Consider the following 116,463-nt stretch of genomic DNA (forward strand, 5'->3'; position numbering starts at 1 on the left):
CTGGACTGCAGAAGAGAGAAGGTGGAAACCTTCAAGTTCCTCGGCGTATACATCACTTACAAACTGAAATGGTCCACCCACACAGACAGTGTGGGGAAGGTGCAACAGCGCCTCCTCAACCTCAGGAGGCTGAAGAAATTGGGCGTGGCACCTAAAACCCTCACAAACCTTTACAAATGCACAATTGAGAGCATCCTGTCGGGCTGTATCACCGCCTGGTACGGCAACTGCACCGCCCGCAACCGCAGGGCTCTCCAGAGGGTGGTGCGATCTGCCCAACGCATCACCGGGGGCACCCGATGTCCAGGTCACCTACAGCACCCGATGTCACAGGAAGGTCAAAAAGATCATCAAGGACAACAACCACCCGAGCTACTGCCTGTTCACCCCGCTATCATCCAGAAGGCAAGGTCAGTACAGGTGCATCAAAGCTGAGAGACTGAAAAACAGACTGTAAAATAGCCATCACTAGCACATTAGAGGCTGCTGCCTATATACATAGACTTGAAATCACTGGCCACTTTAATAAATGGAACACTAGTCACTTTAATAATGTTTACATATCTTGCATTACTCATCTCATGTGTATATACTGTATTCTATACTATTCTACTGTATCTTAGTCTATGCCGCTCTGACATTGCTCGTCCATATATTAATATATTTTTAATTAAATTCCTTTACTTAGATTTGTATGTATTGGGTATATGTTGTGAAATTGTTAGATATTACTTGTTAGATATTTACTGCACTGTCGGAGATAGAAACACAAGCATTTTGCTACACCCGCAATAACATATGCTAAACACGTGTATGTGACCAATAACAATTGATATGATTTGAGTTCTTCCTGTTCCTCTTTAATCTGTGTGGCCTCTGGGTCGTCCTGCCCCAGCCTGGGACTCTGCTCCCAGTGCTGCTGCTCAGGGGGGACCACTTCAGATACAGAGAGAGTGAGCAGCTGGAGGTAAGGAGAAAGAATGAAACAGAAAACTCAATGACACATACTGTATGTAACAAGGTAGGAACCAACGTTTTGGTCAGTCTTTCATGTGGGACCCTAATTAGTGATGAAGATGGGAAACGTATCGAATCACCCCATAGCAGAGAGGAAGAGGCGGGCGCCATATATCTAATAATCTGAGGCTGGTGTTAGATTTGGTTGAGTATTGGGATCTATTGGATGACTTCCCTGTTATCTTAGTTTTGGACTTTCAGAAGCATTTGATACCGTAAGTCCAAATTTGATCTTTGATTGTCTTAAGCATTTGAAGTTTGGTAATTTTTGTTGTTGATGCTTTTAGAACTCTGTATAATGGTGGCAATAGCTGTATCAAACTCTGTCATGGAACATCCTCAAGGTTTAACATTTACAAAGGAATATGACAAGGTTTTCCAATCTCACCTTTATTATTTGTGTTAGTATCTCAAACCTTATGCTCATTAGTTTGTCAAAGTCAACTTGAAAGCATTACATTCCAGGCCAGTGAGATCAAGATTTCCTAACTGGTGGATGACATCTCACTTTTTTTTTTTTTTTAAATGTGTCACAAGCTAGATTAGCTTTGGATATTATGAAGCAGTTCTCAAAAATGTCAGGTTTGGTATTAAACCTTTCCAAATGTGAGATGTAACATATCTGAAAAAGATACTGTAACCTAACTCAGTGTAAAGATCACCAAACATCTTAAGGCTGTGAATTATCTTGATTTGAATCCTTTAACTGAATCTATCAAAAATAAATGATCCTCATGGTTAGGGAGGGATTTAAGTCTTCAAGGGAGGGTGCTTTTATCAAAAACTGAGGGGCTATCTCGTGCATCCTATCTTTTTTCATCTACTGACATTCCCAAATCCACTTGCTGTACCTTACATAGGCTATTGTACAACTTCATATGGGGAAAAAAGCCACATAAGATAAAAATAGATGTTACCACCAACAAGGTTTGTGATGGCGGTCTAAATGTCTTAGACTTCCCTCTCTTTAATCAGATATCAAAAGTCAACTGGGTTAAAACGTACTTTAAGAAATCCTCATCGTTTCTGGAATATTGTACCTAATTTCGTTTTTCAGAAGCTCAGAGTGCTTAATCTTTTACTACAACGTCCCTATATTGGGGGTAAAATTCCTATGAAATTGGCGGCTTTTCACAAGCAAGCTTTAACGTGCTGGGCTTTGATGTATAAACACAACTTTTCACCTCAAATGTTTTATATGGAATAATGGGTAGATATTACATAGAAACAAGACGTTATTTACCGGAATTGGTTCTCGAAAAACATTGTCATTGTTAGCCAATTAGTTAGTATTAGTGGGAATCTATTTACACGGAGAGAATTTATGTAAATATACAACTTTGAGGTTTCAAGCAAGGAATATGACACTGTTATATTCCTTATATTCCTTGCTATACCTAGTGGGATAAAAAATTTACTTCAGAACAAGGCATATTTTGGAACATTTCCTATTGTAAGCAATATCCAGGTGAATGGCATAGGTTTACTAGATAAGAAATTCAACAATCGTTTATTAAGGGATATTTTCTACAGGAATTCTATTCCTTCTGCAATATTTTGTTGTGCTTCGTCGATTGATGTAGACTGGAGCCGTGCTTGGCTCACTCCACACAAATGTATGGTGACCAATAAAGTAAAGGAGATCTCCTTTAAGATTATCCATAGATTCTAACTGTGTAATAGCTTGATTTCTAAATATATACCTGATGTTACCAGTGAATTCAGTTTTTGTGAACTATTAACGGAATCTATTGAACACTTGTTTTGTAATTGTTTACATAGTGAGGTGTTCTGGACTGTTGTTAAACTATATCTTGGCAACAAAATGCATACAGCCATTGAAATATCAAATTTTGACATTATTTTACTATACTTATTCCACAATTGAACGTCAGTATGTCATAAATCTTTATTTTATTAAGAAAATGTTTCATACACAAATCTAAATTTAAGAAGAATTAAAAAAAAAAAATGATTTGGAAAAATATTTAGAATCATTAAAACGTCTGCAAAACAAAATATTTAAAAGATGTATTCGCTACATGTCTGTATTTGATTTTGATATTATGTGGACTTTCTTTGTGTAATCCCTCTGGCTGTTCTGATTTTGTGTTTTGCATGTTACTGTTCAATAAAAAAAATATATAATAATAATTAACACTAAAAACAAAATTAGAAAAATATAAAAATATAGATTTAAAAAACAAATAAAAAGAAAGGAAGAAGTGCAAGGGTTTACTCCTCCCAAAATCTGACCACGAATTTAAGATTGTTTTATGGAGGTCAATTAGTGTTGAAATTCTGCAAACAAAAAATGTAATTGCTAATTTGCTAATTTGCTAATTGAGGGCAGTGGCGACCTGTCATTTTGTGTCCCAACTGCGTGAGGGTTATTTGATTGAGGTTTCCTTTTATTCTTTTTCGATTTGTGATTGTTGCTCTATATTCCACTTTGTCGTTGTCTATAGTTTCACTCAATGCTAGGGGGTTAAGAAATAATGTAAAGCGCAAAGCATTATTTTTATTTGCCAAACAGCTTAAAACAGATTTATGTTTTTTTCAAGAGTCTCATTCAGTTGCTACCGATGTCAACTTCTGGAGATCTCAGTGGGGTAATGATGTATGTCTCTCTCATGGTTCTGAACTCTCTGCTGGAGTTATCACTCTAAATAATAATTTCAATGGAAGTATTTTGCACTCTGACTGTGATCCTTTTGGTCACTTTCTTTGTCTTGTTATCAACTGTAACAACATCATCATTATTATTACTAACATTTATGGTTACAATTCCAAACTTGAATATGATCACTTACTTCAATCTTTAGAAAAGCGTATTCTCCATTGGCTAACCAAGTTCCCGAATGCTTTATTTATAGTAGGTGGGGATTTTAATATATTTCCCCGAATCATTTAATTGATAGATGGCCTCCGGGACAGTCCACTTCTATGAATACAAGTTTGAGGCAGTTTATGGAAAGGTTTGATATTATAGATATTTGGAGAGTAAAGTTTCCTAATGACAAGTCTTTCACAGGGAGTAATAAGGCTTGCTCCAGACAATCACGCATAGATTTTTGGCTGGTGTCTAAATGTTTTGATTAACAGGGTATTTCTGTTAACATCCATGCCACTTCCCTTACTGATGATAGAGCTATTTATATTGACATTAAACGTTTTATCTCTGATAATGGCCTTGGCAGAGCATCCTACTGGAAGCTTAATAGCTCTATATTAAAACATGAGTTGGTCAAGATGGAGATAAACAATTTCATTACACACTTTTGGAACAAAGCTATAAGTGACAATTCATGCAGTAATAACTGGGAACTGTTTAAATATGAGGTTGGAAAATATTAAAGAAAATATGGGACTTTACTTGCCAAGACAAGGAGAGCTGAAAAAGAAAGTGTAATTACAAAGATCACCTCTCTTGTTCAAAAGCCTGTTGAAAGTCTCTCAGAGGAGGACAAGTCTGTTCTGTTTGAGCTACAAAACAAGTTGGATGATATGTATAAACTGAAAGCAGAGGGAGCCTTCGTCAGATCTAGGAAGAAGTGGCTAGAGGAGGGTGAACAAAATTAATCTTATTTTTTCTGGTTAGAAAAATATCCTACAATGTGATTTTCTGGATTTTTTTCCTCATTTTGTCTGTCATAGTTGAAGTGTACCTATGATGAAAATTACAGGCCTCTCTCATCTTTTTAAGTGGAAGAACTTGCACAATTGGTGGCTGACTAAATACTTTTTTGCCCCACTGTATATTGTTGGAGCGGTCACTCAACTATATTGTCAATATAATAATCTTTGCCCATAGTCCTTCTCCGGTGAGAGCTTGGTACTGGAAGTTCCTCTGTGCGTGTGTGAGATACTGTTTGAGAAGAAATGTTTAGGGTGTGGTCCATTGTTTACAAAAAGGTATATGTGTTGAGTTTGGCCAGCAGTGAGTTTATTGATCTTTGACAATATTCTATGTGTACAGTATGTAAATATGTTTTCAGTTGGTTTCATTAGAGAGGCTTTGCTGGCTTCGAGGTCCAAGTGATTTATTGGAAGAGCCCTCCCTTACAGTGATTGTCTTTTGAAAATGTATTTTGTATTCGGGCAATTCCATGGTAATGGCATTACACAGACTCTTTTTAAAGTGAGATTATTTTCATGTTAAAATGTGTCAAACAAAAACCATTGATTTAAAAAATCTATATATATTTTAACAAACCGTACAACTCTCTGGGGACGACGACAATGGAAATAGTCTGGGTAGCCATTTGATTAGATGTTCAGGAGTCTTATGGCTGAGGGGTAGAAGCTGTTAAGAAGCCTTTTGGAACTAGACTTTGCGCTCTAGTACTGCTTGCCGTGCGGTAGCAGAGAGAACAGTCTGACTAGGGTGCCTGGAGGAAAGAGAAATGTGCAGGTAAAGACACCTCACGATAAACATGTATTATCAACATTTATTCTGTTATACAAAAGGCAGATAAAATGTACAATCTCTGGAAAAACACGTTTCTCAAGCTTCATTCATATGAATGGGTCTACATGAGCATATTACAACACATTTTCATAATTGTCAAAACATGGAAAACAAAATAAATACAAATATTTTCCCCTCAGAGTGGATATAGGCATCAAACATCGGTAATAACAAAAATGGTAAGATTCCTTCAGCTCCTGAGACTAACAAAAATCTACTGTTATTGTGAAAACTACTTTAACAACATCAAACAAGATATAAAGTAGCAGATTTCAACATTTAACAACACATTTAACTCTAAAAACATGTTTTATGTACAGATGGAGGACAAATGTTCAAATGTCTGTTGTGTCATCCTATAAGTAATGAGCAGGAACTGCTCAAAAAATCCACTAGCTGCTGTTAGATAGATAGTTATGTTCAAGCAGTAATTCAGTCATATCTTATTCACCCAAGAGTAGTGTCCTGAGGGGCATCTCCTCTCACAAGTGGAAGTTAGAATGTGACTCTGTCTTCTGTCTCCAGACCTTTTCCCAAACAGCACATTATCATGTTTTCTCCCTTGTCATGATTGTTTATGTAACTTTGTAGGAGTTCTATCATTTTGAGAACTCCTGCAATCACTGCACCTATACAGTGATGCCTTGGTGTGTCTTTGTTATTTAATGTACCTGATTGGGAAATGCATTTTCTACTATGAGGACATCAGTATGGTCTCTCCCCTGAGTTCTCATGTGCACATTCAGATTGGTGCCAGTGCTGAATCTGGTTCTCCTTTCTCTCCTGTGTGAATCTTTATATGCACTGACAGATTACTGGCAACGCTGAATCCTTTTCCACAATCAGGACAGAGATATGGTTTCTCCCCAGTATGGGTCCTCATGTGTCTTTTCAGATCTCCAGTCTGCATGAAGCATGTACCACAAACAGGGCAGGAAAAAGGTTTCTCCCCTGTGTGGCTCCTCATGTGCACTGTCAGCTTACTGTTCTTGCTGAACCATTTACCACAAACATGACAACACAACCTAGCTGCAATGTGAGTTTGGAGGTGCTCTTTCATACCTTCTGTGGACTCCATATGCTTTCCACACACTCCACAAAGTGTTTCTTTATCCTTTGTATGAGTTTGAACATGTTTAATCAATGAGCCCATGTAATGAAAATACTTACCGCACACCTTACAACAAGGAGTAGCATGACCTTGACTGGATGATTTCAGGAGGGACAACTGAGTAGATTTCTTACCCTTAGTATTGATACGGGACCTTTGTCCTTTAACCATCTCTGTTCTCTTTGATTTGACTTGCTTAAAACCTGATGGAGGTCTTTTATTCTCCATACCACTTTGAACTGCAAAACATACTGGATTTACTGCAAGGGGGGGCTGAGAGACACTGGTTGGTTCTGATTCCCTATAGTCCTCTCCATCAGGTTCTGTTTTGATCTGTTCAGTTGTAGTACTGGGTAGAGTGTCTCTCTCTTTGTTTCCTTCCTTTTGAGCTTGATAGATATTTGAGAGCTGAGTTGGGTACTCCACACAGTCACTTTTCACACAGGCAGGAGTGAATATGTCATCTTTAGTAACAGTCTCAATCCGTTGAATCTGCTCTTCCTCCTGACTGGTCCGGAGTTCCTCCTCTTCATCTTTAAATTGTATGGTTTCTGGGTCCTCCAGCCCCAGATTGTGGCTCCACTCCTGCTCATAGTGCTGCTGCTCCGGGGGGATCTCCGCTTCAGAGAGAGTGAGCTGCTGGAAGTCTGGAAGAAGGATAAGACAGAAAATGTAATGACATGTATGTAACAAGGTAGGAACCAAAGTATTGGTCAGTGTTTCATGTGGGACCCTAATTAGTGATCAACTTGGGAAACGTATAAAAGCACCCCATAGTCCTCCACAGGTGAGAGCTTGGTACTGGAAGTTCCTGTATGTGTGTATTTTGAATAATGTAGTAGTAGTAGTAGTCATCGTAGTCGTGTGTCCACCCCGTCTGCCGAAGTTGGGACTTGGGAGTGTTCAGAATCATTTCGGTTTTACCAGAGTAATTGTACATTTTCATTGAAAATCACTACAATAAAATGTGTTTTAGCTGTCACCCTGGCCTGGGTGACAGGCTACACTAGCTACTTCCCTCTCCTTACTGCAGGACAGCAGTCGGCAAGCAGGAGCGAAGGACACACTGTGCCGCGTGTTGTTGTGTTGCCAGGTTGCAGCTCAAACTCTCCCCACTGAGCGGTAGACTGTATCACGGTGACATCCAGAAGGTTAGCAATATTATTAATGATTTCTCGTGTAGGCAGCTATCCTACTCAAAATATAAAATCAGTGGGATGGAACAAATTGGCTATGTTAGCTAGCGGGTAGTGATATAGCTGCCTGGTGAAGCAACTGCTGCCCAGTGGGAACCAACAGTGGCAAGCAACTCGATACAACACCGTTGCACTGGTCATTCACACCGGCTTGTCGTTAAGTTAGCTAATTGTCATGTCACGGTGACATCCAGATGGTGACCAATACTACAAGTTATTTCTCCCTCACCCATCGAAATTTACATCACTTTCTTTTACAAGTTTTAACTAGCGCCATGCTGCTGTTGTTGCCAGCTAGCATAAACTAGCTGAATAAGTGCATCGACAAAGTCGTCCCCGGAGTGACCATACATAAATATCCAAACCAGAAGCCATGGACTACAGGCAACATCCGCATTGAGCTAAAGGCGCCGTTTAAGGAGCGGGACACTAATCCGGACGCTTATAAGAAATCCTGCTACGACCTCAGACGAACCATTAAACAGTCAAAACGTCAATACAGGACTAAGATTGAATCATACTACGCCGGCTCTGACACTCGTCGGATGTGGCAGGGCTTGCAAACTATCACGGATTACAAAGGGAAACCCAGCAGCGAGCTTCCCAGTGACACGAGCCTACCAGACGAGCTAAATTCCTTCTATGCTGGCTTCGAGGGAAGCAACACTGAACCATTCATGAGAGCACCAGCTGTTCCGGATGACTGTGATCATGCTCTCCAAAGCAGATGTGAGTAAGACCTTTAAACAGGTCAACATTCACAAGGCCGCAGGCCCAGCCGGATTACCAGGACACATACTCAGAGCATACACTGACCAGTTGGCAGGTGTCTTCACTGACATTTCCAACCTCTCCCTGACCCAGTCTGTAATACCTACATATTTCCAGCAGACCACCATTGTCCGTGTGCCCAAGAGCGCCAAGCTAACCAGTCTATACATGACTATCGCCCCGTAGCACTCACATCTGTAGCCATGAAAAGCTTTGAAAGGCTGGTCATGGCTCACATCATCAGACACCTTAGACCCACTCCAATTCGTATACCGCCCCAACAGATCCACAGATGACGCAATCTCTATTGCACTCCACACTGCTGGACAAGAGGAACACCTAAGTGAGAATGCTGTTCATTTAATTCTGAGCTATAGTCAAAACCATAGTGCCTCCAAGCTCATGACCCTGGGTCTGAACACCTCCCTCTGCAACTGGACCCTGGACTTCCTGACGGGCCGCCCTCAGGTGGTGAGGGTAGGCAACAAGACGTCCGCCACGCTGAACCTTAACACGGGGGCCCTTCAGGGGTGCGTGCTTAATCCCCTCCTGTATTCCCTGTTCACCCACGACTGCGTGGCTGCGCACGACTCCAACACCATCATTAAGTTTGCTGACGACACGAGAGTGATTGGCCTTATCACGGACGACGAGACTGCCTATATGGAGGATGTCAGTGACGCCAGGAAAACATCCTCTCCCTCAACGTCTGCAAGACAAAGGAGTTTATTGTGAACTACAGGAAATAGAGGCCCGAGCACGCCCCCATCCACATCGACGGGGCTGTAGTGGAGTGGGTCAAGAGCTTCAAGTTCCTTGGTGTCCACATCACTAATGAATTATCATGGTCCACACACACCAACAGAAGTGAAGAAGGTACGACAATGCCTCCTCCCCCTCAGGAGGCTGAAAAGATTTGCCATAGGCCCTCAGATCCTAAATGTTCTACAGCTGTACCATTGAGTGCTCTTGACTGGCTGCATCACTGCTTGGTATGGCAACTGCTTGGCATCTGAGTGCAAGGCGCTACAGAGGGAAGTACATACGGCCCAATACATCACTGGGGCCGAGCTCGCTGCCATCCAGTACCTCTATACCAGGCGGTGTCAGAGGAAGGCCCTAAAAATTGTCAAAGACTCCAGTCACCCTAGTCATAGACTGTTCTCTCTGCTACCGCATGGAAAACAGTTTGATGCACCAAGTCTGGAACCAACAGGACCCTGAACAGCTTCTACCCCCAAGCCATAAGACTGCTAAATAGGTGGTCTGGATAGCTATTGGTTATCTTCATTGACCCTTTTTGCATTAACTCTTTTGACTCATCACATTCACTGCTGCTACGGTCTATCTATCCTGTTGCCTAGTCACTTGATCCCTACCTATATGTCACTAGCGTAACAGTTTCTCTGGACCCTCCTGTAATGTTAATGGGTAAATGTTTATTAGTAGGCCTATTTGGTCGTAATTTTCTCATGTTAAGCCTAACATTTCATGAAGCTATTCACTGTCGTATTGCTGACATTTTTAGACTGCTGGCTGGTGGCAATTATGCAATTACTTGTTCATGAATTAAAAGTAGGAAATTTAAACATCATACTAATCAGCTGCCAATTTGTTTTTATTTATTTTATATACACACACTGAACAAAAATATAAACGCAACATGTAAAGTGTTGGTCCCATGCTTCATGAGATGAAATAAAAGATCCCAGAAATTGTTCATATCCACAAAAAAAAAAACATGTCAATTTTGATGGACAAATTTCTATACATCCCTGTTAGTGAGCATTTTTCCTTCGCCAAAATAATCCATCCACCTGACAGGTGTGGCTTATCAAGAAGCTGATCAACCATTACACAGGTGCACCTTGTGATGGGGACAATAAAAGGCCACAAAAATGTGCAGTTGTCACACAACGACACAGATGTCTCAAGTTTTGAGGGAGTGTGCAATTGGCATGCTGACTGCAGGAATGTCCACCAGAGCTGTTGCCAGAGAATTTAATGTTAACTTCCCTACCATAAGCCGCCTCCGTCATTTTAGAGTATTTGGCAGTATGTCCAAATGGCCTCAACTGTAGACCATATGTGACCATGCCAGCCCAGGACCTCCACATTCGGCTTCTTCACTTGCGCCACACGTACAGCTGATGAAACTGAGGAGTACTTATGTCTGTAATAAAGCCCTTTTGTGGGGAAAAACTCATTCTGATTGGCTGGACCTGGCTCCCAAGTGGGTGGGCCTTTGCCCTCCTAGGCCCACACATGGCTGTGCCCCTACCCAGTCATGTGAAATCCATAGATTAGGGTCTAATTCATTTATTTCAATTGACTGATTTCCTTATATGAACTGTAACTCAGTAAAATCGTTGAAATTGTTGAAATTGTTCAGTATACAACTGTCCTGTATAGGCTACCTGAACCTGCATGACATGAGCCATCCTCGCGCTCTCTCCCAACTTGGATAGAAAGTTGTGTGTAAAACCAGTCTTAATGCCAAATAATAGTCAGTCCACACTCAAAACACTAGCATACTAGGGATTGTTTCATTATGCAGTGTACTATATATATATATATATATATATATATATATATACACACACACAAAAGTATGTGGACACCCCATCAAATTAGTGGAATCAGCTATTTCAGTCACACCCGTTGCTGACAGGTGTATAACATTGAGTACACAGCCATGCAATCTCCATAGACAAATATTTGGCAGTAGAATGGTCTTACTGAAGAGCTCAGTGACTTTCAACGTGGCACCATCATAGGATGCCACCTTTCCAACAAGTCAGTTTGACAAATTTCTGCCCTGCTAGAACTGCCCCGGTCAACTGTAAGTGCTGTTATTGTGAAGTGGAAACGTCTAGGAGCAACAACGGCTTAGCAGTGACGTGGTAGGCCATACAACTCACAGAACAGGACCACTGAGTACTGGAGTGTGTAGTGCAAAAAATGTTTTGTCCTCAGTTACAACACTCACTACCAAGTTCCAGACTGCCTCTGGAAGTAACGTCAGCACAAAAACTCTTAGTCAGGAGCTTCATGAAATGGGTTCCCATTGCAGAGCAGCCGTACACAAGCCTAAGATCACCACGCGGAATGCCAAGCCTGGGTTGGAGTGGTGTAAAGCTCGCTGCCATTTGACTCTGGAGCAGTGGAAATGCATTTTCTGGAGTGATGAATTACGCTTCACCATCTAGCAGTTTGACGGACGAACCCTGGCGACAGATTTGTGTGTTTTATTAAGACAGTATGCCTATTTTCCCTGTTTTCTTGCACCGACGAGCCATTAAATCGCATTAAGGAGGAAACTGACACCTTTGCAGCCTGAATGGAGGACGGTTTAAGACGGTCACCGAGGAGACACGAGTGTATTACCGGCTGGGCACATTAATCCCAGACGATAGTGAGGATCAATTGATCCTCCCCAGTGAATTTCATAAACATAAAAATTGTGAAACATTAAAGTTATCCTTTTTTAGATCAAACCATACAAAAAATATTAACGTCGCCAAATAATTGATTAAAACACAGTTTTACAATGGTCAACAGTAGCCTCAGCAGCACTCTGTAGGGTAGCACATTGGGGTAGCCAGGGGACAGCTAGTTTCTGTCCTCCTGTGGGCACATTGACTTCAATACAAAACTTAGGAGGCTCATGGTTTCTCACCCCCTTCAAAAGACTTACACAGTAATTATGACAACTTCCAGAGGAAGTCCTCCAACCTATCAGAGCTCTTGCAGCATGAACTCATGTTGTCCACTCAATCAAAGGATCAGATAATGAATCTAGTACTGAAAGCATAAGCTACTGCTAGCTAGCACTGCAATGTAATGCATAACATGTGGTGAGTAGTTGACAAAGAGAGAAAGACAATAGTTGAACAGTTTTGATTAATTTCTTCCAAAATTAAGAAGCAAGAGAGAGAGAGCTACTGTATATTTCGTAGTACATTTTATTTCACTTTCACCTAGCTAGCATCTGGCTCAAACAGAGAGGGATGCTATGTTAGCTAGCAGAATATGGCTATACAACACTGGAACTTTTCCAAGTCGAGGTAAGCTTTTGGTTTTATTAATTTATTGCCACTGGGGCCCGCCGGTGTAACTGCTAAACTGCTTGCTGCTGACTGTACTGCATGATTGTAGTGGGTTTATTAACTTGTTGTTCTAGTAGCTACGTTAACTATGACGTGACAACTATGTTGGCTGTGTGTGGTTAGCGGTCATGATATGGAAATGTTGTGCACTGAAGTCCACAAGCAAAGGGAAAAGGTGAGAGGAGGAGAGCGCGTAGATAGATGCAAGAAGGAATTATATATATACACATACACACAACAAGCTGTTTGTATGTGGCTGCTATGAAAGTGAACTGCGTTTGCATGTGATGAGGGGTGTATTGATTCTGTTGAAAAACGTTTCTTAAACGGAACAGGATAAACATACCTGAATTTGTCCAATAGAAACTCTCATTTGCAACTGCTGGACTAATGATTATACGCTATATCAGCTAGATGCAAGCAAGAGTTTGCAAGGCGGTATTGCATGTATCACTGTCTGTCACATTGATTACTCAATTATCTCGACCTGTGCATCTACATTGTAAACTTTCATTCAGAGGCTAGGTTGTAGCAACCTCATGATGGATCCAGGGAAAATTCGAGCATCATGTAGTAGCCTAAACCTTTCGATGTTACATTGAGCTAGGTGAATGGAATATGAATGACAGTCATCCGATATGTTGTAATAGAAATTAGGCCACGCTCATAATTCTTTTAACATCCTTCCTCATCTTAAACGGCACTGACCGCGAATGGTGAGGATCCAAAGCGCCCACCCAGGCTAGGCTTGTTGAAATTAAATGGAACAACTGCTGGCATTAGGCCATTTAGACATACCCGATCATTTTCATATTACACTTCCTCTAAAAAAATAACCAACTTTGGCATTGCTCCTTTTATTTCGTAAAATTGAGTTCGAATTAGTTAGACAAACGTAATGAGTAACAAACCTGCTCTGTGTAGGTTTAACGGTATCTCAGGTTGAAGAACAATGTCGAGCAGCCTCTGTAGACGGACAACTTCCTCCTGATACTCTGCTATCATTTTTTCAACGACCCCGAATATCTCATCGGCAGCAGCTGTTAATCTATCGTTGAGAAAAACCCTCAACAACTGTATTTTAGACATATTTAAAGAATACAAATACATTAGCTAGCTAAGTGGCTGTGCTGTTTTCATCCCATCCATGTCCGTGCAGCAACATCAACATCCGGCATTACTAAGTAAAAAAGGAATCCACTGTTCGTGCACCTTCAAGTTAACACATTTTGCGCTTTCGCCACCTGCTGGACTGGAGTGTAACATGGCCAATGTACTGATGTAGTAGCACGTGTCAAACTCATTCCATGGAGGGCGGAGTGTCTGCGGGTTTTCGCTCCTGCGTCAGTAAATTCACTCTGGCTATCTACTTTGATTTCAGAGCGCACTAATCTGAGTGTTCCAGAGCGCAGAATAACTGATGAATTTACAAACGCTCTACAGCCGTTGAATATGGCCGGTGTCAGTAAACGTTGGCAAAAAAAGCGTAATTAAATTGTTGCCAGCAGCACAGTTACAGTCACTAACGCACTGGATAACATGATCATAGCCTAACCAGCTCTGCTAGGTCGAGTAAAATGGTAAGAGTAGGGGTTCTCTCATTTGTGTCTGGAAGTAGCTAACAAGCTAGCCAACACCAACCAGTTAGCTTGACTAATATCGTGAGGTCAAAGCGCTCGAATCAACCCTGAGCGCTTGCACTCTGAGCTCACTGACATTCCAGATTGAATTTATGAACACCCTAGGTCTTAATTGAAAGTAGAAACCAAAAAACATTAGACACCAGGCCCTCCATGGAATGAGTTTGACACCCCTGTAGCAGCACATGTACTAGTAGTAAATGTATGGCTTATTGACTACCACAGAATCATAATATGCATAAAACCTGGCGGTAAAACACGAAAATGTTTCCAATCGTTTTTCCCCCATTCATTTTTGCATTGGGGATTTTAGAACTACTTCATATAAGGTCTGTGTTTCATGTAGGCTTACCCTGGCGTGACATTTTGATAACCGTGCAAATCTCTCTCGGACAAGGTAACTTTTATCAATATATTTGCCTATAATTACTAATTAGCCGCTAATGTGGCTATCATACAGAACTACACATCTTGTTGCAAGCTTTAACATCATCACTCAAGGTACATTTCTCAATGCAAACTCGTCGACAAGTAGCCTTTCATGGCCTTTTTAGTTTCTTGTGTAAATAATTGATAGTGTTTCTCGTGTGTATTCTTGTTTAGCATTTTGCAAATTACCTAGCTAGCTACCATAACATTTTTAAATTGATAAAACAAAATCCATTACCCTCTCTACTTTGTAGCTAACCTTAGGTCTCTGTCGATCAGAAGCAAGGATGGTTCTGTGTTATGTACCGCCGGATTGTAACCACTACTTTGATAAGCACACATGCATTTTATCGTTTTCCAAAGCGTCGCTGGAGCCGTGTGATTAGGTAAGCCATGGTTGCTAGCTGCTAATGAGCAATTATGTTAGAGCAATTAGGTTAGGTTAACGCTCTGCAGTTAGCTAGGTGCTTATGAATGTCAGCTAGATACCCACCGAATGTGTTACGTGTACAACGCACATTACCGTTCTTACAAGTAAAATTAAAACCAGCATAGGCTACCATAATGACTTTTGTTACCTTTTTATTGACAAGTATTTAGTGATTTAGCCAGCTACTTTTTCACGTGGTCACATGCTAGCTAGTGTTAGCCCACCAGGGAAAGGATATTTAGCTAGCTAATGTTAACTCCCTGTTTGTGTAGTCAGACTTGCTAGCTAACGTTAGGCTGGCGCCATGGCAAGAATAGTTGGTTATCTAGCATGTCACCACTAAGAAAAGTCTGACTACAAAAACGGTAAGCTAATGTTAACTATCTAGCTAGCTAAAGCCTGGTGGGCTAGTTAGTTAGGCACCATGGTTGGCTAGTTAGCTACATTAGCTAAAGTTGACTAGTTAGCTGACGACCTTATGGGATCAATATTTTCCCATATAAAACATACATGTTTTTGTTCCACGAGTGCATCTGTTGTACATGACTAATCAAAAATGACTGGTGAATTTGGTTATACATGTCAGCAGGGATGGAAATTAAGCTACCCGGAGTCTAATACTGACACAGCAGTGAAATGTTGCCTTTACAAACATCGCATGCCACAGATGTAGGACCTGAATGTAGAAATTGTGGGCTGCTGGCCAATGCCCAAAATCCTTTATGTTACATTACTGCATGTCAGTCCCTTTCAGATGATCCCCCTATCACTGTTGGTCCTCCTCAGTGACCTCACGGCTGAGGGTTTTAACTTTCCTCTTGAGAATTTGAATCAGAAGTACAGTCGTATGACTCATCGCAATACTTCACCTCTTCGGGAAATAGTACCCTAGATTGTCCTGATCATCTAGTTGAGCATTCCAGATAATTCCTCCATTCCAGCAGAAATGTCCCATCCACATAGTCAGATTTTAGATGTGCAGATAGACCAAGGCCCAGTCTATTTTACCAATACTATAATCAAGTCTGAAGAAGCTGTTTATTGGGAAACAAGAACAAACAATGAGGCATGAGGATTGGGTGTTGAGGGACCACTTGTCACATTGTCCCATGGTGGATTTGTGACATAATAAACAATGTATTTTCTGTCATGATAAAGATGTTGATACAGCATTGAAAAGACCCACCACAGACCAAATGTCTATTTGTTTTCCAGACCAACAGGAAGGAGTGCAACCCTCAGACCATCTGGTGCATGGACATCCTGTGCCAGTGTGATCCAGTTGTGGAGACGACAGCACATCGAGCCTGTGGACGAACAGGTCAGTAACTCATCAAATATGATACAATATTGTGTAAAACATAGAATTTGTATATGCATTGAAAAACAGATTGGAAGATAACCTCCAAAGTAGGAACAGAAACAATTTGTGCATAAACTATTTACAAGTTATTTACAGATGTTCACTGTTGCAGTGCCAACTTTGGGAGCATGTGGTCCTTGAAAAACTCCTCTAGTCCAGCAATAGGAGTCTGCCAGAGGTTGTCACGCTGGATGGGGAAGTTGACGGAGGCTTTAGTGGTCCACACAATGAATAAGCAAGTGTCCTTTCCAGTGTTGTGGAGCTGCCCTTAACCTGCTGCCAGTAAGGATGGTATTCACGGAGGCTGTAAGACCCTCCCTTCTGGATATAGAAATCCTTCGACTTCACTTCAATGTTAAGGTCCCTTGCACCATAGGGACACTTAACCTCCACCACTGCTGTGGTGCCCACTCTGGCTATCTACCACCAGACCATCCGGTGAGGCACCCAGGATCCCAGACCCCATGACCAAAAGCCTTGACTCCTGCCCATCCATCTCTGTAGCCATTTTGAATGCCTTGATGTCCTTCGTTATCTGTGCCCCATTTTTACCCCATTCAACGTCTCAACACCTTGAAATGTATTCCTTGTAAGAAATGTGCTATATAAATAGTTTTATTTGATAACATTAGAGATGTAGAATATTTAATAAACTGTAATTTTCATATGAGGGCAAGTGCAGTTTTTCTATAAACTTTTAATTGATAACTTGGGATTTTATGAGTTGACATAGCATATAGTGGGAAGGATCCTATAAATCAAGACTGTGTGAATTCATGTACCACTCTGAATAAATAAATACTGTGCCTTTTGAAGATTTGTCTCTGGTCATGAAAGTACAATACAGACTGGATGTCTAAACAAAGTACATTCTGAATGTGAATAGATTTGTATATTCATTCTCATCAATGACAACATTCTAGAACTGAGTTATCACTCATCGAAGTCTGGTATCTGGAATTATCTGGTTAATGATTATATAATTGATTAAGTGTCTCTTTCCTTGTAGGATGTTGACAGCCTTTTAGAAAAAAATGTATTATAAAGATGCTCAAACTTAACTTAAAAATGTTCGCCTAAAATGATATACCCAAATCTAACTGCCTGTAGCTCAGGCCCTGAAGCAAGGATATGCATATTCTTGGTACCATTTGAAAGGAAACACTTTGAAATTTGTGAAAATGTGAAAGGAATGCATGAGAATATAACACAATAGATCTGGTAAAAGAAAATATAAAGAAAAAAAACAACCGTTCTTTTGTATGTGTTTTGTACCATCATCTTTGAAATGCAAGAGAAAGGCCATAATGTATTATTCCAGCCCAAGTGCAATTTAGATTTTGGCCACTAGATGGCAGCAGTGTATGTGCAAAGTTTTAGAACCATTGTATTTCTGTTAAAAATTTTGTATCATGACTGCCCAAATGTGTCTTATTTGTTTATTAATAACTTTTCATGTTCAAAATTGTGCACTCTCCTCAAACAATATCATTATATTATTTCACTATAATAGCTACTGTAAATAGGACAGTGCAGTTAGATTAACAAGAATTTAAGATTTCTGCCAATATCAGATATGTCCTGGGAAATGTTCTTGTTACTTACAACCTCATGCTAATCGCATTAGCCTACGTTAGCTCAACCGTCCCGTGGACGGGACACCGATCCCGAAGAAGTTTAGCTACACTCACGACACAGGATCATGCTGGCCCTGACAAAACTGGCAATTTCCCCTCACTATAGCTGCACTTCTCCACATTGCCAGACTTACAGTTGAAGTCAGAAATTTACATACACTTAGGTTGGAGTCATTAAAACTCGTTTTTCAACTACTCCACCAATTTCTTGTTAACAAACTATAGTTTTGGCAAGTCGGTTAGGACATCTACTTTGTGCATGACACAAGTAATTTTCCAACAATTGTTTACAGACAGATTATTTCACATATAATTCACTGTATCACAATTCCAGTGGGTCAGAAGTTTACATACACTAAGTTGACTGTGCCATTAAACAGCTTGGAAAATTTCAGAAAATTATGTCATGGCTTTAGAAGCTTCTGATAGGCTAATTGACATCAGTTGAGTCAATTGGAGGTGTACCTGGGGATGTATTTCAAGGCCTACCTTCACACTCAGTGCCTCTTTGCTTGACATCATGGGAAAATCAAAAGAAATCAGAGAAAAAAATTGTAGAACTCCACAAGTCTGGTTCACCCTTGGGAGGAATTTCCAAACGCCTGAAGATACCACACTCATCTGTACTAACAATAGTACACAAGTATAAACACCATGGGACCACACCATGGGACCACGCAGCCGTCATACCACTCAGGAAGGAGATGCGTTCTGTCTCCTAGAGATGAACGTACTTTGGTGCGAAAAGTGCAAATCAATCTCAGAATAACAGCAAAGGACCTTGTGAAGATGCTGGAGGAAACAGGTACAAAAGTATCTACATCCACAGTAAAACGAGTCCTATATCGACATAACCTGAAAGGCCGCTCAGCAAGGAAGAAGCCACTGCTCCAAAACTGCCATAAAAAAGCCAGACTATGGTTTGCAACTGCACATGGGGACAAAGATCGTACTTTTTGGAGAAATGTCCTCTGGTCTGATGAAACAAAAATATAACTGTTTTGCCATAATGACCCTCGTTATGTTAACAGGAGAAAGGGGGATGCTTGCAAGCCGAAGAACACCATCCCAACCATGAAGCATGGGGGTGGCAGCATCGTGTTGTGGGGGTGCTTTGCTGCAGGAGGGACTGGTGCACTTCACAAAATAGATGTCATCGAGCGGGAGGAAAATTATGTGGATATATTGAAGCAACATCTCAAGACATCAGTCAGGAAGTTAAAGTTTGGTCACAAATGGGTCTTCCAAATGGACAATGACCCCAAGCAAACTTCCAATATTCTGGCAAAATGGCTTAAGGACAACAAAGTCAAGGTATTAGAGTGGCCATCACAAAGCCCTGACCTCAATCCTATAGAAAATCTGTGGGCAGAACTGAAAAAGCGCGTGCAAGCAAGGAGGCCTACAAACCTGACTCAGTTGCACCAGCTCTGTCAGGAGGAATGGGCCAAAATTCACCCAACTTATTGTGGGAAGCTTGTGGAAGGCTACCCGAAACGTTTGACCCAAGTTAAACAATTTAAAGGCAATGTTACCAAATACTAATTGAGTGTATGTAAACTTCTGACCCACTGGGAATATGATGAAAGAAATAAAAGCTGAAATAAATCATCCTCTCTACAATTATTCAGACATTTTACATTCTTAAAATAAGTGGTGATCATAAATTATCTAAGACAAGGATTTTTATTCTGATTAAATGTCAGTAATTGTGAAAAACTGAGTTTAAATGTATTTGGCTAAGGTGTATGTAAACTTCCGACTTCAACTGTATAGTGGTCTTATCCCTTTTAATGCTCATATGCTCATCCTTGAAAATTGACGTAAGGTCTGAAATAGACACCAAAGTTGACATACTGTACAAACAATTATCTAGGCTATGTAAAACAAAATGATTGTTTGATCTACTGCTCTGATAACTAGCTAGCTAAAGTGTAGTATTTTGCTAGCTAAAACAGAGAAAGGAGACATAAGTTCATGGGTTGGGCACAAAGGTCTCTGAAGGCGCTCGTGAACTGTAGCTGACAGTGTTGGCTAGAGATGGCGTGCAGGAGATTGCTGTCTCAACGTCAACAGTGAAGAGGCGACTCCAGGATGCTGGCCTTCTAGGCAGAGTTCCTCTGTACAGTGTCTGTGTTCTTTTGCCCATCTTAATATTTTATTTGTATTGGTCAGTCTGAGATATGGCTTTTTCTCTGCAACTCTGCCTAGAAGGCAAGCATCCCGGAGTCGCCTCTTCACTGTTGACGTTGAGACTGGTGTTTTGCAGGTACTATTTAATGAAGCTGCCCGTTGAGGACTTGTGAGGCGTCTGTTTATCAAATTAGACACTCTAATGTACTTGTCTTGCTCAGTTGTGCACCGGGGCCTCCCACTCCTCTTTCTATTCTAAGAGCCAGTTTGTGCTGTTCTGTGAAGGGAGTAGTACATAGCGTTGTACGAGATCTTCAGTTTCTTGGCAATTTCTTGGATGGAATTGCCTTAATTTCTCAGAACAAGAATAGACTGACGAGTTTCAGAAGAAAGTGCTTTGTTTCTGGCCATTTTGAGCCTGCAATCAAACTCACAAACGCTGATGCTCCAGATAATCAACTAGTCTAAAGAAGGCCAGTTTTATTGCTTCTTTAATCAGGACAACAGTTTTCAGCTGTGCTAACGCAACGTGCCATTGGAACACAGGAGTGATGGTTGCTGATAATGGGCCTCTGTACGCCAATGTAGATATTCCATAAAATAATCTGCCGTTTCCAGCTACAATAGTCATTTACAACAACGTTTACACTGTATTTCTGATCAATTTGATGTTATGTGTGCTTTTCTTTTCTTTCTTTCAAAATCAAGGACATTTATAAGTGACCCAAAACTTTTGAATGGTAGTGTAGGTGTTCCTTTTGTCCAGGTGGGAAATGGCAGTGTGGAGTACAATAAAGATTTCATCATCTGTGGATCTGTTGGGGTGGTATGCAAATTGGAGTGGGTCTAGGGTTTGGGATAATGTTGTTAATGTGAGCCATGACCAGCCTTTCAAAGCACTTCATGGCTACAGACTTGAGTGCTACGGGTCAGTAGTCATTTAGGCAGGTTACCTTAATATTCTTGGGCACAGGGACTATGGTGGTCTGCTTGAAACTTGTTGGTATTACAGACTCAGTCAGGGACAGGTTGAAAATGTCAGTGAAGACACTTGCCAGTTGGTCAGCTCATGCTCAGAGTACACGTTCTGGTAATCCGTCTGGCCCTGCGGTCTTGTGAATGTTGACCTGTTTAAAGGTCTTAATCACATCGGCTGCAGAGAGCGTGATCACACAGTCGCCCGGAACAGCTGATGCTCTCATGCATGTTTCAGTGTTACTTGCCTCGAAGCGAGCATGGAAGTAATTTAGCTCGTCTGGTAGGCTTGTGTCACTGGGCAGCTCGCGACTGTCCTTCCCTTTGTAGTCTGCAATAGTTAGCAAGCCCTGCCACATCCAACGAGCGTCGGAGCTGCACATTTAATATGCTGGTAGAAATTAGGTTAGCATTATTAGCATTTAACATTTTTGAGAGTAAATTGAAACTCGCCTTGTTCGAGAGAGAATTACATGACTATCAAAATGTCAAGCCAGGGTAAGCCTACACAAAACACAGACCTTATATGAAGTTTATAAAATTCAAGATGCATAAATTAATTGGGAAAAAACAATTGGAACCATTACCGGGTTTTACCGCTAGGTTTTATTGGTATTATGACGCGTCCAATGTGCCCGACTATAGAGATCAATAGTAATGGAATCTTTTTGTAGGCACTAACTCCGCTATGGTTCGTTGTACAAAGCCTATGGGGAAATTAATATAATTTTTGTAGGGTTTTTGGATAAATCTAGAAAATAAGGGATGTGCAAAACACAGGCTTAGGAGATCTTTTACATTTTGTTCTTTGTAAATTTTAAAGCATTTATGTAATATGAAAAAACACAAAGCACATAAAGGCTTCATAATAGAACAAAATAAACAAGATATCATAAGTATGTGTTAAAGTCAGAACGAATTTTCAGCGTTTATCCCTAAACCCTATAATTTTCCTCATAGGAATGGCTGAATGAACCAGGGGTAACTAATTTCCATTCTTTTGGACTACAAGCTGGCGAGCTCTATAGCTAGTGGGAAACTGACGAAAGAGCGCATCGTCATGTTTCCTTGAGCTTCCTTCCTTTCTTTCTTGAGGTAATAACTGATCCGTATGTAATGAATTTGAGAAAGGGGTTACTGCTATCATCAATCCAACGCTCTCAGGTCTGATAGCTTTAAGGAAGAGGAAAGGGGGATACATTTCAAAGAAATACAATGAAGTATGATAGGGCACATGAGAAGATTAGATCAATGAAATGCCTCTTGATGGGCGTTTAGAGTCCTTTAGACATAAATTGTGTGGATTTTACATATTAATTGTACGGATCGCTAATTAGACCAACCATTTAGATTTTTGCAATGTTTAATATTGCTTTTTTATTTCTCATCAGATGTTTTGTTCAATGGAGCTTTTTAGCATCAGAAGATAGAAGACTGTGATCATGGAACACTGTCAAAAAAGAGAGAGAAGAGAGCAGGTAGAGACACCTTAATGTACAAGGTTATCAACATTTATTCTGTTGTGGATAAAATGTACATGATGTAAATGAATGATCTTTTCACTCAGTGCAAACTCCTCCCACCGGGGTAACCAGGGTAGCTGAGGGGATTTGATTATCTGGCCCGGGTAACCCCTGTGGGAGGAGTTTGCAGCGAGTAAAAAGTGATTTGTATTCGTTTTGGAACCGGGCTGCCTCCCGAGCGTGAGCCAGGTGCCCAGTTCAAAGCCCACGGCGAAGTCGGCTCAAAACAAAGGTGACATAGCCTAGGCTAGATTAAGCACGTGGAGTAATTGGGAATCTGTGTTCACATGAAAATGACTGCTTTATCTGCCTTTACAATGAAAACTAGTTAGAAAATGTGAACATACACTGAGTGTACAAAACATTAAGAACACCTTCCTAATATTGAGTTGTACCCCTTCCTTTTGCCTTCAGAACATCCTCAATTTGTCAGGGCTTGGACTCTACAAGATGTCAAAAGCGTCCTTTGGTGGGTGGACCATTCTTGATACAGAAGGGAAACTGTTGAGCGTGAAAGACCCATCAGCGTTGCAGTTCTTGACACAGACCGGTGTACCATACCCCATTCAAAGCCACTTAAATCTTTTGTCTTGCTAATTCAACTTCTGAATGGCACACATACACAATCCATGTCTCAATTGTCTTAAAAATCCTTCCCTTCATCTACAGGGATTGACATGGATTTAACAAATGACATCAATAAGGGATTATAGCTTTCACCTGGTCAATCTATGTCATGGAAAGAGCAGGTGTTCTTAATGTTTTGTACACATTGTATATTTTATGTAAAAGAGATATGTTTCTGGATGATGTGCCATGCTGCCTTGTTGACAAAATGACTGAATGGTGCAGTTTACTGTTCTATTAGAGAAGGGCACTCCTCCCGCAAGACTTTTGCCCGTTCATGTCACAGGCCACAGACTGTGGCACCACGGCTCAGATTAATAGAACTCTCACTGTTTCTCCCGTGTGAGTCCTCATGTGTATCTTTTGATGTCCAATTGGATTGAAGCCTGGCCACAATTAGGGCAGTAACATAGCCTGATTTCTCCTCTGTGTGAATCCAAATGGTCATTTTCAAATAGTGCCTGTAGCTTTTCCCACAATGACTGCAATGTTATTATTTCTCCCCTGTGTGCATCCTTCTGAGATATTTCAGAGTTCCACTCTGATTGAATGTTTTGCCACAATCGGGGCAGTGATATGATTTCTCCCCTGTGTGGCTCCTCATGTGCACTGTAAGTTCATTGTTTAAGGTGAACCATTTACTACAAATATGACAACAAAACCTGCAAACAATCTGCAATGTGAGCTTGTTTCCAGGTGACTACTTCACGAAGCTGGTTGAGAGAATGCCAAGAATGTGCAAAGATGTCAAGGCAAAGGGTGGCTACTTTGAAGAATCTCAAATATGCTTCTACACCTGCATTGCTTGCTGTTTGGGGTTTTAGGCTGGGTTTCTGTACAGCACTTCGAGATATTAGCTGATGTACGAAGGGCTATATAAAACACATTTGATTGATTGATTGAAATATGTGTAACACTTTTTTGGTTACTATATGAATGTGTTATTTCCTATTTTTGATATATTCACTATTATTCAGACACAGCATACTCTTGAATACAGGGTGGGTGTCATTTCAGTCAGAAATATAATTAATATAATTAACAGATCCCTTTAGACAACTACAATCAATGAAAATGTAAATGAATTGAAATTTTAAGTTTCAATTAGCACCACAAATCTTGAATGGGAATGTCTATTCTATTATCAGGTATGAAGGTAAGCCCCAGATGCAGACCACGTCAAATAAACAATAGTTTAATATTCCAACAGGGACAGGCAATAGACAGGTCAAGGCAGGCAGGGGTCAGTAAACCAGAGGTAGGGCAATGGTACCAGACGGCAGGCAGGCTCAGGGTACGGCAGAGGTCGGTAATCCAGAGAGGGGCAAAGGTACAGGTCGTCAGGCAGGCTCAGGGGCAGGCAGGCGGGCTCGGAATCAGGACAAGTGAAGGTCAAAACCAGGAGGGCGAGAAAAGAGAGACTGGAAAAAGCCGGCGCTGAGACACAAACTACTGGTTGACTTGAACAAACAAGACGAATTGGCAATAGACAAACAGAGAACACAGGTATAAATACACAGAGGATAATGGGGAAGATGGGCGACACCTGGAGGGGGTGGAGACAATCACAAAGACAGGTGAAACAGATCAGGGTGTGACAGCTATGGAAGACTGCCAATATCATTTTAAACAATGTGTATTCCCATTTAAGACAACATTCTCTGATGGGTGGACAACCATCTTTGTGGTACCATTTGTAAGTTTACATTTCAATTTTAGTCAAATTTATCAGCCAAACATGACACCCACTGTGTATTCAAGATTATGATGTGTCTCAACCATAGCAGGCACAACACATACTCCTCAGATGATGTGACATCTGTATGAATTCATACACAAATCATTAGGGCTGTATGTATTTTTAGATATTGGCCTATTGTAAATGTGTATTATTGGAGCATCACCATCTTTCTTGCAAAAATAAATACAAATGCACACCACTTTAAGCTACATATTCATTTGAAAGAGGTAATGCATTTCCTATTGATCAGCACAACAATTGATAAAACCATTTATTTTATCTAGTGATCCAACAATGATTTGGTTATTTATTAGCCATAATAAAACGAATTATTCGTTCTAAATGTGAAGTGGTAATCTGATCTCTTATTTAAACTCAGCTTGCAAGCTTATCATGATGTTTGCACCTACTCATAATTACTTATCTTAACCCAAAATTGGTTTAGGCCTACTCTAATAGCTGCATTGTACACAAACAAATTGACACAGCTTGATTTTAGATTTTTATTTTCAAAATCCACAAGTAAAACGTACAGTTTCACAGAAATGTTCTCCAAAATGTTTATTTTTGAAAAATGGAAGATTTTTGGCAGATTTAATATAAACGGCGGTTTGGCTGACTTAAGAAACGTATTTAAAATAACTACTTTATTTGGCACTTAGGAACTTACTATGGGCATTTATTTAACTTATTTAACATATTGAGATGAGAAAACATGTTTTAATTGAAATTGGGCTGCCTGAGTAAACGCAGCCTTAGACTTAGACCAACAGTAGGTTGATATACTTTACCTTAAAACCAGGAACACAGATAACGTGGGCAGTGTTTATTATAGCCTTGAAGTCCACCTTTTGGTATTTTTTACCAGTTTCCGTCTTTGTACAGCAAAACATGTAATAATTATTGATTGGGCTTACATGCCACTGTGATAGAAACCCGAAGCTCTTTACAGTGTAAGTGGGAAACACCACCCTAACCCCACTTAGCCTACATACTCTTGAAATAAGTGCACCCATTTCAAGTCCCATCTTCTTCAACTTCATTGAGAAACATTCCATTGTTAGTTAGTACTTCAACATTAATGAACTGAAATGATCTGTCTTTGAACATACTGCCTTCTAGTTCATTCCAGCAGCATGTTTCTCTTTGGCTTTTGCTTGTCTTTCCCATGGTGGCATTAACTCATCTTTGTGCTGACAACTTGAGAACACCATTGAATTGATAACCTTTACTCACCCAAGTGAGTTTTTTTTTCCTGTCTAAGGTTATGCATCTGTTGAAGATCAAGAGTGTGACATATTACTACTAGAATGAAAGGGTTGTAGGGAAACAAACAACTTTGCTCTATCAAATAGAATAACTCTGTGCTTGGAATGGAATCCATTAGCTAGCTAATTTTAGATGAGTAGCAAAAGTTAGCTATTAGATATCTCGAAAAGAAAAGACAACATCCTTTTGCGACAAACTTTTGTCCTTTTTCAATGTTAGGAACTTTAGTGACGTTGACAATTCTTGTTCCCGAATGTATTTAGTTACTTGGTCCTCAAACGAACTCGAGAAATACAGTGCCTTCAAAAAGAATTCACACCCCTTTACTTTTTACACATGTTGTGTTACAGCCTGAATTAAACATTTATTACATTTAGATATTTGGTCACTGGCCTACACATAATACCCCATAATGTCAAAGTGGAATTATGTTTTATAAATGTTTTACAAATTCATTTAAAGTTGAAATGTCTTGAGTCAATAAATATTCAACCCCTTTGTTATGTCAAGCCTAAATAAGTTCAGGAGTAAACAATGTGCTTAACAAGTCACATAATGAGTTGCACGGACTCACTTTGTGTGCAATAATAGTGTTTAACATGATTTTTTGAATGACTACCTCATCTCTGTACCCACACATACAATTATCTGTAAGGTCCCTCAGTCGAGCAATGAATTTCAAACACATTCCACTGTCTTGCAAAGGGCAGCTATTGGTAGATGGGTAAAAATTAATAAAAAAGCAGACATTGAATATCTCTTTGAGCATAGTGAAGTTATTCATTACACTTTCAATACAACTACATCAATACAACCAGCCACTACAAAGACATAGGCTTCCTTCCTAACTCAGTTGCCCAGAGAGAAAGGAAACCGCTAAGGGATATACTACAATGAGGCCAATGGTGACATTCCAGACTTTAATGGCTGTGATAGAAAACTGAGGATGGATCAACAACATTGTAGTTACATTACTGAGTACCACTCTCCATATTTTCAAGCATAGTGGTGGCTGCATCATGGTATGGGTATGCTTGTAATCATTAAGGACTGGGGGGAGGGGGGGATTAATGGAATGGTATTAAGCACAGGCAAAATCCTAGAGGAAAACCTGGTTCTGTCTGCTTTCCACCAGACACTGGGAGAGGAATTCATCTTTCAGCAGGACTATAACCTAAAACACAAGGCCAAATCTACACTGGAGTTGCTTACCAAGAAGATGTTTCTTAGTGGGAGAGATACAGTTTTGACATAAATCTACTTGAAAATCTATTGCAAGACTTTAAAATAGTTGTCTAGCAATGACCAACAATCAATTTGACAGCTTGAAAAATAATGGGCAAATGTTGCACAATCCAGGTGTGCACAGCTCTTAGAGACCTACCCAGAAAGACACAGCTGTGCTTCTACAAAGTATTGACTCAGGGGTGTGAATACTTATGTAAATTAGATATTTCTCTATTACATTTGTATTAAATTTGCAAACATTTCTTAAAACATGCTTTCACTTTTCATTATGAGGTATTGTGTGTAGATGGGTGAGAATAAAATTATTGAATCCATTTGGAATACAAGCTGTAACATGTGGAATAAGTAATGGGGTATGAATACTTTCTGAAGGCACTGTTTAGATAGGTAAACTGACAACTTCTCGAAAACAATATGCACGCTTCAATGGGGCAGAAGACCGGTGTGTTGTGATTCTAGATGGCCAGTTAGCTACCAACAATGACAAGAAACTGCCATGTGGGGAATCGTAAGTGACTCGTTTAATCTTGTCCTTAACACCATGTCTTGTTTTGAGATATTTTGTCGGATTTCATGTTAGGTGCTCCTTTTGCACATTTATTTGTGTCACACTCCCTCATCTGATTGGTCGAGTAGGTGGGCCTTCTGACTTTGTGACTGTGGGAACTAGTGACGACCTGAGGTGTCTCACTTCATCTTCTGTCTCTGGTATTGCTCTAGCGTCGATCACAATGGGCTTGTTCGACATTGCTACTGACAGACTGATCTACAAATAACCTTGCACCATACACAACTACTCGTTATCATTTGTAGATCAGTCAGTCACAATTTACCGATGATACATTACGGTTTTGATCATGTCGAACACGGCCTCTGAGCTAATATGGTCAAATAACCGCGAAAGTAGTAGAAAACACTTTTTTGCTGTATCGCCACTCTGCACTGAGATGCAGTGCCTTAGACCGCTGCTCCACTCAGGAGCCCCAACATGGATGCATTTTATATCGTTATGTTTGAAACTTACCTGAGAACTCATTTTTATCATCGTTTTATTACAGGTATAACAATTGTAGTATGACATGTTCATATATTAGTCTCAATAGATCACATTAAGAACAAAAATCAAGCAACCTGATCTGTTAAGTATGATATGTGAAGGGTATTTCCATCTTAAACTTCAGTTCAGTGCCAAAAATAGATTACAACAGTTTCTTCATACTGTAGCTAGTCATCTTCAATTACAGATAGCAGATTCAAGCAGAGGTATCTACTATATGCGAGTTGTGCTCAATTTCATTCAACAATAGTCCAAAACATTTAATTTGATCATCAAACCAGGTGGATACAATATTTATTTAAATCATAATCTTCACTCTCATTTTCTTCAATAGAGATTATTTTTCAGGGGAGATGGCTGTGGTACTGTACATATTTTTACTCAAATAATACAAACATTGGCACCAAAACAATACTATAAATGTGCAGTCTTGCTTCCAGTTCTCCTTTCGTCCTCTTTCCCTGTGTGTAATATACATTAGAAGTCACTAGGTGGAGCCCATGGACAAAAAACAAATCCCGCTCATGCAGCTGTCTAAAATGAAACTAAATCAAAACAAGCAAGCACTAGTAATATGAGATGAAAAACAACAATTTCTCATGCATTGTCTTGACATTTGGCTCCTCTTGTACATCCAGATATACCACAATGAAGGTTCCCACCCTCTGCTCCTCTCTTTCACATAACACAGTGGTATAGTTCACTCCAGCTCCCAAGCCAACTCTTCCACATTAGTTTCAGTGGGCAAGCAACCCGCCCAGTGCTTCTTTGGGTCCTGACAGACAATCTTATTGTGCTTGCAGCTTACAGAGGAGCTTGTCCATGGTTGGGGTGTTGTTGGCCTATAGTGGTTCTGTCCACAGGGCTGTCTCAGTCTTTGACCAGCCGGTAAATATGGTGCTGGGCTCCATGCTCACTAGTAGACACCTCAAAGACATAGGCTATACACAGCAGGGTCTCCAGTGTGTCCCTGTTGATCACAACCTGCAGAGACAGACCCACATGCACAGTCCTTTTACACCACTAGCTATAATACTACTACACACATTTCTCAAAAATATACATTTTTAAGCAATACAAATGATTTATTATTTTGCATACAGGTCGGTCTCATCTCTCACTGACAGAGTGGTACAAGCAATTACACAAAAGCGAACTGTCAAAATGCATGAGCTCCTTTTGAGAACAATACTTTCACCATATCATTGTCCTATCCCTAAAAGAAGCACTTGATGCATAATACATAGCATTGATACATGTGTGTGTGCAGCTCATGTTTAATATGGGCTAAATCAGCCCATTGAGAACCTAATAACATGTTGCGATGTGATCTGCTGTGTGGGTTCAATATGGTCATTGTGTCTGGACTGCAGTTGCCAATGGAATGGACAGTGAGTTTGAACCCTTATATTGATGACCACATTGTTACTATGGTGGTACTCTCCTTGCTCCCGTTTCCCATTCCTTGCTCTCAATCTCTTCTGCATTGAAAACTCTTCAAGCAGGTGGTTGACAAGTGAACAGTTGTCTGCTACAATATTTTAAATGATAGCTGGTAATTATGTGTGCGCCTTTACCTGTAGGATGGTGAAGTTCTCCAGTACACTGTTCATCATGTACTTCTCTGGCAGGTGTTTGAGCTTGTGGATGAAGTTGATCATGTATTCACACAGTGGGGACCGGTGGATCCTGAACACATACCGCCCATTCTCAAACCGCGCATACTCCGTCTGGGGACACACACAATGTATCCAATATATGATATACTGTATGTTCAATATACCAGGACAGGGTCCTAGAGATATCACATTAAAAATGCATTATAACACCTCATAGATGAAATGAAAGGTATGTCATATGTACCTGATAGATAACACTAATTATAAACTGGGTGGTTCGAGCCCTGAATGCCGATTGGCTGACAGTCGTGGTATATCAGGCAGTATACTACGGGTATGACAAAACATTTATTTTGAATGATCTAATTACGTTGGTAACCAGTTTATAAAGCAATAAGGCACCTCGGGTGTTTGTGGTATATGGTCAATATACCACAGCTAAGGCCTGTATCCAGGCACTCCGTGTTGCGTCGTGCTTAAGAACAACCCTTAGCCGTGGTATATTGGCCATATACCACAAACACCCGAGGTACCTTATTGCTTAAATATAGTCTATAGATAATAGCTACCATAATCACTGTTGAATGTCATTACATTATAGTAGATGACTGGCCTGGCTTCCCCTCAATATCCGTGTGAATATGTGTATGTGTTTGAGTGTTGTACAACACATCTCTGTAGGGATAACAGTGATGCTGTGGTGGACAGGCAACACAGAACAATGGTGTTCTGTCCCAAATGGCATCCTATTCCCTATAGTGTGCACTACTTTTGACCAGGACCTATAGGGCTCTGGCCAAAAGTAGTGCACTAACTAGGGAATAGGGTGCCATTTGGGACACGCACCGTGAGTCAGGGTGAGGAGTGTAAGTGTTGTCTTGTGATGGTCTGTTCTGGACCACAGAGCAGTGAATAGTGAGTTGAATCCATCACAGCCACTGGTTGGGTTATTATTCATTCTCAGAGGGAAAATAACCACAGTCATTGACCTCAAATGTTGACCCCGCCTATCAGTTCAACTGTCAATCATTCAAATCCCCTTATATTTTAGTACCAGGTCAAATTCTTACCTGGTTAAATAAGTCTACCAGCATAGTAGAACCTGTGTTCTATCAGCAGTCAAGAGTCAGTGAAGTGTGGAGAGATAACAGGTCTAAAACATCTATTTTTTTATGCCAATCCTGGACCCAAAGCTCTACATAATCCATATCCATTTCTGTTACTGTATCTACTGTACCTAGTCTTTATCTGCATCTATGGTATGTATTTCTTAGTTGTTTTTTTACAAGTACTTTTTAGTCTCTACTGATGGCGCTAGAGTAATCCTTCTGGTGTCTCTCTCACCTCTACTTTCTCCACCACCTGCTTTCCGAAGGAGCAGACCTTGGTGGAGGAGGTGATGATCATGTTCTCAGAGCTCTCGTACTGACTGGACACGCCGTAGAAGAAACCTCTGTCTTCCTGCAGGTTGGCACTCAGATCAGCCTGCACAGAGAGAGAGGAACCACACAGTCAACAACAACAGAACAGCCTGCACAGAGAGAGAGGAACCACACAGTCAACAACAACAGAACAACCTGCACAGAGAGAGAGGAACCACACAGTCAACAACAACAGAACAACCTGCACAGAGAGAGAGGAGCCACACAGTCAACAACAACCTCCCCCCCGCTATCTTTTATTGAACAGATAGGACAGTACAGGAAAGACAGGAGGAGGTCCACACAGACCACACACAACCTGTCAGTCTTAGCAAGAGGATAAGGCATTGTTCGAACAACCTGCAACCTGCCAGTCTAAGACGAGACACATTTTCAGTTCTGGACAGTTCAATCAAGAACCTCAACAGAAATCTACTTCAGTCGTTATACATCAAGCTTTCTTTCAGTAATGTCCGGTTCTTCTAATTTAATAGACTTTGTTTCAAGGAACAGGGAAAAGTGCATGTGTGTCTGTTGGCTTTCTGAAACGTGTTACCCAAAATGTGTGATGGCTCAACAAAGCCTGCGACTAACGCTCTGCAAAGCCAAGCAGCATCTATTGGCCTGGCCTGTGTTGACTTAATTTAGGCTGCCAATCCCGCCTCTGCATTCCCAAGATGCTGTGTCTAGCTGTGGCGTTAGTGCCAGACGGGACTCTCTCTTCGTCAGGTGCATCCAACTTCATGTCTGTCTAAGGCAGAATCTGCCCCTAGTCACCGATACTGGGTCAGATATATTTTTATCCCTCCTAATGGTTAAGGGAATGATGGGGGTGAGGGTAATCTGATGCTATATAATATTTTACATCGAGATGAGGCGTCATCTCTGTCATGGTAGAGGAGTACAGACACGGAGGGCTTTACCTTTTCCCCTCTCAGGCCCTTGTCTCCTAATGGGCCATTAATACAGCGCTCAGCCTCTCTTCATCGCCCCGCTCCTCGTCTTCATCCCTCGCTCCTGTGATTCTCTCATTTGTCTTCATCCCCGGGGCCCAGTGACCCTCCCCGAACCTGCGCTCCCCACTTCCCTAACAGCCTGCGAGGGAATTCATCCAATTATAATCAACAGCCCTCAATTGGCTGATTAGATCAGCCAGGCCGGGCTCCTGTGTAACAATTTACAAGGGCCGGCTCAAATCGGATTCTCCGGGCACTTCAAAGGCGCGAGACAATCCGTTAGGACAGGGCCACGGGCGCTGTGGGGAGAAGGCAGGGCCGGTCGGGGAGCTGGAAATTCAATCTAGAATGCCATAGCTTTGGAGACGGGCCAGCAGCCTGTCACCGTCACCATGACAACTAGCCAGAGCCTCAGGACACCCCCAAGTCATGCCCGGGTGGCTGGCTGGCCGCCTCGAATGAACTGGGTTTTCTTTCTCACTTTATGAAGGAGGAAGAAGGAAACGAGGTATAAGTCACCTCAGATAAGGTTGCTGTATTTTTATTTATTTTTTGCACTCAGCGTGGCTGTTGAAATGTCCAGATGTTGGTTGGTTGTTTGTCTGTGTGTGTGTTTTGTCATGGGTGTCATGAGGGTTGGAGAGCCCCCTCCGTACAATCAGACCCACTATAATAAGATATGTTGAGGTGATGCATCTGGCACTAGCAGCAGTCATATGGGCTTGTTTCTCCAGTCAGTCCGGGATAGCTGCATACAGTGCCTTCAGAAAGTATTCATAACCCTTGACGTTCCACATTTTGCCGCTACAGCCTGAATTTAAACTGGATTAAATAGATTTCTGTCACCCACCTACACACAATACCCCATAATGACAAAGGAAAAACATGTTTTTTGAAGTTTCTGCAAATGTATTGAACATGAAATACAGAAATCTCTGATTTACATATTTATTCACAACCCTGAGTCAATACATGTTAGAATCACCTTTGGCAGCGATTACAGCTGTGAGTCTTTCTGGGTAAAGAATTATTCAAGCTCTGTCAAGTTGGTTATTGATCATTGCTAGACAGACATTTTCAAGTCTTGCCATTTATTTACATGCCGATTTAAGTCAAAACTGTAACTAGGTCGCTCAGGAACATTCAATGTTGTCTTGATAAGCAACTCCAGTGTATATTTGGCCTTGTGTTTAAGGTTATTGTCCTGCTGAAAGGTGAATGTCTCTTAGTGTCTGTTGGAAAGCAGACGGAACAAGGATTTTGCCCGTGCTTAGCGCTATTCCATTTCTTTTTGTTGTAAAAATAACTCACTAGTCCTTGCCAATGACAAGCATACCCATAACATGATGCAGCCACCACCATGCTTAAAAATGTGAAGAGTGGTACTCAGTGATGTGTTATGTAGTATTTTCCCCAAACACAACACTTTGTATTCAGGACAAAAAGTTCATTTCTTTGCCACATTTTTTGCAGTATTACTTTAGTGCCTTATTGCAAACAGGATGCATGTTTTGGAATATTTTTATTATGTACAGGCTTCCTTCCTTTCGCTCTGTCAATTAGGTTAGTATTGTGGAGTAACTACAATGTTGATCCATCCTCAGTTTTCTCCTATCAAAACCATTCAACTGTTTTAAAGTCGCCATTGGCCTTATGGTGAAATCCCTGAGTGTTTTTCCTTCCTCTCTGGCAACGGAGTTAAGGATGCCTGTATCTTTGTAGTGACTGGGTGTATTGATAAACCATCCAAAGTGTAACTAATAACTTCATCATGCTCAAAGGGATATTCAATGTCTGCTTTTTTAAAATTTATACCCATCTACCAATAGGTGTCCTTCTTTGCGAGGCATTGGAAAACCTCTTGTCTTTGTGGTTGAATCTGTGTTTGAAATTCACTGCCTGACTGAGGAACATTTCTGATAATTGTATGTGTGGGGTGCAGACATGTGGTAGTCAAAAAAAAAGAAAAGTTAAACATTATTGCACACAGAGTGAGTCTATACAACTTATGTGACTTGTTAAGCACATTTTTACTCATGAACTTATTTAGGCTTGACATAACAAAGGGGTTGAATACTTATTGACTCTGGACATATCAGCTTTTCATTTGTAATTAATTTACAAGAATTTATAAAAACATAATTCCACTTTGACATGAGGTATTGTATGTAGGCCAGTGACACAAAATCTAAATTTAATCAATTTTAAATTCAGGCTGTAACACAACAAAATGAGGAAAAAATTAAGGGGTGTGAATACTTTCTGAAGGTACTATATGTCATGGGTGCCGGAGTCTATCAGAGCTTTGACATGAAGTAAGCGGGTGTCATATTGATGAAAGGCTTGTTGGACACAATGGGTTTCTGTCACTCACTGATGTGTTTTCTCGCTCTACAATAAATAACTTCACAAAAGAGCATGTGAGGGTGACTAACACATCATGTACAAGCCAACTAGGGGAGAAATCATAATGGAATATAGAGTTGGGATGTAAAGGTGTGACTGGAAACATGATAATCAAGCTCTGAAAATCTCCATTCTGTAGAATAGAGCCTGTATAAGTTGTGTTTCTGAAGTAAGTTATCCACATGGCAAAGAAGTGGTCAGAGGAGATGGACACAGTGGACTCTGTTCTCTCTCTCATGTCCTTTTCTAACTACCCCTGCATCCCAGCTCCTCGTAACACTACACACACACTTTTCTCCCTTACACTCTCTCTCTCAGAGGGACCTATAAATAAGTGGATCCAGCCTAATAGCGAGGGGACAGGTGCCCAGGCTCAGATTTCCCCAGTGAAAGAGAAGCCCTGCCACTCTCGCACCAAAGGCTGCGGTCACACACGCTACAATGTGCCCTCTACCCACTGTACCCATGGGCAGAATACAGCCAGGTCTTAATCAATGCCTTAATTTCCTTCAAACTGAAATCGTTACTAAATTCCTTTAGCTCCAGTGCTAAAGTTATCCCAACACCTAACACATTTATGTCATTAACTACTGAGGAGAGTGCTACAAAAACCTTTACCTTACAAAATACTCTCTCAGTTCGCCTTTTGTGCTGCGACTAATTCTTTGTTTCGAGTCCCTTTCCATGATTCTATTCAGAAAGCAGAGACTCACCCACACACACTACAATGTGCCCACTAACACACACCTCTGATTTGATTCTGCTTGGACTCACCCAGAACTTGACGAGAAAGAAAGTGTCTGGCTGCCCCTTCTCAAACAGCTCCTTCAGCCCTCCCTTCTTCTCAGGGAACTTATCGTATATCTGCCGGATGTCCACTGCCTCCAGGTAAGGGTCACTGAAGGTGGGGTTGGACTGACCGATGTGCACAAACAGGTGCTTGTTAAACTGGAAAACAGAGAGAGAGAGATGTTGATTACTTTCAGAGCACTGATTCAGTTCATGGTCAAGATGCATGATGTTATGGTGTGAGGAAGTTCACATTACAGCTTTAGGGAAAGGGTTGGATGAAAAGGAGGAGATATTGTTTTTCTTTATGTCTCAAACTTTTACATTGATGAGCACTGAAAGTGTCCCTATCAACTAAGTGAGATGAATATGAATGTGGAGGCTTAATAGGCAGGGTGAGTGGCTACTAAATTACTACTCACGGTCTCTGGGTCCTGAGGCTGCTCCAGGAAGGCAGAGAACTCCAGCATGCGGAGCTTGGAGCTGGCGATACTCCGCCCCTGCCACGGGGGGGCGCCCGGTGACATGGACAGGCCTGCCATGCTCTCATAGCCTGAAGAAGAGAAGGGGGGTGGCGCAGAGTAACAGAACATACCATAGGTTTGAAAAATGTTGTTGCATACTGTCAGTTTCTCTGAGCTCTTTTGGAGCTCTTCGTCACTTGCAGACCATGACAACGTCTGTCGACACATGGGGACATGAAGGGAAGCTGAGAAAACCCACCTGTTATGGGGGGTGGGCCGGACGTCTGCATGGCGTAACTCTGCTGGGAAAAGGGCTTAATGCTGGAGAGACAAGACAGGCAGTAGACACATTACACCCTGACCCCTCGCACACACATGACTAGACCGGCAGACCCTTAAACACACTGGGGGCTCAGGTTCATTAACGAAAGTGCCGTTTAAATAAACCTGTTAAGATGTTACTCTGTCACATTCAGTTTTGACAGATTGTGATTTCTATTTATTCAGTGGCAGTAGGCCTATGCCTTTTTATTGACAGTCAGACAGGCTCGCACGCACGCATAGGGAATCATGATATTTTGTCAGCTGGTTATGGTCATGAAAATGGTCATGAAAATGACTGCAGGTCTCGCGGTAATTGACCGTTAATTAATTTAAACATGTTTAGGCCTCCACACATACAAGCCTCTGATGTGCCTTTGGAACATCTACAGTTAAAAGTCTAATAATATACACCATCACAACAAATCCATTATTTATTTTAGGCAGGTTTAAAGAAACATTATGATATGAAGGAAAGGTATTTCAGAAGAACAGAATATGAGTTGGCCTACTGTATGTTATCTGGCTATGCTCCATGATATAGGCTAGTTCATTTAGCTGACAAGATATGCTTATAAGTCCCTTGCCATTACTTTACATTATTTTATAGTAAGAATAATATATTTGAACGTTGAATATAAATAATATTTTTCCCATTCTAGAGCAAGTGCGCATATGAAGTGGTTATGTTGAGCTGAAAAGCGCCCATTTGAAACAGGTCCTGTACGCTAGATTTAGAGTTATTTGGCAACTTTAGTGAAATGACACAAACCTTAGAATGTCTTAGAAGTCAAACGATTTATGGGCGGCATGATGCGACTCTAGGATATTGATGACTGGAAAAAGTCGCAAAAAATGTAGCAGTTGGGATCCTTCTCATTTTAGTGGCAACCATCAAAACTCTGCTTTCACAAAGGATTGCATATAGAAATTCCTGGGCTTATGTCACATTTACTCCTGCTCCCCACCTCGGTGCTCGACGTCGCCGGTCTACTACCCACCGGACCTGGCAACCCATCAATACGCACACCTGCGCCTCATCATTAGTCGCACCTGGACTTCATCACTTCCCTGATCACTCCCGCTTTATCTAGCACTCCGTTGTTGTCACCCATCAGGCAGTATTGTTTCATGTCGAGATAAAACGGGTGTTTGTAGTTTCACTCGATGTTCGTTCATATTAAACTCACCAACTGCACCGGCTTCCTGACTCCCTGCGTCTTCGTTATAGCTTATAAGAATGCCTGTTTCACTCCACACGTCAACCACTTTTTGAGGGCTTGCAGCCACTTGCTGCATGGCAGCTGATATTATGCCCAATTTGGCCAAACTGTATGCCATGGGTTCTCCAACCCTGTTCCTGTAGTTGCCCAGTAGTTAATTAGTAACACGTTTTCACAACAAAACATATTTAATTAATCCGTTGACAGACCCGCTCTCTGCGCGCTTGAGAAAGGAATGAAGGAGGAGATGGAAACGCAGTGGTGAGATATTCTGTACCTGAAGGTAATGTGTCAGCCTATTAATTTCGAAAATAAAAATAATTAGGATATTCAAAATCAAATAAAAACTTACTATAATTTTAGGCTAACTAAGTCGCAGTGCACAATCAATTAACCAACAGCATCGCCTAGGCCTATACGTTCTCTCCTAGACTATACAGAACGTTTGGAGTGTAGCATAAGGTAACCAGTACATCCAGTATGCATAATAATACAGTTCACACTCAAAGGCCATTACTATAATTTTTTACATTTTGGAGCATAGGCTAGACCAATTATGTACCAAATACATCTTAAATCTGTGTTTAAAAAATAATATTTTCCTGCCGTGGGTAATATGCAGTAATTCCTTATTTTTTTATGGTCATGGGCTCAAATTGTGGCCTATGCATAAGCTCTAATAAACTGTCCATTTCGTTGGGTTTGGCTTTGAAACAACATCCACAACGACCATGTTTTCCACTGTTTCAACCTGTTGTTGAACTTTCTTCAAATTGATCGATCACAGTAAGGTGAGTTTCAAAAGCACATACTGTTTTGATAAGTGTTTGATGTGATTTTGCATTGATGTCGGAGTGGTTAGAGAGACAATAGAGCGCTGGGTACCAGGCCATTAGTGACCTGACAGTCGTTAGCGAGTTGGATAGTACCAACGCATGTCCAGAGTGCATAAAAGGAGATTTCCGTGGCTTACCGGTCATGTGGAATTTTACTGTGGTCATGACTCATGACTGCCGGTCTTGCAGAAATATGGTAAACACACACACACACACACACACACACACACACAGGGTTGTAACTTACTCTTCAGGACCGCCATGCCAAAACTGGAAAAAAGAAAACATGGAAACATATTTTATTACATACACTCTACATGACACCACCTCTCCTTCTACTGTATATGTATCCCCCAGTGTTGCTCAAGGACAGGGTGTGTATCTGTCTGCACACACTACTCACGCCACCAGCAGTGGGGTACGGTGGCCTGGACAGCCCCTGCAGAGCCATCTTGTTCTGGAAGGCGGTGGCGGAGATGGTGGCCATACTCTGGAGGGCCTTGTCTTTGGCAGCCTGGTCCTGCAGACACACACAGCAAGGCCCAGGGGTCAGGTCACGCTCTCCATTATAGTCAGCACCCTGTGGGAATACTAGCCTCGTTATGTTGTTTGTTGGGTGGGAAATGAGGGGTGAAAGCCAGGTTGATCATAGGGGCTGGGCTGGGAGGATGGGTGATATTGCAGTCAAGATCCCTGAGGTTGAAAGTAAAGTTTATTGCCTTGGCAGAGGCCAGGGGGTGTTGACAAGTGGCCTATGTCTCTGCTAGAGGTCACAGTGGGAGCTGGGTCGAGCATGTCGGAGGGCTAGCTCTATGCTAATGGTAATGATCAAGGTAGTTTGCGGCTAAATGCTAACAGTAAACAGGTGACATGGTGGCTACCAGAAACAGCAGTCATTCCTGTCTTTGGTATAGCGTTATTGTTCTGTTGTGCGTGTGTCCATCATGCCGACTTGAGCAGTTTCCAACTCATCGAGGATTACCAACACTCTCAGCCACTTAATGCTAGGCCACACGGCACAATCTTGTTCCTAGAACCAGCTGACACAAGGGCATAGCTGAAATATGGGGAGTACATTTGGTAATGTTCTCAGTTACAAGAAAGATGTATTTAAAAAGGCCTGTCAGAGGATGCCTTGTGACCAATGCTGGGCCCTGCCAGCTGTGGCCCAGTGGCCACCGTCCAAGGTGACGGAGAGCTTTGTTGTCGTGTGTGTGTGTGTGTTTGCGTGCATGTCTGCAGTAAGAAATGTAAACTAAGAAAGTGCTAGGGACGGGAGGTTGTTAGGAAAGCTTTCACCCACCAAACAGGAACACTTTTATTGAGATACTTACCAAATGAAATGCCTGGAAGGAACAATACAAAAATGTATTTCTCTCCTGACAAACGCATTTGTTCATATCGTGCACAGCAAGCCTCAGGCCAGGGATGCTGGAGCGTATCCACATTTACTGTGGTCATTTGTAGATATGCATCATAGGACTAAGCATTCCATATTACACCCACGTGAATTAAGGTGGTGCTATTAAATACAACCCACTCTCTGTTTGTATTTGTTTTGTCTCTCCATATTGTTTGTACTGAAATGTAGGAATGGGAACCATTAGAAATTCCACATCGAATTCATGGATATCAAGGCCACGGTATATTGAGTAATTTTTTACATGGAATCAAACTTAAAAATGAGAAGAGAATAACATGGCATGAAGACCATAGGAAGCCTTCCTGATGATCTGAGCTCTGTGGCTTTAGAACAACACCATGGCTACAGCCAAGCAGCACCACACCATGGCTACAGCCAAGCAGCACCACACCATGGCTACAGCCAAGCAGCACCACACCATGGCTACAGCCAAGCAGCACCACACCATGGCTACAGCCAAGCAGCACCACAGCCTCCCCAACAACACAACTTCACACTTTAAAACAGGCTTTTTCAACCTTTTCTTGCCCAGGAAAACCGGTGACCCAGGGACCCCCATCATATGTTAGCAAATAAAATAAGAAAAAACACATCTTGTCTTATCAGGTGAATGGCAAGGAGAGGTAATCAACATCTTAAAATGAATGGAGTTGATCATTTTTTATTATTATTTTGACCTCCCACATCCATATAATTGGAAGAGGAAGTGTAAACTCTAACATAGCCTAGTATTTTCACTAAGAACTAAGTTTAGCTGTTTAGCTGGTTAAATGAAGGTTAGCCGTGTGTTGGCAAAACATTAATCAAGTCAAGAAAGCTTAGGAGCAGCCAGCGGCACTTTCTGCACTGGTAGCGGGGGCTTTTTCAAAGCCCATGTCAGATACTCCCTTGAGTGTAATTGAATCACATCAAATTTTATTTGTCACATGCACCGAATACAAGTGTAGACCTTACAGTGAAATGCTTACTTTACAAGCCCTTAACCAACAATGCAGTTCAGAAAAAAAGTGTTAGTGTTTACTAAAATAAACTGAAGTAAAAAAGAAATAAAGAGAAAAAAAAGAAATGTAAAAATAACAATTTAAGGAGCAACAATAAAAGAACAGTAGCGAGGCTATATAAAGGGGGTACCGGTACAGAGTAAATGTGCAGGGGCACCGGTTAGTCGAGGTAAGTGAGGTAATATGTACATGTAGGTAGAGGTAAAGTGACTATGCATGGTTAACAAACAGAGAGTAGCAGCGTAAAAATGGGTGTGGGGTGGGGACAATGCAAATAGGGTAGCCATTTGATTAGCTGTTCAGGAGTCTAATGGCTTGGGGGTAGAAGCTGTTAAGAAGCCTTTTGGACCTAGACTCAGCGCCAATGAGTTCAATTTGCTCAATATTTGGATTGATAAATAAAGTTGACAACATTAGAAGATATTCTCCTCTTTTCAACGGTAGGTATGTAATACAAAATTCCTTTATTCTATTGTTGCTAGCAATATTCTGTTGCTAGGGATATTTTTATACAAATATTTTTGCGGACCCCCTGCAGTACCTCAGTGGACTCTTAGGGGGGGAGGCAGACCCCAGGTTGAATACCCCTACCTTAAAAACATCAGCCACCAGCACACTACTCCAAATGATCTGCATAGCTAGTGCTGTAGCAGTCATACAATTGGAATGGGTAGAATGGTAGACATTGACATTCCCATTGAAAGCAAGGTCCCTACTGTAACACCATGGTATGTGGCATGGCAGACATTGGAGAGGAGGTTTAGAATGTGGATGACTTGTGTTCTAAAAGGTCGAATTGCTCCGTTATATCGGTGGATCCATGTAAATCTTCAGGAATTTAGAACCTGTTTGATTCGTTTTTCTACCCATTCCATTGCTATGGTACTAGCCCTTCAAGCCAATCCACAATGCAGTGCACAGGTTCAAGATTCAAAAAGGGGGGAGACTCACGTAGCGTACCTTCAGCTTCACCTGGATCTCCCGGGCCTTCCGTCGCGCTAGCACCTGGATGTGACTGGACACCTGGAAGAGAGAGACAGAGGGATAGAGAAAAAGAGAGAGAGATCAGGTCTATGGCAGATGTGCTGTACCAATATGTCACTTATTAAGAATACCAAACTGAATTGTTCATGGCCCTGGCCACTGCTAGACCAGCAGGTGTCCCCCTTCCCTTCTCACTCTACCCTTCCTCAACTCATTGTCAACTCCAACCCCTCTCCCTCTTTCCCCCATCACATCTTCACATAAAGGGACACAGATGGACCCTCTCTCCCTCTCTCTCTATGCAATGCAACATCAGTCAGTGCCAATATGTCAGTCAGTCACTCCATATCAAATCGAGAGCTTGGGACAATAAGGTTCTCTGCATTTTTGGCAAAATGTTATTGACATAGCCTTGTTCAATGTTCTTTGCCTATATAGTACTCTAACTACCCCCAACTCAAGTTCTTAAGTTCAAAATAATAATAGATAAAAATAGCTGACACCATTCAAACCAATGAGGGTTTGGAACTTTAAAGCCAATTATCTCAGAATCATCTTTTTGCAGATAACCTTATAGTCCCAATCTCTTGAAATCCCATGTCCCAGATAGGGTCCAAATCTCTGCCCCATCCAGCCCTCTACAGTGTCCTCTCTGCCGTAAAGATCCTGTATTGCTCTGCTTCTTGCTCTCCTAATGAGGCTGGGCTATGTGCTAGGTGAAGTGGTGAAGAAACACACTGTCGTCTGATCCTATAGCATCTGTGCATTGGGCCCCATCCCTCTAAATCACTCGAGAGAGAGAGAGACCCATTTCAGCATGAGAACGGGGTTGGGGCTCGGGAATGTGTAGGAGTGACGGCAGCATAATTTCCTGCTGTCATGGCTTTCCCCTAGCCCTCTCTGGGTTTTTTCCAGCTCCTGATTGGAGACAGCTTGGACAGACATGGAGTGAGTGGGTTGTTTAAGGGGTGCACATGGTTTGGGAGAAAGGGCAGGAAACATATAGGGGAAAAGTGGAGTGGTGTTACGAAACCCACCTGCTTTCTTGTCCGCGTCTTCCCTGTGCGTAGCTTGATGTACCGTGCTATCAGCTCGTTTCGTCCTGAAAGAGCCAGCACATTGACATTTTAGTTTTGACATAAAAAAAATGATTTGCATTAAGAAAATGTAAAGTTATTCAATATATAATGAGATTTGTGGATTTGTTTACATGCAAAGTTTGATTTAGTTTATTAGTTCATAGTGATATGTCCAACAGTGTAAATCCTTGTTGAATGTATGTAAATGCAACAGGCTTGGCATGGTGTCAGTAGGAGGATAGGTCAGCTAGGGGATGATGAGGTACTGCTAACTTATCATCAGCATGTTGGACGTGGTTGGCTAGGAAAATCAGCTGTAGAGGTGGGAGGGGTGTCTGAGTCTGTGCTAATGTGTCCTGTATGTGTTTGTATTGGTGTAAGTGTGTGTGTGTGTATGTAGATGTGTTATCAGTAAAAGTGTGTATTTGTGTAAACGCAAGTGTGTGGGTGTGTATGTGCAAGTACGTACATGTGTGTGCAACAGCACTAGTGTGTGTGTGTGTGTGTGCTTGCCCTGGTCTGTGTACCCTGTGGGGCTGGTGCTGCTGAAAGATAGGCCACATTGGCTGAGCAGGTGAAGGGGTATAGCAGCCATGCGATCCCAGGCCGGGCTCGGAGGAGACACCACAGCCACAGAGAGTGACGAAGGAGGCCTGGCCTGGAGAGGCAGCTGGTCTGTGTGTGTCAATGTTTATAGAATACGCCTGCAGTAAATCTTAGGCTTGTTCCTCCATCAAGGCTTTGGTTACAGGGCAAAGGACTTGGTTCAATGGTCATGTGGCCTCTCACCTCTTTCCCTGGCCTTGTACACACATGCACACACACGTACAGTACCATTCAAAAGTTTGGACACACCTTCTCATTCAAGGGTTTTTATTTTTTATTATTTTCTACATTATAATAGAATAATACTGAAGACATCAAAACTATGACATAACACATATGGAATCATGTAGTAACCAAAAAAGTGTTAAACAAATCAAAATATATTTTATATTTGAGATTCTTCAAAATAGCCACCCTTTGCCTTGATGACAGCTTTGCACACTCTTGGCATTCTCTCAACCAGCTTGAGATAGTTTGGGATGAGTTGGACCGCAAAGTGAAGGAAAAGCAGTAAACAAGTGCTCAGCATATGTGGGAACTCCGTCAAGACTGTTAGAAAAGCATTCCAGGTGAAGCTGGTTGAGAGAATGCCAAGAGTGTGCAAAGCTGTCATCAAGGCAAAGGGTGTCTATTTTGAAGAATCTAAAATATATTTTGTTTAACACTTTTTTGGTTACTACATTATTCCATATGTTATTTTATAGTTTTGATGTCTTCACCATTATTGTACAATGTAGAAAATAGTACAGATAAAGAAAAACCCTTGAATGAGTAGGTGTCCAAACTTTTGACTGGTACTATATGCACACACAAAAACACACACTCAGCGTGCCTCCCAGCTGTAGAAGAGTCAAGTTTGCACCACCTCTTAAACACTGTAATTTTTCCCTGTCACACCACATCTCCATGTGAATTAACACAGAGAGAGATCAGTCACGCAACACAACGTGGAACAACCAGCATAATATTTTCCTCACATAGTGATGCTTGGGTCAGAAAACCCGACCCTACCCCGTCTGAACCAATCAGAATGCCCGGTTACGTCGAGGAAGGAGCCCAGAAACACTGGCAGGCAATACAAGTTTCAGCTTGCACCAGAGCCCTGGTGAAAAGTAATGCACTATATAGGGAATAGAGTGCCATTTGGGACACAACCTCCGAATGGAATGCACAACATAGTTTCTCCAGCTCTCTTCTGAGCCTCCTTGCTGGGGATAAGGTTCTAGCAGACGGTGTTTGTTCCGACATACAGTAACTTTCCACTAATCAATCTCTAACAGTGTTAAAGTTTAATAGGGGCCTAGTCCACTGCAGGCAAATTTACGACTTATGAAAGTGGCAGCTGTTAGCATTAGAGGGCGTTGCGGTGAATTTGGCGGTGATGGTTTTCTGTGAAGTGGCGGAATGTTCACAAAAGAGTTTAAATTAAGGAGGGCGATTGTAACCTCTTTATATATACACACACACACACACACACACACAGCTGTAGGGCTCCCTTTGTGTCATGCTTTTATGGATTTAAAACTTTCTCTCAGTCTCCTTATGTCTCCACAAACAGTCCAGTCACGGCACTCATTCACTCTGAATCTTATTTTCATTTCCGGGCTGGAACTGCTCAAGCGTTCAGTGTTTATCAGAAGATGCGCTCGCTCGCCAATTGTTTGAGCACCTCAATGCATATTTCTTTAATCCCTTTGGATTTAAAAAAGTGTTCCACATTTCTTGTGCACTTTGCAGTTGCTGACTGAAAGCAGGCAAATACTTTTTGCAAGGTCACTGTGAAGACTTGGCGAGGTCTCTGGGGTGACTTGGCGAGGTCTCTGGGGTGACTTGGCGAGGTCTCTGGGGTGACTTGGCGAGGTCTCTGGGGTGACTTGGCGAGGTCTCTGGGGTGACTTGGCGAGGTCTCTGGGGTGACTTGGCGAGGTCTCTGGGGTGACTTGGCGAGGTCTCTGGGGTGACTTGGCGAGGTCTCTGGGGTGACTTGAGTGGAATCTAGATTTTTGGCATTGTGCTTATAAAATAATTTGAGCCAAGATTCGGCATTATGTTCAAACTGTCACACAGTCTCTACACACATGACATCCTCCCAGTCCACTCAGCCCATTCAAAATTAGCATCCTGTATTTGTTACCATTAAACCTAGTCATTAATGAGCTGTTAAGAAGCTGGTGTTCATGTGTTTACAATGCATTGGGAAAGTAGTCGGACCCCTTGACTTTTTCCACATTTTGTTACGTTACAGCCTTATTTTAAAATTGATGAAATAGTTTTTTCTCCTCATCAATCTACACACAATACCCGATAATGACAAAGCAAAAACAGTTTAGACATTTTTGCAAATGTATTAAAAATACAAAACTGATATCAAATTTACATAAGTATTCAGACCCTTTACTCAGTACTTTGTTGAAGTACCTCTGGCAGTGATTACAGCCTTGAGTCTTCTTGGGTATGATGCTACAAGCATGGCACACCTGTATTTGGGGAATTTTTCCCATTATTCTCTGCAGATCCTCTCAAGCTTTGTCAGGTTGGATGGGGAGCGTCGCTGCACAGCTATTTTCAGGTCTCCAGAGATGATTGATCGGGTTTAAGTCTGGGCTCTGACATTGAGACTTGTCCCGGAGCTTCTTGTGCGTTGTCTTGGCTGTGTGCTTAGGGCCGTTGTCGTGTTGGAAGGTGAACCTTAGCCCCAGTCTGAGGTCCTGAGTGCTCTGGAGCAGGTTTTCATCAAAGATCTCTCTGTACTTTGCTCCGTTCATCTTTGCCTCGATCCTGACCAGTCTCCCAATCCCTGAAAAACTTCCCCATAGCATGATGCTGCCACCACCATGCTTCACCGTAGGGATGGTGCCAGGTTTCCTCCAGACGTGATGCTTGGCATTCAGGCCAAAGAGTTCAAGCTTGGTTTCATCAGACCAGAGAATCTTGATTCTCATGGTTTGAGAGTCCTCTGGGTGCCTTTTGGCAAACTCCAAACGGGCTGTCATGTGTCTTTTACTGAGCAGTGGCTTCCGTCGGGCCACTCTACCACAAAGGCCTGATTGGTGGAGTGCTGCAGAGATGGTTGTCCTTTTGGAAGGTTCTCCCATCTCCACAGAGGAACTCTGGAGCTCTGTCAGAGTGACCTTCGGGTTCTTGGTCACCTCCCTGACCAAGTCCATTCTCCCCCGATTGCTCAGTTCTTCCATTTAAGAATGATGGAGACCACTGTGTTCTTGGGGACCTTCAATGCTGCAGAAATATTTTGGTACCCTTCCCCAGATCTGTGGTTCGACACAATCCTGTCTGAGCTCTAAGGACAATTCCTTTGACCTCATGGCTTGGTTATTGCTATGACATGCACTGTCAACTGTGGGACCTTATATAGACAGGTGTGTGCCTTTCCAAATCATGTCCAATCAATTGAATTTACCACAGGTGGACTCCAATCAAGTTGTAAAAACATCTCAAGAACGATCAATGGAAACAGAATGCACCTGAGCTCAATTTCGAGTCTCATAACAAAGTGTCTAAATACTTATGTAAATAAGGTATTTCTGTTTTATGTTTTTTATAAATGTGCAAAAATTTCTAAAACCCTGTTTTCGCTTTGTCATTATAGGGTATTATGTGTAGATTGTGTCGATTTTTATTTAATTCATTTTAGAATAAGGCTGTAACGTAACAAAGTGGAAAAAGTCAAGCAGTTTGAATACTTTCCGAATGCACTATATATCAGATGTCCCTGCCACTCCCAGAAATGGACGGGTGGTATGATTTAAAAATTATCCAGACAGATCAGAGACACTGAGAAGTAGTCATTCAGTAGCCCCATGATGAGGTCATCATCGTGTGATCGTGTGACTGTGTCAACTGAATGGGTGGTGTCTAGACTCCAGAGGGGGCGACGGAGCAGCAGACCCTGTCCTTGGCCAACTCAGGGGTTTAGGTCAGGTAGGTTAGAGACTGGGATCAGGAAATAGGATCCACGTTCTCCAGAGCAGAGCAGTGACCGACTCTGGGAACGCAGCTGGTCTAGAGATCATCTGGAAGCGCCAAGAAACACCCTTGGTCCCCCACCCTCACATCCTCAGGGAAAGGTCAGAGGGGTTAGCGGTGGGTGCAGGATGTGTCACGCGAAGGTGCAGGTGCAACCCTCCCCTCCATCCCTGTCATAAATCTGCCTCCTCTCACAAGGCAGGGTTCCTCTCTGGCCCTGAACGGTCAGTCCCTGCTCTCTGTGTTCTCTCCTTCCCAGAGCATTCCTCACATACCAACACCCTGACTGCCCTGCCTGCTGCAGCACTGGGCCTGCATCTGTTCTCTCTGCTGCCTGCCCCATGGGGGCATACTGGGTTATTGTGTGTGTGTATTTGTACTTGTGTGTGCGCACGCAGCTACACCCCTTGACCTCTGTGTACAAACACTCACACCCTCATGACGCTAGAGGACATCCACTCACACCATAGCACATAGCCATCCCAGCCTCGCTAGCCACTCCAGACTCCAGCACAGACGACAACAGAGGACCCAGCTTCTTACGTCTACTCTCCATCTATTCTGAACAGTGGCGTTCCATGGGATCGACATGAGGCCAAACATGCCAGCCACTTTGTAACACACAAACCATCTCTGTTAGACAGAGAGCACACGCGCACACATACAGCAAGCCCCTTTCTGAACACACATCTGCCAGCCGTACGGCTTCCGACAGCCTCTCTGTCTCTGGGCGATAACTAAGGTCAGATTTAGGCCGCAGGCAGGAATGTGTTGGCAGGGTGCGATTTCCCCTCGGATAGGATAACTAGCCGAGCGATGTGGAGTGGTGGCGTGGAGACTCCTGACACAGGCCCGTCTCTGAAGCCACTGGCTAGCTCACTTCTCTCTTACTGACACTATCTGCTATGGCGCTGTCCATGCAAAGCTGTTCACTGTCAGTCCTGGAGGGCCAAAACACTTCTGGTTTTCATCCTCTTCTTCTAATAAGGGACTGATTCAGACCTGGGACACCAGGTGAGTGCAATTAACCACCAGGTAGAAACAAAAAACAGAAGCGTTTTGGCCGTCCAGGACCGGAATCGAACAGTCGTGCTGTAAAGACTTAGACCGGGATTCAAAGATACAGTATGTGAACATTGCGTTTCAAAGGTGAACTCACTGTAACAGCAGCAGCTGACTGTTTACTCTGTTTCATTTGAATCCATACAGAACTGTATCTCTCCACCGGTTACATAATATTATAAACTGGGTGGTTCGAGCCCTGAATGCTGATTCGCTGACAGTCGTGGTATATCAGACCGTATACCACGGGTATGACAAAACATTTATTTTCACTGCTCTAACCAGTTCATAATAGCAATAAGGCATATGGGGGTTTGTGATATATGGCCAAAATACTACGGCTAAGGGCTGTGTCCAGGCACTCCGCATTTCATCGTGCATAAAAACAGCCCTTAGCCGTGGTATATTGGCCATATATCGCACCTCCTCAGGCCTTATTGCTTAAATATTCTCTCCAACTCCTCGCCTGTTTGAATAGGTCCGAGAAGTAATCAGTGATTTACTCCTATTGGACAGGTGTAAGCAAGGGCAAGGGGTTTCTTTACGTAGCTTCTATCTATCTACAGTTGAAGTCGTACGTTTACATACACCTTAGCCAAATAAATTTAAACTCAGTTTTTCACAATTCCTGACATTTAATCCTTGTAAAAATTCCATGTCTTAGGTCAGTTAGGATCACCACTTTATTTTAAGAATGTGTAATGTCAGAATAATAGTAGAGAGAATGATTTATTTCAGCTTTTATTTCTTTCATCAAATTCCCTGTGGGTCAGAAGTTTACATACACTCAATTAGTATTTGGTAACATTGCCTTTAAATTGTTTAACTTGGGTCATACGTTTCGGGTAGCCTTCCACAAGCTTCCCACAATAAGTTGTGTGATTTTTGACCCAATCCTCCATTACAGAGCTGGTGTAACTGAGTCAGGTTTGTAGGCCTTGCTTGCACACGCCTTTTCAGTTCTGCCCACAGATTTTCGATAGGATTGAGGTCAGGGCTTTGTGATGGCCACTCCAATACCTTGACTTTGTTGTCCTTAAGCCATTTTGCCACAACTTTGGAAGTATGCTTGGGGTCATGACCCATTTGCCACGAAGATTTAACTTCTTGACTGATGTCTTGAGATGTTGCTTCAATATATCTACATAATTGTCCTTCCTCATGATGCCATCTATTTTGTGAAGTGCACCAGTCCCTCCTGCAGCAAAGCACCCCCACAACATGATGCTGCCAACCCTGTTCTTCACAGTTGGGATGGTGTTCTTCGGCTTGCAAGCGTACCCCTTTCCCTCCAAACATAACGATGGCCATTATGGCCAAAAGGTTCTATTTTCGTTTCATCAGACCAGAGGACATTTTTTCCAAAAGTACGATCTTTGTCCCCATGTGCAGTTGCAAACAGTAGTCTGGCTTTTATGGCGGTTTTGAAGCAGTGGCTTCTTCCTTGCTGAGCGGCCTTTCAGGTTATTGCAATATAGGACTCGTTTTACTGTGGATATAGATACTTTTGTGCCTGTTTCCTCCAACATTTTCACAAGGTCCTTTGCTGTTGTTCTGGGATTTATTTGCACTTTTCGCACCAAAGTACGTTCATCTCTAGGAGACAGAACGCATCTCCTTCCTGAGCGGTATGATGGCTGCTTGGTCCCATGGTGTTAATACTTGCGTACTATTGTTTGTACAGATGAACTTGGTACCTTCAGGTGTTTGGAAATTGCTCCCAAGGATGAACCAGACTTGTGGAAGTCTACAATTGTTTTCTGAGGTCTTGGCTGATTTCTTTTGATTTTCCCATGATGTCAAGCAAAGAGGCACTGAGTTTGAAGGTAGGCCTTGAAATGCATCCACAGGTGTACACCTCCAATTGACTCAAATGATGTCAATTAGCCTATCAGAAGCTTCTAAAGCCATTACATAATTTTCTGGAATTTTCCAAGCTGTTTAAAGGCACAGTCAACTTAGCGTATGTATTAAACTTCTGACCCACTGGAATTGTGATACAGTGAATTATAAATGAAATTGTCTGTAAACAATTGTTGGAAAAATTACTTGTGTCATGCACAAAGCATAGGTACTTCCGGCGCTGACAGAGATGGCCGCCTCGCTTCGCGTTCCTAGGAAACTATGCAGTATTTTGTTTTTTTATGTGTTATTTCTTACATTGGTACCCCAGGTAATCTTAGGTTTCATTACATACAGTCGGGAGGAACTACTGAATAGAAGAGCAACGTCAACTCACCATCATTACAACAAGGAATATGACTCTCCCGAAGCGGATCCTGTGTTTTGCCTTCCACCCAGTACAATGGATCTGATCCCAGCCGGCGACCCTAAACAACGACGCCGTAAAAGGGGCAAACGAAGCGGTCTTCTGGTCAGGCTTCAGAGACGGGCACATCGCGCTCCACTCCCTAGCATACTACTCGCCAATGTCCAGTCTCTCGACAAAAAGGTTGATGAAATCCGAGCAAGGGTAACATTCCAGAGAGACATCAGAGACTGTAACGTTCTTTGCTTCACGGAAACATGGCTCACTCGAGAGACGCTAACGAAGTCGGTGGAGCCAGCTGGTTTCTTCACGCATCGCGCCGACAGAAACAAACATCTTTCTGGTAAGAAGAGGGGTGGGGGTGTATGCCTTATGATTAACGAGACGTGGTGTGATCATAACAACATACAGGAACTCAAGTCATTCTGTAAACCTGATTTAGAATTCCTCACAATCAAATGTCGACCGCATTATCTACCAAGGGAATTCTCTTCGATTTATAATCACAGCCGTATATATTCCCCCCCCAAGCAGACACAGATGGCCCTGAACGAACTTTATCTAACTCTATGTAAACTGGAAACCACACACCCTGAGGCTGCATTCATCGTAGCTGGGGATTTTAACAAGGCTAATCTGAAAACAAAACTCGCTAAATTCTATCAGCATATCGATTGTGCTACCAGGGCTGGTAAAACCTTGGATCATTGTTATACTAACTTCCGTGACGCATATAAGGCCCTCCCCCGCCCTCCTTTCGGAAAAGCTGACCACGACTCCATTTTGTTGCTTCCAGCCTACAAACAGAAACTAAAACAGCAAGCTCCCACGCTCAGGTCTGTTCAACGCTGGTCCGACCAATCTGATTCCACGCTTCAAGACTGCTTCGATCACGTGGATTGGGATATGTTCCGCATTGCGTCCATGTTAGGAATTTTGTTAATAAATAATTTAAACAAATTCTAGCTTTAGATAAAACTATAGCTAATTGAACTCTGCACGCCTGGTGAAAAGAGATTTGTGTTGTGGGTTATAAAATAAGCAGAAAGGGTCGTTAAACTATGGTTGAACTGACCCAACTTAGCCCTGAGATGTTTAGATAAGGCTGTGGGTAACTTTTTAGGTCTTCCATTATCTTGAGTTGTCTGCTAAAGTGGTAATAAATTATAGTGAGCCTTCAGGAAGATAGATTATATTGTGTGTCGTGTGTGCGCTGAGAAGTTGGAATGAACTTTTGAACCTATTTTATATAGGCCAGGACGAGGAGATTTATTCTGTAAACTATGACGTCATATCTTGTATATAAACTGTTGGTTATGATCAAATGGGAGCGTGCTCCGAGAATAAATTCTATTATCTAATTTTAATAAGACTGTATCCTGTCTATTTTATGTTAATAAGTATCTTACAAATTCTTATAAATAGACAGATTGAATTTAATTAATGAGTACATTAGAGGAATAATTTAATTCCACTAACAGTCCAACAACAACATTGACGAATACGCTGATTCGGTGAGCAAGTTCATTAGAAAGTGCATTGACGATGTCGTACCCACAGCAACGATTAAAACATTCCCAAACCAGAAACCGTGGATTGATGGCAGCATTCGCGTGAAACTGAACGCGCGAACCACTGCTTTTAACCAGGGCAAGGTGACCGGAAACATGACCGAATACAAACAGTGTAGCTATTCCCTCCGCAAGGCAATCAAACAAGCTAAGTGCCAGTATAGAGACAAAGTAGAGTCGCAATTCAACAGCTCAGACGCAAGAGGTATGTGGCAGGGTCTACAGTCAATCACGGATTACAAAAAGAAAACCAGCCCCGTCGCGGACCAGGATGTCTTGCTCCCAGACAGACTAAATAACTTTTTTGCTCGCTTTGAGGACAATACACTGCCACTGACACGGCCCGCTACCAAAACCTGCGGGCTCTCCTTCACTGCAGCCGAGGTGAGTAAAACATTTAAACGTGTTAACCCTCGCAAGGCTGCAGGCCCAGACGGCATTCCCAGCCGCGTCCTCAGAGCATGCGCAGACCAGCTGGCTGGTGTGTTTAAGGACATATTCAATCAATCCTTATCCCAGTCTGCTGTTCCCACATGCTTCAAGAGGGCCACCATTGTTCCTGTTCCCAAGAAAGCTAAGGTAACTGAGCTAAACGACTACCGCCCCGTAGCACTCACTTCCGTCATCATGAAGTGCTTTGAGAGACTAGTCAAGGACCATATCACCTCCACCCTACCTGACACCCTAGACCCACTCCAATTTGCTTACCGACCCAATAGGTCCACAGACGACGCAATCGCAACCACACTGCACACTGCCCTAACCCATCTGGACAAGAGGAATACCTATGTGAGAATGCTGTTCATCGACTACAGCTCAGCATTTAACACCATAGTACCCTCCAAACTCGTCATCAAGCTCGAGACCCTGGGTCTCGACCCCGCCCTGTGCGACTGGGTCCTGGACTTCCTGACGGGCCGCCCCCAGGTGGTGAGGGTAGGTAACAACATCTCCACCCCGCTGATCCTCAACACTGGGGCCCCACAAGGGTGCGTTCTGAGCCCTCTCCTGTACTCCCTGTTCACCCACGACTGCGTGGCCATGCACGCCTCCAACTCAATCATCAAGTTTGCGGACGACACTACAGTGGCAGGCTTGATTACCAACAACGACGAGACGGCCTACAGGGAGGAGGTGAGGGCCCTCGGAGTGTGTTGTTAGGAAAATAACCTCACACTCAACGTCAACAAAACAAAGGAGATGATTGTGGACTTCAGGAAACAGCAGAGGGAGCACCCCCCTATCCACATCGACGGGACAGTAGTGGAGAAGGTGGAAAGTTTTAAGTTCCTCGGTGTACACATCACGGACAAACTGAATTGGTCCACCCACACAGACAGCGTTGTGAAGAAGGCGCAGCAGCGCCTCTTCAACCTCAGGAGGCTGAAGAAATTCGAATTGTCACCAAAAGCACTCACAAACTTCTACAGATGCACAATCGAGAGCATCCTATCGGGCTGTATCACCGCCTGGTACGGCAACTGCTCCGCCCACAACCGTAAGGCTCTCCAGAGGATAGTGAGGTCTGCACAACGCATCACCGGGGGCAAACTACCTGCCCTCCAGGACACCTACACCACCCGATGTCACAGGAAGGCCATAAAGATCATCAAGGACAACAACAACCCGAGCCACTGCCTGTTCACCCCGCTATCATCCAGAAGGCGAGGTCAGTACAGGTGCATCAAAGCAGGGACCGAGAGACTGAAAAATAGCTTCTATCTCAAGGCCATCAGACTGTTAAACAGCCACCACTAACATTTAGTGGCCGCTGCCAACATACTGACTCAACTCCAGCCACTTTAATAATGGGAATTGATGGAAATTATGTAAAAATGTATCACTAGCCACTTTAAACAATGCCACTTAATATAATGTTTACATACCCTACATTACTCATATGTATATACTGTACTCTATATCATCTACTGCATCTTGCCATCTTTATGTAATACATGTATCACTAGCCACTTTAAACTATGCCACTTTATGTTTATATACCCTACATTACTCATCTCATATGTATGTGCTGTACTCTATACCATCTACTGCATCTTGCCTATGCCGTTCTGTACCATCACTCATTCATATATCTTTATGTACATATTCTTTATCCCATTACACTTGTGTGTATAAGGTAGTAGTTGTGGAATTGTTAGGTTAGATTACTTGTTGGTTATTACTGCATTGTCGGAACTAGAAGCACAAGCATTTCGCTACACTCGCATTAACATCTGCTAACCATGTGTATGTGACAATTAAAATTTGATTTGATTTGAAGCAGATGTCCTAACCGACTTGCCAAAACTATAGTTTGTTAACAAGACATTTGTGGAGTGGTTGAAAAACAAGTTTTAATGACTCCAACCTTAGTGTATGTAAACTTCCAACTTCAACTGTATCTATCCAGTCATGTCAGATCTTGGGATACGTAATGAGAGAGCATTCGATCAGGGCCTTAGACAGAGGTGAGATGCATGTCAGAGCCAAGCAGACAGCCATGTCTGAATTCTGGAGGCACCTTAGTGGAAATGCAGTGATGATTCCTCAAAGTCCCTGGGAGGATCCTATCGCATGTGAGAGTAAAGGTCAAGACAGGGGCTAGGGCTACAGAGCCAGGGGTTAGGTTCAGACTCAGGACCTCCCCCATGTGACTGCTGTGCTGTGCCCCCTGCACCGCTCCAGCCTCATTCTCAGGTGTCGCCACTACCCACTCACTACCCAGCAAACCCCTGACCTGGCCATGCCTTCAAGTACTCTCTCTGGAGACAGAAAACAGTGACCCCACTGCAGTAGTACTCACTCTGGAGACAGCAAACAGTGACCCCACTGCAGTAGTACTCACTCTGGAGACAGCAAACAGTGACCCCACTGCAGTAGTACTCACTCTGGAGACAGCAAACAGTGACCCCACTGCAGTAGTACTCACTCTGGAGACAGCAAACAGTGACCCCACTGCAGTAGTACTCACTCTGGAGACAGCAAACAGTGACCCCACTGCAGTAGTACTCACTCTGGAGACAGCAAACAGTGACCCCACTGCAGTAGTACTCACTCTGGAGACAGCAAACAGTGACCCCACTGCAGTAGTACTCACTCTGGAGACAGCAAACAGTGACCCCACTGCAGTAGTACTCACTCTGGAGACAGCAAACAGTGACCCCACTGCAGTAGTACTCACTCTGGAGACAGCAAACAGTGACCCCACTGCAGTAGTACTCACTCTGGAGACAGCAAACAGTGACCCCACTGCAGTAGTACTCACTCTGGAGACAGCAAACAGTGACCCCACTGCAGTAGTACTCACTCTGGAGACAGCAAACAGTGACCCCACTGCAGTAGTACTCACTCTGGAGACAGCAAACAGTGACCCCACTGCAGTAGTACTCACTCTGGAGACAGCAAACAGTGACCCCACTGCAGTAGTACTCACTCTGGAGACAGCACAGTGACCCCACTGCAGTAGTACTCACTCTGGAGACAGCAAACAGTGACCCCACTGCAGTAGTACTCACTCTGGAGACTCAGCAATGATATGGTGACCGTACTGAGAACTCTGTCCTGTCTCAGCTGCAATTACAAAAGAAACATGACACAGGAGCACTTTACCAAAAGGCTACTAGCTACACACAGCCTTCTGTCAGTGAACCTCTCACTTGACTGGGAAAGTTGGGACCTGGGTGAGGAGGATAATTATTTATTTCCATTGGGCCTTTCCTTTACATCATACACTTATTAATGAGGGTTGACAGAAAAAAACTGCTGCTCTCTGTTTGCAGGGCACGTTGGCGTCTACACAAGAGAGACAAACATGTCAAGATGTTTGTCGGCAATAAAACCCTTGCAATGAAGGCCAGAGAAAACAGATGTTCACTATAGGAGGTATAGTGGGAGAGCAGGTGTGAAAGAACATGATGACTGAATAAAATATTATAATATGTCAGTTATTTTTGCATAAGGCATAAGACTAGGGCCTTTTTCTGATTATGTAAATAATAAAAGTGATTACAAGAAGAGTTATGAGTGATTATCCAACGGGTGGGTCTAATCCTGAATGCTGATTGGTTAAAACTGAGCTTCTTGGGCATTATCACTTAATTATTCAATCACTGTAAATAAACAACCAACATTTCCACTATCAAATGTGCTATTTTCATATACGGCCTATATGGGTATCCTATACCTTGTGGCAAAGCACTTATCCAACTGTCCATCCCTCCTCCCCTATAACACACATCATTTGTCATCCCGGCTCTGAAAAGCCTTTCTACCCGGTGGATCCGTTACTTTACACGCCGGACGTTAGTCAGATGGGGCAAAGCACAACCGGGACCCATGGAAGCCAGGAAATGTTTTCATTGGCAATGCATGTCGAATGACTGCCACACAAAAACCTCCACAATATCCGTGACACTGTCTTAATAGGCGAGCTAATAACTGCAGTGAGTAATAAGCATGACGGCCAGACTATTATGAGAAAAATGCGATGATTGCATGAGGAAATATGAGACAAAAACATTCCTCTTGATATAAGAAATTACAATTGGATATAGAGGATCTACACGCATACTACAAAATGAACGGTTCCCCATCTCAATATGGCATTGTTGCCTCTGAAATGGCACGTGTTCAGTGTTGTAGACAGGAAATGCAATACAGTGCATTCGGAAAGTATTCAGACCACTTGACTTTTTCCACATTTTGTTACGTTACAGACTTATTCTAAAATGGATTAAATCGTTCCCCCCCCCCCCCTAATCAATCTACACACCATATCCCATAATAACTAAGCAAAAACAGATTGTTAGACATTCAGATCCTTTACTCGGTACTTTGTTGAAGCAGCTTTTGCAGCGATTACAGCCTCGAGTCTTCTCCCATTCTGCTCTGTAGATCCTCTCAAGCTCTATCATGTTGGATGGGAAGTGTGTGCAAAGCTGTCATCAAAGGGTGGATATTTGAAGAATCTCAAATATAAAATATATTTTGATTTGTTTAACGCTTTTTTGGTTACTACATGATTCCATATGTGTTATTTGATGTCTTCATTATTATTCTACAATGTAGAAAATAGTCAAAATAAAGAAAAACCCTTGAATGAGCAGGTGTTCTAAAACCTTTGACCGGTAGTGTATTTCCATAGGTTTTCCTCTCACTTCATGTAATGATATACTTAAATTTAAAACGAGATTTAAAATGAGATTAACATAGCTTTAGGTTGAAATGAGTTGAGTTGGAGCAATGTGTCAAGGTCTGTCAATGACCCTGACAGGGCTGATAAACAGGGTGGGGGGTCAGTGTGGGGGGTGGGCTTAGCTGTTTATGGGGTGTGGGGGGCAGCGGGTTCAGTCTTGTCTCTTTTCTCATGTAGTAAATTTTGTCTGGCCGTGAGGCTGTGGTGAACTTGGGGAGCAGTTGGAGGTTAGCTGAAAGGTAGACAGACCCACTGAGAGACTGACAGACTGACGGGGGGGGGGGGAGTGCATGATAAATCCCAGAAATAGCAGCGAACAGAGGAGGGAGGCATAAAGACACACACACACACCAGGGACAGGTGCAGAATGCCCCGGAGCCGCACAAGACACCGCCGCTACCTTGGTGTTTATTTGTTTCCCTCCCCTCACTCCAAGCACTCAAAGGGTAAACGTCTATTCTGGTATAGGGTTACAGCGGAGCTGCCTTGAACCCCGGTTCCAAGCGCATGCCATTCCTAACGGCCCATCGTGCTCCCTGGCACGCATCACCCGCCCCTGACCCCCGTGGGGAGGAAGGGGCACCTCAGTGCGCCCCCCCAGCTCTCACCACCCTCCCCTCCCTCCCTAGCCTCTCTTCCACTAAAACAGAATGTGACACCTGCCCCCTCTCCTCCGTCCCATTATTGCAGGCTTTATAAGGGGTTAGAGTTGATCAGGGGACGGCTCTGAACTCGCCGGGCCCAGATAGCCTAGCATATGGCTAAAGGAGCTGGCTCAGAGAGGGGAGATGACAGACCTCCTCTGAAAAGCACACAACCACCCGCTCCGTTTGGACCCAACGCTTTTCCACCACCAGCAGACGAGCTATCGTTATCGCAAGCCATCTGTTAGCAGACGTCTACCAGCAAGACCTAGTGTGTCCTATCAAATCAAAGTGTATTGGTTGCGTACACAGATTTTTTATTTATTTAACTAGGCAAGTCAGTTAAGAACAAATTCTTATTTACAATGACAGTCTACCAAGAGGCAAAAGGCCTCCTGTTGGGATGAGGGCTGGGATTAAAAATGTAGGACAAAACAGACATCACAACAAGATAGGTCTCTCTTTTTGTAGTGTTGTGGTGTCTAAGACAACAACACAGCATGGCAGCAACACATGACAGCATAGCATGGTAGCAACACAACATGACAACAACACGGTAGCGAAACAATATGGCAGCAGCACAACCTGGTAGCAGAACAAAATTTGTACAAACATTGTTAGGCACAGACAACAGCACAAAGGGCAAAAAGGTAGAAACAACAATACATCACGCAAAGCAGCCACAAGTGTCAGTAAGAGTGACCATGATTGAGTCTTTGAATGTAAAGATGGAGATAAAACTATCCAGTTTGGGGCCTCCTGAGTGGTGCAGCGGTCTAAGGCACTGCATCGCAGTGCTAGAAGCGTTTCTATGGGCTGTGTCAACCAGCCATGGCCGGGAGTCCCATAGGACAGAGCACAATTGGCCCATCGTCAACCGGGTTAGGATAGGATTTGGCCGGTGGGGCTTTACTTGGCTCATCGCACACTAGCGACTCTTTGTGGCAGGCCGGGTGCCTGAGGGCTGACTCCGGTCGTCAGTTGAATGGTGTTTCCTCTGACACATTGGTGAGGCTGGCTTCTGGGTTAAGGTGGCGGGTGTTAAGGAGCGCGGTTAGGTGGGTTATGTTTCGGAGGACACATTACTCCACCTTAGCCTCTCCCAAGACAGCGACTAGACAAGATCAAAAAGGGGTTAAAAATACAAAATAAATAAACTGTCCAGTTAGAGTGTTTGTTGCAGCTCCTTCCAGTCGCTAGCTGCAGCGAAAAGAGGAGCGACCCAGGGATGTGTGTGCTTTGGGGACCTTCAACAGAATGTGACTGGCAGAATGGGTGTTGTATGTGGAGGATGAGGGCTGCAGTAGGTATCTCAGATAGGGGGGAGTGAGACCTAAGAGGGTTTTATAAATTAGCATCAACCAGTGGGTCTTGTGCCAGGTATACAGAGATGGGCAGTTTACAGAGGAGTATAGAGTGCAGTGATGTGTCCTATAATTGGTGGCATTGGTGGCAAATCTGATGGCCAAATGGAAAGAACATCCAGCCGCATGAGAGCACCCTTACCTGCCAATCTATAATTTACATCTTCATAATCTAGCATGGGTAGGATGGTCATCTGAATCAAGGTTAGTTTGGTAGCTGGGGTGAAAGAGGAGCGATTATGATGGAGGAAACCAAGTCTAGATTTAACTTCAACCTGCAGCTTTGAAAATGTGCTGAGAGAAGGACAGTGTACCATCTAGCCATTCTCCCAAGTACTTGTATGAGGTAACTACCTTATTAAGATCTAAACCCTCAGATATATTAATCACACCAGTGGGGAGAGGGGCATTTTGCAGATGTTATCCCATATGTAAGAAATATCAGAACGAGCAATGTCAGAGTCCAAAATGTGGAAAAAGTCAAGGGGCCTTTTTACAAATTTATAAAAATGAAAAGGTACGCATTTACATAAGTAGTCAGACCCTTTACTCAGTACTTTGTTGAAGCACCTTTGGCAGTGATTACAGCATCAAGTTTTCTTGGGTATGACACGACAAGTATTTGGGGAGTTCCTCCCTTCTCTGCAGATCCTCTCAAGCTCTGTCAGGTTGGATGGGGAGCGTCGCAGCACAGCTATTTTCAGGTCTCTCCAGAAGTGTTCGATCTGGTTCAAGTCCGGGCTCTGGCTGGGTCACTCAAGGACATTCAGACACTAGACCCAAATCCACTACTGTGTTGTAATGGCTGTGTGCTTAGGGTCGTTATCCTGTTGTTATCCTGTTATCCTGTTTCCCCAGTCTGAGGTCCTGAGTGCTCTGGAGCAGGTTTTCATCAAGGATCTCTGTACTTTGCTCTGTTCATCTTTGCCTCGATCCTGACTAGTCTCCCAATTCCTGACACTGAAAAATATCCCCAAAGCATGATGCTACCACCCCCATGCTTCACCGTAGGGATGGTACCAGGTTTCCTCCAGACGTGATGCTTGGCATTCAGGACAAAGAGTTCAATCTTGGTTTCATCAGACCAGAGAATCTTGTTTCTCATGGTCTGAGAGTCGTGAGGTGCCTTTTGGCAAACTCCAACAGGGCTGTCATGTGCCTTTTACTGAAGAGTGGCTTCCGTCTGGCCACTCTACCATAAAGGCCTGATTGGTGGAGTGCTGCAGAGATGGTTGTCCTTCTGGAAGGTTCTCCCATCTCCACAGAGGAGCTCTGTCAGAGTGACCATTGGGTTCTTGGTATTATGGGGTATTGTGTGTAGATTGCTAAGGAATTTGTTTTGATTTAATCCATTTTAGAATAATGCTGTAACGAAACAAAATGTAGAAAAAGTCAAGGGGTCTGAATACTTTCCAAAGGTACTGTGTATATATATACAATACCAGTCAAAAGTTTGGACACACCTACTCATTCAAGGGTTTTTCTTATTTTTTTTATTTTTTCCTACATTATAATAGAATAATAGTGAAGACATCAAAACTATGAAATAACACATGGAATCATGTAGTAACCAAAAAAGTGTTAAATAAATCAAAATATATTTTAGATTCTTCAAAGTAGCCACCCCCCCAAAGTAGCCACCTTGATGACAGCTTTGCACACTCTAGGCATTCTCTCAACCAGCTTCACCTGGAATGCTTTTCCAACAGCTCATTGTTGGCTGCCTTTCCTTCACTCTGTGGTCCAACCCCGACCTTCGGGGTCTATCAGCCGGGTTAGATCAGGGTAGTTTTCGACTCCAATGCACAGCAGTATGGTCTCTCCAACAACATGCTGCTCACAGGCCCAGACCTAAACAATAGTCTTCTGGGAGTTCTCATCCACTTCAGGAAAAAACATGTAATAATAACAGCAGATATCCAACAGATGCTTTATTGTTTCGTTGTGAGAGAAGATCACAGAAATTACCTGAGAATCTTATGGTACAGAGACAATGACATCACAAAAACATAATTGAGTATAGGATGAAGGTCCACAACTTCGGCAACAGCCCATCTCCTGCCGTCACCGTCTACGGGCTCAGGCGAGCCGCTCAAGAAGGTGAGCAAGATCACGGCGCAGACACTTGACAGTTCGTGGAGAGACATTTCTATGTGGATGATGGGCTCAAGTCTCTGCCTACAGACACAGAGGCCATCGACCTGTTACGGAGAACACAAGCAGCACTCGCGGAGTCAAACCTGCGACTGCAAAATATTGCATCAAACAGTGCGACTGATGGAGGCACTAAACTGAAAAATAACAAAACATAGATCACCGGATTTACATCTGTTTAAAAAAAAAAATATGTTTTAACATTCCAGCCATGAGGCCAAAAGAGGGCGATTTGGGTTATTTGACTGCAGGAAATGGTCTCCAGTTACAATAAATGCGGACGCAGGATTTGCGGTTTCCAATTTGCACGAAGTCCAGTAGGGTTCCTTGAGAGCCGTAGCGTTGTTGGCTTGGGGGGGAATATAGAGAACACTGCATTGGTGATGACCGAAGACAATTCGCTCGGGAGGTAATGAGGTCAGCATTTGATGGTGAGATATTCCAGATCGGGAGAACAAAAGGACTTAATGTACGTTACCACAATCACACCATGAGTTGTTAATCATGAAACATATTCCTCCAACTTTCTTTTCCCGGGTCCCTTTATGGCTTTCTGAAGGGTCTATAAGCACTCTATAGTACTAACAGCATTCTATGGTAGACAAAACAATCCTTCTACATTGCGTATGTGTCACGCCCTGATCTGTTTCACCTGTCTTTGTGCTCGTCTCCACCCCCCTCCAGGTGTCGCCCATCTTCCCCATTATCCCCTGTGTATTTATATCTGTGTTCTCTGTTTGTCTGTGGCCAGTTTGTTTTGTTTCGTGAAGCCTACCAGCATTCTGCCCTCTGTTCCTGTCTCTTGATTGTTCCTGTTTTTCCATGTTTTGACCTTTTCTGCCCACCCTGACCCTGAGCCTGCCTGCTGTCCTGTACCTTTGCCCCACTACTCTGGATTTACCGACCTCTGCCTGACCTGACCCTGAGCCTGCCTGCCTACCTGTACGTTTGCCCCACTACTCTGGATTTACCGACCTCTGCCTGACCTGACCCTGAGCCTGCCTGCCATCCTGTAGCTTTGCCCCACTACTCTGGATTATTGACCCCTGCCTGCCTTGACCTGTCGTTTGCCTGCCCCTGTTGCTGTAATAAACACTGTTACTTCGACACAGTCTGCATTTGGGTCCTACCTGAAATGTGATAGTATGTCCGAAACGCATTGCTTATCTAAATATTTTCCCTTATCATGGCATATAACTTTTTTATTCCAAAATGTTAATTGGACTGCAACACTTAAAAGCCAATGACGTAACATAGGTATGAAGGCCAACAAGAAATTAAGTAATGTATGTCTGACATAAATGTATGATTGATAATGAGATATGGCAAAACGGGGTAAACAACATGCCCTCACCATAGTTATGTAATCGAATAGTGCCGTAGGTAACCTAGCGGTTAAGAGTGTTGGGCCAGTAATCGAAAGGTCGCTGGTTCGAATCAAGGCACTTAACCCTAATTGCTCCTGTAAGTCGCTCTGGATAAAATCATCTTTACAAAAATGTCAATGAATACTAGTATAGTACAGAAATGGCTGAGGGAGAGAGGGAAGGTGAGCAGATTATGTCAAGTATCAATCAGAACGTGAGTAGCAGCATGGAGAGGTGTGTGACATCCATGGTGCCATCACACGCTACTCAGCCATGTGGACGGAGGGGAGGGACAGCTGGGCAGAAACCCAGCATGGTGTGTGAACCAGAGTGCTGTGAGTGGTGGTGGTAGTGAGAGGGTGTGTGGAACTATGTGTGTACTCTGGGATACTGCCATTTATCACTCAACTCAGAACTGTGTGTGTGTGTGTGTGTGTGTGTGTGGGGAACTGTGTGTGAAGTAAATGTGTGTATACGTATGTAGGACTTATTTGTGAGGGAAAGTGGTCAGTGCAGATAACTGGCATACCGGCATATCTTCAATTTCAAGGGACATGGGTCCATAAGAGTGTATGTACATGAACGTTTGAGGGGACAGTATATAGTCAGTCGTCATATAAAACCAGGGAATAGATGGGAAAAGGGTTGGGCATACCATACATCTTTCCCTCGTCGGAGAGGATAATCTTCCTGCGTCCGCAGGGCGGGTAGATGGACAGGGCCTCATGGAAGCTCTGTTCGATGTCAGGGCTCCACACGCCCTCCGCATCGTTCTCCAGAGCCTTGTCCAGAGGCTCGTTCAGCTCCTCACTGCTGCCCCCAGGGGAGGGGGCTGGCACCCACTCCGCAGACGTGGTGGGGGCAGGGGGGGGACCACAGGACAGGGCTGGGGTTGGAGGGATCGGGGGGGGGGGTAGACCCAGGAGGGAGAAGGGGGTTGGGGTGGGGTGTAGATGGTGTCTTCCAGGGGCCAATGACAGGACAAGACAGGGGAGAGTGATCCTGAGAAAGTAAAATACATAATTTAGGTCAGGTGAGGTTGAGTCAAGGAGTGCTGGCTAGAAGAACGTTAGGCCAAGAACAAGAGCATAGGAAGGCAATACCCATCGTAAACAGTGAATGACCATATGATATGCTTTAAAGGATTGCTTTCAAATATTGATTATGCTGCTAAGTATTTGATACTTTGAATTGTCTTGGTATCCATAGTTATGTACTGTCTGTGACTATGTATGATAAGCTATTCCCATGCTAAAAACTTGCCAGATCTCCCTCAAACAAGACGTTCAAACATCAAGAAACTTCCTGGTAAAATTAAGATGAAACAAAAACCACAACAAAATTCTGGTCATTTGACGTCAGCCCAAGGAGGTCGAACTATCTAGGAAAGCGATAGCTATGTCAGCTGAGTGTGGTCATATGAAGAGCGGCGTGCGCGCAAATGCTATGAAATCTTAGATCACATCAGTGGGGAGTTGCTAATACTACTTGGATAAAGCACCTCGGATCAGAAATTAGATTATGGAGCCATGAAAACAAACAGCATGGCACCTAGAGGCCAAGGTGATGGCCGAGGACAGGGCCGAAGAGAGGGCTGAGGACAGGGCCGAGGACAGGGCTGAGAACAGGGCCGAAGAGAAGGCTGAGAACAGGGCTGAGAACAGGGCCGAGGGAGAGGGCCGAGGAGAAGGCAGAGGAGTAACAGACTGGGAAATACATTAAACTGGGATCTCAAACACACCGCCATGGACATTTTCAAATACTTTATCTGTGCTCGATTGAGCTTGCCTGGCTTAATAATGGACTAACAGAATAGTACCAAAACTGTAAACTCTGCCCATCTGGCAGTCTACAGGCAAGCTGAAGCAAATGTTCAAAGTATGTGAAAGATTTCAAATAGTATTTGAACCCAGGTTGGGGATCGACAAAGACACTTAGTCAGACACATCAAGGAGGAGATCATATCAGGGTTATTTAGGCAATTACACTTCGAAACACTCAAGGAAATTATCAGGCTAGATGTTTGAGAACTGGTCAGGACATGGGGTCAGGGAATAACTCCTAGCTCTACAAATGTCTCATCACAAGAAACGGACGAGTCTCAATCATTGTTTGTGTTCCTCCAGAGGCAATCTGGGCTGCCAATTAAGGCTATTGACATTGTTAGTCAGTATGAAGCATGATTTGCCTGGTTGTATTCGGTCCTCCTGTTCACCACAGTGACAATATTTAGCTTTAAAGCAAATTTACTGCAATTCTACACATTTAGCCATGTGGCTGAGATAACATTTGCTGTTTTAAGTTTACACTGAAAACGTTTTCCCATTCTGATTTACTGTTTGGATAAAAAAAATGCTTAGGCAGCCCCCCCATTATTTTTCTGTGCAGAAAAACCCTGAGTGAGTAACGATCTCCATCCAGCCAGTCACCCTCTCTTCCTCTGAGCCCCCTGACGTACCAATGGGCTTCCCGTAAATGAGTTGGCCAGTTAACCATACATGTACACACACAACACGAACGCACACACATGACCGAGATAACTAAAATACACACACCAAACAAACACATGAGACAATGTATCTATTCAGAGGCCATGGGGCAAACTGACCACACACAGATCAACATCCATACACAAACAACAGGTAATGACCCTCACACTCCCTCCCTATTTTTTTATTTTATTTAACTAGGCAAGTCAGTTAAGAACAAATTCTTATTTACAATGACAGCCTAGGCCCTATTGTCTGTCTCTGTTTTATCTCACTGTTTCTCTCTCCGTCTCTCACTCCCTATTGTCTTTCTCTGTTTCTCTCTCCCTCCCTCCCTCCCTCCCTCCCTCCCTCTCGCTCTCTCAATTTTTTCTCTCTCTGTTTCTCTTTCCCTCTCCCCCCTCCCTCGTTCTCTGGACTCTCCATACTGAACTATAGTTTAGTGAGTTAACAAAAGAACCCAGGAATGTACAGGCTACATGGACACTATATTAACCTAATTGAAAAACCGGAATGATGGGGATAACACTACAGAGGTGTATACTACAAAGCAGGATCAATGAGTTAGCCAGCTAACTTTGATAAACAACCAGAAATAACTGCAAATGTTATGGTTCATTAAGAAAGCTAAACTTAAATATGTGTTTATCATTGTTGAGTAAACTGGATCATTCCCATTTCAAACTTATCTTTCTAAAAAATTAAAAGTTATGGTCAGAATATTTAGGCAAGTTAGCTGGCTAACTAATTGATCATGCTTTGTAGTACCCCTCTGGTAGAATTCAGACTGTCTCATTACTACTGACTGACCCTAAAGAAGCACTGAACTAAAGCTCTGTCAAGCACACCATACTGAAATGAGTGTGACAGTGTTTACTCCAATCAGTTTGTTTAGGGTGGGCTTTCTGGAATAGTTATGAAACTTGTTGTAATGGAATATCTGTCTCGGCCAGACCCCTGCTAAGGCCTTGTCATAATAAGTAAAACAACTGAGGAGGGCAAACTTACACTGTAGAGCCCATTTCTTTGCTCTGGTGGTGAACCTTAGTAACTTTTTAAATAAGGGGTCTATGGTGAAATGGTCTTTGTGGTCATTGTATCTTTGCTGTGCTTCAAAAGAGTATGTTTCATAACTTTGCTCACAAAGTAACCTGGAGTAAAGGACAACTGCAATTACAATGTAATAATCCAATACTGATAAAGAGAATGTTTAGTGCAGAGTGAGATCTGTGGGGCATAAGCCATTAGGGTGCTGGTTAGGTTCCTAAGTCAAAGTGTCCAGCAGGGTTAATTGACCTAAGCCCCTTAAACCAGGCTGCCCCTTCCACAGCGCCCTTATCCCCTACCACGGCCCCTCTCCCCTGGGCCTGCTCAGCAGGATAATCCCCCAGCTGGTGCTGCGCTCAGGGGCCCCTCCCACAACACAGACACACACATACAGATGCAAACACACACTTTCATTATGAAAACAGAAATAAACATAGGCCCACTTATTCAAACTATTGTGTGTTGCCACCCCCTCACCCCCCCATCCATAAGAGGTAACAGCTTCATCAGTACCCCTGGCACCGGTGCTGTAGGTTGGGAAGGACTATGGGTTGCAGGGGGCACCAACTGAGGACCACGCCAGAGAGGGTTGGCAGTTGGAGGGGTGTTTGGGGGCAGCAGAGAGGGGGAGGGGCTCCGCTGGACACAATCTCCTCTAATCGGGACCGGAATGTAAAGCTTGAAAACATACTCTCATATAACGCCGTGGCCGTCATCCCAAATGAAAACATACTCTCATATAACGCCGTGGCCGTCATCCCAAATGAAAACATCCTCTCATATAACGCCGTGGCCGTCATCCCAAATGAAAACATCCTCTCATAACGGCGTGGCCGTCATCCCAAATGAAAACATCCTCTCATATAACGCCGTGGCCGTCATCCCAAATGAAAACATCCTCTCATAACGGCGTGGCCGTCATCCCAAATGAAAACATCCTCTCATATAACGCCGTGGCCGTCATCCCAAATGAAAACATCCTCTCATATAACGCCGTGGCCGTCATCCCAAATTAAAACATCCTCATATAACGCCGTGGCCGTCATCCCAAATGAAAACATACTCTCATATAACGCCGTGGCCGTCATCCCAAATGAAAACATCCTCTCATATAACGCCGTGGCCGTCATCCCAAATGAAAACATCCTCTCATATAACGCCGTGGCCGTCATCCCAAATGAAAACATACTCTCATATAACGCCGTGGCCGTCATCCCAAATGAAAACATCCTCTCATATAACGCCGTGGCCGTCATCCCAAATGAAAACATCCTCTCATATAACGCCGTGGCCGTCATCCCAAATGAAAACATCCTCTCATATAACGGCGTGGCCGTCATCCCAAATGAAAACATACTCATATAAAGCCGTGGCCGTCATCCCAAATGAAATACTCTCATATAAAGCCGTGGCCGTCATCCCAAATGAAAACATACTCTCATATAAAGCCGTGGCCGTCATCCCAAATGAAAACATACTCTCATATAAAGCCGTGGCCGTCATCCCAAATGAAAACATACTCTCATATAAAGCCGTGGCCGTCATCCCAAATGAAAACATACTCTCATATAACGCCGTGGCCGTCATCCCAAATGAAAACATGCTCTCATATGATGATCAGGAATCAGGCTGGGCGGGGAGTGGGAAAGCATCGGGAGAGAAAGGAACATATTTGTATGGCATGTTTTCTGCTGAGAGCACATGGTCTCTGACACGGTGTCCCACTGTGTTGCCCTGTAAGGAGCAGATCAACTTTGCTCTCTGAACACACACAAACACACACACACACGTACAGACTGATGTGCTCACAAACACACGTCTATCACAAACACACATAAACACACCAGAGGGAAAAAAATTCTAGATCACCTGTACTCCACACACAGAGACGCGTACAAAGCTCTCCCTCGCCCTCCATTTGGTAAATCCGACCACAACTCTATCCTCCTGATTACAAGCGAAAACTAAAGCAGGAAGCACCAGTGACTTGGTCTATAAAAAAGTGGTCAGATGAAGCAGATGCTAAACTACAGGACTGTTTTGCTATCACAGACTGGAACATGTTCAGGGATTCTTCTGATGGCATTGAGGAGTACACCACATTAGTCACCCACATACCCCAACCAGAAGCCAATGATTACAGGCAACATTCGCACTGAGCTAAAGGGTAGAGGCGCTGTTTCAAGGTGTGGGACTCTAACCCGGAAGCTTACCATAAATCCTGCTATGCCCTGTGACGAACCATCAAACAGGCAAAGCGTCAATACAGGGCTAAGATTGAATCATACTACACCGGCTCCGACGCTCGACTTATGTGGCAGGGCTTGCAAACTATTACAAACTATCACTGCCCAGTGACACGAGCCTACCAGACGAGCTAAATCACTTCTATGCTCGCTTCGAGGCAAGCAACACTGAGGCATGCATGAGAGCATCAGCTGTTCCGGACGACTGTGATCACGCTCTCCGTAGCCGACGTAAGACCTTTAAACAGGTCAACATACACAAGGCTGCGGGGCCAGACGGATTACCAGGACGTGTGCTCCGGGCATGTGCTGACCAACTGGCAGGTGTCTATACTGACATTTTCAACATGTCCCTGATTGAGTCTGTAATACCAACATGTTTCAAGCAGACCACCATATGCCCTGTGCCCAAGAACGCCAAGGTAACCTGCCTACATGACCCAGACACTCACGTCCGTAGCCATGAAGTGCTTTGAAAGGTTGGTAATGGCTCACATCAACACCATTATCCCAGAAACCCTAGACCTACTCCAATTTGCATACCGCCCAAACAGATCCACAGATGATGCAATCTCTATTGCACTCCACACTGCCCTTTCCCACCTGGACAAAAGGAACACCTATGTGAGAATGCTATTCATTGACACCATAGTACCCTCAAAGTTCATCACTAAGCTAAGGATCCTGGGACTAAACAACTCCCTCTGCAACTGGATCCTGGACTTCCTGACGGGCCGCCCCCAGGTGGTGAGGGTAGGTAGCAACACATCTGCCACGCTGATCCTCAACACTGGAGCTCCCCAGGGGTGCGTGCTCAGTCCCCTCCTGTACTCCCTGTTCACCCACGACTGCATGGCCAGGCACGACTCCAACCCCATTAAGTTTGCAGACGACACTACAGTGGTAGGCCTGATCACCGACAACGACGAGACAGCCTATAGGGAGGAGGTCAGAGACCTGGCCGGGTGGTGCCAGAATAACAACCTTCCCTCAACGTAACCAAGACTAAGGAGATGATTGTGGACTACAGGAAAAAGAGGACAGAGCATGCCCCCATTCTCATCGACAGGGCTGTAGTGGAGCAGGTTGAGAGCTTCAAGTTCCTTGGTGTGCACCAAACACACCAAGACAGTCGCGAAGAGGGCACGACAAAGCCTATTCCCCCTCAGGAATAGAGAGATCCTCAAAAGATTCTATAGCTGCAACATCGAAAGCATCCTGACTGGTTGCATCACTGCCTGGTACGGCAATTGCTCAGCCTCCGACCGCAAGGCACTACAGAGGATAGTGCGTATGGCCCAGTACATCACTGCTAAGCTGCCTGCCATCCAGGACCTCTAAACCAGGTGGTGTCAGAGGAAGGCCCTATAAATTGTCAAAGACCCCAGGCACAGACTGTTCACTCTACTACCGCATGGCAAGCATTACCGGAGTGCCAAGTCTAGGACAAAAAGGCTTCTCAACAGTTTTTACCCCCAAGCCATAAGACTCCTGAACAGGTAATCAAATGGCTACCTGGGCTATCTGCATTGTGTCCCACCACCCGCCAACCCCTCTTTTACGCTACTGCTACTCTCTGTTCATCATATATGCATAGTCACTTTAACCATATCTACATGTACATACTACCTCAATCAGCCTGACTAACCGGTGTCTGTATGTAGCCTTGCTACTTTTATAGCCTCGCTACTGTATATAGCCTGTCTTTTTACTGTTGTTTTATTTCTTTACTTACCTATTGTTCACCTAATACCTTTTTTGCACTATTGGTTAGAGCCTGTAAGTAAGCATTTCACTGTAAGGTCTACACCTGTTGTATTCGGTGCACGTGACAAATAAACTTTGATTTGATCAGAATCAAAGACATTGCCCACCCTTATTATATGTAAACACCTCAACCCTCCATGTACCTCCACTAACCCAACACCTAACGCATAATGAAAATCCTACACTATATTCCAGTCATACCTCATAATAATCACATAGGATACAGGGTCAAAGGTCAAGAGGGAGACTGGTCTGCATGAGATCAGTCCAAGATAATCCCTGAAGAGAGATGTTCACTTCTGGCTAATATGAATGTACACTACTACAGCCCGATGACCTGTGGACATACAGCATGTACAGCCTAGAGAGGAGGATGGTTGGTAGAGTTGGTGGGGCTTGGAGGCCAGGGGATTTGTTTGTCCTGTAGGACATATCTAGGACATTATTCTGCTCTCTCGTGCAAGTGGAGGAGGAATGCTTGCTATGTGGGATGAGCACACTGAACAGTCTCCTCAGCACAGGGCCAGTCTCAGGGCAGACACACACACACACAAAATTTGTTTTGATAAATTGATTACAATGTCGCAGTCACAAGGCACACAAAGCAAGTTAGCAATACCTTTCACTCCTAACCTCGTCATTAGTAGGCTACTGTATGGTAAAAACTGTAAGGTGAAAACAGACAAGGACAGAGTGACCCCAGAGACCCCAAGACAGAAAAACAAAGAAGTGAGGAAGGGTAAAGAAAATCAACATCCCTTGGCTGTCATAAAGTAGTTTTAAGAGTGCACTAAAGGGTGTGTGCGTTGCCCCTACCTGTCCATGCCCCCTACCTCTTCCTGCCCCCTACCTGTCCATGCCCCCTACCTCTTCCTGCCCCCTACCTTTTCTTGCCCCTTACCTGTCCATGCCCCCTACCTCTTCTTGCCCCTTACCTGTCCATGGCCCCTACCTCATCTTTCCCCTACCTGTCCATGCCCCCTACCTCATCTTGCCCCTACCTGTCCACTCCCCTGGCCCAATCCACCTGTTGCTGCTGTGGAATACACACCCTGTCCCTTGTCCCACGGGAGGACAGACTATCACACACACCACTCTAACCCTGCACTCGGACCAAAATTACTCCCTCACACACCATGTAAGCACCACCATGACCAGCAAATCTACACAGTTTATCCACTCACTCCACTACCAAACCCTGTGTGTGTGTGTGTGTGTGTGTGTGTGTGTGCGCCAATCGTCTCCCACTGCCCACACACAAACACACATATGCCAGGTAGCAGTGGTTGGATTGGTGACTCAAAAACAGCATACCAAGTACCTTACATCATGAACCAAGCAAAAATTAAATTATGCTTGAAAATGTGGACGTTTTGAAACTATAGAAAAATGTTAGCCTGATATACAGTAAATACATTTTGCTTGGACACAGATACAATACACAGTAAACCACATTTTGTTTATGTAACAGGCATTCTATAAATGTACGGTATGTGGACTTTTCACACAATAGGCTTATAACAAAAAAATTTTATATTAAAACGAATACCAATAATAATAGCCTAATCATAATAAACATAATTAAAACGCACATTAATCTAAGTATATTTATTGAGTATAATATATCTCATGTATTATATGACTAGTAATAACTGTAGTTATTATTAGTATCGGTCATTCATAGTAATAGTTGTTATTATTAATATGCTGGTATTTTATGGTACAAAAAAACTCAAACAATTCACACACATGTGGCTATTACTTCGTAAACATTCTCTGACATTCTGACATGTGACATTCTCAAAAATTATGCAATTGAAATAGCTATTTCGTAAACATATTAGTCGCCTCACCCAGACGAGCGCTAATGTTTAACTGCGTGCCTATGACGTTATTAGTTTCCTTTAAAAAGTTCCGGCCGAAACGCAGGAAGTAGTGCAGGGATAAAAATTTGGGAATTCGAGAGAAAAAAATGTCAGAAATGTAAAGAATGTTTACCTCGTACAGTGAATGAAAGCGTATTAGAAACAACGTAACCGGCAGACAACTATACATAGAATACAACTGACCAGTCTAACGCTGAAACAGAAAGTTTGGTCACCCACAATGTACTGCTTTTAAAAGAACACTGATGTATGTTCACTTACAAAACAAATAGACAGAATATTTTGGAAACTTACCTGTTGAAGGTCAAGCAACAGACAACACCGGTGGGTGGGTCAGGCAGGGAAGTGGAATTTTTGGGGCAGGTTTCTGTGAAGAAATATCAGTATTTGTACCCCCTTGGAAGCGCAATGGAGGGCTGGAATTTCAGGAATTAGCTGTGGTATGACATGAAGCCTGGAAGGCAGAGAAAAAGACGAGGGGAAAGAAGGAGGCAGAACTGACCGGTCAACATGTAATGAGGGAGGGGGATCAGAGGGGAGGGCCAGGGCTCCGAAAAGCAAAAGAAAGCCAGCCTCGGAAGGGAAAAAGGAAATCCATCAAGAAAAACGGGTGGATTATCATTGCCGCTGTAAGGAGAGGGACAAACACACAAAGGGACAAAGCTGTTGCGAAACCTTATCAGCCCTCTTATAATTATCTGAAGTTGTGAAATAACGCCAAATAAAGATTAAAATACCCCTATTGGCCATTTTATTTCTTTATATGACACTATTCGAATAATAAATGGGATAAATAGTACAAAGTACTAGGGCTTTACCTATAAATAGGCTGTGTACTTAAAAACAATGTGTAATGACCTTTGGCAAAATATGTTGATATATTTCGTTTAGTTTAGAATAATGATTTTTCGTTCGATATCATTAGTCATTTATTTATAGCAAACGAGGAAAATCGATTGTGCAATTCATCTTTACAGAAAGCATAATAAATTGAGCACTGACGGTTAACTGGACTCTGAACAACTGGAGCCTGTCAGGTTTGAATTAAATAGATAATAGAGCGCCCTCCAGTGGATAATATAGGTAATTACCTAACAGGTAAGGTTTCAGTTGTGCATTGTACAGTTCCATCTGAAATCAAGTCAGTAACCTTTTGCATGTCTGTTAAAAATGAAAACAATTATGTGACCTATAAAACACATAACATATTTGAATAAGCAGTTTATAACATTGTGATAGCTGTTTGTCTATAACATCCTCTGCAAGATCAAACACAACCAAATAAACTTAGGGTATTTCTTAATTAAAAATAATACAAGTTTATGGTGAAACTAGTTGTGTTTTAGATTGACATATATTGATTGGTTGTACATACTGAACATATGTTTCTACAACATCAAGTCCATCTTAAACAGGCCTCTTTTCATGAGATCTGATTTCACACTTCTCCCACTCGATTCATTTTTGCCTTCATCCAGGAATGATTTTCTGATCATTCCCCTCTCTTTTTCCTCTTTTTGGCATACACCCAGTCCAATCCATAGTTCACTCTCCTATCACAGTGGTACATTTCCTCAATAGTAACCTAGAGTGCTCTACAATCGATCGTCTGATCAGACTACATAAAGTCCATCACAAACTACAGGAGAATTGTTTGCTTTCATTTGAAGGAGAAAAAAGGAAGTGAAAGTTATTCCAGAAACTATACAGTATAAATTAACGTATAAGCCTCCTGTTAACAAAGAAGTTGTACTATTTTTTTTAAAGAATAAAGAAATATGGAATGTTTAAAAGCTACTGTACAAAATTGAATTATTCTTAAGCCACCCAGCAACATCCTCAGGTTCTCATTGGTGCCTTTTGGGATCGAGGATGGAGTCAGTCATTCCTGAGTGACATAGAGGGGAGACACTCTATATACCAACTCGCGGAAGGGAAATGAGCTGTGGTATACAGTATATCAATGTACATTATAAAGACTGACTGCTTCACAAAAGTAAGCTCTCCACAATAGAGGCAACGGAAAGACACTCAGTAACGTCAATGGAGAACAATGTTTCTTAATGGGTCTGTGTCTTCAGGCTAGGACAATATTAATGTTTTTTGGTCCGATTCCTAAACCCCAACACCCTCAAGTCCTTAACGTTCAGTCCAAATATTGCCAGGAGTGTTCAGTCCTTGCCCAGTATGTGTCCATAAGCCTGTGGACACACACAATCCCCTACTCCATGCTTTCCACAGGGAGTTTGGGTCCTTAGACATCTTTAGGCGAAGTGGTTTGTTCCTCTACCTCTCTTGAACATGCTCTCTCTCTCATGGAGTTCCTTCCCGAGGCATCATTTCTTGGACAAGAATTTCATCTTATTTCCTGAAAATGAAAACAGGCAACAGAACCGGATCAAAAAAACGTTGGTGTGAGAGGCAAGTTCTGGCAACCTTTTCATACATTGAGGAGGGATGTAGTTTCACTAATGTATCACAATTTACAATGACAATTGAATCAGAAACTATTATCCAGAGTGACTTGGGATATGATCTATGTAGGTACTAGAGTGGATAGGGTGTATGGGAGAGGATTTGGGCCTCACCTAGACCCTTGAGGAACTTGTTGACCCCACGTTGCTCGCTCCCTGGGAGAGAGTCCAGGTAGTCTTGTGACCTCACCTCAAACAGACCTAGACACACAACAACAGTAGAATAATGAGAACACATACAATTGTGCAAAATTGTCATATAATTATGCATTTCAGACAGACTTAGATTCCAAAAGCAGACTTATCTTATCTGTTCCCCCTCTCTCTGTACTGCTTAGACCCTGCCTGGCTATACCCCCTCTCTCCGTACCTCTTAGACCCTGCCTGGCTATACCCCCTCTCTCCGTACCTCTTAGACCCTGCCTGGCTATACCACCTCTCTCCGTACCTCTTAGACCCTGCCTGGCTATACCCCCTCTCTCCGTACCTCTTAGACCCTGCCTGGCTATACCCCCTCTCTCTGTACTGCTTAGACCCTGCCTGGCTATACCCCCTCTCTCCGTACCTCTTAGACCCTGCCTGGCTATACCCCCTCTCTCCGTACCTCTTAGACCCTGCCTGGCTATACCCCCTCTCTCCGTACCTCTTAGACCCTGCCTGGCTATACCCCCTCTCTCCGTACCTCTTAGACCCTGCCTGGCTATACCCCCTCTCTCCGTACCTCTTAGACCCTGCCTGGCTATACCCCCTCTCTCCGTACCTCTTAGACCCTGCCTGGCTATACCCCCTCTCTCCGTACCTCTTAGACCCTGCCTGGCTATACCCCCTCGCTCTGTACCTCTTAGCTCCTGCCTGGCTATACCCCCTCGCTCTGTACCTCTTAGCTCCTGCCTGGCTATACCCCCTCTCTCCGTACCTCTTAGACCCTGCCTGGCTATACCCCCTCTCTCCGTACCTCTTAGACCCTGCCTGGCTATACCCCCTCTCTCCGTACCTCTTAGACCCTGCCTGGCTATACCCCCTCTCTCCGTACCTCTTAGACCCTGCCTGGCTATACCCCCTCTCTCCGTACCTCTTAGACCCTGCCTGGCTATACCCCCTCTCTCCGTACCTCTTAGACCCTGCCTGGCTATACCCCCTCTCTCCGTACCTCTTAGACCATGCCTGGCTATACCCCCTCTCTCCGTACTTCTTAGACCCTGCCTGGCTATACCCCCTCTCTGTACCTCTTAGACCCTGCCTGGCTATACCTCCTCTCTCCGTACCTCTTAGACCCTGCCTGGCTATACCCCCTCTCTCCGTACCTCTTAGACCCTGCCTGGCTATACCCCCTCTCTCCGTACCTCTTAGACCTTGCCTGGCTATACCCCCTCTCTCCGTACCTCTTAGACCCTGCCTGGCTATACCCCCTCTCTCCGTACCTCTTAGACCCTGCCTGGCTATACCCCCTCTCTCCGTACCTCTTAGACCCTGCCTGGCTATACCCCCTCTCTCCGTACCTCTTAGACCCTGCCTGGCTATACCCCCTCTCTCCATACCTCTTAGACCTTGCCTGGCTATACCCCCTCTCTGCTATACCCCCTCTCTCCGTACCTCTTAGACCCTGCCTGGCTATACCCCCTCTCTCCGTACCTCTTAGACCCTGCCTGGCTATACCCCCTCTCTCCGTACCTCTTAGACCCTGCCTGGCTATACCCCCTCTCTCCGTACCTCTTAGACCTTGCCTGGCTATACCCCCTCTCTGCTATACCCCCTCTCTCCGTACCTCTTAGACCCTGCCTGGCTATACCCCCTCTCTCCGTACCTCTTAGACCTTGCCTGGCTATACCCCCTCTCTGCTATACCCCCTCTCTCCGTACCTCTTAGACCTTGCCTGGCTATACCCCCTCTCTGCTATACCCCCTCTCTCCGTACCTCTTAGACCCTGCCTGGCTATACCCCCTCTCTCCGTACCTCTTAGACCCTGCCTGGCTATACCCCCTCTCTCCGTACCTCTTAGACCCTGCCTGGCTATACCCCCTCTCTGTACCTCTTAGACCCTGCCTGGCTATACCACCTCTCTCCGTACCTCTTAGACCCTGCCTGGCTATACCACCTCTCTCCGTACCTCTTAGACCCTGCCTGGCTATACCCCCTCTCTGTGCCTCTTAGACCCTGCCTGGCTATACCTCCTCTCTCCGTACCTCTTAGACCCTGCCTGCGCTGCTCCCTCTCTGCGACGAACCCAGCGAACATCTGGGTCTCCATGAAGACCTCCAGGAACCTCTTCAGACTCTTTGAGGTGACAGCCTTGCGAAAGGCCTCGCGCTGAAAGTAGGACGGCGTGGGGGAGGAGGGGGCTCCAGACTCATCCTCTCGATCCCCCCCGCCCATGAAGAGAGGGTAGTGGCCCACCATTTCTACGAAGAAACATACAAAGGCCTCCGACACCACGGTACTGAGGGAGCTTGAGTCTGGGGAGGGAGGGAGGAGAGAGAGAGTAAGAGAGCCTTTCAACATGGAGGTCATATGCTTGCATAATAAAAATATCAGTTGTCACATCGACCTTCGTCAAAGCTGTATCGGTCACAACAAGACCCTTCTGCGAGACGTGTTAATATAGTAGCACTGACTCACCGGTGGGCATCTCACTGGCCAGTTCCTTCCTCTTGTCAAGAACATGTTCCAGAGCAGCCTGCAGCTTATGAGGCAGAATGGAGTCCTCGTCATCCAGCTGGAGAGGAAAGACTGAGGTGTGAGAGGAAAGGATGACCGTGTCCCATGAGCACAGAGGTGTTGCTACATCTATAGCTGTAGACAACTGTTTAAGAGATATACAGTATGTTGTTGGTCTGTTGCTATAGGTACTGTTGTTAGAGGTGTATACCTGTCTGAGGAAGCGGCTGTTGCCGAGGTCGACCACCAGGACCTAAGGAGAGAGCAAAGGGCAGGGTGATGTCATTTCCTGTCAGTTTGGCAGCCTCAGCCCTTTCTCAGAGTAGAGCCATAGAGACCATTGTTTAATGGAGGAAAGAGTTGAGGTCAGGGGTACACACACACACACACACAGTCAGCTGGGCTCGGGGGTCTGGTCTCACCTCCTCTATGGGCAGCTCTTTGAGGCTGGGCAGGGAGCTGGATAGCAGACCCACAATGAAGGGTGTGGGGGTACACACTATGTCCAGCATGGCAGGGGGCAGCACGGGGATGTAGGTGTGTTGCCAGGTGAAAGGGTAAAGTAGCGCAACCACCGCATGGCAGCACTGAGACAGAGTACTGCAGAGAGAGGAGAGAGAGCAGGACAGCGAGGGAGAGAGATGACTATTGTTGATCAAACACATTGCTCATTTGTAATACTCATATACAGTGGGGAGAACAAGTATTTGATACACTGCCGATTTTGCAGGTTTTCCTACTTACAAAGCATGTAGAGGTCTGTAATTTTTATCATAGGTACACTTCAATTGTGAGACGGAATCTAAAACAAAAATCCAGAAAATCACATTGTATGATTTTTAAGTAATTCATTTGCATGACATAAGTATTTGATACATCAGAAAAGCAGAACTTAATATTTGGTACAGAAACCTTTGTTTGCAATTACAGAGATCATACGTTTCCTGTAGTTCTTGACCAGGTTTGCACACACTGCAGCAGGGATTTTGGCCCACTCCTCCATACAGACCTTCTCCAGATCCTTCAGGTTTCGGGGCTGTCGCTGGGCAATACGGACTTTCAGCTCCATCCAAAGATTTTCTATTGGGTTCAGGTCTGGAGACTGGCTAGGCAACTCCAGGACCTTGAGATGCTTCTTACGGAGCCACTCCTTAGTTGCCCTGGCTGTGTGTTTCGGGTCGTCATGCTGGAAGACCCAGCCACGACCCATCTTCAATGCTCTTACTGAGGGAAGGAGTTTGTTGGCCAAGATCTCGCGATACATGGCCCCATCCATCCTCCCCTCAATACGGTGCAGTCGTCCTGTCCCCTTTGCAGAAAAGCATCCCCAAAGAATGATGTTTCCACTTCCATGCTTCACGGTTGGGATGGTGTTCTTGGGGTTGTACTCATCCTTCTTCTTCCTCCAAACACGGCGAGTGGAGTTTAGACCAAAAAGCTCTATTTTTGTCTCATCAGACCACATGACCTTCTCCCATTCCTCCTCTGGATCATCCAGATGGTCATTGGCAAACTTCAGAGGGGCCTGGACATGCGCTGGCTTGAGCAGGGGGACATTGCGTGCGCTGCAGGATTTTAATCCATGACGGCGTAGTGTGTTACTAATGGTTTTCTTTGAGACTGTGGTCCCAGCTCTCTTCAGGTCATTGACCAGGTCCTGCCGTGTAGTTCTGGGCTGATCCCTCACCTTCCTCATGATCATTGATGCCCCACGAGGGGAGATCTTGCATGGAGCCCCAGACCGAGGGTGATTTACCGTCATCTTCAACTTCTTCCATTTTCTAATAATTGCGCCAACAGTTGTTGCCTTCTCACCAAGCTGCTTGCCTATTGTCCTGTAGCCCATCCCAGCCTTGTGCAGGTCTACAATTTTATCCCTGATGTCCTTACACAGCTCTCTGGTCTTGGCCATTGTGGAGAGGTTGGAGTCTGTTTGATTGAGTGTGTGGACAGGTGTCTTTTATACAGGTAACGAGTTCAAACAGGTGCAGTTAATACAGGTAATGAGTGGAGAACAGGAGGGCTTCTTAAAGAAAAACTAACAGGTTTGTGAGAGCCGGAATTCTTACTGGTTGGTAGGTGATCAAATACTTATGTCATGCAATAAAATGCAAATGAATTACTTAAAAATCATACAATGTGATTTTCTGGATTTTTGTTTTAGATTCCGTCTCTCACAGTTGAAGTGTACCTATGATAAAAATTACAGGCCTCTACATGCTTTGTAAGTAGGAAAACCTGCAAAATCGGCAGTGTATCAAATACTTGTTCTCCCCACTGTATATTGCTTTGGCAACAGTGGCAACCACCCATTCATGCGAATAAAGCAGTTGTTGAATTGAGAGAGAGAGAGCGAGAGAGATGGGAGATGTATTTTTGGAAAGAGAGAGAGAACAGGGTGTCAACTACTAAAATCTAGTCTATATGATATATCCGCAGCATGTCTTCAATGTAGTTCCCGTTTCTACCACAAGATGGTGTTAGCAGATTCAAATGTGATTACCCAATACTTATTTTGGAACAAAACTGAACATTGCATTTTTTAAGCATGGCTTTAATGTATGAGGAATTGTAAAAAAAAATGTTTTTAAGGTAGTGGGATTTAACACTATAAAATATATACTGCGGGAGCGAATGAACTAACACCACACTGTTAACTTAATGCCTCCAATATGTGTGTCTGTTTTCATTTAATTAATTCAAAAACAATCAGTGATTGCGAGGCCAGGTTTCCACTCGTTTCAATGCAACAGTAGAAAAATGTCACAGTGGAACGACACACAATCTATTGTGGATTCACAGGCATTTCAAGTGGGCTTTTAAAAAGCAATGAAGTAGCAGACTCTACACATAGCAATGTACTTTATATCCAAGAAAGCCTACAGTATTTAGCATGTCAAGAAAGACCAGCGTAGCAATTCAAGGGTTTATCTCAAGGCACCCATCAATAGCAGGTGATTAGTAGATGCTAGTGTGTCAATTGGTTGCACAAACACCAGTCTTACAGCTTAACTTTCTGCACTAACCCTGTCTCTGGCTTCCATGACATATTTCCAGAGAGAAATTATTGTTCCCTAGACGACTGTATAACACAACAGCATTCCTTCCTTAACACACTCTGTCTCTCTTTCTCTCGTCCAGGAGCCATCTGTCTCGTGTGTCTGTCCGTATTTCTGACCGTCCGTCTGTCTTGTGTGTCTCTGTCATATCCTTTTCACTGTCCGCTGCCTCTCACCTGATCCCACCTCACAGGTCCCAAGTCAGTAGAGGAGTAGCTAGAGAAGGTTGACTGATCCATAGCCCGGTCATAACCCCCCAAGCCCCTTGTTCCTATCCCTCTCCCAATAGCCCCAGAAGTGTCCGTTTTTTAAAAAGATTTGAATGAACTGGATAGGTGTAAGCTACTGTATATGGTAATAGCTCCTCCTTATATAGTGGCTATTGTAAGGGTCTAGGGGAGGGGGAAGGGGCTAGGGGGTTATTTTTGGACAGTGTCCCACCTGAGTTTGTCAGCGGTGAAGAGGACCCTGCGCTCCAGCAGCAGAGAGGCAAAGACTCTGAGGAGTAGACGCAGCGACAGAGAGGAGAAGAGACACTCAAAATCTACATGCTCCAGACGAGAGTCAGACGGACGACACAGCTCTATCACCTGCAAGAGACAGAAGGAAAGAGAGAGAGACAAAAAGAGGGAGAGGGGAAAAGGAGGGAGAGATAGAGGGATGAAGAGAGTGAGAGAGGGATGAAGAGAGTGAGAGAGGGAGGAAGAGAGAGAGAGAGGGAGGAAGAGAGAGAGAGAGGGAGGAAGAGAGAGAGAGAGGGAGGAAGAGAGAGAGAGAGGGAGGAAGAGAGAGAGAGAGGGAGGAAGAGAGAGAGGGGGGAAAAGGAGGGAGAGGGGGATGGAGAACAAGAGAGATATCTATATAAAAACCCTATACACATCTAGACAGGATTCATAAACACACACAGGGTTAAGCACCAAATACACATACATAGACAAAGTGACATACTAACTAGATAAAGAAGACCTCAAGTCAATTATGTTTTGAATAAAGTGACATGGCCAGTTGAGGTCTGTGCTCTAGCCCCCCAACCCTGCTGTGCACAGCTATTCCCCCTCACCTCAGTGCCTGAGCCAGGCAGGAAGTTCTTGACAGTGATGGTTCTTCCCGGGGCTGGGAATGGAGCCTCCATGATGCCCCTCATGAAGGGCTGCACAAGGGCTGGAGAGATGGCCCTCCTCTTCTCCACCTCATCCAGGATCTGTGGAGTCAGACACAACATATACATAATTCAATATGGAATAGAGTACATTACAAAGTAAACTAAGCATTCTCAATACATACTGTATACACTATACACTCACACGCTCCCCTACATCCACAGATGTTTGCACATGCACGTTCACACAGATGAATCAGTAGCTCATTACAGGGGAGCCTAACCCACTATTCCACTGCGGTAACTACTTCAGCTGGGGTTCATGTGTCTCTGTGTACTGGGGCCAGGGCAGCAGCCCAACAAGCCGCGGTGGGAAAGTGGCAACCAGGGAGAGGGAGGGTGGGGCACTGTGGATGCATAGGGTGGTCCCTCCCTGTGGGGTCCTTTATGTTGGCTCCAGTCCCTCTCCCTGTGGGAGGCTGTGGGTGGCTATACTGAAGGCCAGGGGAGAATCTCAATTGCATACTCCTCGCGTCCTGTCTCCTCACTTCTTTCTCAAAAAGGCCCATTGGAGGAGAAAGCCAGAGGTCCATCTCCTTCAATGGGTTTTGAGAAGGAGGCACGGAGAGAGGATGCGATGAGTATGCAATTGAGATCTTCCCAGGAGTTTGGCCTGACCATGTGACCTGACCAGGAAAAACTGTCTCTCTTTGACCTAGGTGTATAGATCTATACACAGCAAATTCTCCAGTGTTAAATCAACGCTGAGTGTTAAATGTAACACTGTTCCAGGGTCTATACTTTTCAGTGTTAAATGAACACACTGCTTAGTGTAAAGCCTTATTTGCATATTTCCCAGTGTGCCTTTCGAGTGAATTGAGTTACCACCCATGACTGAGTGTATTTGTTAGTGGCAGAGACATGGTTGTTGCATTCATTCATTTTCAGTACTGTGGTCTTCACCAAGTGAGATCCTAAGCAAACATGTTATAATTAAAATATAATTATTTAAGACAATACAATATGTATTTCGTTTTGAGGGCCTAGTTATACCCTAATACAGTGGCCTTATTGCTGGCTTGTAAAGTAAAGTGTAATTCCTATTGGTATCCAGCCAGAGCGTCTTTCTGAACTCAACCTGCATTCAGAATGACTGCCAGGGTTGGGAAGACTAAGATAAAAGACTACCTAAAGCATCTAAACTGGAACAACATTTCAGTTACGGGTGCAATAAGTCCAATGTACATGCAAAAACATGATATAATCTTTTTTTTTTTTTTTTTTTTATCTACCTGCAATAGAGCATGCTGGGAAATATGATAATGATGGACCTGGTTTTGGTTCAACTCTGTTTATTAATACCAACACTGGGGTTATTTTAAACCAATGAATGTTAATTTAACATTACAGAGTTAATTTAACTCTTGAATCAACACTATAAATGTTACATTGGAAAATCAACACTATGTAAAACTGGCCAATTTGCTGTGTTCGTATAGTATACTGTACCTTGGAGAAGAGGTCGAAACAGCCAAGCCGACTGACGATGCAGTAGACCTCTGGCAGCCTCCGGCTTTTCCCAGTGGGCTGTGGACACACAGCAGGACAGACAGATAGTTAGACAGGGTCAGAACAAACAGCACATCAGAAGACATGAGTACCTGGACAATACTTGGATTAGACCTGTGGAAATAAGGCTCTCCGTCTTGAATTTATATCGGTGCTTTACCTGGACTGAAATACTGTAGGTGCTGGTACTCATTTTGGGTACCGGTAGTATTTCAATTTAGGTGCAGGAGCTCCACAATACTTTTGAGCTAATATTCTAAAAGAGGAACAGGAGCTCAAGCAGTAGAAAATGTCAAGAACTGATTCAGATAAATAGAGTAACACTGCGTTTCCAATCACTATCATCACTCAGGTACGTGACAGGCCTACACATGGAAGTGGATAAGGTGGAAATTCAAAAAGTAGCCATTTTTAGTTGCCTACCAGTAAACGACGACAGTATCCAAACCGTCTGCTCCCGTCCTCACCGGTCAGGACGAAGGAGAACGTTTCACTGGAAAATAACATAATTCACACAGGTTGGAAACTAATCATATATTGGAATGATAAAACTGCTAAGAAATGGAGTGAGTTGTGTGTTGAGAATAGAGCACTCAAACCACTGTCAGGGTTGTATTTCAAAAAACAACCTCAACCAGCCAACTTTGAAAAATGTACTCCTTGCTTTTTCTGATTTAGGTCACTGACTGTGTGTGTTGAGTCAGTTACAGCACACCTCTTTTAAGGTGATCTTATTCATCAACTAGACATTGAGTTTTTGAATATCTAAAACAGTTGGCTGCATAGCCAGCTCATTGACCTTGCTTTGAGGAAAAATCCAACCACCCTGTTAAAATTAAACCAAATCAAATTGTATTTGTCAAATACAACAGGTGTAGATAAAACAGGTGTAGAGTCAATGTACTGAGTCAATGTGCGGGGGAACAGGTTAGTCAAGGTACTTGAGTTAATATGTACATGTAGATATGGGTAAAGTGACTATGCATAGATAATAAACAGCGAGTAGCAGCAATGTAAAAAAGGGGGGGGGGGGGGTTAATGCAAATAGTCTGGGTAGCCATTTGATTAGCTGTTCAGCAGTCTTATGGCTTGGGGGTAGAAGCTGTTAAGAGATCTAGACTTGGACCTAGACTTGGCGGTACCGCTTGTCGTGCGGTAGCAGAGAGAACAGTCTATGACTAGGGTGGCTGGAGTTTTTGACCATTTTTAGGGCCTTCCTCTGACACCGCCTGGTATAGAGGTCCTGGATGGCAGGAAGCTTGGCCCCAGTGATGTACTTGGCCGTACGCACTACCCTCTGTAGCGCCTTGCAGTCAGAGGCCAATCAGTTGCCATAAAAGGCGATGATGCAACCAGTCACTATGCTCTCAATGGTGCAGTTGTAGAACTTTTTGAGGACCCATTCTAAATCTTTTCAGTCTCTGGAGGAGGAATAGGCATTGTCATGCCCTCTTCACGACTGTCTTGGTGTGTTTGAACCATAATAGTTTGTTGGTGATGTGGACACCAAGGAACTTGAAGCTCTCAACCTGCTCCACTACAGACCCATCGATGAGAATGGGGGCGTGCTCGGTCCACCTTTTCCTTTGTCTTGATCATGTTGAGGGAGAGGTTGTTGTCCTGGCATCACACTGCCAGGTCTCTGACTTCCTCCCTATAGAATGTCTCATCGTTGTCGGTGATCAGGCCTACCATCGTTGTGTTGTCGGCAAACTTTAATGATGGTGTTGGAGTTGTGCTTGACCACACAGTCATGGGTGAACAGGGAGTAGAGGAGGGGACTAAGCATGCACCCCTGAGGGGCCCCTGTGTTGAGGATCAGCGTGGCAGATATGTTGTTGCCTACCCTTACCACCTGGGAGTGACCAGTCAGGAAGTCCAGGATCCAGTTGCAGTGGGAGGTGTTTAGTCCCAGGGTCCTGAGTTTAGTGATGAGCTTTGAGGGCACTATGGTGTTGAACGCTGAGCTGTAGTCAACGAACAGTATTCTCACGTAGGTGCTCCTTTTGTCCAGGTGGGAAAGGGAAGTGTGGAGTGTAATAGAGATTACATCATCTGACAATCAGTTGGGGTGGTATGCGAATTGGGGTGGGTCTATAGCACAATTGGTTAGGAGCCCGTAAAATGGCAGCCATCTCCTCCGGCGCCATTCTGCCAATCGTTGCTTGATGCCGTTAAAACCAATAAGGCCCTACTTTGTTCCTCAGTCCTACTCTCAGGGCAGACTTACTCTGCAAGCACCCATACAAAGACAACTCCAAAGACAGCTCCAGTCTGCCTGACAGGTGTGCGTTGACCAACCCTGGCTCTCTGACAGGCAGTGTGTCAGCCAGCTCAATGTCTTTGCCCTGCAGGTGTGTGTTTGAGGGGGCTCTGTCTGTATCTAAAATGGCACCCTATTCCCTATATAGTGCACTACTTTGACCAGAGCCCTATGGTCAAAATATTTATCGGGGCATGGACCCCCAATTTGTCGGGGAATGGACTTTACAAGGTGTCGAAAGCATTCCACAGGGATGCTGGCCCATGTTGAGTCCAATGCTTCCCACAGTTGTGTCAAGTTGGCTGGATGTCCTTTGGGTGGTGAACAATTCTTGATACACACAGGAAACTGTTGAGCGTGAAAAACCCAGCAGCGTTGCAGTTCTTGACCCACTCAAACCAATGCGCCTGGCACCTACTACCATACCCTGTTCAAAGGCAGATCTTAAATATTTTGTCTTGCCCATTCACATTCTGAATGCCACACACAATCCATGTCTCAATTGTCTCAAGGCTTAAAAATCCCTTAAAAGTCTCCCCCCCTTCATCTATACACTGATTGAAATGGGTTTAACAGGTGACATCAATAAGGGATCATAGCGTTCACCTGGATTCACCTGGTCAGTCTATGTCATGGAAAGTGCAGGTGTACTTAATGTTTTGAACACTCAGTGTACAGGGAATAGGATGCCATTTTGGATGCAGCCTGTCTGCTTGTGCTAACATTCCAATGGCCCCTGTAGGACCCGTACCCTTCAAGTATATACTAGAGGGGTTTTATTATCTGTCTCTCCTCAAAAACTGCGGTTGCGCCACCCTCCCGGGTGCTTGAGAGATTGACCTGGGTCTAGGTGCTATTGGGTAATGCAGAAGTGACTGGTGCTTTCCTAATACGAGGAGTGGCTAAAACACACTATTAGCAGCTCACTAGCGTAGCATTCATAATTTGTCAAGACCTTATTTATGGGCTGAGTTCGTGTGTGTTTGTGTCTGACCTGGGGAAGTTGTCAACGGGGGCCCAGTCCCTAGCGTCAGGGAAACAGAACTGGGGGATGACCTTCAGTTGGTCCTCTGTTTCCCGCATGAACTTGAAGCTTCTCTCCAGCTGACACAGGGAGAATAACAGGTCAGCTGCAATACCACATCTGATATTATCTCACACACAAACTCCAGACAGAGAGCACACAAAATCTAACTACAGAGATGCATGTGCAAAACCCACAAAGACACATTCTGGTCTGGTAGGTCACATACAAAAACACCAGACACTTACTTGTGTTTTATACATCATTTTTTCACTGATTATATGAACAATGCATATCCAGTTGGTTGAGGAATAAGTGTCAGCTCTGCCTACCTTGAGGGGGAACTGCTGAGTGACCTCTGGTAGGTAAGGCGCTCCAGCCTTGGTCTTATGGAGGGCCACCACTATGAAGTACTCAAACAGCTTCCTCTCCTGTAGGTCCATCAGGTCCCTCTCCAGGGTCCGGTACCGCCCCGTCTGCCTCAACATGGACTGCACTGACGACAGACGCTGGCTGTGAGCTGAAACAACAACATACACTTTAACCAAAGGAAGGACATCCTCCAGACAATAATGCCCCCTCTACAAAGGAGAGAGTCCTATACATGTTTGTTTTACTATCCTTGTGAGGACCAAACAATTGATTCCCATTTAAAATCCTATTTTCCCTAACCCCTAACCCTTAACCTAACCCTAACCTTAACCTTAACCCCAAACTCATAACCCTAACCTTAACCCTAAACCTAACCCCTAAGCCTAAAATAGTAACTTTCTTTGTGGGGACCGGCGAAATGTCCCCACTTGTCCAAATGTTCCTTGTTTTAATATCCTTGAGAGGACTTCTGTTCCCCACAAGGATAGTAAAACCAAAAACACACACACATATATTTGAGATCTCCTCACCTTTCAATTTCTCCTCTGTGTCACTCTCCGACTCACTGTTCTCATCTGTCACTGCATCAAAGAGAAAAAAGAGTGAGAATAAAAACACACGGTAAACAATGTGAACGAGAACATTTGAGGCATTCCGGAAAGTTTCCACACACAGCATAGTACTCATACACAATACACTCATACCACATTGTGTTTGATAAAGCAACACAACAATGAAGAATGGGTCAAACACAACTGACCCCAAAATGTACATGTGCCAGGAAAGACAAGTGGACACATACAGTATGGCGGAGTATTGTTCCTTTTATGGAGATATGAGGCATGGCTGTCCAAACGGTGTAGTGATGGCTGCAGTGAAATGAGTGCCTAGGGGGTAGGATTATGGGTGGGAGTGGGGGGGATACAGCTCTTGTTAACTTGAGGCCCCCCTTGATGTTCCTGGAAGGTCTCCCCCAGCCTCACCTCTCCCTGAGTTGGACTCAGTAGACAGAGACACCCTCTTCATGCGTTTCTTCCCTCTCCTTGCTTCAAAGATGCTGTTGATCTTCAGCACCATCTGTATTGAGGAGAAGCAGCACAACAACAGTCAGCAATCTTAGCTTCTCAGAACCACCCACTCACTACATAATTAACCTGGAACTGGGTGCCAGGCTAGTTCTGCTTTATTAGCCAACTCGTTTGTCATTACCATGCCAAAAAAGGCAATTACGGAGGTATTGTTGGCAGAGGCATTAGCAGACTGGCAGCCAGACTGGCAGGAACCACATAATGCTATTCAGAGCTTTTGGGAGACATTCTCTCTAGAGGAAATATATTATCAAAAGAAATCTTCTTTTGATAATATAAGAAGTCTCCTGTCTAACCACATCATTTTAACTATATCTGTCCTTCCCACTAGATTGGGACATATGAGAGGAGTAGACTGCCTGGAAATCAATGGGAATGGGGGGAAGTTTCAGTAGCCTAGTATCTCCCTCCTTTACCCTGGGGATCTTCCTGCGCCTGCGGTTGTAAGGGTCTCCTGAGAGGTTTGGGGTGTCATCAGGGCTACTGGGGGTGGAGGGGGGGCTGATGCGGGAGGGTGAGGAAATGCCGGTGTCCCGGTTGACCTTGCGCGGGTCCAGGAGCTTGAAGCTGCGACGTTCTGAGTTCTGCCTGAAGAAAACTGGCTTTGAGGAGAGCTGGTGGGAGATAGAGGAGGAAGAGCAGGATATGGAGGAGGAGATGTGTATCAATATGTATGTTTGTTCACTTCTCTTGAAATTGTATAGTTTGCCTTTATTGCCTTTTGAAGATTAGTTCACAATCTAATCACTATAAGAGGTTGATCACTATGCTGTAACCACATTCACTATACGCAGAATGCACACTACTAGCAAGGAGAATTCATTCTAGTGTAACGTCTTATGTACCTTGGTTGGTGTGTCGGGGACTGGGCATGACGGGGAGGAGATGGGTAAAGAGCACTTGTTTCCAAGGCAACTTCTCTCCAACTCTATATCTTCGTAAGGGTTCTCCTTTGACGGAGGGTCTACAGAGGAATCAGAACAGAAAACATCCCATTAACACAGCAACTGTCACCTCCATTCTACACTCAGCGACACACTGTGATCCTACCGAACCACGGTTCTAATGTCCAACGTTATTCATTTGACGGCAATCTTCTCAAATGAGTGCTCTATTTCATTGATGGTATGTTTTGGTTGTTTGCTCCAGATGTGCGTATGTACAGACCTGCCAGCAGCAGTGCTTGCTTGCAACCAAGCTAATATTTTACCAAGATAAACTGCATCAGTATGCGACTGATCCTACCAGTAACTCTAACCATGGCTGTGTGTGCAGATAAGATTGAGGCAGGGACAGACAGGCCCATTTTCCAGAGCCAGGGCTCATCTCTTCTCCCCTGTCGATTCATTCACCAGATGGACCTGTTGGAGGGGGACATCAGACAGGGACCGCGACAGCCAGTTCCGCTCCTCTCCATTCCCTTCCTCTCTCCTCCTCTCCTTCTCCTCCTCCTCCTCCTCCTCCTCCTCCTCCCCTCCCATCCTCTTCCTCTCTCAGAAAATCAAGGAATCAGCTAGATCAATGTCTGTTTCAAGTGACTAATATTCCTGACTGACTATACTACTCGAAGTCTGTGCTACTGAGATTTAACTTAGTGACAGTTGTTGCTCTCTTTACCTGAAACAGCAGACTGGAGTTGTGTAGAGTTGTTAGGAGTGTGTATGGTGTAGACTATAGACAGCCCTATGAGAATACACTCAGACCTAGCCCAGTTATCGTAATGCACTGTCCCGCCTTTGTCTCTCTCTCTCTGTAGCTCCAGCTCTAGCTCTTTCTCCCATTGGCACTTATGAGTTACTTTACCCATGGGGAGCTGGGGGTTCGGTGGACCATGTCTGAGAATTCACTCTAAGTACTACACTGTGACACTGGAAGAAATGACAGACTAAGTATAGGCATCATCTAAATGCAATTAAAAACACCATTTGATTGTTATGGTTAAGCTCTACAGCACTGACCTGAATATACCTTACATTTAACAAGCAATCCTCATAACACAACAGTGTGAGTGATGAAAACCATAGAAATATGGATCATGTTGCTAAAAATGCCCCGGGGGACTAAGTCATGCAAATATGCCCCCACAGCAGCCTCAGAGACAATCACACTGCAGACCAGCTCACCTAAGACCTCACAAAACATGGAAAAGGCAGAAGGTGGGGTTAGTATAACAGAGAAAACAATAACGCAGGAACGTAGGTAAGAGCACCACCTGCCATTACTAATAACAATTCTGAAGCAGCGTGCCTCTTCTAAATTAAAAAGCTACAGAAACACAAAAAGAACATGCACAAAAGAAAACATAACCTTAGTTACACCTGGGTCGTGTTCAGTAGGTAGAAAACATTTTGATACAGAGTGAAATGGGGAGGTACTACCTAAACATGTCCAATAAAAACACAGCTGTTTTGTTTTTCACTGCAAAGCATTTTTACAGTGTACCCTACTGAACATGACCTCGAACTCTGTGGCAGTGAGTTTTCTCTGAACTCTTTGAGCAGAGGGGCCCATGGCCCAAGTCAACCCTTACAGAGGTCTTCCACTGTTCTACAGTGTTAGGAACATATATGAATACCAGCATATGTGGTCCATGCAGGAAACCCACAACTCCAACCAACTGAGCCATCAAGCCCATGTTATACAAACATATATTTAAGACCAGAGTGTTACCTAGGATATCCTCGTAGACGTTCTCCTCTGATAAAGTGCGTGTGAGGCCAAGTCGGGACTGAGCGTACCAGTCCACCCTGCTGCTCTCTGACGACGACTGCAGCAGATCCTCAAACTCATAGGACTTCCTGTAGGAGAGACACACACACACACACACACACACACACACACAGATCAACCAGGTGGGAGATATATAATTGTGTAAGCGTGAGTCATTATCTCTGGTCCTCTGTAACTCAGTTGGTAGAGCATGCTGCTTGTAACGTCAGGGTAGTGGGTTTGATTCCCGGGACCACCCGTATGTGCTCTACCAGTATGCATGCATGACTGTAAGTTGCTCTGGATAAAAGCATCTGCTAAACAGCTTATATTATTATTATTCATAATATTTTACTATAAGGGTCACAAATAATGCAGGTTGACGTTTATTGTCATGAGTGTTGTCCTGGAGGCAGAACTGAGCGATTTCCCCTTGGATAGGCCAGTTGCAAAGTCAAAATTGGCTATAATATAGAAATTAATGAAAACAAAAATAAGCTTTTTGGTCTTAATTTAAGGTTAGTGTTAGCAGTGTTAAGGTTAGGGTTAGGTTTAAAATCAGATTTTATGATTTTGTGGCTGCGCCAGCTAGTGACCACACTGCAGAGCTGCCTTCGGAACAAGATTCATGAAAAAAAAGGCTAACCTGCACAAATAATCTGGCTCTGGCTCAACTGTATTGGCTCGTGGTGAAAACACAAAATGAACTGTTTGCATATTTTCTCTCTACTTCTGGGACCTGGGTAAGAGCTAAGAAAGACACCTATTTCTGTCTCGAACAAATACCCATAGAAAAGGTGTGCGCGAGCGCACGCGTGTTTGTGTGTTTGTGTGTGTGTGGTGTGTGCCTGCATGCATGCGTGTGTTGTGTGTAACAGACAGACAGACAGACGGGCGGGCGAACGGGCGGACGGACGGACAGACAGACAGACGGACGCTTCTCTTGGACAGCTCTGAATGCCCGTCTCTGTGTGTTCTCCAGAGCTGCCTAACAGTCTGGCCCAGTGGGGAAACAGACAGCATCTCTTCCAATAGTCTAGCTATTGTACTGTAAAACTCCTAGAGAAAGACTAAGGCTGCACCCAACATGACACTCTATCCCCTGTATAGTGCACTACTTTTGACCAGAGTCCCAAATAGGCTCTGGTCAAAAGTAGTGCACTATTTAGGGAATAGGGTGCCATTTTGGGCACACTCTGACTGAGGTTGACTTCACAAACGTTTTGGAAAATACAGACTTCAGCAGTGTGAAGCCTCCACATATGGTTTGGAATGTTACACAGCTAGACTTGGGCTAACAATAATGCAGTCTACTGAAGAAATCAATTGAAACATTTGAATCCACATTTGTACTTTCGTTGGATACTTGAAAACATGTATTGTGTTTTTAGAAGCCTTTTGTTTTTGCAGGTTGAGTTTATTGGGTTGAATGATTTCCACTAGATAGGCCATCTATAAAGTCAGAATTGGCAATGTATTATCAAAATTCCTGAAAACAAAAATTTGCTTGTTGTCTTTAATTTTACATATAGGTTTAGGATTAAGGTGAGCATTGTGGTTAAGGTTAGGGTTTAGGTTAAGGTTAGGTTTCAAATCAGATTTTATGACTTTGTGGCTGTGCCAGCTAGTGACTACCTTTCAGAGCTGCCTCCAATACATGAGTCATCCCAATAAATGCCAACATCCGCCTTTAGTGTCTCTTGTAGGATAGTTTAAGAACACACATTACACACGGACACTTCATGGCTAGCTGCTCATAAATGGAAGGTACTCTAACGCAATGCTATGATAGAGCCATAGAATTACTCAAACATAAGCCATTGATATTCCAAGGGCCACTCTACCACAGACACACAATGTAATATGTTATTGTTTCCTGCCAGGAGACTCTTGGCATGGTTTCATTGGTCCATGTGTACATTCCACAGCTCCAACCAATGACCTCATCCTCTAGAATGCTGTGATGAGTAGAATGAGGATGACATCATCACCCCCTCCTCTGATTCATTGCAGATGTGCAGAATGAGAAGCTAAACTGGATGACAGGATAAAGTATGTGGGGTTGGGGAAAAACATGTATGGGCAAAGATGTCACTAAGAACTTTGTCAGAGTTTACTTAAAATGCTGTACGGATAGAAAATACTGTACCACCAACCTTTTGCTGTGTAGCAATGAATTAATCTGAATCTGAGGGTGCTGTATTCCCTCCCATTTCTGTCTCATTTCATCTCTGTCTTGTCTCTTACCTATTGCTGCTGTCTCTGGTTCTGTCTGCCCAGGGTCTCCTGCAGACTCCTGGAGGGGGGCAGGTGGGTAGGGGAGGCGGGGGGATGGAGGGCAGAGGGGGCAGGTTACGTCTCCCCTTGCCAAGGCCCAGGCCCAGGCCTGAGGCGGGGGTGCTGGGTGGGGTGTGGTGCTGGAAGGTGCGCTGGGGTTTGGGTAAGGGGTTGATGGAGGGACTGGCAGTGCCAGGCTCAGTGTACACGTTCTCAGGGTCACCTGACCTCCGCCGGCGCATTGACCCCGCAACTTCCAGCGTCCCAAATATGGGCTCGTTCCCCTTCCTCTCCGCCCCCTCCTGCTCCTCCTGGGAAGGTGGGCAGAAATAGTTCCCAGGCAACACCAAGGAGGGCTTGGTGGAACCCTCTTTCATGGCCTGCTCCAGTTTCTTAATGTGAGTCAAAACAGACTTCTTGTCCTTGGCTGTCTCAGTGGATTTACTACTGCCTCTGAGGGGTCCTCTATCCAGTATCACCTCTCTGTCCCTGGTAGTGAGGCCCTCGGGAGACTTAGGCCGTAAATCCCCCAGCTTTCCTGAGTTCTCCTTCCCAGAGTCCTGCCTATCCCAGCTGGCCAACCACTTACTGTCGGACCTGTGGACCTCTGAGGTATTGGTGGTCTCCTTCTTTCGCACAGTCTCTGGTTCCTTCTGTGCTGTGTTCAGCGGGCATGGACCACTTCCAACTACAGGGGAGGTAGAGGAGGTAGGGGCGGTCTCCTTCTTTCCCTCCCATTGGGAGATCTTGTCCCGGATGCTGGCGCTGGTCTTCAGACCCGCCGGGGTCTTATTGAGTTTGCTACAGCCGCCCAGTCCATTCTCCATGGTGGTACGGGGGTTCGAGGTGGTTCTTTTGTGAGTGAGCATTGTGGCAATGGTGCCTGGCCCGTCCAGAGAGGAAACCAGGGGAGAGAGGGGCCGCTTGGAGGTGTCCCTGTCCCCGTACACCACGTCTGGCCGCTGGGGGACCACAGACTGAGCCTCAACCTTCAAGCCGCAGCACTGGAGCCTGCACACACACGCATGGAATCAAACACACAAACACACACATGGAATCAAACACACACACACACACACACACACACACACACACACACACACACACACACACACACACACACACACACACACACACACACACACACACACACACACACACACACACACACACACACACAGAGAGAGAGATTAGAAAAAGCAGTGCCAAACCCTTCCTGGACAAAATAACAGTGAGCACCACACTATTTGTCATATGAGTGGACATGTAATTACTGAGCACGGTTAAATGCACACAAGAATATGTGGATAGTCAGATTAATATAATAGTTTGTTTAAAACGTTTACATGCTTTGCAAGAATGATTTCCCTAATAATCCTGTTTACATGGACGTTCTACCAAAATGACCATGACATTTTTTCTTAGCCAGCAAGTACTCCGCTGGAACACATTTATGCTGTTTACGTGTCCTAATAATTCAAAAGATTGCTCAGAAAACCAGGTGTTTTAACCGGCATATGCTCACTTTGATTTTGACCTTATGCCGATTAAGATAAGCAGAGTAAGGTGTTTACAGGACTATTTCCATACTCGGCCTACTGCCCTAATCAGTTTAATATCGAATTATTAGTGTGCATGACAGCTTTCAGAAGGACATATATTTGAGTACACAAATCACTGTAGTTATTGACAGCTCCTAATTCTGGATATCCACATAATATCTCTGTCATAACTGTCTAGCCACGTCAGATACAAAACAACTTGATTTTATGGAGTAAATGAGTAGGAATTCTCGTAAAACATCAACCCCCAGTAGAACCCAATTTGTGTCATTTCTGCATGATGACTGGGTGCTGACAGTTTGAACTCAAGGTTTTAGGTCAAAGTTTACAAGCAGCACAGCCATTTCTGGGAGGATGAAAGTATACACAGCAAATGGAGAGGCTGGGGTAGAGGCATGCATCTTGTCTAAACTGAAGCTGAACCACTACCTGACTCCATCTTGGATCAAAGCCAGTTCAAATGATTTGGCTTTAAAACAAACGGAGGAAACGTGGCCTCTGACTGCAACTTCTGATGATATCGCATTATTGTATATATGAAAATGAAAAGTCCTGCAATGTTGAGGGAAACTTAAAGGAAACGGACTGTTCAATGGAGTACGGAGCTTAAGGTAGCTGGTGGTGGATAGTTGTCAATAACTGTTGATGAAAAATGGCAAATGAGAGAATAAAGGTAAGTTGACATTTGAACACAGTACATCCCAAGATTTACACCCATTGGTTGAGAGAGAGGAAGGTGATAATTGCAAGAGTGAGCCCAGGGTTGAACAACAAGCATGAGGAATGTGCATTTTTGTGCCGTGCTTATAGGCTATAAGGTAAATAGGTGAATGACATTCCACACATGGCTAATAGGAAAGAGGAGAAGAAACAGGAAGCTATGCTGATGATGATGATTTGTTTGTATTACTGGATGAAGTTAGACAAGCATTTAGACCAGCCTTCCTGATAAAACGTAAACTACATTACAATTTCCCTTCAACTCCCTTACAGTTGAATGATAAATGATGTTGAAATATTATAAAAGTACGATTATGGACAACAAGGAAGAGTGACTGATTTTTGGGGCGACAGATTCTAATTGTTTTATTAGTAGTTTGCTTTCTCTGCCTTCAGTTGAGGCTATAGTTTTTATGAAGCATGGAGCAGCAGAGGGGGGAAACTAAGTCAATCTGCAAAGCCAAGAAAAAGAGAAAGAGAGTGAGAGTGAAGGGGAGGGGAGGAGAGGAGAGGAGGGTGGAAGAGCAACAGACGGAGGAAGGGAGGGGGGATCAATAGTGTTCTCTTCTTCTTGGCAGGGGAATGGCCAGTTTTATAAAGAGAGCCTGGCTAAGAGCAGGGAACTATGGGAAGACTTCCTCTCACCCACAGACAAGGAGGGGTGGGGAGGGGGACGGTGGAGGCAGAAGGTGGGTACAACAACCATCTCTGATCAGTGGAACAACAGAGGACGGGGAGACAGAGGAGGAGACTAGGGGAACAGGTTCAACTGGGTGAAGAGGAGTTGCATGAGGGGGAAAAATTGATCTCTGTTGATTGGACTTTTCCGATATTTTGGTATTTCTTTAAGCTGTGCCATCTATGGCTTAGGGCTTCTCTAGCACTAGCGACAGCAGGGTGCCCAGTAACAGTATCCAGCTGCCAGATGGAAACCTTTGCCCTGCTGCCCTTCCATTGTTGGAACACCACATGGGACAGTCTGCCTGGCACTGTTTGCCTCAGACAGTTTCTAAGGGGTTCCATGGAGTGGATTGTAAAATGTATACAGGAAGTAGTAATGCAATACATACCCGTTGACTGATTGGTAGATACAGTTGTCAGTGTTGGTACAGAGCAGCAGGGCCCTCCCACCAGTCATTGTGCTAGCAGCTGGCATCCTGGAATGACAGAGAGAGAGAGAAATACAGACAGACCGACACAGTCCAGTTAGCAGAGTTGGACTGCTAGTTAAGGATCATATCACCTCCACCTTATCCGACACCCTAGACCCACTACAATTTGCATACCGCCCTAACTGATCCATGGAGGACGCAATCACCATTGCACTGAACACTGCCCTACCCATCTGGACAATAGAAATACCTATGTAAGAATGCTGTTCATCGACTATAGCTCAGCCTTCAACACCATAGTGTCCTCCAAGCTCATGACTAAGCTCAGGACCCTAGGTCTGAACCCCGCCCTGTGCAACTGGGTCCTGGACTTCCTGATGGGCCGACACCAGGTGGTGAAGGTAGGCAACAACACCTCTGCCATGCTGATCCTCAACACTCAGCACCCTCCTGTACTCCCTGTTCACCCATGCGTGGCCATGCAAGTCTCCAACTCAATCATCAACTTTGCTGTCGACACAACAGTGGTAGGCCTGATTGCCAACAATGTTCCAGGAAAATAATCTCTCCTTCAACGTCAACAAAATGAAGGAGCTGATTGTTGACTACAGGAGACAGCAGAGAGAGAACGCCCCCTTCCACATCAATGGGGCCGCAGTTTAGAGGGTGAAAAGCTTCAAGTTCCTTGGCGTGTACGACAGTGTGGTGAAGAAGGCGCAACAGCGGCTTGGTCCCTAAGACCTCACAAACTTCTACAGATGCACCATTGAGAGCATCCTGTTGGGCTGTATCACCGCCTGGTACGGCAATTGCGCCATCTGCAACCGCAGGTCTCTCTAGAGTGTGGTGCGGTCAGCCCAACGCATCACCGGGGGCACACTGCCTGCCCTCCAGGACATCATCAGTACCCAGTGTCACAGGAAGGCAAAAAAGATAATCAAGGGCCTCAGCCACCCGAGCCAGGGCCTGTTCACCCTGCTACCATCTAGAAGGTGGAGACAGTACAGGTGCATCAAAGCTGGGACCAAGAGACTGAGAAACAGCTTCTATATCCAGGCCATCAGACCGTTAAACAGTCACCACTAGCCGGCCTCCGGCCAGTACCCTGTCCTGATCCTTAGACACTGTTCTAGCCGGCTACCACCCGGTACTCTCGGAAAGTATTCAGACCCCTTGACTTTTTCCACATTTTGTTATGTTACAGCCTTATTCTAAAATTGATTAAACATTTTTTTTAAATATCAATCTAAACACAATACCCCATAATGACAAAGTGAAAATAGGATTTTTGCACATTTATTAAAAATAAAAACATAAATATCTTATTATTCAGACCCTTTGCTATGAGACTCGAAATTGAGCTCAGGTGCATCCTGTTTCCATTGATCATCCTTGAGATGTTTCTATAACTTGATTGGAGTGGACCTGTGGTAAATTATTTTGACTGGACATGATTTGGAAAGGCACACAACTGTCTGTAGTTGACAGAACATGTCAGAGCAAAAACCAAGCCGTGAGGTCAAAGTAATTGTCCGTAGAGCTCCGAGACAGGATGCATGGTAGTATTGGTAGTATAAGATAGAAAAGTTTCTAAAACTGTTAAAATAATGTGTGTGAGTATAACAGAACTGATATGGCAGGCAAAAACCAGAGGAAAATCCATCCAGGAAGTGGGATTTTTTTTATGCAAGTTGTTTTCCATTGAATTCCTATTGACTATGTTATGGGTTAGGGCCCAGATTGCAGTTTCTATGGCTTCCACTAGATGTCAACAGTCTTTAGACATGCTTTCAGGCTTTTATTTTGAAAAACCATGAGTAAAAATACCTTTTGGCCAGTGGTCAGGGGAAGTATGCAGAGCTGGATTGGGCGCATGACCGTGAGCGCACCGTTCGTTGTTTTTCCTTTCTATTGAAAATGCTATTGTCCGGTTGAAATATTATTGATTATTTAGACAATAGACAACCTGAGGATTAATTATAAACATCGTTTGACATGTTTCGACGAACTTTACCGATACTATTAGGATGTATTCGTCTGCATGTTTTGACCGCCCTGGAGCCAGTGTATTACTGAACAAAACGCGCCAACAAAACTGAGTTTTTGGGACATAAAGAGGGACTTTATCGAACAAAACAAACATTTATTGTGTAACAGGGAGTCTTGTTAGTGCAACCATATGACGATCATCAAAGGTAAGTGATTCATTTTATCACTATTTCTGACTTTTGTGACTCCTCTACTTGGCTGGAAAATGTTTGTATGCTTTTGTAAGCGGGGCGCTGTCCTCAGATTATCGCAAGGTATGCTTTCGCCGTAAAGCCTTTTTGAAATCTGATACAGCGGCTGGATTAACAAGAAGTTAATCTTTAAGCCGATGTATAACACTTGTATATTTTATTAATGTTTATTATGAGTATTTCTGTATTTTGAGTTTGGCGCTCTGCAATTTCACCAGAAGAAGTTATACTGTGGAGATGTTTTTCAACGGCAGGGACTGAGAGACTAGTCAGGATCGAGGGAAAGATGAACAGAGAAAAGTACAGAGAGATCCTTAATGAAAACCTGCTCCAGAGCACTCAGGACCTCAGACTGGGGCGAGACAAGCACCCAGCCAAGACAACGCAGGCATGGCTTCGGGACAAGTCTCTGAATGTCCTTGAGTGGCCCAGCTAGAGCCCGGACTTGAACCCGATCGAACATCTCTGGAGAGACCTGAAAATAGCTGTGCAGTGACACTCCTCATCCAACCTGACAGAGCTTGAGAGGATCTGCAGAGAAGAATGGGAGAAACTCCCCAAATACAGGTGTGCCAAACTTGTAGCGTCATACCCAAGAAGACTCTAAGCTGTAAGGTGCTTCAACAAAGTACCGAATAAAGGGTCTGAATACTTATGTAAATGTAATATTTCATTTTTTAAATGTTATTTATATGGGAAAACAATTCTAAAAACCTGTTTTTGCTTTGTCATTATGGGGAATTGTGTGTAAATTGATGAGGGATAAAAACAAATCAATTTTAGAATAAAGGTGTAATGCAACAAAATGTGGAAAAAGTCAGAATACTTCCTGAATGCACTGTACATAGAGTCATTGAACACTGGTCACTTTAATAATGTTTACATGCTGTTTTACCCACTTCATATTTACAGTATATACTGTATTCTAGTCAATAGGTTAATTTGGATTTTCCAAGCTCTGATGCTGCTGGTGGTCATTAGTAGCCTACCAAACTTGCTAACTGCCTGGTACTCAGCACTCTATTGTCCCTATCATCACCCTGACATCAATGAAAATGTAATAAAAATTGTAATCAAACACTTCATGAGAGCCCGTGAGCTCATGTTGCGCAACCTTTCTATAGGCTAATATTTCTATGTGCATGAGAAAACTATTAAAACAAAGAGGAGGATCCCATCAGGTTTCTATAGGCTAGGCCTACTATATTTATTTCTCAACTTTCTTAATATTTAGCACATTGCTTCTCTTTAAAACAGGAGTATAGCCTACCTGGCTGGCATGAAAATGAACCACAGGAAAAGCATCCATTTGCTGTATTTTTTTCTCCTGGCCCTGTTTGGAGACCGGTGCATGATAATGGTCCATTCTAAATTAAACACATTTCACACATATATTATTTAGTATATCTAAAGACAAGATTAAATCAACAACGGTCTGATGGGTGACAATATTAGCCTATCACTTGTGATTTATATATTATCACTTGACGCCCAGCTTGTGTGCAGTAAGGCAAGAAACAGTGCATGCCTTTCTTTGGCGACTTTTTCAAATCATTGTCGAACACCTCATGTAGCCTAGGCCATAGGCCTATATGTTTTGATAAGGCTTGTATCACAACTAACCGCTGTACAACGGTTGTAGAGCCTAACTGGCATACATGCGCAGCTCATTTGCGGTCACTTGAGAATAGTGTTTTGCCGCTAATTAATTGCCTTTTACAACATTTGCGCTTATAGGCTACTAGTGTGTGCGCATTGCTACGCTTATAATGTGAGCTTGAAGATCTTTTTTAATAATAACTTGCAGATATTGTACAATCCAGGTGTACAAAGCTCTTAGAGACTTACCCATAAAGACTGTAATCGCTGCCAACGGTGATTCTAACATGTTTTGACTCAGGGTTGTGAATACTTATGTAAATTAGATATTTCTGTATTTCATTTGCAATAAATTTGCCAAAATGTCTAAAAACATGTTTTCAGTTTGCCATTATGGGATATAGGTGAATTCAGGCTGTAACAAAACAAAATGTGGAATAAGTCAAGGGGTATGAATACTTTCTGAAAGCACTTGCATACATATTTATAGACTCTGACATTGTTCGATCTGATATTTCTTAATTTTAGGTATTTGGCTTATTGTTTTGTATTGTTAGGTATACTGCACTGTTTGAGGTAGATGCATAAGCATTTCTCTGCACCTGCGATTACAATCAGCAAAATATGTATACACAACCAATAACATTTTATTTTATTTTATTTGCTATTGATCTGTTAAATAACAGAGTGTTGTGGATGACCTGTATGCTCCCCATGAGTACCTTAAAGAGTTTAAGTCAAGTCAGTCAAAGGATTGGCCTGTCACCCAGAGACTAGTCTTGCATAGCCATACCTCCAAATTACGTTGTTGTCACGCCTCCTTTGAGACATAAGTAAATACTCTAGCTGATTTCTGAGAGCCAGGAAACTCCCCTAATCCCAGACTGCAGAGGAACAGACCTCACGGGTTCTGAGGCATCTCCCCAAACTGCAGCTCCTAGATCCCTACTTGATTAGTAATTGGAGGATACACTTGAAAATAAAGATTTAAATGATGTTAAACCTGCAGGAGAAAAACAAATGAGACGACTCTGAGTCCATCTGGCACACAGAAGGAAACCTTTGGAAAATACTGGAAATTCCCCCATGTACTGTAATGCAATTAAGGCCAATTAAGAAATCGTCAGCAACATTCCAACCCAGAAGAAGGGGAATTCAGTTAAACTTGAGAGGAACGTTGTTGACATGATAACCTACTGTATCACACAATCTATCCTCTTCACTGACTACCTCTCCAAAATCTCTCAAGCAAGGACCTGGAATGTTTTTAACAGAGGTTCTGACCCGTATTGTTTCAGCTTGTTACTCCTTCATCCAAAAAACAGTGCCAAGGTTAGTGTGAAAGACATGCTGAGCCAGTTTGAAATCATTACTTGGTCCATTAGTCAAAGCATGAAGCCAGGTCTTGTTGGGACGTAACCACACAAGCTCTAAGTCCCTCATCTCACAGTTACTATGCTCCCAGTCCCAATGCAGTCTGGGGATGTGTCCTAAATGGCAGCATATTCCCTATATAGTGCACTAGTTTTGACCAGAGCCCTATGGGTCCTGATCAAAGGTAGTGCATTACATAGGAAATTATGAATAGGGTGCTATTTGGGACCTGGTCAAAGCAGAGCACTCAACAACTAGGCCCATAAACGCTGATAAAGCGACCTGGCTTGAATTTGGCCCCAGGTCTCAGCCCCTGATTTGGCCCAGGTGTTAACATGGCAGGAGACGAGTCTGGGCAAACGCCTGTTAGCACTTTGTCTTCCCGTCTGGTGTGAGTAAACGTTGACAGACAGACAGACAGGCGGGTAGACGGACAGACAGACAGCTGGACGGACAGACACGCACGCATGTCACACACACACGTAGCTGGAAAAACAGCGTCCAACAGATAGGGGAATGTGCGTGTGTGTATGCGTGTGTGACCAGATGTGCTAGAGGGCTTCAAGGCATCCATGGGCCGTTAAACATTTCCTGAGCACTGCCCACTCCAACAAACGCTCTCAACCCCCAATAAATATGCATCAGCTAACCCTGCTGCCATCCCTCCCCAACCCTCAGTATGCAGCGATTGCCTCCCCAGTCAGGTCAAATTCCACACATTGCTGTCCCCAGAACAGCTGAACAAGTCACGGAAGAAAATATGCCACAATTTGGCTGAATTACGTTAAAGTTGTTGACTAGCTGAACTATTCCTTGGCTGAGTCAACTGTGTAATTGGCCCAGTGGGTCTGTCCAGCGTTTTGAAACTGCACAGCTCATGGGTTGTTGTTATTTTCACTTAAGTGTGTAATTATAACTTGACACTGTGGAGAAATTATGCTTTTGGCTGATAAAATGTGCTTGGTTACGGTTAAGAGGTTTATCTGTCTGTCTCTCTTTCAGTTTCTCTTTCTCTCTCTACTCCTCCCTCCCTCTCTCCTCCCTTTCTCCCACTCTCTGGTATCTGTTGGAGCAGTACTGGGCTAGCCCCCAGAGAGAGAGGAGGAGGTTTGTTTCAGCCCCTCGCCTGCCAGCCTGCAGGCCCAAATTATTTTCAGCTGTGAGCTAAGCGCTGGTTACATGTTTGAGGGGAAACATCAACATTTTTTCCCCCTTCCCTCTCTTCTCTCCCTGCCTCTTCTTTCTCTACTGAAACCAAACAGGGAAAAAAATCAGAATAGAAATCCAGTGGATGGGGATGGGGGGAGGGGACATAAGAAGAATGTAATGTAGCCTCAGAAAAATGAAGTGTAGTTTTACATTTAATTTATTTTCTGGGTCAGCAAGAGGGGGGTGAGCATCACAGAGGAGAAGAACAGGGGGGAGGAGAGAGTAAATGGAGGGAGAGAGAGAGGAAAGAGGGGAGGAAAGTAGATATTGTGAAGAATATTATGAGTATAACGTTACACTGTGAAAAAGTTGAGGGTTTCAGCTCTCATTCATTGTTTGGAGCCCCAGGGTGAGAACACAAAGTGCTGTTCTATGAGTTCTGTTTGGCTCACTAAAGCACAGTATTCAATACAGTTGAACTTGTTCCATGGACCCTGAGGAACACTTTATTGTTGAGTTGAATGTTGAGTGTAACTCATGTTGACCATTACAGGCTCCAGGTTTCTGAATGAGTCATCAAACCTGGCACTAGCAGGCAGCTCCATATGAGACTCCCCTTCACTCTGAATGTGACAGGCAGTGAATCCATACCTAATAATGCTGTAAATCTGACAGTGTTGCATTGGTGCCCGGGCTGTTACTGTGGTAACTAAATCCATTGGAGCAAGAGAGGGGAGAGAGATAGAGTCAGCAGCAGGGTATCAGGACCCATCAGTAGGACCCACAACTTTTTTTATTTTTTTATTTAACCAGGCAAGTCAGTTAAGAACAAATTCTTATTTACAATGACATCCTTCCCCCTACTATACCAAACCCGGCCGATGCTGGGCCAATTGTGCGCCACCCTATGGGACTCCCAATCACAGCCAGATGTGATGCAGTCTAGATCCGAACCAGGTACTGCAATGATGCCTTTGCACTGAGATGCAGTGTCTTAGACCACTGTGCCACTCGGGAGCCCCAAATTTGAGCTGTTCTTGCCATAATATGGACTTGGTCTTTTACCAAATAGGGCTCTCTTCTGTTTACCACCCCTACCTTGCACAACACAACTGATTGGCTCAAATGCATTAAGGAAAGAAATTCCACAAATTATCTTTTAGCAAGGCACACCTGGTAATTGAAATGAATTGGTTGAGAGAATACAAAGAGTGTGCAAAGATGTCATCAAGGCAAAGGGTGGCTACTTTGAAGAATCTCAAATCTCAAATATATTTAGATTTGTTTAACACTTTTTTGGCTACTACATGATTCCATATGTGTTATTTCATAGTTTTGATGTCTTCACTATTATTCTACAATGTAGAAAATAGTAAAAAATAAAGAAAAACCCTGGAATGAGTTCGGTGTGTCCAAACCTTTGACTGGTACTGTATGTGTGTTTGTGCGTGATGTGTTTGTGAAAAACAAAAAATGTTTGAGTGTGGTATGAGCGGGTGATATATTCACTGGTACATGTGTGTAAAAAAGAGAGGGAAGAGAAGGGGAGCATAGGATGTGTTCAAAGAAGAGATGGGGGACTGTGACCATCTGCGTTGATGTTGTAAATCCCTGTCCCACAAAGCGCTGCAGACAAACACTGCTGTAACCTATACAAATCACACCATTGGGCCTGACCTGCCTGAGCAATGTGGACAATATCAGCGGCACACTGACTAGCTAACCCACTGGTGGCCTGGACAGCCTTTCACAAAGGAACCTGTCCTGCTTTACATGAGACACGAACAAAACTGGGTCATGTTTACTAGTGCGCAACATTTCAGATAGTACCTGCCCATTTCGGCCCGTTTGCTTCTGATTCATGCCTAGTGAATACAACCCAGGATACACGCAGCCAGGTCAAGGAAACAGACAATAATAGCAAAGAGGAGGCATCATGATATTCCACAACAATAGGACAACTGAGACTCTCCACTGTCAACTTCAGATTCCTGATTTTCAAGACATCTGTGACTAAATACGAGTCTGCATTCCTGTTGCCTCACGGCACCTCCCGGCGCCTCACAGTGAGTTAGCCATGGGCTTGTCAGTGACTTTGTCAGTGCCAGTATAACTGGTGTGTTTATTGGTGTGGAATCAGCATTTATGACTTATCTAGAAGGTCCCTGAAGGGATGTTCAGTGTCAGTGCTGAGGGGTGGCAATGTAGCCTAGTGGTTAGAGCGTTGGGCCACTAGCCTAAAGGTTGCTAGATTTGAATCCCCGAGCTGACAAGGTAAAATCTGTCGTTTTGCCCCTGAACAAGGCAGTTAACCCACTGTTCCTAGGCTGTCATTGTAAATAAGAATTTGTTCTTAACTGACTTGCCTAGTTAAATAAATAAATAAAAGGTCCTGTGTTGTCTGTGTTGAGTCTTGCTGTTGTCAGTTCTATTGTCAGTGGTGAGTCTTGCTGTTGTCAGTTCTGTTGTCAGTGTTGAGTCTTGCTGTTGTCAGTTCTGTTGCCAGTGTTGAGTCTTGCTGTTTTCTGTTCTGTTGTCAGTGTTGAGTCTTGCTGTTGTCAGTGGTGAGTCTTGCTGTTGTCAGTTCTGTTGTCAGTGGTGAGTCTTGCTGTTGTCAGTTCTGTTGTCAGTGTTGAGTCTTGCTGTAGTCAGTTCTGTTGTCAGTGTTGAGTCTTGCTGTTGTCAGTTCTGTTGTCAGTCGTGAGTCTTGCTGTTGTCAGTTCTGTTGTCAGTGGTGAGTCTTGTTGTTGTCAGTTCTGTTGTCAGTGTTGAGTCTTGCTGTTGTCAGTTATGTTGTCTGTGTTGAGTCTTGCTGTTTTCTGTTCTGTTGTCAGTGTTGAGTCTTGCTGTTGTCAGTTCTGTTGTCAGTGGTGAGTCTTGTTGTTGTCAGTGCTGAGTCTTGCTGTTGTCAGTTCTGTTGTCAGTGTTGAGTCTTGCTGTTGTCAGTTCTGTTGTCAGTGTTGAGTCTTGCTGTTGTCAGTTCTGTTGTCAGTGCTGAGTCTTGCTGTTGTCAGTTCTGTTGTCAGTGCTGAGTCTTGCTGTTGTCAGTTCTGTTGTCAGTGTTGAGTCTTGCTGTTGTCAGTTCTGTTGTCAGTGCTGAGTCTTGCTGTTGTCAGTTCTGTTGTCAGTGTTGAGTCTTGCTGTTGTCAGTTCTGTTGTCAGTGTTGAGTCTCGCTGTTGTCAGAGCTGTTGTTCATGTTCAGTCTTGCTGTTGTCAGTGTTAAGTCTTGAAGTGGTCAGTGGAGTTGTCAGTAATATTGCCAGTGATAAGTCTCGCTATTGTGAGTAGTGTTGTCAGTTTTATCTGCATGGCCAGTGTCTTAGAGCTCTGGAGGCCTGCCTGGCGCTCCTCACAGCTGCTTCACATAAAGATTTCATCCTACTGACCGTCCTGTCCCGTAGGAACTAACGCCATGACATCACCTCTCTTCTCAGGGAGCCTCCAGAATAGGGGAGCGCTCAGTAATTTCCACATACCTTAAAAGGACAAGGCCCCAGATATCCCAGCTAGCCAGAAGGGCCGCTACACCAAAGAGGGACTGTCCTGGATGATGATTCACTATAGTGGTTGAACTCTAATTGCTGCCCCAAGGAGACGGACTACAGTAGCAGAGCAGCAGAGCCAGATGGAGAGAGCTGCTCAAAACTGCAGAAGAGATTTGCAGTTTTTTTTCGCTCTCTGTCTCTGTCTCTGTCTCTGTCTCTGTCTTTGTCTCTGTCTCTGTCTCTCTCTCTCTCTCAGTGTAGGGACGTATCCATCCTCACACGATGTGGTTTTCTTTAACACATGGTAAAGCCTCGTCTGCAATCAATTTAACGCACCACTTCACATTTAGCAAGCTCTCTGCGGAACAGTGAACTTTGCAAACATTATTTTCTTTCTTTCTTCACATCCCTTTCCTTCGCTGTAGGAAAGCAATATGATGGGGTGTATGTGGGAGAGAGAGGCAGGGATGGGGGGATAGAGGGATTTCTAATCCTGTCTTTCTTTTTACTCTGAAGGAACTACTCCTTGAACAAGAGTATGCCAGAGGTAATGCTCAGCCAATTTGCTGTCAGCCCTGCAGGATCACAGGCAAGATATGACACGATGTGCCAGTTCAAATGATGTGCTGGGGATTTCACCGGATCACATGCTGACTTGACCTGCTTCAGTCTGACAGAGATTCATGAGAGGGGGGAAAGAGGCTGGTGAAGGTGAAGGCTGTATGAGAGAGTGAAGGAAGAGGGGGTGGGCAAATAAACAATGGAATTTCAGTCAGTCTCGCTCTCTCCCCTCCTCCCCCTCTCTACTGCCTGTCCTGTCCTGGGCCCTAGCCTCTTTCCCAAGCTGATTCCATAGCAGGGGTCTGGCTAGCAGCCAAGCAGGTCGACCGTAAGTGCAACAGGCCTCTGGACTTCTCTTTCCCTGTCCTTCCCCCTCTCACTCTTTTTATCCCGTTACCCTTTCCCTTGCTCCCTCTCTCTCTCTCCCTTGCCATCTACCTCTCTCCAACTATCCCTGCATTTCCTAGCTGGATGTAGTAAACATCCTGTTTTGTTTGTCCTTGTGTTTTTTGATGACAGACACCTAGACAGAGAGGAAGTGTGGATGGCAGGATGTGGGTTAAGGGCACTACTTCCTGTGCCCTCGCCATCCCACCTCACAATGGTGTAGGCAGATAAACTCCCACTGTAAGAACCAAGAGACCTCTTTTGACAAATGGGACAGTTCCTCTGCTCTGCTCTCCACAAGGATACAGAAGGAGGTTCCAGGGTCGATGAAAAAGGCCTGATTCCTCTCCACCTGTCAGAGCTGAGCTTGTAAATTTGCAGAAAACCCCACAGTTATCAGCCAGGAAACCGTAACAGGCTTTTAATAGTAAGGGCTTCTCTTCTATTCCTAGTGCAGCCCATTCCACATCCGACTGGCGCTGCAAATGGTGCAGGTAGCAGGCTAACAATGTGCTTAAAGACTAGGCTCCAGATGCAGAGGTTTAGGGAGAAGTTACTGACACCACGGTCTGATAAGCAGAGAAAATAACAATAATAAGAAGAAGAAACTGGTGTGGGCTCAACTCTACTTCTTGGTCGTAAGTATAGAAAGTAGGGATGTGTACAGTTCTTAGAATATTAGAATATCTGAACGGACATTAGTATTCGAATTTTTGTGTGAACATAAAACATTTTTGAGTGAACATAAAATTATAGCCTATTATAGGCCTATTTTAAGCTGATTTTAACACTGAAAAGGCTTTTTCTAAATTAAATTTGAATATCCATGTGACATTGTTACATACAAGGATATACATCAGGTATATTTCACTGGTCATCCCCAAAGCCAACACATCCTTTGGCTGCCTTTCCTTACAGTTCTCTGCTGCCAATGACTGGAACGGAAAGCTAGAGTCTTATATCTCCCTCATTAACTTTAAGCATCAGCTGTCAGAGCAGCTTACCGATCATTGCACCTGTACACAGCCCATCTGCAAATAGCCCACCCAACTACGTCATCCCCATGTTGTTATTTTTTTTTGCTCTTTTTCACCCCAGTATCTCTACTTGCACATCACCATCTGCACATCTATCACTCCAGTGTTAATGCTAAATTGTAATTATTTCGCTACTATGGCCTATTTATTGTCTTACCTCCCTAATCTTATTACATTTGCACACACTGTATATAGTTTTCTTATTTTGTGTTATTGACTGTACGTTTGTTTATCCCATGTGTAACTCTGTGTTGATGTTGTTGTCTCAATGCTTTGCTTTATCTTGGCCAGGTCTCAGTTGTAAATGAGAACTTGTTCTCAACTGACCTACCTGGTTAAATAAAGGGGAAATTTAAAAATTTCAAAAATGTACCATGGCATTTCTAATGATTCATTTCATAAAGCAAACTTTTCAATGTAGTTTTATGATGTGCACGATGCAAACCATAAAAAAGACCGGTAGCCAACTGGCGTGTAGCTTGTTGTTAACATCAACATGTTAAATGTGCAACCAGAGGGAAAAAAATTCTAGATCACCTTTACTCCACACACAGAGACGCGTACAAAGCTCTCCCTCGCCCTCCATTTGGTAAATCCGACCACAAATCTATCCTCCTGATTCCTGCTTACAAGCAAAAATTCAAGCAGGAAGCACCAGTGACTCGGTCTATAAAAAAGTGGTCAGATGAAGCAGATGCTAAACTACAGGACTGTTTTGCTATCACAGACTGGAACATGTTCCGGGATTCTTCCGATGGCATTGAGGAGTACACCACATCAGTCACTAGTTTTATCAATAAGCGCATCGAGGACGTCGTCCCCACAGAGACTGTACGTACATACCCCAACCAGAAGACATGGATTACAGGCAACATTCGCACTGAGCTAAAGGGTAGAGCTGCCGCTTTCAAGGTGTGGGACTCTAACCCGGAAGCTTACAAGAAATCCTGCTATGCCCTGCGACGGATCATCAAACAAGCAAAGCATCAATACAGGGCTAAGATTGAATCATACTACACCGGCTCCGACGCTCGTCTTATGTGGCAGAGCTTGCAAACTATTACAGACTACAAAGGGAAGAACAGCCGCGAGCTGCCCAGTGACACGAGCCTACCAAACGAGCTAAATCACTTCTATGCTCGCTTCGAGGCAAGCAACACTGAAGCATGCATGAGAGCATCAGCTGTTCCGGACGACTGTGTGATCACGCTCTTCGTAGCCGACGTGAGTAAGACCTTTAAACAGGTCAACATACACAAGGCTGCGGGGCCAGACGGATTACCAGGACGTGCGCTCCGGCATGTGCTGACCAACTGGCAGGTGTCTTCACTGACATTTTCAACATGTCCCTGATTGAGTCTGTAATACCAACATGTTTCAAGCAGACTACCATAGGCCTTGTGCCCAAGAACACAAAGGCAACCTGCCTAAATGACTACAGACCCGTAGCACTCACGTCCATAGCCATGAAGTGCTTTGAAAGGTTGGTAATGGCTCACTTCAACACCATTATCCCAGAAACCCCAGACCCACTCCAATTTGCATACCGCCCAAACAGATCCACAGATGATGCAATATCTATTGCACTCCACACTGCCCTTTCCCACCTGGACAAAAGGAACACTATTGTGAGAATGCTATTAATTGACTATAGCTCAGCATTCAACACCATAGTACCCTCAAAGCTCATCACTAAGCTAAGGATCCTGGGACTAAACACCTCCCTCTGCAACTGGATCCTGAACTTCCTGACGGGCCGCCCTCAGGTGGTGAGGGTAGGTAGCAACACATCTGCCGCACTGATCCTCAACACTGGAGCTCCCCAGGGGTGCGTGCTCAGTCCCCTCCTGTACTCCCTGTTCACCCACGACTGCATGGCCAGGCACGACTCCACCATCATTAAGTTTGCAGACGACACAACAGTGGTAGGCCTGATCACCAACAGCAACGAGACAGCCTATAGGGAGGAGGTCAGAGACCTGGCCGGGTGGTGCCAGAATAACAACCTCTCCCTCAACGTAACCAAAACTAAGGAGATGATTGTGGACTACAGGAAAAGGAGGACTGAGCACACCCCCATTCTCATCGACGGGGCTGTAGTGGAGCAGGTTGAGAGCTTCAAGTTCCTTGATGTCCACATCAACAACAACCTAGAATGGTCCAAACACACCAAGACAGTCGTGAAGAGGGCACGACAAAGCCTATCCCCCCTCAGGAAACTAAAAAGATTTGGCATGGGTCCTGAGATCCTCAAAATGTTCTACAGCTGCAACATCGAGAGCATCCTGACTAGTTGCATCACTGCATGGTTCGGCAATTGCTCAGCCTCTGACCGCAAGGCACTACAGAGGGTAGTGGTAAAGAGGTCCTGCCATCCAGGACCTCTTTACCAGGCAGTGTCAGAGGAAGGCCCTAAAAATTCTCAAAGACCCCAGCCACCCCAGTCATAGACTGTTCTCTCTACTATCGCATGGCAAGCGATACCGGAGTGCCAAGTCTAGGACAAAATGCTTCTCAACAGATTTTACCCCCAAGCCATAAGACTCCTGAACAGGTAATCAAATGGCTACCTGGACTATTTGCATTGTGTGCCCCCCCTAACCCCTCTTTTTATGCTGCTGCTACTCTCTGCTTATCATATATGCATAGTCACTTTAACTATACATTCATGTACATACTACCTCAGTTGGGCCGACCAACCAGTGCTCCCGCACATTGGCTAACCGGGCTATCTGCATTTGTCCCGCCACCCGCCACCCACCACCCGCCAACCCCTCTTTTACGCTACTGCTACTCTCTGTTCAACATATATGCATAGTCACTTTAACCATATCTACATGTACATACTACCTCAATCAGCCTGACTAACCGGTGTTTGTATGTAGCCTCGCTACTTTTATAGCCTCGCTACTGTATATAGCCTGTCTTTTTACTGTTGTTTTATTTCTTTACCTACCTATTGTTCACCTCATACCTTTTTTGCACTATTGGTTAGAGCCAGTAAGTAAGCATTTCACTGTAAGGTCTACACCTGTTGTATTCGGCGGACGTGACAAATAAACTTTAATTTAATTTAATTTGTAGTCCACAATCATCTCCTTAGTTTTGGTTACGTTGAGGGAGAGGTTGTTATTCTGGCACCACCCGGTTTATGTTTCCCATCAACGTGGCAAAGAGGCTCAATGTGTAGCAAGTGAAGTGAGAGTTCACTAATGCAATGCACGATGGAATAAAATTCCGGAATTAAATGTTAGCAAAATGAGAAGGAGTAGGCTATCTGAATGGTTTTGGGGAGAAAGCACAGCATGTGGCCTCATTTAGCCTAACTAGCTATAGTTGGTTAGCTTAGTTAGCTAGCTTCTCTAGGGTACTCCAGTTAAGACAAGCAATGCTATATGAGATGACAAATAACATTGTGGTGGCTACAAGTTAGCTAGTCTTGGCTGTGGCAAAGTTAGCTAGTCTTGGTTCTCCCTCCGTCTGCTCGCTACACACACCACCCTATATAACCACCGCCAGCTGCAGCAATAGAGCACCAGCCTCTCCCTCGTGCAGCAGTGCTCAGGTTAAAAACTTAGCTATGTTTAAAAAAACACATCTATTTCAAATATCCAGATATCAGACAAAAATGAATTATACTTTTCGAATAGTGAAATTATTTCAAACCCCCATCCAAAATGGAAAGAGTAACCTTGAGAGCAGAGGAGAAGAGGAGAGGTGACAAGAGGAACAGAACAAGGGTAAAGAGACAGAACAGAGAATAGCAAGAGAATGGAAGAGAAAACAAGAGAAGGAGAGGAAGATGAATTGGTGAGAGAGAGAAGCAGAGAAGTAAACGATCCCTATTCAACCCATCTGGATCACACTCTCCCTCCATCCCCTCCTCTACAGGCCTGTATTCCCCTCCTCCTTGCAGGCAGAGACTCCTGCATGTGCTGCTCCTCACTCATCCCAGTCTGCTATCAATTACCCTCCTGGCTCCACTGACCACAGCCAATGCCAGCCAATCCCAAAGCCTGCTCTACTGAGTACATCTAGCTTGCTACAAATCTGGCCCTCGTTTCCCAGTTGCAATGTAATTTAAGGGTTATAATGATTGTACCAGAGCGTGTTTAGAGTGTTTCCCAAACAAGCACATAGAAAGAATGTTCGCTAAGTGCGTTGTTAGACGATGTATAGATAGTGATAGGATCGAAAGAAAAGCAGCGCTGCTCTCGGATCAGCTTTCTCCATTCAAATCTTACCTTAACATTAGAATTATTCCACAATACTGATGATGGATCAGCTTCTAGAGCAAGGGTCGAAAACAGGCAGCCCGCAGGCCAAAACTGGCCAGGAAGGGATTTTTTTTGCCCCCAGGAATTCAGCAAAAAAAACTGTTTAATTCGCTAAGACAAAATCAGAATAAACATCTCTCCGGTAAGAAGAAGGGTGGGGGTATATGTTTCATGATTAACGACTCATGGTGTAATCGTGACAACATACAGGAACTGAAGTCCTTTTGTTCACCTGACCTAGAATTCCTCACAATCAAATGCCTACTGTATTATCTCCCAAGAGAACTCTCCTCGGTTATTGTCACAGCAGTGTTTATCAACCCTCAAACCAAGACTAAGATGGCCCTCAAGGAACTTCACTGGACTTTATGCAAACTGGAAACCATATATCCCGAGGCTGCATTTATTGTAGCTGAGGATTATAATTGGAGAACTAATTTGAGAACAAGGCTCCCTAAATTCTATCAGCATATCGAATGCAGTACACGAGCGAGTAACACACTCTAACTTCCGCGATGCATACAAGGCCCTCCCCCACCCTCTTTTTGGCAAATCTGATCATGACTCCATCTTGTTGCTCCCTTAATATAGGCAGAAACTAAAACAGGAAGCGCCGCGCTTAGGTCTATCCAATGCTGGTCTGACCAATCGGATTCCACGCTTCAAGATTGTTTTGATCATGTGGACTGGGATGTGTTCTGGGTAGCCTCAGAGAATAACATTGACGTATACGCTGACTCGGTGAGCGAGTTAATAAGGAAGAGTTATAGGAGATGTTGTACCCACTGTGACTATTAAAACCTTCCCTAACTAGAAACCGTGGATGGATGGCAGCATTTGTGCTAAACTGAAAGCACGTTCCACCGCATTTAATCATGGCAAGACAACTGGGAATATGGCTGAATACAAACAGTGTAGCTATTCCCTCCATAAGGCAATCAAACAAGCAAAGTGTCAGTATAGAGTCCAAGTGGAGTCGCAATTCAACGGCTCAAACACGAGACATATATGTGGCAGGGTCTACAGACAATCACGGATTACAAACAGAAAACCAGCCCCGTCGCGGACATCGACGTCTTGCTTCCAGACAAACAAACACCTTCTTTGCCCGCTTTGAGGATAATACAGTGCCACTGACGCGGCCCGCTACCAAAGACTGTGGGCACTCCTTCTCCGTGGCCGACGTGAGTAAAATATTTAAACATGTTAACCTTCGCAAGGCTGCCGGCCCAGACGGCATCCCTAGCCGCGTCCTCAGAGCATGCGCAGACCAGCTGGCTGGCCGGTGTTTACGGACATATTCAATCAATCCATATCCCAGTCTGCTTTTCCCCACATGCTTCAAGATGGCCACCATCATTCCCAAGAAAGCAAAGGTAACTGAACTAAATGACTATCACCCCGTAGCACTCACTTCTGTCATCATGACGTGCTTTGAGAGACTAGTCAAGGATCATATCACCTCCACCCTACCTGTCACCCTAGACAGGCCGCCCCAAAGGTGGTGAAGGTAGGAAACAACATCTCCACCCCGCTGATCCTCAACACTGGGGCCCCACAAGGGTGCGTTCTCATCCCCCTCCTGTACTCTCTGTTCACCCACGACTGTGTGGCCATGCACACCTCCAACTCAATCATCAAGTTTGCAGACGACACAACAGTGGTAGGCTTGATTACCAACAACGACGAGACAGCCTACGAGGGAGGAGGTGAGGGCTCTCGGAGTGTGGGTTCAGGAAAATAACCTCTCACTCAATGTTAGCAAAACAGAAGAGATGATCGTAGACTTCAGTAAATAGCAAAGGGAGCACCCCCCTATCCACATTGATGGGACAGCAGTGGAGAAGGTGGAAAGTTTTAAGTTCCTCGGTGTACATATCACAGACAAACTGAAATGGTCCACCCACACAGACAGTGTGGTGAAGGCGCAACAGCGCCTCTTCAACCTCAGGAGGCTTAAAAAACGTGGCTTGTCATCAAAAACCCTAACTTTTACAGGTGCACAATTGAGGGCATCCAATCGGGCTGTTTTACCGCCTGGTACGGCAACTGCACCGCCCACAACCGCAGGGCTCTCCAGAGGGTGGTGCGGTCTGCACAACGCATCACCGGGGGAAAACTACCTGCCCTCCAGGACACCTACAACACCCGTTGTCACAGGAAGGCAAAAAAGATCATCAAGGACAATAACCACCTGAGCAACTGCCTGTTCACCCCGCTTCCATCCAGAATGTGAGGTCAGTACAGGTGCATCAAAGCTGGGACTGAGAGATTGAAAAACAGCTTCTATCTCAAAGCCATCAGATTGTTAAACAGCCATCACTAGCACAGAGAGGTGGCTGTCTACTTACAGACTTGATATCATTGGCCACTTTAATAAATGGAACACTAGTCACTTTAATAACGCCACTTTAAGAATGTTTACATATCTCGCATTACTCATCTCATATAGATATACTGTATACTGTATCCTACACTATCTATTCTATACTATTGTCATGACGTTGCCCTCTTTGGGTACAGCAAGCCCCATCCCCCTCTCCCTGCCTCTCCCTACCTCTCCCTGCCCCCTACAACTAGGCTGCTGTGGTCAGAGAGGTCGTAAATTCCTGGAAGAGATTGTCTCTATACTGTGTGCATGAGGAGACAGAGTGAGCTTTCATAGAGAACAAAGGAATTTCTTCCACCTCACAGAACTTGAGGTCCGAACAACGTTTACGTTCCGGAGAAGATTGGGTGAAGAATCCAGCTACGAACTGGTCCGTTTGTTACAACTTGGGGAAGCTCATGGGAGACGGTGCAGCCACATTACCATAACGCTGTTTATATAATAGCCTCAGATATGAGGTTTACATCTAATTGTTGTATAAGATGAATGAGTGAGTATGATACTGTTTGTAAAATTGTGTAATGTGATTTTGGACTGTTTAATGAAGGAAACTCCAATTCCCTTTTGAGTTAAACTAAATCAGAGGACCGCCCATGAGCCCAGTTAGGGTCAGGCATCCTGGGACAGCCCTTTTTCGGCCCTTCCGAATAAAACCCAAATATCAAATCGGGTTTTCTATCACCAGACCAGCTTACCTCAATAACGAGAGGGCCAAGGTTTGAGACCAGACTGCTGAATCTTTTAACCATACCACGTGGTTAAACTCTTAGACTATCGATACCGACAGAATAAGAACAAGTCTTTGATATTATTTACTAGTCTGCAGCTAGGAATTCGGTATCATTGAACGCGAAGAACGACAACCTCCGAAACATCCATTCTACAACAACACGAATGAATGTCACTCTGAACTATCCACTCTAACCACGAGAGAGAGAGAGAGAGAGGACGGAAACTCTCCAACAGAAACTAACTTTTCAACAGCTATCAAGACGACACACTGAGCGTAAATATATATATTGATTGCAATTGTTCCCGAATGAGTGAGCGTTCATGTGCAAA

General features: G+C 44.0%; 3 protein-coding genes across 3 annotated transcripts; all 3 read right to left on the minus strand.

The window, feature by feature from the left end:
* Positions 1-5,454: 5,454 nt before the first annotated feature.
* Positions 5,455-13,839, minus strand: LOC120051782 (zinc finger protein 287-like). The gene is made up of 2 exons (XM_038998672.1): positions 13,587-13,839; positions 5,455-7,246 (listed from the first exon to the last, which is right to left on the minus strand). Exons 1-2 carry the CDS (start codon positions 13,783-13,785, stop codon positions 6,231-6,233), a joined length of 1,215 nt encoding a protein of 404 aa, XP_038854600.1. The 5' UTR covers positions 13,786-13,839; the 3' UTR covers positions 5,455-6,230.
* Positions 13,840-28,724: 14,885 nt separating this feature from the next.
* Positions 28,725-73,299, minus strand: LOC120052022 (transcriptional enhancer factor TEF-3-like; the record flags this gene model as incomplete). Its single annotated transcript, XM_038998891.1, has 12 exons — positions 28,725-29,731; positions 30,325-30,477; positions 31,711-31,851; positions 35,924-36,097; positions 36,361-36,491; positions 36,662-36,723; positions 39,030-39,052; positions 39,186-39,302; positions 42,158-42,229; positions 43,228-43,292; positions 64,140-64,486; positions 73,214-73,299. Coding segments are annotated over 12 exons (1,485 nt in total), but the record flags the coding sequence as incomplete, so codon positions are not given.
* A 563-nt stretch (positions 73,300-73,862) lies between these two features.
* Positions 73,863-96,928, minus strand: LOC120052023 (DENN domain-containing protein 2A-like). The gene is made up of 19 exons (XM_038998892.1): positions 96,861-96,928; positions 93,479-94,519; positions 91,193-91,320; positions 89,368-89,486; positions 88,939-89,136; positions 88,418-88,511; positions 87,965-88,015; positions 87,395-87,582; positions 87,033-87,142; positions 84,199-84,268; positions 83,716-83,793; positions 82,168-82,308; positions 81,549-81,697; positions 78,471-78,648; positions 78,260-78,301; positions 78,010-78,106; positions 77,577-77,846; positions 75,508-75,594; positions 73,863-75,287 (listed from the first exon to the last, which is right to left on the minus strand). The coding sequence occupies exons 1-19, from the start codon at positions 96,926-96,928 to the stop codon at positions 75,256-75,258; spliced, it is 3,141 nt and encodes a 1,046-aa protein (XP_038854820.1). The 3' UTR covers positions 73,863-75,255.
* Between the last annotated feature and the right edge of the window lie 19,535 nt (positions 96,929-116,463).

The sequence above is a fragment of the Salvelinus namaycush genome, chromosome 8, assembly GCF_016432855.1.
Source record: "Salvelinus namaycush isolate Seneca chromosome 8, SaNama_1.0, whole genome shotgun sequence".
Taxonomy (NCBI): Eukaryota; Metazoa; Chordata; class Actinopteri; order Salmoniformes; family Salmonidae; genus Salvelinus; species Salvelinus namaycush.

Coding starts and splice junctions, on each gene's coding strand:
- LOC120052023 (XM_038998892.1), bottom strand. CDS start 96,928: ATGACTGGTGGGAGGGCCCTGCTGCTCTGTACCAACACTGACAACTGT. Junction 94,520..96,860: donor ATCTACCAATCAGTCAACGG/GTATGTATTGCA, acceptor GTGTGTGTGCAG/GCTCCAGTGCTGCGGCTTGA. Junction 77,847..78,009: donor GGCCAGTGAGATGCCCACCG/GTGAGTCAGTGC, acceptor CTCCCTCCCCAG/ACTCAAGCTCCCTCAGTACC.
- LOC120051782 (XM_038998672.1), bottom strand. CDS start 13,785: ATGTATTTGTATTCTTTAAATATGTCTAAAATACAGTTGTTGAGGGTT. Junction 7,247..13,586: donor GTTAAACCTACACAGAGCAG/GTTTGTTACTCA, acceptor TCCTTCTTCCAG/ACTTCCAGCAGCTCACTCTC.